At 44.2% G+C, this 107,969-nt stretch overlaps 1 long non-coding RNA gene and 3 pseudogenes across 1 annotated transcript; 2 read left to right on the top strand and 2 right to left on the bottom strand.

Annotated features, from left to right (window-relative positions):
* Nucleotides 1-28,648: 28,648 nt before the first annotated feature.
* On the bottom strand, nucleotides 28,649-30,346 carry LOC112396124 (uncharacterized protein C2orf78-like; annotated as a pseudogene).
* A 4,947-nt stretch (nucleotides 30,347-35,293) lies between these two features.
* LOC112396123 (RNA/RNP complex-1-interacting phosphatase-like) lies at nucleotides 35,294-55,138 on the top strand (annotated as a pseudogene).
* On the top strand, nucleotides 39,390-41,616 carry LOC112396125 (uncharacterized). Its single transcript, XR_003002502.1, has 3 exons — nucleotides 39,390-39,467; nucleotides 40,453-40,576; nucleotides 41,046-41,616. It is a non-coding gene; the product is annotated as an uncharacterized LOC112396125 (long non-coding RNA).
* Nucleotides 55,139-55,148: 10 nt separating the features above from the next.
* LOC112396122 (uncharacterized protein C2orf78-like) lies at nucleotides 55,149-66,139 on the bottom strand (annotated as a pseudogene).
* Between the last annotated feature and the right edge of the window lie 41,830 nt (nucleotides 66,140-107,969).

Raw genomic sequence — 107,969 nt, 5'->3', positions numbered from 1 at the left:
TTTGGCCTGTTTTTTGTGTTTTTTTTTTTTTTTTTTTTTTTTTGCAGTACACGGGCCTCTCACTTTTGTGGCCTCTCCCATTGTGGAGCACAGGCTCTGGACGTGCAGGCTCAGTGGACATAGTTCACAGTCCCAGCCACTCCATGGCATGTGGGATCTTCTCAGACCGGGGCACAAACCCGCGTCCCCTGCATCGGCAGGCAGACTCTCAACCACTGCACCACCAGGGAAGCACTGTGTGTGTCTTTGGTATCATTTTATTTTTCTTCTTCCAGTTTCATTGAGATATAATTGACATGCAGTACAGTGTAAGCTTACGACGAACAGTATAATGATTGGACTTACAGACATCACGAAATGATTACCAAAATAAGTTTAGTGAATATCCATTATCTCATTTAGAAACAAAATAAAAGAAAAAGAAAAAATATATTTTTCCTTCTGATGAGAATTCCCAGGATCCACTTCTTAACAACTTTCATATATACAGAACAGTAAATTGTATTTTTTATGTTGTACATTAAAGCCCTAGTATATGTTTATCTTATCACTGGAAGTCTATACCTTCCAGTTCTTTTTTACAGTATCAGAGATTACATATTTGCATTTTCCAAGTTTTCTGTGATAATGAAAATTACTTGTCATCCATAAAAACATGCTTATTAAAAAAAACCAAATAACCTAGAAGTAAATGATGTAAATTACGTAGAGTCCCCTTTAATTCCTCCTCTCCCAATCCGAGTGCCTTGGGCAGAGGAAACCGTCAACATCTTGATATGCATTATTACAGACTTTTCTCTAGGCACAAACAGACACACACATGTCATATATATGTAAACAGGTCCATAACCATATAAACGTAAACAGGAGTGTGCGATTCAGTATTATTGTGCAACTTGTTTTTCATATCACTATGTCTTAGAAATATTTTCGTGTCCACATGATAGAACTCTTTTTATCTGCTGCAGAGTATTGCATGGTAGGAGTTGGTATGTATTACTTCAAAAAGTTCTTCATTTATGTACAATCATGTTGTTTCAGATTTTTTATTATTTCAAAAAATGCTTTGATACACATACTTATACCTGACTCCTAGGACTTGCATGAAGATATCTTCAGGTAGGATGCTTACACTCAGAGCTGTTAAATCAGAGGCTAGCCACCATTTAAGTATTGATATACACTGCCAAATTGTCCACCTGAAAAGCTACATGGATTTATACTTTCTCCAACAATGACAGAGTACTCACTATCTCCAGCACTAGTTATTAACAATCCTTCCATATCTGCCTTTTCAAGGGATGGGAAAATGGTATTCATTTTAATTTTTGACTGCTTATGAAGTTGAAAGTTTATACATGTTTGTTTATATTTCTTCTTTATAAAAATATTTTTATATCTTTTTTTGGTCTCTAGGTGCTTTTATATTAAGGATCTTTAACTTTCTGTTATATTTCACATAATCCCCCAAGCTTTTGTCTCCTATTTATATTTGTGTACAAAAGTTTTTCTTTTTAAGGTAGTAAAATCTATCAGTTATTTTTTCTTTTTTCTTTCATGGATATTGGGCTTTGTGTGTGTGTGTGTGTGTGTGTGTGTGTGTGTGTTTGGTCACATTTTTATTGGTGTATAATTGCTTTACAATGGTGTGTTAGTTTCTGCTTTATAAAAAAGTGAATCAGTTCTACATATACATATATAGCCATATCTCTTCCCTCTTGCATCTCCTGCCCTCCACACTGCCTATCCCACCCTTCTAGCTGGTCACAAAGCACCGAGCTGATCTCCCTGTGCTATGCACCTGCTTCCCACTAGCTATCTATTTTATATATGGTAGTATATATATGTCCATATATACATTACCACTCTCTCACTGTCCCAGCTTACCCTTCCCCCTCCCCGTGCCCTCAAGTCCATTCTCTAGTAGGTGTGTGTCTTTATTCCCATCCTGCCCCTAGGTTCTTCATGACAATTTTGGTTTTTTTTTTTTTAGACTCCATATATATACGTTAACATACAGAATTTGTTTTTCTCTTTTTGACTTACTTCACTCTGTATGACAGACTCTAGGTCTATCCACCTCACTACAAATAACTCAATTTTATTTCTTTTTATGGCAGAGTAATATTCCATTGTATATATGTGCCACATCTTCTTAATCCATTCATCTGTTGATGGACACTTAGGTTTCTTCCATGTCCTGGCTACTGTAAATAGAGCTGCAATGAACAGTATGGTACATGGGACTTTTTGAATTATGGCTTTCTCAGGGTATATATCCAGTAGTGGGATTGCTGGGTCATATGGTAGTTCTATTTGTAGTTTTTTAAGGAACCTCCATACTGTTCTCCATAGTGGTTGTATCAATTAACATTCCCACCGACAGTGCAAGAGGGTTCCCTTTTCTCCACACCCTTTCCAGCATTTACTGTTTGTAGATTTTTTGATGATGGCCATTCAGACCAGTGTGAGGTGATACCTCACTGTACGGTTGATTTGCATTTCTCTAATGATTAATAATGTTGATCATTCTTTCATGTGTTTGTTGGCAATCTGTATATCTTCTTTGGAGATATGTCTATTTAGATCTTCTGCACATTTTTGTATTGGGTTGTTTGTTTTTTTGATATTGAGCTGCATGAGCTGCTCAAAATTCTGGAGATTAATCCTTTGTCAGTTGCTTTATTTACAAATATTTTCTCCCATTCTGAGGGTTGTTTTTTCATCTTCTTTATGGTTTCCTATGCTGTGCAAAGCTTCTACGTTTCATTAGGTCCCATTTGTTTATTTTTGTTTTTATTTCCAATTCTCTCAGAGGTGGGTCAAAAAGGATCTTGCTGTGATGTATGTCATAGAGTGTTCTGCCTATGTTTTCCTCTAAGAGTTTGATAGTGTCTGGCCTTACATTTAGGTCTTTAATACATTTTGGGTTGATTTCTGTGTATGGTGTTAGAGAGTGCTCTAATATCATTATTTTAAATGTAGCTGTTTTCCCAGCACCATTTATTGAAGAGGCTGTCTTTTCTCCACTGTATATTCTTGCCTCCTATATCAAAGATAAGGTGACCATATGTGCGTGGGTTTGTCTCTGGGCTTTCTATCATGTTCAATTGATCTATATTTCTGATTTTGGGCCACTACCATACTGTCTTGATTACTGTAGCTTTGTAGTATATTCTGAAGCCAGGGAGCCTGATTCCTACATCTCTGTTTTTCTTTCACAAAATTGTTTGGCTATCCCGGGTCTTTTGTGTTTCCATGCATATTGTGAAATTTATGTTCTAGTCTGTGAAAAATGCCAGTGGTCGTTTCATAAGGATTGCATTGAATCTGTATATTGCTTTGGGTAGCATATTCATTTTCACGATGTGGATTCTTCCAATCCAAGAACATGGTATATCTCTCCATCTATTTGTATAATCTTTAATTTCTTTCATCAGTGTCATAATTTTCTGCACACAGGTCTTTTGTTTCCTTAGGTAGGTTTATTCCTAGGTATTTTATTTTGTTTTTTGTTGCAATGGTAAATGGGAGTGTTTTCTTAATTTCACTTTCAGATATTTCATCATTAGTGTATAGGAATGGAAGAGATTTCTGTGCATTAATTTTGTATCATCTGTCTATTTTTCCAAATTTATTGATTAGCTCTAGTAGTTTTCTGGTAGCATCTTTAGGATTCTCTATGTATAGTACCATGTCATCTGCAAACAGTGACAGTTTTACTTCTTCTTTTCTGATTTGAATTCATTTTATTTCTTTTTCTTCTTTGATTGTGGCTAAAACTTCCAAAATTCTGTTGAATAATAGTGGTGAGAGTGGGCAACCTTGTCTTGTTCCTGATCTTAGAGGAAATGCTTTCAGTTTTTCACCATTGAGGACAATGTTGGCTGTAGGTTTGTCATGTATGGCCTTTATTATGTTGAGGTAAGTTCCCTCTATGCCTATTTCCTGGAGGGTTTTTATCACAAATGGGTGTTGACTTGTCGAAAGCTTTCTCTGCATCTATTCAGTTGATCATATGTTTTTTCTCCTTCAATTTGTTAATATGGTGTAGCACATTGATTGATTTGCATATACTGAAAAATCCTTGCATTCCTGGGATAAACCCCACTTGATCATGGTGTATGGTCCTTTTAATGTGCTGTTGGATTCTGTTTGCTAGTATTTTGTTGAGGATCTTTGCATCTATGTTCATCAGTGATATTAGTCCGTAGTTTTCTTATTTTGTGATATCTTTGTCTGGTTTTGCTATCAGGGTGATGGTGGACTCAGAATGAGTTTGGGAGTGTTCCTCCCTCTGCTATATTTTGGAAGAGTTTGAGAAGGATAGGTGTTAGCTCTTCTCTAAATGTTTGATAGAATTAATCTGTGAAGCCATATGGTCCTGGGCTTTTGTTTGTTGGAAGATTTTAAATCACAGTCTCAATTTCAGTACTTGTGATTGGTTTGTTCATATTTTCTATTTCTTCCTGATTCAGTCTCAGCAGGTTGTGCATTTCTAAGAATTTGTGCACTTATTACAGGTTGTCCATTTTATCAGTGTATAGTTGCAGGTAGTAATCTTTCATTATCCTTTGTATTTTGCCCGCCCCGGCGGGTGAGCAGACAAGCCTCTCGGGTTGGTGAGTGCCGGTCAGCACCGATCGTCGGTGCAGGAATCTCCCCGCTTTACCCTCCGCACCCGTCGCTGTGCACTACTCCGCTGTTCCGAAGCTCCCCCCTCCACCTCCCGCATTCTCCGCCCGCGGAGGGGCTTCCTAGTGTGTGGAAACTTTTCCTCCTTCACAGCTCCCTCCCACTGGTGCAGGTGCCGTCCTTATTCTTTTGTCTCTGTTTTTTCTTTTTTTCTTTTGCCCTACCCAGGTACGTGGGGAGTTTCTTGCCTTTTGGGAGGTCTGAGGTCTTCTGCCAGCCTTCAGTAGGTGTTCTGTAGAAGTTGTTCCACATGTAGATGTATTTCTGGTGTATCCGTGGGGAGGAAGGCGATCTCCGCGTCTTACTCTTCCGCCATCTTCAAGGTCCCCCATAGTTTTTATTCTTATCATGGAAATTTTGAAAGCCATCTGGCAAAAGACCTGTCAATTTACCTCTTTGGTTTCAGTATTGAATCACCTACTTTGCCTAATGTTAACACTAACTAGCACCCCAAAATGGCTAAGAAAAATTTATGTTGTACTTTGCATTTATACAGTTTTGCTTTCTCCCATCTATGTAATACAATGACATTTTCTGCAAAGAAGTAGGAGAAATTTGTCCTCTGCAGGTGTTCCTTTTCCTATAAACTCCTCCCAATCACTTGCATTCACAAAAGTGAATTCTCTCACGGAATTCTGTATCAATGACAGACTAAACCTAAGGCTTGTTTGTTTTCCTTTCTTTTCTTTTCTTTTTTTTTTTTTTTTTTTTTTGTCACAGAACTGACCAAGAACTGATGAATAGTCAATTAACCAGGATTTATTGAGAGCTTATTATGTGTTAGATAAAGATCAAAAAGGAGGCATAAAGACCCTGCCCTATTCAAGGAGGCAAGCTATATACTTCACAGAAACAAAAGAGGCTATTATGTGGGGCAAACTGAACTCTAACAATGACACATGGAGTTCATTGGAAGGGTAATTGTACTAAATATGGAAGCTCAGAGGTTGATGCACAGAATGGATCATGTTGAAGATGTTCTGAGAAACGTCAAGGTTTAAATCAGCAGAGTGGAGGAGAGGAGAATGCCATATGTAGGAAACTGGAATTAACGAAGGGCAGGATTAGGCAAATCAAATAATAAGGTTGAGGAGAAAATTGTTATGCCTGGAATGTAAAGTTGGTCTGGGGAGATGATGAAAAATGAGGCAGAAAAACATTTTAGGATAGACTGTGGATCACCATTCCTGCCAGGATGAGAAACCAGGACTTGTGTTTTTAGCACTGATGTGTGAACACAGAATGGGTTTTCAGAGCCTGAGCACAGAGCCAGAGACATTCAATTTTGACTTGTGGCACATAAATCCACCATCTGCAGGATTGGGGTAACTTGCATGGTTTCTCTGATTCTTGATTTCCCTCAACGTAAAATTAAATTAATAAAATCTCATAGGTCTATGTACTATGTAAAGTAAGGTAGGTACTATAATAGAGTAGGTGCTGAAAATTTGGGGCTATTGCTTTCCAGTATTGGTTTATATTTTGTTTGTTTTGGAATAGCAGTCATGTTGATGTGATTGTTTTTCTTCTTAGCTTCTTAGTAATTATCTGACTTAGAATACTACTTTAAAAATACATCTTTTTCTATCTATTCTCATTAATGGTTTTCAGAACCAACATATTCTTCCTGATTATGGGATCATGAACTTTGAATTTCAATTTCCCTCTAGTCAACACTTCTTTACATTTTGGGAGCTACAGCCATCAGTCATCATCTGACCTTGTGTCATTTTCATAAATTAAAAGTTATAGAATAAATCTTTACAATGAAAAATGACAAGTAACCTGCAAATAACTTTTATTTTTATACTAAAAGAAAAAAGCTGCTTCATGAGTAGGTAAAATCAGCAACTTTAAAAGAGTTTTCGTCTTCAACAGAAATATTTCCCTCACTGACCTCCCCTGGTGCCTGAAATTCCACCATATGCTCTCCTCCTTAAAAAGTCATGGACCCAATGTGAGCATATTGATACAATTATGGCTTTCATGGGCATTATATTCTCTGGGAAAGGTAACATATTTACAAGCCAATACACCAAAAGTATATCTTTCATCTCATATTGGTCAACCTGTTACTCTCCTCTAACATCATGGAAGTGCTTCAAAGGTGGTCAATGACAAAATAAGAATTATAGAAAATACCTATAGTACTTGCTATATGCCAGGTATGTAAAATTCTTATAACATTTTTTGGAGATGGGTACTAATACTACCCTCATTTTACAGTCAAAATAACTGAAGCAGAGAGAGATGACTAAGTTTAAAAAATAAGTTACAGGACTGGAATTTGATTGAACTCAGATCCTTTGGCTTTAAGTCTAGTGCTTAACCATTGCTCGAAACTATCTTGCTCTATAAAATGGTTGCTTATTTCCTCCTCCATGATCAATGATGGGACCTTTTTGGGAGACATGAGGGAAATAGAAGTAGATCTGATGACAGAATTTTTTTTTCGTCTATAGGGCTTCGTCAATAATTGTGTACATCTGTGTTCCCTCCTCCTCCACCTTTGGAGATTGTAATTGCCATTTCAGGGCAGCTTCACCTGCAAAGCTTTGTAAGGCTATCAATGTTTATCTTTACCTGATCAGGGGAAATTAAAGTAGTTGCCTTCTTATGCCTGGCCTTGTTTCAAAACTTTAAAACTGAAAAGCAAACAGTATTTTATTAAAGTTTTTACAGTACACATTCAAGGTCTCCACAGCCTTGTATAGACTAAATTCTAGCCAGCAATGAAAAGCATACGTTCTGTTAAAGTACTTGAACAAGGAAGCCATTAGGCTATTAAACAAGGTGGCTCTTATGACTTGGCAGCATAGGTAAGCAAACCAAAACCTAAGCTAGTCTCAATTCTTATAAATGCCTCAAGGTTAATAAATCAAAATTTAAGAAAAACTAATCACAAATAGCCAATTAGGCTTTCCCAAATAGGGCAACAGCTTAAGTTATAGTCAATCAAATCATTTTCCTTTTTGCTTGTTTTGCTTCCAGTCTGCCCGATAAAAGTCTTTCCCTTAGCTCCTGCTGATAGAATATTTCTAATCATTTTTTGGCTTGTTGCTGCCTGATTCAAATAGATCTTTGCTCAAATAAAATCTTCAAAATTTTAATGTACCTCAGTTTATCTGTTAACAGTCACATTATGCTAAATCTCCTGGGAGCCTCATTTTATCAGCAAAGACCTGGGAAGAGGTATACAGAAAAAGAAAGGAAAATGTCCCACATCATGTATGATTACCCATCCTGACAGAATGGAAACAAAATCAGATAACTTTGATAGGGGAAGAGGCTGAAAGAATGATGCTCAAAAGAGCATGAAAGCTCAGAATTTTTTATGAAGTAGAACATATAAAGCCGAAAGAGATCTAAAAGACAAGGCTGTAATATATGGAGGATTTGGCACATACTATCTGAAGCTTAACAACCCAGAGATTGCATATCAATAATTGTGGAAGACTATATTTTCCAATGATGACCACAACAGTATCTACCATTCCTTTGTTCTGCAGTGTGACTTTGCTGCTCTTCCATCAAGAGTAAAATCTATATCTCCATCCTCCCTCCTTGAATCTGTATGACATGGAGTCAGTGACTGTTATCCAATATAATCTGGTAGTAGTGACACTGAGAATCCAGTAAACATGCTGGGACATCCAAGGTGCATGGAGTAATCATGTATAGGTGTTCCCATAGACAGTCCCAGCTTCCAGCTAACAGCCAGCATAAACTACAACCACATAAGTGATCTTAGTTATCTAAACTAGTCCATTCTATCAATGGTTCCAGCTCCAGCTGTTGTCTGACTGAAGCTACGTATAAGGCCTTGAGCAAACACTGGGCTGGTAAGCTCAGTCAACCCACAAAACCACAGAGATAATAATAAATTGTTGTTTTAAACTACTAAGTTTTAAGAAGACTTATTATACAGAAATAAGATAACCAAAAGAATACTGCAACCAAAGGGGGCAGAACATAATACTACCTAAAGAGTTCTTAATATCTAAGAACTAAGCAGAAGGAATTCTAGGGTACTGATACACCAGCATATGACAACCACACTAGACATACCTTCCCCTTTATTGAGGTCCTATGCCCTAATTCTAATGAAGACCACCATTCTCACTTCCTTTAGCACAGAAAAGACTTAATTTCTTCTTGAGATTTTTGGCCTCTTTCTTCTGAATCAATGTACTGCAGATTTACACTGGACGTTTTATCTCTAGGTCCTGCTGTAGTTCCTATGAGAAGTAATTCCTCCCCTGAACCCACCAGACCTAATAATAAAGACCTATCAGGAGATGGGGAGTAATGGACAGGAGATCACTTGAAACTCAGAAAGAGGCCAATAATTCCACTCCCATCTTTCATTCTTCAAATATCAATGAACATTTTTCATGAAAAAGATAAAAATAAATACAGCATTGACCAAAATAATACCTCATGCACCAGTGAATTATTGGTGAGTTTCTCTATTTCCATCTTCATCTTCCAAATTCCCTTCAAATCTTCTGCAGGTGTGTCATGAAACTTCAAACAGGATATCTTTGAAATACTCTGGCCACTTGCTGTTGAACTTGGGCCTCTAGAACCTCCATGAAGTTATTCTACTTCTTCCTATTCTCCTATGCTTTTGATGTGGCTGCTTGCAGCTTGTTATCTGTGTTCTACCCTCTCAGGTGCCTTCAAAGTATGTCTGATAGTTTCACTAGTTTAGTCAATTTATATGTATTTGATTTTTTCCTGCTTTGATTAAATGTCAGTGGCACTTCAGTTGGTAGCACAAACACATTAATGTTACCAGTAAGCTTAACAAAAAGCACAAGTTTTTCTCCAGCTTCTTAAACTTCCATTTCTAGATATTATTTTGGAGAAGATTACATCATAATTCTAAGATTTTCTTTCTTATCGAAATAAAGGCACAATAATAGATCCTTTCTTGAACTCATCTATTAATAGAACTCAAAGTGTCCCTAGATACCAAATGCCAAGGTGGCTAAATAAATCACATTATTTAGATATGTAATAGATTAACAACTATCTACTTGAGTATATTTTGCTTTGAAAAGTCTACTGTGAAGTGGTCCAGGAGGTTATAAATCCCTGAGAAGAGCCTTTTTAGGCATGGTGATTCAAAGTAGAGATGGGCAGTGGCAATCAAAGAGTTGGAGCTGTTGCTAGGTGATAAACTGAGCCTAGAATTAATACAGTTCAGGAGCGAAGGCACATTTCTGCCTGGATTCTTTTCTAGCAGATAAGGCAGGCTTGGGGATCATGAGGGTGGGTGGAATTTAACAGCAGTATAATTGCTAGCTCTCTGCTGTATTAGTTTTGGTGAAGATTGACCCTATGCTCATGTCCTTGCAAAAAAAGTTGTCCTTTTATTAAAAGCTGATGCTTGAAGAAAGTGTCCAAATTTCCTTGTGCATAGCATCATTCAGTGGCTGTGTCCACCAAGAAGAGTAAGTGCTCCATGCAACTGAGAGAGTATGTAGAATATTTCTGTCTTGGCATAATTTGTCAATTCTATTTTTTAATCTCTTAGTGTGATCTGCTAAATAAGCTGCTTTAAAAACTAAAATAAGACCCAGAAAAAAGATCATTTCATAAAATCAATACAGATTTTTAGCTCCAAAGGTAAATCTAAACAACAGATTGCCTTCAGTAAATTGCTTTTCCCACTGCACAGTATAGTTTTTGTTTTGTTGCATGTACAAGTGTGTGTGTCTGTGTGTAGGTCATAGGTCATCATCATGATGTTTTTCTTTCACTCATTAATTTACTATTCTTTTTTTTAAAAAATTTGTTCAGCAAATGATTGTAGAGTACCTACTAAGTCCCATGTTCTCTTTAAGTACTGGGATATGATATTGAATAACATGCTCAAAACCTGATCAGAGAGACAAAGAAATAGTAACAGTAGAGGGTAAGGGCTGAGAGGCAAACATGGACCTTGTGCTAAAGGAACACAAGTGAGAGGGTGACTTACTTTTTCTGGAAGTGTCAGAAAACCTTTGCAGGAGTGGGAACTGAAGCAGATATTAAGGGATTTTCCAGGTTGTAAGCTATATTTTTAAAAAGTGTACATTTTAGACAAAGAAATAGAAAAATAGAATGCACAGTGCACTTGGGGTTTAGTATGGCAAGTAACAAAGCCCCATGTTAAAGAAGGTAAGCACCAAGTAGGCTTAACCCCTGGTCTACCTGGCTGGTTGTGGGAACTTAAATAAGCCTCTGACCTCCCTGTGTCTCACTTTCCTCATCTGGCAATAATAATTATATCTACCTCATAAGGTTGTTCAGCAGACTAAAACAGTTCCTGTCAAGTTCTTACAAAAATGAATGACTACATAAATGTTTTATTGAAACATGGTGATTCAAAGTAGAGATGGACATCAAAAAATCTATAAACAATAAATGCTGGAGAGGGTGTGGAGAAAAGGGGACACTCTTGCACTGCTGGTGGGAATGTGAATTGGTTCAGCCACTATGGAGAACAGTATGGAGGTTCCTTAAAAAACTACAAATAGAATTACCATATGACCCAGCAATCCCACTACTGGGCATATACCCTGAGAAAACCAAAATTCAAAAAGAGTCATGTACCAAAATGTTCACTGCAGCTCTATTTACAATAGCCCGGAGATGGAAACAACCTAAGCGTCCATCATCGGATGAATGGATAAAGAAGATGTGGCACATATACACAATGGAATATTACTCAGCCTTAAAAAGAAATGAAATTGAGCTATTTGTAATGAGATGGATAGACCTAGAGTCTGTCATACAGAGTGAAGTAAGTCAGAAAGAAAAAGACAAATACCGTATGCTAACACATATATATGGAATTTAAGGGGAAAAAATGTCATGAAGAGCCTAGGGGTAAGACAGGAATAAAGACGCAGACCTACTGGAGAACGGACTTGAGGATATGGGGAGGGGGAAGGGTGAGTTTTGACAGGGCGAGAGAGAGTCATGGACATATACACACTAACAAACGTAGTAAGGTAGATAGCTGGGGGGAAGCAGCCGCAAGGCACAGGGATATTAGCTCGGTGCTTTGTGACAGCCTGGAGGGTTGGGATGGGGAGAGTGGGAGGGAGGGAGACGCAAGAGGGAAGACATATGGGAACATATGTATAGCTGATTCACTTTGTTATAAAGCAGAAACTAACACACCATTGTAAAGCAATTATACCCCAATAAAGATGTTTTAAAAAAAAAAAAAAAAGTAGAGATGGAAAAGTGACAATAAAAGACTTGATTTTTATAGATGAAATTAAGGGTCTGATTTGGCAAAGAGATGGGAATGAAATTAAAACTTAGGAAGGTATAGAGCATAACTGAAGATTGTAGTATGAAGTTTGGATTTTATTTTTATCCAAGATCATGCCTTAGAAGTGCTTTTAAGTAGAATGATTGCCTAATTAAGTACTCATCTATAAAAAGTTCCTTGATGGTGATATATAGGAAGGAAACCCAATTTTGAGATCCTTACAATAATGCAAATAAGATAAGTACTTGAGCTAGAAACAAGGGAAGTGGAGGAGTGAGAATGTATATTAAAGATTATAAAGACAACCTATAGCTTTTGGGAACTATATTTTGGATTATAAGTAGCCTAAAATAATTGATATATTCTTGTTTACATAACTAGATGTACAGTTTCTATTCATTAAAATAGAAAATTCAGGAAAAAAGTAAGTTGAAAATAGTATGATGAGTTGGTTTTCAGACATGATGAGCTTGAAGTATTTAGGGCTATCACGATAGACAGCTATATGTCCTGATGTCAGGTGTTGAATATTTATTCAATATGAATCTTGAAATATAGAATTAATAATCCCAAGCTTAAGTATGGTTAAGCCATAGAAACAGTTAGATAATAAAACTAGAATTTACTGAGTGCTTACTATATGCTAGGACACAAACTAATCTCTCTGCATGGATAATCCTACATGTTATAAGCGTCAAAGGGAAGAGTCATTAAAAGCTTAGGTAACTTGCGAAAGTTCACATAGCTAAAAAGTGGAGAACAGGAATGAACAAATTGCTACTAAATTCTTGTGAGTGACAGATTCCTCAACACAACAGTGAGTTAAATAATGTTAATGCATTTCCTTTTCATCTCAAATAAATCTAAAGGGACCCAATTTCCTTCTAATTTATTTCCCTGCAATACTTAGCATCCGGTGTTCTTTTCAAATTCCATTGTGTCTGTATTCCAACCAGCAGAAAAGATGAAACTAAAGTATGTTACTCTGGTATGAACTCTCTCTAGAAGTTGGACACAATGCTTCTTCTTACATTCTACTGGTAGTACTTAGTCACATGACATTCTACCTTCAAGGGAATCTGGAAAATGCTGTGTTTTAATTTTTCCTCCTGGGGAGCTATTGCTCAGGTAAAAATTGCAGATTTAATTACTACATAGAAATTGGAAAATAGATACTAAGACAGAAATAACAACCTCTACTTCAGGGATACACTAAAAAAGGTAAAGTTTAGAAAACTTAACTGAATACATCAGTTAGATTCCTGGAGAACTTCAGCATTAAATGGAGAAGCTGAAGGAAATGAGTCAAAAAACATATTCAGATATCCTAGCAGACTAGGATAGGTCTGAGACTTATCATTGTTATCATCATGAGTACATTAATGGGGTGAATATTGAGGCTTAACAGTAGGTTGGGCACACTGAAAAATGAATATTCTTGGTAGGAACTTGGTGTACGTAATACACACAACTCTGTTGAAGAGAAACATGGAGAAATCTGGAGAGCTATAACTAGATATGTCAAGGCATCAATTTAGTTCAACCCTCACTTTAACACCGCTACAAATAAACCAAGCATAATGAAACGATGATTATTTACTTATTAAATGTTTGCTCAAATTACAAAAGGATTTATCTCAAGGATTCTGTAAATAATGAACTCCCCTAGTGCACTTAAAATATAATTCATTTTAAGACATTGAATTTGCAGGAACTTTTCAGAAACATATTTATGAGGTAAGCAAGATGTACCTAAATCTCAGGAATAGAAAGGAGTGATTGGCACAAAGAGGATCATTGCAGGTAAATATTTAGATTTGAGGAGAGAAACTAAGTGTTTATGTTCTGAGGGAGCTCCTTTAGGGAGAAAGGTTTTTATATAAGGTGCTTACCTTGAATAGTTTTTAAGAATACCTGAAAAGAATCTTCAAATAGAATTCTCCTGAATGTTCTTGGTTCTATGTCAAAGCTAATTCTCAAATGTATACTTCCATATAATTTTGAAAAAAAAGTTGTGAATGATGAAGAGGTTTTATAAATTGCCTCACAGACCTGACTTATGTGAGAGGAGAATAGAGAGACAAATCATCACACTGTCCTGCCTATATATTTCCTGTTTTACAGGGATACATAGATACATAAAAACATACATACATACCATTCACCTAGAAACATTTGCAAATTAAAATTGAATCAGAGATTCAATAACTGGCTTTGAATCCTTAGGATGTATACGACAGTCCTTACATTTGTAAGTCAAAGACAGTGCCTTTTGCCCCAAAGGTAACCTGGTCTCATCCTCAGTCTAATTCTGTGTTTAAACTTTTTGCTGAAATCTAGACACATTGATTTACTAGAAGAGTCTCTTTAGCACCTCCCCAAAACCCTATCCTTCATATCTGTCATTTTAGTTTGGTGAAACCTGCAATTTCATCATTACAAATGTATGGCTTTAGTTTAAGCACAATGGGATATTTTACCTTTATATGAAGGTTTCTAGTAATAGAACATAGAAATCTTGCCACCTATTTACACCTTAGTTACCAAAGGAAGAACTAAAGTACCTGAAGATGGTGTATAAAGGGTATAGAAATATGAACTGCGAATATATTTCTGCTTCCATACTGTACTTGATATTCAGAGAGTAAATTGCAAATTGTTTAAGAGTCTCCTCAGCAGAGTTTCCTCTAGGCTATTTCTTTTCTTTTTAATTAACTTTTTAATGAGGTATAATTGACATTTAACATTACATTAGTTTCAACTGTACAACATAATGATTTGATATTTGTATACACTGAAAGATGATCACCATAATAAGTCTAGATAACATCCATCGCCATATATAGTTACAAAAATATTTTTCTTGTGATGGAACTTATTATTTTTATTTAAGTATCCTTGATATACAATATTATATCAGTATCGGGTATAAAACATAGTAATTAAATATTTTTATAGATTATACTTCACAAAAAGTTATTACAAAATATTTACTATATTAACTGTGCTGTATATCAAATTATTGTAACATTTATTCCGTACCTAGTACTTTGTACCTCTTAATCCCCTGCACCTATTTTGCCTGGACCCCCACCTCACTGTCCTCTAGTAAAACACTAGTTTGTTCTCTGTATCCATGAATCTGTTTCTGTTTTGTTATATTTGTTCATTTGTTTTATTTTTTATTCCATACATAAGTGAAAATATATAGTATTTGTTTTTATCTGTCTGACTTATTTAACTAAGTATAACACACTCCAGGTCCATACATGTTGTCACAAATAGCATAATTTCATTCTTTTAGATGTCTGAGTAATATTCCAGTGTGTGTGTGTGTGTGTGTATGTGTGTGTGTGTGTGTGTGTGTGTGTGTGTGTGTGTGTGTGTGTGTATAACATCTTCTTTATCTGTTTATCTGTTGATTTACAGCACTCAGGTTCCATATCTCAGCTATTATAAATAATGCTGCTATATCAATTGAGGGTGCATATATCTTTTCAAATTAGTGTTTTCATTTTCTTTGGATAAACACTGAGGAGAGAAAATGCTGAGTCTCATGATAGTTCTATATGTAATTTTTTGAGGACTCCCCATACTGTTTCCATATTGGCTGCACCAATTTACTTTATCACCAACAGTGCAAGAGGATTCTCTTTTCTCCACATTCTTGCCAGCATGTGTTATTTCTTGTCTTTCTGATGATAACCATTCTGACAGGTGTGGGGTCACAGCTCATTGTGGTTTTGATTTGCATTTCCCTGATGATTAGTAATGTTGAGCATCTTTTCATGTGCCTGTTGGCCATTTTTATGTCTTCTTTGGAAAACATGCCTATTCAGGTCCTCTGCCCATTTTCTAATCTGGTTATTTGGTTTTTCGGATGTTGAGTTGTTTATATATTTTGAATAGTAAACTTTTATCGGATGTCATGTTTGCAAATATCTTCTCCCATTCAGTAGGTTGTCTTTTTTGATTTGTTGATGGTTTCCTTAGATGTGCAAAATCTTTTAAGTTTAATTAGGTCCCATTTATTTTTGCTTTTGTTTCCCTTGCCTAAGGACACAGATATAAAATATATTGCTAACACCAATGTCAAAGAGCATCCTGCCTATGTTTTCTTCTAGGAATTTTAGGGTTTCAGGTCTTACAGGTTTTCAGGTCATACATATAAGTCTTTCATCCATTTTGAGTTCATTGTGGTACATGGTGAAAGAAAATGTTTTAGTACCATTTTTTACATGTAACTATACAGTTTTAGTGGCACTACTTATTGAAGAGACTGTCTATTTTTCATTATATATTCTTACCTCATTGTTGTATATCCATTGACCATATGTGCATGGGTTTATTTCTGGGTTCTCTATTCTGCTCCATTGATCTATGTGTCTACTTTTGTTCCAGTACCACACTATTTTGATTACTATAGCTTTTACTATACTCTGAAATCAGGGAGTGTGATACCTACAGGTTTATTCTTTTTTCTCAAAATTACTTTGACTATTCAGGGTATTTTGTGGTTTCACACAAATTTAGGAATATTTTTATTTAGTCCTGTGAAAAATGCCCTTGTTATTTTGATAGGGATTACATTGGATCTGTAGATTGCTTTGAGTAGTATGAACATTTTAACAATATTAATTCTTCCAGTACATGAACACATAATATCTTTCAATTTATTTTTATTTTCTTCAATTTCCCTCATCAATTCTTATCAGTTTTAGAGTACGGTTCTTTTACCTCCTTGGTTAAATTTATTCCTGGGTATTTTATTCCTTTTTATATAATTTTATAAGGGGTTGTTTTCTTGATTTTTCTTTCTGTTTATTGTTAATGTGTAGAAATGCAGCAGATTTCTGTATATTAACTTTGTATCCTGCAACTTAACTGAATTCACTGACTAGTTCTGATAGTTTTTTGGTGGTGTCTTTAGGGTTTTCTATATATAATATTATGTCATCTGGAAATAGTAACAGTTTTACTTCCTCCCTTCCAACTTGGGTGCCTTTTCTTTTCATTTCTTGTCTGATTACTGTTACTAAGACTTCCATTACTATGTAAAATTGAAGTAGTGAGAGTGGGCATGTGTCTTATTCCTGATATTAGAGGAAAAGCTTATAGCTTTTCACCCTTGAGTATGATGTTAACTTGTCATAAATGACTTTCATTATGTGGAAGTAGGTTCCCTCTATAACAGCTTTGTTGAGAGTTTTAAACATGAATGGATGTTGAATATTGTGAAATGTCTTCCATGCATGTATTAAGATGATCGTATGATTTTTATATTTCATTTTGTTAATGTGGTACATCACATTGATTGTTTTTTGGTTATTGAACCATCCTTGCATCCCTGGAATTAATCACACTCAATTATGATATATGATCCTTTTTATATATTGTTGAATTTAGTTTGGTATTATTTTGTTTGTGATTTTTGCATCTGTGTTTATTAGAGATTTGGTCTGTAGTTTTCTTTCTTGGTAGTGTCTTTGTCTTGTTTTGGTATCACATATGCTGGTCTTGTAAAATGAGTTTGGTAGTACTCCTCTCTCTTCAATTTGTTGAAATAGTTTGGGAAACTGTCTTTAAATATTTGCTAGAATTCCTCTGTGAAGACTTCTGATGCTGGACTTTTGTTTGTTGGGAGTTTTTGATTACTGATTTAATTTTTTTACTAGTAATTGGTCATTCATATTTTCTATTTCTTCCTGATTCAGTCATGGGAGATTATACATTCTAGGAATTTATCCATTTCTTCTAGGTTGTTCAGTTTGTTAGTGTGTAACTGTCTATAGTGTTCTCTTATGGTTGTGCTTTTGTGATATCAGTTGTAATGTCTCCTTTTTAATTTCTAATTTTATTTTGGGACGTCTTCTTTCTTTACCTGGAGGAGTCTGGCTAAATGTTTATTGATTTTGTTTATCTTTATAAATAACTGGCTGTTAAATTTATTGATATTTTCTATTACTCTTTGGTCTCTATGTATTTCCACTCTGGCCTTTATTATTTCCTTCCTTCTGCTCACTTTGGGCTTTTTTTTCCTCTACTTTTTCTAATTCCTTTAGGTAGAAAGTTGGGTTGTTTATTTGAGATTTTTCTTTTCTTGAAGTAGGACTGTATCACGATAAACTTCGCTCATAAACTTCCCTCAAAACATTTGACTACAGACCTAGGCCATGAAAGGTTTCATCTTTGTTTACTACTCTAGAAGTTTTTACTTTTGCTTAATAGTGGCTTTACTAAGATGAAATTCACATTCCATACAATCTACCCATTTAATTGTTTAGAGAACAATTAAGGTTTCTTTTTATATTTAAAGATTTACATGTATATACAGATATGGGCTACCATCATCACAGTCCATTTAGATCATTTTTGTCACTTCAAAAAGAAACTCCATACAATTTAGCTATCACTCTTCTAATTCCCGATATCCCCAAGCCATAAGCAACCACAAATTTACTTTTAGACACAATTAATTTACCTATTTTGGACATTTAATAAAAATAGAATCAAATAGTATATGTAATTTGTTACTGATTTCTTTTCACTAAACAATATTTTCAAGGCTTTCCTATGTTATAATATTTATCAGTACTTTCTAGGTTTCTGTGACTGAAAATATTTAATTGTATAGATATAAACATTTTGTTTATCCATACATCATTTGATGGATATTTAGAAGTCTTTGTTTTTCATTTTACCTTTTATATTTATATTTACCATCCATCTGAAATTGAATTAGGTGGTGATATAAAGTAGAAATTCAAGACTTGTTTTTTTTTTTCCTTATGGATACTGAATTGATGCAGTACCATTTATTGAAAAGGTCATTCTTTCCTCACTACATCAATATTAGGAAGTTTGTTTGTTGTTTTACTCTTCTGTTGCTGTTTTTTATCATGCACCAGGTCATCTATATGTGTGTTTGTGACCTCTTTCTTCTGTCTCCCCTGTATTTTTTTTTTACATCTTTATTGGAGTATAATTGCTTTACAATGGTGTGTTAGTTTCTAGTGTATAACAATGTGAATCACTATAGGTACACATATATCACCATATTCTCTCCCTCTTGCATCTCCCTGCCACACTCCCTATACCAATATTCTAGGTGGACACAAAGGATCAGGCTGATTTCCCTGTGCTATGTGGCTGCTTCCCACTAGCTATCTATTTGATATTTGGTAGTGTATATATGTCCATGTCACTCTTCCATTTCGTTCCAGCTTACCCTTCCCCACCCTGCATCCTCAGGTCCATTCTCTATGTCTGCATCTTTATTTCTGTCCTGCCCCTAGGTTCTTCAGAACCATTCTTGGTTATATTTAGATTCCATACATATGTGTTAGCATACGGTATTTGTTTTTCTTTTTCTGACTTACTTCACTCTGTATGACAGTCTGTAGGTCCATCTACCTCACTACAAATAACTAACTTTCGTTTCCTTTTCTGGCTGAGTAATATTCCATTGTATATATGTGCCACATCTTCTTTATCCATTCATCTGTTGAGGGACACTTAGGTTGTTTCCATGCCCTGGCTATTGTAAATAGAGGTGCAATGAACATTGTGTTACATGACTTTTTCTGAATTATGGTTTTCTCAGGGTATATGCCCAGTAGTGGGTTTGCTGGGTCATATGGTAGTTCTATTTTTAATTTTTTAAGGAACCTCCATACTGTTCTCCATAGTGGCTCTATCAATTTGCATTCTCACCAACAGTGCAAGAGGGTTCCCTTTTCTCCAAACCCTCTCCAGCATTTATTGTTTGTAGATTTTTTGATGATGGTCATTCTGACTGGTGTGAGGTGATACCTCATTGTAGTTTTGATTTGCATTTCTCTAATGATTAGTGATGTTGAGCATCCTTTCATTGGTTTGTTGGTAATCTATACCTTCTTTGGAGAAATGTCTATTTAGATCTTCTGCCCATTTTTGAATTGGGTGGTTAGTTTTTTTGATATTGGGCTAAATGAGCTGCTTGTATATTTTGGAGATTAATCCTTTGTCAGTCGCTTCATTTGCAAATACTTTCTCCCATTCTGAGGATTATCTTTTCATCTTGTTTATGGTTTACTTTGCTGTGCAAATGGTTTTAAGTTTCATTAGGTCCCATTTGTTTATTTTTGTTTTTATTTCTATTTCTCTAGGAGGTGGGTCAAAAAGGATCTTGCTGTGATTTATGTCACTGAGTTTTCTGCCTGTTTTCCTCTAAGAGTTTGATAGTGTCTGGCCTTACATTTAGGTCTTTAATCCATTTTGAGTTTATTTTTGTGTTTGGTGTTAGGGAGTGTTCTAATTTCACTCTTTTACATGCAGCTGTCCAGTTTTCCCAACACCACTTATTGAAGAGACCTTCTTTTCTCCATTGTATATTCTTGCCTCATTTATCAAAGATAAAGTGACCATATGTGAATGGGTTTATCTCTGGGCTTTCTATCCTGATTCATTGATCTATATTTCTGTTTTTGTGCCAGTACCATGCTATCTTGATTAATGTATCTTTGTAATATAGTCTGAAGTCAGGGAACCTGATTCCTCCAGCTCCATTTTTTTTTTTCTCAAGATTGCTTTGGCTATTTGGGGTCTTTTGTGTTTCCATAGGAATTGTGAAATTTTTTCTTCTATTTCTGTGAAAACTGCTCTTGGTAGTTTGATAGATTGCATTGAACCTGTAGATTGCTATGGATCGTATAGTCATTTTCACAATGTTGATTTTTCCAATCCAAAATATGGTATATCTCTCCACCTGTTTGCATCATCTTTAATTTCTTTCATCAGTTTCTTATAGTTTTCTGCATACAGGTCTTTTCTCTCATTAGGTAGGTTTATTCCAAGGTATCTTATTCTTTTTGTTGCAATGGTAAATTGGAGTCTTTCCTTAATTTATCTTTCAGAATTTTCATCATTAGTGTATAGGAATGCAAGAGAATTCTGTGCCACACCCTATTTGCTGGCAGAGTTTCTGCTGAAATATTAACCTTATGGGGATGCCCTTGTATGATATTTGTTGCTTTTCCCTTGCTGCTTTTAATTTTTTTTCTTTGTACTTACTTTTTGATAGCTTGATATGTGTCTTGGCGTGTTTCTCCTTGGATTTATCCTGTATGGGATTCTCTGTGCTTCCTGGACTTGATTATTTCCTTTCCCATATTAGGGAAGTTTTCAACCATGATCTCTTCAAATATTTTCTCAGTCCCTTTCTATTTCTCTTCTTCTTCTGGGACCTCTATAATTTGAATGTTGGTACGTTTAATGTTGTCCCAGAGTTCTCTGAGACTGTTCTCAATTCTTTTCATTCTTTTTACTTTACTCTACTCTGCAGTAGTTACTTCCACTACTTTATCTTCCAGGTCACTTATCCGTTCTTCTGCCTCAGTTATTCTGCTATTGATCCCTTCTAGAGAATTTATAATTTCATTTACTGTGTTGTTCATCACTGTTTGTTTGCTCTTTAGTTCTTCTAGGTCTTTGTTAAACGTTTCTTGTATTTTTTCCATTCTATTTCCAAGATTCTGGATGATCTTTACTATCATTACTCTGAATTCTTTTTCAGGTAGGCTGCCTATTTCTTCTTCATTTGTTTGGTCTGGTGGGTTTTTACCTTGCTCCTTCATCTGCTGTGTACTTCTTTGTCTTCTCATTTTGCTTAACTTACTGTGTTTTGTGTCTCCTTTTCACAGGCTGCAGGTTCATAGATCCCATAGGCTTTGTTGTCTGCCCACAGTGACTAACGTTGTTTCAGTGGTTTGTGTAGGCTTCATGTTGGAGGGGACAGGTGCCTGTGTTCTGGTGGATGAGGCTGTATTTTCAGCAAATATTTGTATAACACCTTCTAAGTTGAAGGCACTGTTCTAGGAAGTAGGAAGAGAACAAAGTTCTTGCCCTTACATACTTTACATTCTAGTGGGGGAGAGAGGTGAATAAATAAGTCAATATATGGATTGTCAAGTAGTGGTAAATGCTTTGGAGAATAACAAAAGAAGATGAAGAGGTGAGGGAATGTGGTAGGTGATCAGGGAAGTCCCCTCTATTAAGATGTCGATTGAGCAGAGCCTTGAAGTGAGAAACAAGCCATTGGATATCTGGGAGAGTGGAGATGGGGTGGGTGGGTGTTTTCTGAAGCAGAAGGAATAGTATGTGCAAAGTCCCTGGGGCACGATTGTGCTTGGCATGTTTGAGGAATAGTAAGGAAGCCAGTGTGGCTGGACAGGGGAAAATGAGTGAGGGCAGGGCAGTAGAGGATGAGATCAGGGAGGCTGGCAGGGCAAATGAGGGAGGTGGATGATGTAGGTCCTTGTAAGTCATAGTTTGAACTTATAATTCAGTTGGAGAGACAGACTGATATTTATTTATGAAGAGTTCTCAATGCTATGCTAAAAACTTGGGCTTTATTCTGTGCTAAGTGAAGATGTTTAAGCAACAGAGCAATCCAGCCAAGTTTATATTTTAGAAAGGTAACAGCGTCACTATCCAAGACACATTGTACACTAAGTATATAGTATGTACATAGTATGCTGCTCTTCTATAAAATACAGGATATCTGTTACATACAAATACTTACATACAAGATACAAGTGTGAATGTAAGCACTTGGGAAATATCTGAAAGAACCACACAAGAAACTGGGAGAGTGGGACAACTTTCCATGTCCCGTATGATTGGAATTCTGAAGGGTACACACACGAACTAATGGACGTGTGCTACCAGCCTCCGGCTAAGGAGGGAAATTGCAGGCATCAGAATACTCTTTACTAATCAAGTGCGTTAATCTGCCTGCATGATGACGTCATCTCGTTGCGTGGTGACGCATGCGCAGTAGAAAGAGGTCCGCGAGCTGCATGGGCTTGTGCCTAGGCGCCTGTGGTTCGTGGCCTTGTGCTGGCACCGGGGGCACCGGGTTGGCAACTTTGTTACTCCTGGCGTTGGGTGGGCAGTATCTTGGGGGTGACGTGAGCCAGTCTCATCATACCTGTGGGCGCTGGGGTCAGCGTCGCGGTTTTTCCGGACGTTCGTTTGTCAGCACGAGGAAGGGCGGAAAGTACATCCCGGAAAGGTAATATGCCTTGGGCCCTGGGCGTTGCTGGTGGAGTTCAGAGCCCCTGGGCCTGAGCTTCGTCTCTTGTGCTGTCGCCTGTCACAGTTGCCTCCGCGCGCTGGCCCGTCCGCGCTGTGCTAGGGGGTATTGGTCGTCTCGCGGCTCAGTTCACAGTAGCTGAAAGGGACAGTGTGTGATGTTCTGCTTTCTCCCCATCGTTTTAAAAGGGAAGCTCTGGCCATTGCTCCATGGGTAAAATGTAGAGGGACTGCTTTTTAAGATTGGGACTGTCAATGTTGGGGACACTCCTTAATTACCAAAATGGAATTCCCTTCAGTTCCTCAAGCTGTGTTGTTTAGGCACAGAAAACGTGCGTAATAGTTACTGGAACTAAGTTTGAGTGAAAAAACGCACCGGTAGCGCCGAATTTTCCATTGAAACAGTTGATTTGTGTTGTCTCTAGGAATTATAAAGGCTGTACTGTTGCTTCCTAACCGGTGTCATTTGAGAGATCTACCTCTGTACGTTCAAATGATTAATTTTGAGGCTGTGCTCATGTGTATAGTAAACGCTTTAATTCCCTAAGACCTTCCTTTCCTCCATCTTATACCCCTTTAAGCCCGCTTCGGTTTATCTCCTGAATTTCTTCCGAATCTGTCAACTCTTCCTCAACATCCGAATACTGAACTTCCCTGTCTGTTGCAATTAGGTCCTAATTAGTGTCCATATATCTTGTTTCCTTCCAATCCATCCTGCACACAAGAAACCATAAAAGCAGGTTGGAACATTGCTCATAAACATCGCTCAAAAACATTCTTTTGAGAATAGAAAACAAACTGTTGGCCTTTAAGACTCTGCGTGGTCTAGAATCCTCTCTGCTTCTCTAGCCCTATCTTGTGCTACTATTGCCCTCACTTTCTATGCTTCAGATATACTGAATTAACCTTAGTTCTAACTCATCTTACAGAAGTCAGTTCAGATATTATTTTTCATTGTGATTCCTAGCATTAAGGAATTTTATTATTCGGGTTTTGTTTAAGGACTAAAACTAAATTATGAAGTGGAATAATTGAGTTTAAATTATTTCAGTCAACACGCATGTATTAATGATACCTTAGTAGTCCACACCGGGCTAGGTTCTCTCAGGGCTACAGAAGTTCTGGCCACCTCTGGTTTTAGATATCCCTTATTTGTTGAGACCGTTGCATTGTTTTGTTGCCTTTTATCTGTTTTCAAGATGGGAAAACAGGAACAAGGGAAGTATAGCTTATTACAAGGTGGGGTTGAATAAGTGGAGCAGCCAAACGCAAAGCAGAAAGAAGAGGGACCTACTATAGAGGGATATGATATCCATTTTCAAGGTGCATTCACCCTATGCAGGGAGACAGCCTAACATAAAATTTGCCTAACAAAAAATATATTAACAGGTGGAAAGACTATCTCCCAGTTGAACAGCGGATGCCTGGGACTCGTTTCATTGCTTTCAAAATTCCTTTTAAAAAGGTAAGCAAAAGTTAATACCGTATTCTTCCAGAAATCTGAATTCACCATATAGAGCCCTGGCTCCCAACCTCATCGTACTCCATTTTCCCTTTATATAGCAAATAATTTTTACTACCACTTTTGCTATCCAGAAACGGAATTCATAGATAAATACAACCTACTTTTGTACTTAATTTAAAACAACAACAATGGAATGCCCTAACTACAAATAAAGAATAAAGTAATTTATAAGAAACTAATATGTATCTCTGTATGTAAATGTTTGGGGATGACTATACTAGAAATAAAGAAATAGTCAGTTACTTGTACCATGAATGCAATAAACTATGGACTTTGATAATGATGTGTCAGTGTTGGTTCATGATTTCTCACAAAGGAAGCACACTGGTATGGCATGTTGATAATGGGGAAGGCTGTGTGGTTTGAAGGAGAGAGGGGATAAGTGGGAACGGTGTACTTTTAGCTCAGTTTTGCTGTGAATCTCAAACTGCTCTAAACTAGTCTCCTAATTTAAAAAGAAAAGTGTGTTGTTGGCACTTGAATAACCAAACAGATCAATTGAACAGAGTACATAAATAAGCCAAATACATAAAAGATTATTTAGCAGTGAAAACCATCCTTTATATAGGTAGATATTCAAGAAGTATTTATTTTTATGTCTATTTACAGGCACTCTGCTTGGAGCTGACAGTACAGCGGTAGGCAAAATTGATGTAGTCCCTGCTTTCTGGGAGTTTACAGTCTGGTTAGAAGACCAACATGAAATAAAGAAACAGAGAAATAAATATATAGAAGTGAGCTTATTTTCTTCCATCTAATCTCTCTGGAAGAAAGGATCGTAATACCTTTGTAAACTCCAGAGGAAGAAACTTTACTTTGAATCTCATATGTTAGCATCACAGGGTTTGAATAAATGGATAATATAATAAAGGATTTTAAACACATGTTCTTTCTTATTTTATTCTTTCTGACAGAGTTTTGAAAAGAATCTTGCTCCAGAAGAATGTATTTCCGCCTTGGATCTTTTTTAACAAACTCCAAGAATACAACGAAGAACTTGGGCTGATTATTGACTTAACATATGCTCGCTGCTATTATAAGCTACAGATAAATGGAACCCGTAATTGAAAATGACCTTCTTTCTGATACTGTAATAATTCATAGTAGTTCAGTAATTATCATCTTATGCTAAGGTGAATCCTGGCCTTCTTTCATGGGTTCAAAAAGGGAAGCTAGTCATTTCCTTAAATACACATTTGTAATTGCTGTTTCATAATGAGATTAAAGATATGAAGTGCACTATTGTATTTGGCAATAGGCTCTAGATATGCTTAAGAAGTGCTATAAGCTTCCATGTTCTATATTTTGAAAATGAAGTAAACTTTTAGTAAGAATAGTAGTAGCCTAAAAGGAAAGAAAGGTATGTCCATTATGTCTTTAGCACTTATTTTAAGCAGTTGCCTGAGCATGTTTAAGCATCGGGATAAAAGACAATTGTTCTCTAAGTTTTATGCTTTCTTTTTCTAATACCTTCTGATATAGTACAGAAACCCATATATTCTCTTGGCCCATGTAGGACATACCAGTGCAAAAGAATTATCCTTCTTCTGACCTGTTCTATAGCTTTGGGAGACAGTAACACCTAATGTTTGTTAATATTTGTATAGCAGTTTGCCATTTATAAGGTTCTTTCATATCCATTGACTTAGTTAATCTTCACAAGAGTCCTTTGCTGTTGAAGTGGAAGTAGTACTGATACCTGCTACTGAGTGCTTACTCTGCACTAAGCTCAGAGGATAGACAACTACAATTATGAATTTTACGGATGAAACTGAGTCTCGGACAAGGAAGAATTGAAATTTCAACTGAGTTATTCCTCTTTTTATTACTGTGGTAAAATATACATAAATCATATTTATTTTAACCATTTATAAATATGCAGTTCAGTGGCATTAAATACAGTCACCGTGTTGTATAACTATCACCACTGTCTGTAACCAAAACGTTTTCATCATCCTCAACAAAAACTCTGTAACCATCAAACAGTAACAACCCCATTATCCCTCCCACCGGCCCTTAGAAACCTCTATTCTATTTTCTGTCTTTATGAATTTGCCTATTCTAGGTACCTCGTGTAAGTGGAATCTACAATATTTATCCTTCTATGTCTGGCTTATTTCACTAAACCTGTTGTTTTCAAGGTTCATCCATGTTATAGCATGTAACAAAATACCATTCCTTTTTTGGCTTAATAAATCCCACTGTGTATATATACCATATTTTGTTATTCATCGGTTGATTGACACTTGGGTTGTTTCCACCTTGTAGCTATTGTGAATCTTGCTGCTATGATCATTGGTGTACAAATATTTGCTCAAATCCCTGCTTTCAGTTCTTTGAGATGTGCAGTGCAGGTAGTAGCAGAGTTGTTGGATCATACGGTAGCTGTACGTTTAATCTTTGAGAAACTGCCAAACTGTTTTCTACAGTGTCGTCTTGTTTTTAAACAATTATCACAGATTTTAAACATATACAAAAGTATACAAAATACTGTGAGTGTTCCTTGTATACCCATGAATTCATCCAGCTTTAATATTTACCAACTGATGGCTGTCATGTTTTATCTGTACCCCCACCTGTTTCACCCCATTCCATATTATCTTGAAGCAGCTCCGAGACAACATGTAATTACACCTATACATTTTAAAAAATTAATTAATTAATTATTATTATTTATTTTTTGGCTGTGTTTGGTCTTCGTTTCTGTGCGAGGGCTTTCTCTAGTTGCAGCAAGCGGGAGCCAGTCTTCATCGCGGTGCATGGGCCTCTCACTATCGCGGCCTCTCTTGTTGTGGAGCACAGGCTCCAGACGCACAGTCTCAGTAGTTGTGGCTCAGGGGCCTAGTTGCTCCGCAGCATGTGGGATCTTCCCAGACCAGGTCTCGAACCTGTGTCCCCTGCATTGGCAGGCAGATTCTCAACCACTGCGCCACCAGGGAAGCCCCAGCTATATATTTTGGTGTGTATATTTAAAATCTAGGACTTTTATTCCTTCATATCATTTTTTAATAGTAAACACCCAGTGACTGCTCAAATTTGCAGTTGTCTCCTAAATGTCATAAAAAATTGTTTTTAAGAATTTTGAGTTAGATCCAAATAAGGTCCACACTTTGCCGTTGATTGTTATGTCTCTGAAGTCTTCTTTAATCTCTAGGCTCTCCCTCCATGTCTCTCTCACTTTTTTTTTTCCTCCTTGACCTTTATTTTTAAACAAACCAGGTAATTTGTCCCATCTAGATTTTGATGATTATATTCACCTCTCTAAGTGAAGTGGCACAGGAATACTGGCCTTGCCTGTCATTGCCAGGATTAACTGAATAGTTCATTAGCTGCCCTGGTGCTCAGGTGTTGAGTACATGGTGATTTACATACCAGGCCCTATTCGTGGGCCTCTTGATGCAGCAGTTCCCTTGGCTCTGCCCCTGTCGTCAGCTGCCCCTAGGATAACTCTGAGCCCTAGCCACCTCTCTCGTAGATTTCCCAATCCCCCGACTATAATCACACCTGAATAAGGCAACTCAAACCTTTCAGAGGTGTGTCCTGAACCTCTTGTTTTCTTAAATACTTATCTGGTGGCTGTGAGACTTAAGGCCAGCCTCCCCAAGAGACCTTTTCTATTTCTCCTAGTAAACCTAGAGTCACCTTCTGTCATCTTCAACTCTACTCAAATTTGGTTCTTTCAACTCTGACCTCTGACCCTGCTTTTTACTTCTGCATTTCATCCTCACTCCTGCTTCCTTTCATAAATCCATAAATGTCTTTTGGCCTTCCTGGCCCTGGGCCAAGTTCCTTCCTCTTTCCTCAGTTTTTACCCCTTCATTCTCCCATCCAACTTTCAGTCCTTCCTTTCTCATGCAGACTTTGATTCCAACCCCATCAAAAACAAAACAAAACAAAAAACATGCCACAGTTAGCAGCAACTCAAAATTCAAAAGGTTTATTACTCATCTATTAATTCTATTACATTTTTTATTCAGTTTTATTGTTATAAAATATACCAATATAAATAAATTTATGCCTATCTTGTCTATATATGGAAGAACAGCTGGTCCCCAGGGTGGCACCAACAATCCTAGTAGCTGTTACTTTAAAAATCCGTAGTAGTCAACAATTTCCATTTCTTTTTCCCTCTCAATGAAAAATTGCAGTTTCCCCAAAGAGGTGTATTTGGCAGCATTCTCACGTTGTTGTTGGGCCCGCCTCTTCATGGCCTCCCGCTCTGGCCTCTGCTCTTTTTCGATGGGCTTTGACATTACTGCCTCAGGAACATTGCATTCCCTCCGTGGAACTGGTTGCTTGCTGAAGTCTTGGAGTAGAAATGCGGTTTGGAGCTTGGCTGGGGACTGGCACTTAGTCACAGCAGGGGGAACAGGCTTCCGCTGGAGAGAAGTGCAAGATGAAGTTTTGTAGGGTGCAGACCTAGGAGCAGCAGACTGAGGGACACTAGGCTGGGTACGGTCGGTCCAACCCACTTAGGTTCGGTTGGTCACAGTTGGCTGAGCTGGTTTGGCAGGACCTGGCAAAGAGACAGGAGCTGGCTGGGAAGAACTGACTGCAGCAGGTTGAGCTGAGTTAGTAGAAGCAGAGTGGGCACGGTCAGCATCAGCAGGCTGATGTGAGGCCAGAGACTGTGGCCTCCGAGGAGTAGGTCGAGCTTGGGGCTTCTCCCAGGCAGAAAAAGGCAGAGGTATCAACTTGACCTTCCCAGGAGGCAGCAGCTCATACTGGGATGGAGATGGACACTCTTTTTCAGCACTGCTGTCTGGTTTCTGGGCTTCGACTTGAGTTTTCTCAGGACCCTTACCCTAACGTGGGGTATTCCGCCATGGCTGGATAGCTGGGGGTGGCTGGGGGTCTTTAGGTTTGCTTGAATCTCCCAAGACCCGACAGGAGGAGAGCCCAGTTCTCTTATCATTCTTCTTCCCCAGTGCATGAAAAACCTTCACACACTCCAGCATGCGCATGCCTATGGAGGTTCGAGGCTTTTTGAAGCTCTCTTGGATAAGCTCAGTTTGGTGTTCCTTTCGCTTCGTCTGGGGAATTGTTGGCTTCTCTCCTGCCTTGACTTTGTTCCCTGACTGCTTATTCTCTTCAGCCTTCTTTCTTCCTCTGGTCCTTTTGGTCTTTTCCTGCCCATGGCTCTTCATTTTCCTGATCTTTCTGGATGCAGCTTTCTGAGGTTTGCCTTTAGAATCCTTGGCCGTGTTCACAGGAGCCCTGTCACTGACTGCAGCATTGCATAGAACCACTTCTCCCCCTAACAGGCACTCTGGATTCTTTGGCTAGATTTTGGCCTTGGGAACACCACTGATAGGCTCAGAGGCTTTATGTTTGTTCTTCCTGGGTTGATCAGAGGGAACCTTTATGACATTTGGCTTTTCCTGCACCTGATTCACCTTAATGGCTCTGTTGTCTTTGGCTTTGATCACGTTGGGACCTTTTGATTGATCAAAATCTTTCAAAGAATTAAAGAGCTGGGGAAGGTGAATATCCTCCGCCAATGTAGTAATGTCTGCAAAACCACTGCTAGATTCCATCCCATTTTCAGGTGTCCCTAGGTCCTCAAGACTCAGGCTGTTCTTTCCCAGATCAGCATTTTCAGAACGAGGCTTCTCCTCTTGGCTGCGGGAATCAGTGCAGGCCAGGAGCTGGTGAATATCAGGGATTTCTTGAAAACTTGTTTCTGTGATGGGTTGAGCAGACACAGGGCAGTACATTCCAGAGGTGGAAGCTGGTGGTTGGATATTTGTGGGCTGAATCTTCCTCAGTACCATTACCATTTCTGGTTGCACAGAGGCCCTACTTCATGTGTATGACACAGAGCCATAGGATTGCAGGAAGGAGCCAAATTCTCCATACAGTAAATACCCCAATGTGCCTTAGTTATAGTAATATACCTGGCTTCCTTCCTGGTAGGGAAGTGACAGGCTGTGTCCCTGATTTGGAATTTGAGATGGTGTTCCCTGAGCAAGCCTGGCAGAAAGTAATGGATATAGAGGGACCATGTTTTTTTTTTTTTTTTGCCGCGCCACGTGGCCCTGGCAGTGAAAGCACCAAGTCCTAACCACTAGACCGCCAGCGAATTCCCTCAATGTGGAATTAGACATGTGGGGCTTGACTTTTTCTTTTTCTTCTTAGGTAGTTAAGATCTAAAAACTAATTGTAAATTTAGGGGCAAAATAAATCTAATGAAAAACTTTAAAAAGTTTCTTTTCTTACCTGACACGGTCAGAGAAGAAGAGAAAACATCAACTGCAGATACAAGGGTTAAGGAGGCAACACCAGAGGATGTCTGAGTGGCTGCAGCTGAACGGCGCATGTGTCCAGTACAAAGGTCACTGGTTACTGCTCATTGGTCACTTATATGATATAGGAGAATGATGTCACAAAGCAGGCAGTTTCAAGGTATGAGATAGCCAATAGGGAGGTCCGATCCCAAACAGGAAGGTGGGGTTGGGTGGACAGAGTGTAGGAGAGCTAAAACAACACCTAAATTTCTGAGCTCTGGGGAGGAAATCCTAGAAGACAGATTTACCTCCCCCAGGCTCTTATATTAGGGGAATCATTGCAACATTTCTTACAGACATTCATTAATATAATTTACTAACAGTTACCTATATCTTACACAGTATTATATTTTATGTATCATATACTTAGAGCTATATATATCTTATTTAATTAATATCCTTAGGAAGGCAAGAGCCATCTAGTTTGAACTATTACAGTTGTTCTGAAATCATATCTGTCTAATTAGTGAACTTTTAGCAGCTTTTAAGGAGCAAAAGTAAGGATTAAGAAGCTCTTTTTGTAACTTGGTTAAAGTGTAGGGTGAAGTTCGTTGAGTGTACCTTGTGGAGAGTGTTGTGGTCCAAGGCTCTTCTCTTTTAATTTCGTCTCCTTGACTCCTACCTTCCTTGGGCTGGGCCAGGCTGGGCCAGGTTGGACTTGCGACTTACGTTTCTCTTCTGCTTTCCTTTTTTTTTTCCATTATGGGCATTGTTTCTAGGACAAGCCTTGATCTTGCATTCTTACCCTCATGGATGTTACTTCCTGTCAAATTCAAGCAGCAGGAGTCTTCTTTTCAGTGCTTGATACTTCACAAAATAGACTCTGCCCGTTGGACGCAAATACCAGAGAGCTAGGAGACAGAGCTGGTTGCAGACATTTCCTCTTCCAGCCTTTGGTTGCAATTATTTTGCCCATAATTTGGTAGTTCTGATTCCTTGGGCCACACAGGTATCCTGCCATCTAGCTCTTTTATATATGAGAGACATTCTGAATACTGTCCCTTTTTCTTTGCACAGAAGTATATACAGTGTGGCAGTTACTGTAATCTCCTCCCCCTTGCAAACAGCCACTCTAGAATCTTGGACCTCTAGGATTCTCTGTCTTGCATGCTTGGGTGCAAGGCCAAGCAAAATGAAGAGGAGAATAATTAGAGAAGGAAGAGGACATTCGTGGAGAACTGGGAGCAGATAAGGTGAAAGGGCACAGGAGAAAAGAGATTCATGTCGATTTTTTGGTTTCTGTGGGAAACAAGTTGACACACTTTGGCCTCATTTTGTATTACCAGAACAGACAGTCATAGATGTAAGTAGCTCGATAGTGCAGCAACTGCCATGAATTCTGTACACTAAAGGGAACAGTTTTACATATATTTCTCATTTTGTTTTATGTCATATTACCATATTAATAGGATTCACTGGTATGTTTGTAGAATACAGATTATTTTAAATGCTCTGGTTTTGTCTACATGGTTATTTCCTTGTCATATTTTTAAGGGCTCCAACATTGTAAGACATATTGCATGTTTTTGTCTTGATGATTATTTTTCTTGAAGCATCATGAACGAACATGACCTGTTGGATTTTGTGGAGAAACTTTAGAAAGGGTCTGTGAAAAAGGCATTGCGGCGAGTCGCATTATGCACCCAAGCATAAGGAGCAGATATCTGCCATCAGCCCAACTTGGCCTGGGTGACCTCTGTTTTAGTTCCCGTGGTTAGTGCTTTGCTCCCTAACCACTCTTGTGACTGTGATAATGTGAGTAAGGGCTGAGTTGCTAATGATTTATATGTGAGGTAAGCTGGTTTGAGGGAGGAAATCTATGGATCTAGTCATTTTCCTTGGTGGTGAGCTTTCAGGGAGGGGTGCAAAGATTGATCTTTCTGGGGCTTTTCTAGTATCAGGAAGATATCCCATAGATGGGACCTCCAAAGACACACATTTAATATTTAGGCCTGTTTTTCCTATTATGAGATACGAGTTTTTTTACTGATGGGGATGATGCTTACCTGAGAAGAAATTGTGAAAGGTGTTGTAGTATAGAGATGTGGCTTAAGCTTTTAAGTGTTTTTCAAGATTTTTCCCCTAAGCTTCCTACTTCAGATGGCCTACTTACATGATACTAATATGTGATGTGAGGCTAACAACTTACTAAATACCTGCAAGCCAGATCAGTGTCTCTTTTCTCTATATTTCCATGGAAATCAAGGGACCCATAGGCACTGCAGGTTAGGGTGGGTGGTGTGAGATTGGGGGGAGTGTGGTAAGACACATTTTGGTATCAGTAAAATGTTTACATATTAAAATATTCAGTTCCAACATTCAATTCTATTTAGTTAGGCAAACCGTTAGTTAGGCTTTTCCTGGTTCCGAGCCTATGTAACTTATTTTCTCTCCCTAGTTCCAGCCATTTAAATTTAGCTTGCAGGCCCAGCATCATCTTAACCTCTAAAAGAATCTTACATGTAGGAGGAAGAAACTAAAGAGCTCTATTTCAACACTTAGGAACATGAGGCCCTACCCTGACCTAAACCTTTATTCTTGCAGTTAGGGTATTGTCTTGTCCCGTATACCCACTTCCTGCATTTTGAACCCATCAGGTTAACTGAGACAGGTCTTGGTGTAACATCCCCAGTTCATCTATCCCTGAGGCTGTCCTTAATTCCTCCCATTGTCATACTTTGATTTAATTAAATACTGGAATCCCTCAAACACTTGCATGGTACCTGAGGCCTTATGAGATACTGGTAGATTTTGTTAGTGTCAAATACTTAGCTGTCTGATTCTCCAAATATCCCTTGCTCCTATGTTTTCCATCCCAGCATACTACATACCCATTAAGGCATTATTTCATCTCATATTGGACCCACTCCCATCCAGAGGCCTACTCTTTGCTAGTTTCCGTACTTTCTGGAAACCCCGTTATGGCCAGGTCTGGATCTTTTTGTGTTCCCACCCAAAGCCTGTATCTTTTAGCAAGCTGGAACTATAAGACCAACATAGATTTTCTAGTTTCTGATGGATTTATGTCACAATTTGTGCATTGTCATGTCTATAGATATTTGTATCATTTGTACTTTTTGGCCATTACATGCCTATTGGATATTTTTCATAAATTGTAAAACAATATTTTATGACTTAGCACCAAGTTGAATGTGCCTAATTGTAAGTTTGTGAACTAGGTTGTGCTAACTTGTATCTTTTCTTTATCCAAGTAGTAATTGACTACTATTGTCCCATTTGTAATTATGTGGAAGTTTTCAGAATTGTAAATAAATGCTTGTGGATTGAAACTTGTTTAGACTATTGACTGTCCCAGATATGTTAAAGCTACTGAACTTTTTACTCATTCATTCATTCATTCAATAATTCTGACCTTCCTGACTCAGTTTACCCAGCTCAAATTGTTGTGAAGAAGATTACTAACAGTGTATGTCAGATACTTTCAGAAATTAGAAACTGAAAAGTAAAACTAACAAAAAACATAGGTTATTATAAGTAACAATGGAATTTAGTATGCTAGTATACCTTCAGACCTACTGTAGGACATGCTGTTCTTTGCTGTTCCACTTGTGGCAGGATTCATAGTTTTTCTAACAGGCACAGATTCCTATGCCTGATACTGTGAGGAAATGTTATACTTGAGCTCCACTCTTATCTCTCTCAGGCATATTTTGGTATTGTCTAAAATGTAAATCCATACTGTCAACCTCCAGCATGATACCAGGCACATAATAGAAACCCAATAAATGTTTCACTGTGAGTGGAGTATAAGTTGATAGAGTATCTTTGAAGGTTGATTAGGCAGATTAGATGGATTGAAAATCCTTCAATATTTTAAGTTTGCATCTCTTTCATTCCAGAATTTCTATGTCTAGAAATTTGTATATAGCTATACACATGTATAAAGAGGTTCACATTGCAGCCTATCTATAACAGAGGACAAAAACAAACAAACAAAACAAACAAAATACCCCCAAACTGAAAACAACTAAAAGTCCGTCAATATTGGACTGGCCATGTAAAGTATGTAATGTGACGCAGCTATTAAAGAGAATGGAATGGATGTATGCAAAAATTGACTGGCAAAATCCCTATCCAAGACAGATTGTAGACTATGTATAGTATGCTGCTCTTGTATAAAATACAGGATCTCCATTACGTAGAAATACTTACATACAAGATACAACAAGTGTGAACGTAAGCACTTGGGAAATATCTGAAAGAACCACACAAGATACTGGGAGAGTGGGACAACTTTCCATGTCCCATATGATTGGAGTTCTGAAGGGTGCACAAACGAGCTAATGGACCTCTGCTACCATCTTCCGGCAAGGAGGGAATTGCAGGCGTCAGACTCCTCTTTACTAATGAAGCGTCTCGGCGTGAGGACGTCATCTGGACGGGCGGTGGCGCATGCGCAGTAGAAGGAGGTCCGCGATCTGTGTGGGCTTGTGCCTAGGCGCTTGTGGTTTGGGGCCTTGTGCTGGCACCGGGGGCGCCGGGTTGGCGACTTCAGCACTCTTGGCGTTGGGTGGGCGGCATCTTGGGGGGTCACATGAGCCAGGGGCATCATGCCCGTGGGCGCTGGGGTCAGCGTCGCGGCTTTTCCGGACGTTCGTCGGCCAGGAGGAAGGGCGGAAAGCACATCCCGGAAAGGTAATACGCCTTGGCCGCTGGGCGTTGCCGGTGGAGCCCAGAGCCCCTGCGCCTGGGCTTCGTCTCCTGTGCCGTCTCCTGTGACTGTTGCCCCCGCGCGCTGCCCCGTCCGCGCTGTGCTAGGGGTTATTGGTCGTCTCGCGGCTCAGTTCACAGTAGCTAAAAGGGACAGTGTGTGATGTTCTGATTTCCCCCCATTGTTTTAAAAGGGAGGCTCTGGCCATAGCTCCTCGGGTAAAATGCAGGGGGACTGCTTTTTAAGATGGGACTGTCAGTATTGGGGACACTCCTTAATTACCAAAATGGAATCCCCTTCAATTCCTCAAGCTGTGTTGTTTTGGCACAGAAAATGTGAGTAATAGTCACTGGAACTAAGTTTGAGTGAAAAAACGCACCGGTACCGCCGAATTTTCCATCGAAACAGTTGATTTGTGTTGTCTCTAGGAATTATAAAGGGCGTACTGTTGCTTCCTAACCGGTGTCATTTGAGAGATCTACCTTTGTACGTTCAAATGATTAATTTTGAGACTTTGCTCATGTGTGCAGTAAACCCTTTAATTCCCTAAGACCTTCCTTTCCTCCATCTCATACTCCATTAAGTGCGGCATCTTGGGGGGTCACATGAGCCAGGGGCATCATGCCCGTGGGCGCTGGGGTCAGCGTCGCGGCTTTTCCGGACGTTCGTCGGCCAGGAGGAAGGGCGGAAAGCACATCCCGGAAAGGTAATACGCCTTGGCCGCTGGGCGTTGCCGGTGGAGCCCAGAGCCCCTGCGCCTGGGCTTCGTCTCCTGTGCCGTCTCCTGTGACTGTTGCCCCCGCGCGCTGCCCCGTCCGCGCTGTGCTAGGGGTTATTGGTCGTCTCGCGGCTCAGTTCACAGTAGCTAAAAGGGACAGTGTGTGATGTTCTGATTTCCCCCCATTGTTTTAAAAGGGAGGCTCTGGCCATAGCTCCTCGGGTAAAATGCAGGGGGACTGCTTTTTAAGATGGGACTGTCAGTATTGGGGACACTCCTTAATTACCAAAATGGAATCCCCTTCAATTCCTCAAGCTGTGTTGTTTTGGCACAGAAAATGTGAGTAATAGTCACTGGAACTAAGTTTGAGTGAAAAAACGCACCGGTACCGCCGAATTTTCCATCGAAACAGTTGATTTGTGTTGTCTCTAGGAATTATAAAGGGCGTACTGTTGCTTCCTAACCGGTGTCATTTGAGAGATCTACCTTTGTACGTTCAAATGATTAATTTTGAGACTTTGCTCATGTGTGCAGTAAACCCTTTAATTCCCTAAGACCTTCCTTTCCTCCATCTCATACTCCTTTAAGCCCGCTTCGGTTTATCTCCTGAATTTCTTCCGAATCTGTCACCTCTTCCTCAACATCCTAATACTGAACTTGCCTGTGTGCTGCAATTAGGTCCTAAGTAGTGTCCATATTTCTTGTTTCCTTCCAATCCATCCTTCACACAAGAAACCTTAAAAGCAAGTTGGAACATTGCTCATAGACATCGCTCAAAATCATTGTTTCGAGAATAGAAAACAACTGTTGGCCTTTAAGACTCTGCGTGGTCTAGAATCCTCTCTGCTTCTCTAGCCCTATCTTGTGCCACTATTGCCCTAACTTTCTATGCTTCAGATACACTGAATTAACCTTAGTTCTAACTCATCTTACAGAAGTCAGTTCAGTTATTATCTTTCACTGTGATTCCTAGCATTAAAGAATTTTATTATCAGGCTTTGTGTGAGGACTAAAACTAAACTGTGAAGGGGAAGAATTGAGTTCAAACTATTTCAGTCAACATGCATGTATTAATGATACCATAGTAGTCAACACCAGGCTAGGTTTTATTAGAGATACAGAAGTTCTGGGCATCTCTGGTTTTAGATATCCCTAATTTGTTGAGACCTTTGCATTGTTTTGTTGCCTTTTATCTGTTTTCAAGATGGGAAAACAGGAACGAGGGAAGTATAGCTTATTACAAGGTGGGGTTGAATAAGTGGAGCAGCAAAGTGCAAAGCAGAAAGAAGAGGGAACTACTATAGAGGGATATGATTTCCATTTTCAAGGCGCATTCATCCTATGCAGGGAGACAGCCTAACATAAAATTTGCCTAACAAAATATATATTAATAGGTGGAAAGACTATCTCCCAGTTGGACAGCGGATGCCTGGGACTCGTTTCACTGCATTCAAAGTTCCTTTATAAAAGGTAAGCAAAAGTTAATACCGTATTCTTCCAGAAATCTGAATTCACCATATAAAGCTCTGGCTCTCAACCTCATCATACTCCATTTTCCCTTTTTATAGCAAATACTTTTTAATACCGCCTTTACTATCCAGAAATGGAATTCATAGATAAATACAACCTACTTTTGTACTTAATTTAAAAAAAACTAAACCAGTGGAATGCCCTAACTATAAGTAAAAAATAATGTAATTTATAAGAAAGTAATATGTATCTCAGTATGTAAATGTTTGGGGATGACTATACTAGAAATAAAGGAATAGTCGGTTACTTGTACCATGAATGCAATAAACTATGGACTTTGGTTGATAATGATGTGTCAGTGTTGGTTCATGAATTCTCACAAATGAAGCACACTGGTATGGCATGTTGATAATGGGGAAGGCTGTGTGGGATGAAGGAGAGAGGGTATAAGTGGGAACTGTGTACTTTTTGCTCAGTTTTGCTGTGAATCTCAAACTGCTCTAATGATAGTCTCCTAATTTAAAAAGAAAAGTGTGTTGCTGGCACTTGAATAACCAAACAGATCAATTGAACAGAGTACATAAATAAGCCAAATACATAAAAGAATATTTAGGCAGTGAAAGCCATCCTTCATATAGGTAGATATTCAAGAAGAATTTATTTATGTGTCTATTTACAGGCACTCTGCTTGGAGCTGGCAGTACAGCGGTAGGCAGAATTGATGTAGTCCCTACCTTCTGCGAGTTTACAGTCTGGTTAGGAGACCAACATGAAATAAACAGATATAGAAATAACTATATAGAAGTGAGCTTATTTTCTTCCATCTAATCTCTCTGGAAGAAAGGATCGTAATACCGCATGTAAACTCCAGAGGAAAAAACTTTACTTTGAATCTCATATGTTAGCATCACAGGGTTTGAATAAATGGATAATATAATAAAGGATTTTAAACACATGTTCTTTCTTATTTTATTCTTTCTGACAGAGTTTTGAAAAGAATCTTGCTCCAGAAGAATGTTTTTCCCCCCTTAACAAACTCCAAGAACACAATGAAGAACTTGGGCTGATTATTGACTTAACATATGCTCGCTGCTAATTGTAAGCCAGAGGTAAATGGAACCCGTAATTGAAAATGACCTTCTTTCTGATACTGTAATAATTCATAGTAATTCAGTAGTTATCATCTTATGCTAAGGTGAATCCTGGCCTTCTTTCATGGGTTCAAAAAGGGAAGCTAGTCCTTTCCTTAAATACGCATTTGTAATTGCTGTTTCAAAATTAGATTAAAGATATGAATTGAACTATAGTATTTGGCAGTAGGCTCTAGATATGCTTAAGAAGTGCTATAAGCTTCCATGTTCTATATTTTGAAAATGAAGTAAACTTTTAGTAAGAATAGTAGTAGCCTAAAAGGAAAGAAAGCTATGTCCATTATGTCTTTAGCACTTATTTTAAGCTGTTGCCTGAGCATGTCTAAGCATCACTGTTAAAGACAATTGTTCTCTAACTTTTATGCTTTCTTTTCCTAATATCTTCTGATATAATACAGAAACCCATGTGTTCTCTTGGCCCATGTAGGACATACCAGTGCAAAAGAATTTCCATTTTCAAGGCGCATTCATCCTATGCAGGGAGACAGCCTAACATAAAATTTGCCTAACAAAATATATATTAATAGGTGGAAAGACTATCTCCCAGTTGGACAGCGGATGCCTGGGACTCGTTTCACTGCATTCAAAGTTCCTTTATAAAAGGTAAGCAAAAGTTAATACCGTATTCTTCCAGAAATCTGAATTCACCATATAAAGCTCTGGCTCTCAACCTCATCATACTCCATTTTCCCTTTTTATAGCAAATACTTTTTAATACCGCCTTTACTATCCAGAAATGGAATTCATAGATAAATACAACCTACTTTTGTACTTAATTTAAAAAAAACTAAACCAGTGGAATGCCCTAACTATAAGTAAAAAATAATGTAATTTATAAGAAAGTAATATGTATCTCAGTATGTAAATGTTTGGGGATGACTATACTAGAAATAAAGGAATAGTCGGTTACTTGTACCATGAATGCAATAAACTATGGACTTTGGTTGATAATGATGTGTCAGTGTTGGTTCATGAATTCTCACAAATGAAGCACACTGGTATGGCATGTTGATAATGGGGAAGGCTGTGTGGGATGAAGGAGAGAGGGTATAAGTGGGAACTGTGTACTTTTTGCTCAGTTTTGCTGTGAATCTCAAACTGCTCTAATGATAGTCTCCTAATTTAAAAAGAAAAGTGTGTTGCTGGCACTTGAATAACCAAACAGATCAATTGAACAGAGTACATAAATAAGCCAAATACATAAAAGAATATTTAGGCAGTGAAAGCCATCCTTCATATAGGTAGATATTCAAGAAGTATTTATTTATGTGTCTATTTACAGGCACTCTGCTTGGAGCTGGCAGTACAGCGGTAGGCAGAATTGATGTAGTCCCTACCTTCTGCGAGTTTACAGTCTGGTTAGGAGACCAACATGAAATAAACAGATATAGAAATAACTATATAGAAGTGAGCTTATTTTCTTCCATCTAATCTCTCTGGAAGAAAGGATCGTAATACCGCATGTAAACTCCAGAGGAAAAAACTTTACTTTGAATCTCATATGTTAGCATCACAGGGTTTGAATAAATGGATAATATAATAAAGGATTTTAAACACATGTTCTTTCTTATTTTATTCTTTCTGACAGAGTTTTGAAAAGAATCTTGCTCCAGAAGAATGTTTTTCCCCCCTTAACAAACTCCAAGAACACAATGAAGAACTTGGGCTGATTATTGACTTAACATATGCTCGCTGCTAATTGTAAGCCAGAGGTAAATGGAACCCGTAATTGAAAATGACCTTCTTTCTGATACTGTAATAATTCATAGTAATTCAGTAGTTATCATCTTATGCTAAGGTGAATCCTGGCCTTCTTTCATGGGTTCAAAAAGGGAAGCTAGTCCTTTCCTTAAATACGCATTTGTAATTGCTGTTTCAAAATTAGATTAAAGATATGAATTGAACTATAGTATTCAGCAGTAGGCTGTAGATATGCTTAAGAAAGTCTATAAGCTTCCATGTTCTGTATTTTGAAAATGAAGTAAACTTTTAGTAAGAATAGTAGTAGCCTAAAAGGAAAGAAAGCTATGTCCATTATGTCTTTAGCACTTATTTTAAGCTGTTGCCTGAGCATGTCTAAGCATCACTGTTAAAGACAATTGTTCTCTAACTTTTATGCTTTCTTTTCCTAATATCTTCTGATATAATACAGAAACCCATGTGTTCTCTTGGCCCATGTAGGACATACCAGTGCAAAAGAATTATCCTTCTTCTGACCTGTTCCATGGCCTTGGGAGACAGTAACACCTAATGTATGTTAACATTTGTATAGCAGTTTGCCATTTATAAGGTTCTTTCATATCCATTGACTTAGTTAATCTTCACAAGAGTCCTTTGCTGTTGAAGTGGAAGTAGTACTGATACCTGCTACTGAGTGCTTACTCTGCAGTAAGCTCAGAGGATAGACAACTACAATTACGAATTTTAAAGACGATGAAACTGAGTCTCGGACAAGGAAGAATTGAAATTTCAACTGAGTTATTCCTCTTTTTTTTACTGTGGTAAAATATACATAAATCATATTTATTTTAACCATTTATAAATATGCAGTTCAGTGGCATTAAATGCAGTCACAGTGTTGTGTAACTGTCACCACTGTCTATAACCAAAACGTTTTCATCATCCTCAACAAAAACTCTGTAAACATCAAACAGTAACAACCCCATTTTCCCTCCCACCGGCCCTTAGTAACCGCTATTCTATTTTCTGTCTCTGTGTATTTGCCTATTCTAGGTACCTCGTGTAAGTGGAATCTACAATATTTATCCTTCTATGTCTGGCTTATTTCACTAAACCTATTGTTTTCAAGGTTCATCCATGTTATAGCATGTAACAAAATGCCATTCCTATTTTGGCTTAATAAATCCCACTGTGTGTATATACCATATTTTGTTATTCATCGGTTGATTGACACTTGGGTTGTTTCCACCTTGTAGCTATTGTGAATCATGCTGCTGTGATCGTTGGTGTACAAATATTTGCTCAAATCCCTGCTTTCAGTTCTTTTAGATGTGCAGTGTAGGTAGTAGCAGAGTTGTTGGATCATACGGTAGCTCTACGTTTAGCCTTTGAGAAACCGCCAAACTGTTTTCTACAGTGTCGTCTTGTTTTTAAACAATTATCACAAATTTTAAACATATACAAAAGTATACAAAATACTGTAAGTGTTCCTTGTATACCCACGAACCCATCCAGCTTTATTATTTACCAACTGATGGCTGTCATGTTTTATCTATATCCCCACCTGTTTCACCCCTTTCCATATTATCTTGAAGCAGCTCCGAGACAACGTGTAATTACACCTATACATTTTTTTAAATTAATTATTTAGTTTATTTATTTTTTGGCTGTGTTGGGTCTTCGTTTCTGTGCGAGGGCTTTCTCTAGTTGCGGCAAGCGGGGGCCAGTCTTCGTCACGGCGCACGGGCCTCTCACTATTGCGGCCTCTCTTGTTGTGGAGCACAGGCTCCAGACGCGCAGGCTCAGTAGTTGTGGCTCATGGGCCTAGTTGCTCCGCGGTATGTGGGATCTTCCCAGACCAGGTCTCGAACCTGTGTTCCCTGCATTGGCAGGCAGATTCTTGACCACTGCGCCACCAGGGAAGCCCCAGCTATACATTTTGGGTATGTGTATTTAAAATATCGGACTTTTATTCCTTAATATCATTTTTTAATATTTAATACCAAGCGAGTGCTCAAATTTGCAGCTGTCTCCTCAATGTCATAAAAAATTGTTTTTAAGAATTTTGAATTAGATCCAAATAAGGTCCACAGATTGCCGTTGATTGTTAGGTCTCTTAAGTCTTGTTTAATCTCTTGGTTCTCCCTCCATATCTCTCTCACTTTTTTTTTCCTCCTTGAATTTTATTTTTAAAGAAACCAGGTAATTTGTCCGATCTAGATTTTGATGATTATATTCCATGTGTTGTTAACATATTCTTCAATTCTTTTATTTCCTGTAAATTGGTAGTTGATCAGAATGAAGCTTGCATGTTTTGTTTTGGCAAGACAGTTTCGTAGGTGATGATGTGTTCTTCCATGGAGACATATAATTGTCTCTTTCTGTGATATTAGCAGTCACTGATGATTCATACCTACATCCATTATTTCACTTGAGGCTTCAAATATTGGTGAATTCTGTTGTTCTTTTTTTTCACTTATTAGCTGGGCATATTTCTATGGGGAGAAGATTCCCCTCATCACCTATTTGGTTGCCCAGTTGTAGAGGCATGATTCTCTTCTTTTGTTTAACAGTTTTCAAAATAATGAGTTGATTCACAAATATCCTCCAGTGGTGACCAGTTTTGTAAAATTTATTTATTCATATCACCGTGGACTCCGTTACAGTTATTATTCTAACTGAGGCCCTATCTTTGGCCAGTTGGAGCTTCTCAGTGACTCCTGAGTCCTTTTGACATGACATCAGTTTTTTCTAGACTTTTTCAGTGGTCAGAGCTAGGAAATATGTATGTTTGTTTTTAATATTTTTAAAATATGTCATAGGTTCATACTGCTACTTTCCATTTAAATTCAGAACTAGAGAATTTTCACTTATCCTTTTCTGTCTTCTATTGATAGTCTATTTCTCCCATGCCAGGCATACCAGTTGTCAACAATGCCTGAAATTTGCTCTATTTCCTAATTCGAATCCAAGTTCTTCTGACTCTATTCTACTGTTCTACTTAAATCACAGCTGCTTTATGGCCCTTGAAATGTAAGATAGAACATAAATGTAGGTAGAACTGTTTATATCATTTTGAGTTACATGTGCATTCATTCACATAGATTTGCTTTTCCTTTTGCATGCCTGGTAACTGTCCGTTCTGCAGTTTTAATGAAAATCAAGTGATAATTACTGGTTAAAGCAGCTTTGGAAAAAATGGCTCTTATCAGAATGACTGACATACTAAGTTTAATGTACTCTCCTGGTTTATATTCTGCCTTCTCTAATGAATATTTTATTCTTTCCCTACAAAGGAAATAATACATATTTTCATGGTTTTGCCTTATAGGACTTACCAGAAACTATTCCTTATTTAGAAATTTGTACAATTGGGCATCAGGTGCCAGATGATGACACTAGTTTTAAATTCCAATGTGCTGTTAATGGGTTTCTGAAAGAAAATAAAGATAATGGTGAGTTGTTTTTGTTTTTGTTTTCCTTTACCAGAACTTTGGTATGCATTTTGAGTTGGGTTGGGGATTTTTAACATTTTTAATACTTCTGACATTAGGCCTGTTGTGCTTGGTAATATTAAGGTGGAAATGTCAGATGGTGCTAATAGAGGATGGTGTTTTCCCTGTTCATGGTCACAAACAATTTAGTTTAGTTTGGAAAGTGATTTTGTGAGAAATATGAACTGAACTAGCTTACTTATCTCTTTTTTAAAAATTTGAATGGAAAATACATAAAAAAATAAAAATGTTCTTTTGTCCTATTTATTGGTTGAGAGGTGGAAGAAAAGGTTAAGACTCTCAGGTTCTTAGCGTATATAAAAGAGAAAACATAAAGCAAAGGTTCGCAGTGAGACAGATCCCTAGAGGCAAAGCAAAACAAGTGGACCAGAAGAGTGGCTTCCTCATCATACTTGTTTAAGATATTTTTGCTGCCTTTACACTTTGGGTGCAAGTGAGGAAGTACACTACCACCTCTTATTCTCATCTTCAGGCAGGAAGAACTTAAAAGGCTGGTGTTTTATTGTTTCTGCTTTAGGATCTACTCTGTTGATAGTAGGTCTTAATAGCGTGTGAATTTTAAGGATCCACACGCCTTTTTCTAGCATCTATCTATCAGAAGGAACATGGTGTTTGCCGTGTTTTAAGGCGGAGGAAGCTTTTGTCTTTGGAACGCCACTGAGGCCCATGAGAACGTGTTCATTTTGTGTTCTTTCTAAATTGAGCCTGAGGGGTGTGCACTTTATTAAATAAACGTAACAGACAGTAAATATTCCGTGTACATATAAAATGATGCACGTATATGCATAAAACAGGGAGTAGGGGAGAGGGAATAGAGATGAGGTGGGAGGATAGGGGATGGGAGGCGAGAGAGAGAGAGAGGGAGAGACTGGAATTTCAAGATAAATTTTCATTCTATAACCTGGTTGCTTAATGCACGTACTAGCTCTTAAATATCTTAAGCCCTATTCACAGATTGTCCCTGTACTTTAGCTTTAAAACATGAGAGGATTGGCCTTGCGTGTGATAACCAGGGTGTCTAGAAAGGAGGCAAATTATCTGATTTGTGTAAGCTGTAGTCACAGAAATGTTACCTCGTAAGATGTTAGGGTGCATCTGCCGGCCTACTTGCTTCCTCCAGGCTCCTTTGTGTGTGTGTTCTGTCTGTTCCCCATGGGCTAGAAGATCCTTACAAGTGCATGAGAACACGTTTGTAAACCTTGATTGTTCACATGTTATACCAAGTGTAGTCCATTGCATATGCTGACTCCTCTGTGGGTCTTCTGCCTGCAGTGAGCTAACTTCACCATGCTCTCTGCCATTGCAGTCTCAGGACCTTAGTTATGATCCTTTGGTGACTTCCTCTGCTATAAGCCCCTCACACAGATGCCAGGCTCACTGATAATGAGGAGGAGACTATACTATCCACTCCCTACAATTGGTAGAGACTCAGAAAACAAATTGTTTCAGTAAACACCGAGAGCCTTATAGGTTTGTTGTTAGGGCACGGGGATACAGAGGTGAGTAGAAGTCTTTGTTCAGTAGCAACTTACAGTTATCTAGGAAGAGAAACATGTAGTGAGTATAAGTGGGTTAATTATGATAAAAGAATCAAGTGCATCAGGAATATAGAGGAGAAATTGAGGAAGGCCTGACTGAGGAGACAGCGTTTGAGCTGGGCTTGGGGTAAGAGGATTTTGCGGAATGAGGTAAGGACAGCCCAGGTATTGGGAACAGGTACAAAAGGCACAGGGCTTGAACTTGTGCTCTGGAAGGGCAGCCTCTGGTGTGACTAGAGGGTAATGTGAAAGGGCAAAGAATCCATACATTCATTTTCAGCAAATATTTGTATAACACCTTCTAAGTTGAAGGCACTGTTCTAGGAAGTAGGAAGAGAACAAAGTTCTTTCCCTTACGTACTTTACTTTCTAGTGGGGGAGAGAGATGAATAAATAAGTCAATATATGGGTTGTCAAGTGGTGGTAGATGCTTTGGAGAATAACAAAACAAGATGAAGAGGTGAGGGAATGTGGTAGATGATCAGGGAAGTCCCCTCTAATAAGATGTCGGTTGAGCAGAGCCTTGAAGTGAGAAACAAGCCATTGGATATCTGGGAGAGTGGAGATGGGGTGGGAGGGTGTGTTCTGAAGCAGAAGGAATAGTAGGTGCAAAGTCCCTGAGGCACGACTGTGCTTGGCATGTTTGAGGAATAGTAAGGAAGCCAGTGTGGCTGGACAGGGGAAAGTGAGTGAGGGCAGGGCAGTAGGGAATGAGATCAGGGAGTCTGGCCTGGCAAAGGAGGGAGGTAGATGATGTAGGTCCTTGTAAGTCATGGTTTTTTTGTGGGGTTTTTTTTGCAGTATGCGGGCCTCTCACTGTTGTGGCCTGTCCCGTTGTGGAGCACAGGCTCCGGACGTGCAGGCTCTGCGGCCGTGGCTCACGGGCCCAGCCGCTCCGTGGCATGTGGGATCCTCCTGTACCGGGGCACGAACCCGTGTCCCCTGCATCGGCAGATGGACTCTCAACCACTGCGCCACCAGTGAAGCCCGTAAGTCATAGTTTGAACTTATAATTCAGTTGGAGAGAGAGACTGATATTTGTTTATAAAGAGTTCTCAATGCTTTGGTAAAAACTTGGGCTTTATTCTGTGCTAAGTGAAGATGTTTAAGCAACAGAGCAATCCAGCCAAGTTTATATTTTAGAAAGATAACATCTTCCATGTTGTGGGTTAGTTGAAGTAGAAGAGATTTTTAGAATTGTAGGGCGGTAGTAATCCAGGCAGGAGATGACGAATGCCAATCACCACATAGTCACAGACATATCTTTTGCAGAGATCAGCTACATGTTGTTGTTTTTTATTTACTTTCTCATATAATTTTTTTAAGTGCTGGACCACGAAATACTGTGGCATAGTTGGGAAAACCTGAGACTCAATTCTAGTCTTTTTTCTGTTTGCCTGCTGTGCAGCTGGGCTTACGTCTCAAGCCTTACTTTTTCATTGTGAAATAAAAACGGTACTAGTTAACCCGGGAACTCCACAAGCACATAGACCCCATGGCATGTGAGGAGCACTGAATGAGAGAAGGAATGGAAGTGCTTTGGGACCCCAAGAGCCCTTCAGAAACCGTTTGTTCTTTTTAATATTGAGCATTAAAAGTGAAGGCATTCCATCTGTTTCACTCAAAAACAAACGCTATTCTTCTGGTAGCCTGTTTTTTTTTTTTTTATCCACTCCCTTTTTCTATAGTCACATCAGTTCCTGATGGGCATTCTCCAGTCCCCGCTACTGCATCTGATTGGAGGCTATGCAAAATTTCCCAGAGACAATGAATTTTGACATATAGTAGTTAATTCTTGATAGTACATTCCTGCAAAAACACTCTTTTCTTCAGAGTTTTTCCTTTTCAGTATAGCGGTAGTGTTGTGGTAACTAATAAAGGCTACTCTTCAGAAAATTGTATAACTTGGTTTTAATGTATTTATTTCGCTTACTTAATTCCATATTCCCTGCTTTATAGACAGACTTATTGGTGTCCACTGTACCCATGATTTAAACAGGACTGGCTACCATATCTGCAGGTGAGTTGCCAACCCCAAGAGGCAGACCATGTTTAAATTGTTCTGTTTACAGCAGTAATGTAAGCTAATGTAAGCTGAATGCAAAAAATGCAGTCAGAGAAATGTATGAAGTGGAAGGCAATTGTGCCCCCTACTCAGAGGTTACCACCAGTAATAATTTAGCACATATTTTTTCAGACGTAAAAAATGCAGATAGAAGCATATACAATGGTCCCTTGGTATCTGCAGGGGTTTGGTTTTAGGACTTCCCATGGATACCAAAATCCTCCGATGTTCAAGTCCCATATATAAAATGGTGTAGTATTTTCAGCCTTCCATATCTGCAGGATATGGAACTGTTGGATATACAGCACTGACTGTACATTTGATTTAATGGTATAGTATTTAGACATTCTGGTTTATAATTTAATATATGGTGGACATCTTCCTATGAAAATATTTGGAGACCTCAATCTTATTTATTTATTTATTTATTTATTTCCCTCCAAATTTGCTTTATGTAGTTGGATATAAATTAATGAACCAAAACTTAAGCAAGATACATGTAAGGATTTAATAGAACCTGATGCTCTAATTCTTTCAGTTTTTCTCAAACTCATCATGGGGCTTGTAAGAAAATTAACCAACATGGATACTACTACAGTTGAATGTCAAATCCTTAAGTGCTTATGACATACTAAATTCTTCTATAATGCACTTATGAAGAACCCTTCAAGAGACTTGTGTTTTGTATGTAGAAAAGTGTTGATTTCTTTGAGGAGAGAAGCATTCAGCTTTCGTGGATAAATCCTTGTTAGGCTGAGGCAATCATTATCATATCCCTCTTTGCCATGAATTGTCTTATGAATGGTCATATCAGTCTGTTTTGGCAAATGAGTAATTAGGGGAAGGCTGTTATTGTGCTTATGAGAATGATATTTTTCTCTGAAGAAAGATAAATATGCATTAGGAAAATGACCATTGGGACTCTTTTTCTGCTTCCTCCTTGTTTTGTTAGTATATGATACTTGGTTTTACAGCAGCCATCTTGTGACCCTGAGATGATCGTATGCCAATAACGACAAATGGTAGATTAGAAAGAACCAGCAAAGACAGAAAACAGCAACATCAATAGTAACAAAAATCACAGCAAAAGAACAATGGGACCTTAACTTGTGGAGTTCCTATAAAGTAAAAAATAAATGCTCTATGTTTATTCTAAAAAAAAAAAAAGAACTATGCAAAAAAGCTTAAAACTACTTTTTTTGTGCCAGTGTTATAAAATGTAGCTTTAAATAAAACCTTGACCTAAATGCCAGCAACTTCAGAAAAGAATTTGGGTAGGGGGAAGAAGAAAGATATCTCACTTAGGAAAAACAACCACTATCTTTATCCTAATCTTCAACACACAACTGAAACATATATAGCTGCTGTAACACTTTACACAAATCCTATATACTGGAGCAATAACAAGATCTAAATACAATTATATTTTTAAACACTGAGGGAAGACTTTACATAAAAATAGCATCCTACTTTTCCCCCTAAATTTCTGAACTATTACGTACTTTTCCCCAACATCTGCAGCCGTTCAGGAATTTTTAGGAAACTTTCATGCATGATCTTCTTCCTAATCCCCCGCTCTTTGGGCTCAATGACAAAAGATCAAAACCACCAAATATGATAGTTCTCTTTGAAGTCAGGTGAGAGACACTGGCTCTTGGGTCTTAGTTGCAGCCGGTGGGCTCCTTTGTTGTGGCATGCAAACTCTTAGTTGCGGCATGCGTGTGGGATCTAGTTCCATGACCAGGGAATGAACCCGGGCCCCCTGCATTGGGAGTGCAGAGTCTTTATCCAGTACACCACCAGGGAAGTCCCCCGGATCATTTTTTCTGATCCATTTCTTCCACAGTCATAAACTGCTTTAGGCTGATGCTGTATGAGGCCTGTTCTTTTGAGCTATCCTATTTTGTTCCTCTCAGCTGAGTTACTAGGCAAGTCTGGCTAGGTGTTGGATGATAGACTAAAACTGGAACTTGATCCAGATATGGCAGCAGCGGCTCCTGATCCAGCTCCATCCCCTTGCCAAAGCTAGCCCAGTCGGACTGAGACTTGTGAGGCAGGGAGATGTCATCCAAAGTGGGGGACTTACGGCACTTCCCCATCTGCCGGGGCTTGAGTATGTGATCTGTGTGCTGTTTTGACAGTCTTCCAACCTCATTCTTTTTTTTTTTAATTATTAATTAATTAATTTTTTATTTATTTATTTTTGACTTTTAAAATTTTATTTATTTTTTATACAGCAGGTTCTTATTAGTTATCTATTTTATACATATTAGTGTATATATGTCAATCCCAATCTTCCAATTCATCTCACCACCACTGACCCCCTCCCTGCCCCGCTTTCCCCCTTGGTGTCCATACGTTTGTTCTCTACATCTGTGTCTCTATTTCTGCCTTGCAAACCAGTTCATCTGTACCATTTTTCTAGATTCCACATTTATGCATTAATATACAATATTTGTTTTTCTCTTTCTGAATTACTTCACTCTGTATGACAGTCTCTAGGTCCGTCCACGTCTCTACAAATGACCCAATTTCATTCTTTTTTATCTCTGAGTAATATTCCATCGTATATACGTACCACATCTTCTTTGGCCTTTCATCTGTCGATGGGCATTTAGGTTGCTTCCATGACCTAGCTATTGTGAGTAGTGCTGCATTGAACATTGGGGTGCATATGTCTTTTAGAATTATGGTTTTCTCTGGGTATATGCCCAGTAGTGGGACAGCTGGGTCATATGGTAATTCTATTTTTATTTTTTAAGGAACCTGCATACTGTTCTCCATAGTAGCTGTATCAGTTTACATTACCACCAGCAGTGCAAGAGGGTTACCTTTCCTCACACCCTCTCCAGCATTTGTTGTTTGTAGATTTTCTGATGATGCCCATTCTAACTGGTGTGAGGAGATACCTCATTGTAGTTTTGATTTGCATTTCGTTAATAATTAGTGATGTTGAGCAGCTTTTCACGTGCCTCTTGGCCATCTGTAAGTCTTCTTTGGAGAAATGTCTATTTATGTCTTCTGCCCATTTTTTGATTGGGTTGTTTGTTTTTTTAATAATGAGTTGCATGACCTATTTATATATTTTGGAGATTAATCCTTTGTTGATTCGTTTGCAAATATTTTCTCCCATTCTGAGGGTTGTCTTTTTGTCTTGTTTATACTTTCCTTTGCTGTGCAAAAGCTTTTAAGTTTCATTAGGTCCCATTTGTTTATTTTTTTTTAAGGCTGCATTGTTGCTTTGCTCACTGATGAACATATAAAAGTCCGAAGTTTTTGATATTATAAAACGTCAAAGTAATGAACATTGCTGTGTGAACACCTTTGAATATATATGCTTTGTCTCAGTTAACTTCACTCAGAATGGGACTTCTGCATCAAAGTGTTGATGCCCTTATGCTTTTTGTGGATGTTGCTACACTGTACCAATATATGGTTGTTCATGCAGGAAATACTTATTGAACATGTGTTATGTTTAAACACTGTGCTGGTTGCTAGCAAAAAGACTTGTGAAATTTTGTGAGTGAAGAGACTTGGCCTGCCCTTTGTGAATTCTAACAATCCAGAGAGGGAATAGATATTCAAGAATCATACTCTGCATGTAGAATTACAACTCCGGCAAGTGCCAAGGAGAGGAACATGGTACCATGAGAGCATATTTTAGGGACGATTTGATCTGATCATGGAGATTAGAGAAGGTTTATTTAGGGATGTTTCAGCTGATATCTGAAGGATGAGTAGGTATTAAGCAGATAGGGACGTTTCGGAGAGATTTCTGAGCATAAGGAATAACAAAAGACCCTATAAGAGGAAAGCATATGTTGTGTTGGAGGAACTGACCAGGAAGGTGGGGCTGTTGGGGGAGCATGTGATTATAATGGAGCTACAAGTGAGGGTAGGAGCTCAATCGTGCAGGCTTGTGTTTAAGGTTTCAGACTTTAAGAGTAATAGGAAACCATTGAACTTTTTTTGTTGAAGGTCAGTGTGTGGAACATACCCAATTGCATTTTCAGCTATCATTTTGCTACCGAGTGGAGAATACACTGCAGGGAGAAAGAGTGGAAGCGAGGAAACAAGTTAGGAGACTTTTGTAGAAATTGGGCATAATGGTGGCTTGGACCAGGGTATGGTGGTCATTTTGGTGGAAAGATGTGGACAGATTCTAGAGGTATGTAGGCAGTATCATTGTTAGCACTGGTGGTGGGTTGAGGATGAGGGTGAGGGAGAAATAGCTGTCAGTGATGGTGATTCCTAAGTTTCTGGCTCCTATGGTTGGTTAGATAGGGTTTTTTAGATATGATGTTAATATTTATCCTAATTTGTCTTTTGTTATTTGTTGGTTCTTGATGAACACTCTGTCATATTAAGTCTCCTGTTTTTAGCGTACAGAGCATTTTCACCGAAACTGTTGCATGTTATCAGATAACTTTTTAACATCTGCCAGTTTGGTCCTGTATTTTATTCTCTTTCATTTATTAGTTAAGTTGTTGTATTAATGTAAATAATTATATTAATAGAGTTTCTAAAGTTGCGTTAGCCTTGCATCCTTGGAATAATGCCTTTTTGTAGTCCTGGTGTATATCATTCTTTAATAATTATTGATTAGATGTGCTGATCGTTTCTTAGGATTTTTATATCTATATTTGTAAAGCGAAATTGGACCTTTTTTTGCAGAACCTTGATTTTCTTTTCTTTTTATTTACAAATAACTCGAATTTTGTTGTTTTGTAGATATTTGATTGTTGTAGAAGGTATGTGGCCAGATGATGCAATTGGATGTAAGTATAACGGTTGTCACTACTTTTCCCTTATTATAAAATTTGAAGGTAGAAGTGTAGGGGAATTTCTCAAATTTTGGACAAAAAGAAGTTTGTAATTCATTTGTTCTGACATAAGATAACCTTTTACCAAAAGTTTTTAAAGGGATGTGTCTGGAAATAGCGGGATATAACAGCCTGAATAATTAGTCAGTGGATTTCAGCATTTTTTTTTCTTTTTTAAATTTATTTAATTAATTACTTTATTTTTGATATTATATCCACTGCACCACCAAGGGAGTCCCTTTTTCTTCCTTCCTTCCTTCCTTTCTTCCTTTCTTTAAAGCTCCAAGTCATTTAAAATATATGACTTCTTACTAAAAATCTCCAGTTCATATAACCAAGAGGTTTATAACTTCTCCTCTAAAAGTTATATTCCTGGGACTTCCCTGGTGGTCCAGTGGTTAAGACTCTGCATTTCCAGTGCAGCAGGCATGGGTACAATCCCTAGTTGGGGAGCTAAGATCCCACATGCTGCACAGCCAAAGAAAGTTTTTTAAAAAGTTACATTCCTGTATTACTGAATTTAGTGGTTTAGATTTTCTTTTAATGTTTAGAAGATTTCAATTTATTTACCAGGAACAAACAAAACAAAATGTAAAAATAGTTTTCCGGAAACTATTTCCATCATTCTCTTCTTCCCTTTCTCCTGCAGACTGGTGTTTTATCTTTACAAGTTCTCCATCATTCCATAAGAAAGCTGCTCTTCTTCTGGTTTCATAAGAGATGGTGAACAGTGGTACAATATCCAGTTTACCTAAATTTCTAGAGTACACTTCAGGGAGCGAATGATGGGGTGGGATGTTGGGGCAGAGTGAGAGATACAGATTCTGGTGAGACTGAGAGTCATTCACAAAAATTATTGGGCTGTGGTGAAGGGAGAACAAAAATAAATCAGGTTCCTGCTAGTGGACAGGAAGCCAAAATGAAGAAGAATGGTGTGTAGCTGGGCAGTATAATTAGGCCCATAAGTGCTGTGTCTTCTGATAGTAATTATGAACAGAAACCAACTAATAATTACTAATAACATGTAGGTGACCAATCCTTGAGAGCTGAGGCAGAGAGAAGGAAAGATGGCATTATACCTTGTCTCTGGTTCATTGAGTTTCCCAGGCTGGTTTGTGACCAATCTTGGGTGAAATCATAACTAAATCATTTTTGCTAAGGTGATCAGCTTTCATGGGGTCCTTTCCCTGCACTCTGTCCAATGATAAAGCCCACTGGTTTATGCCTCCTGGAAAACAGTTATTTCAAAACAGTATAAGTAGGGCTTCCCTGGTGGCGCAGTGGTTGAGAGTCCGCCTGCCGATGCAGGGGACACGGGTTCGTGCCCCGGTCTGGGAAGATCCCACATGCCACAGAGCGGCTGGGCCAGTGAGCCATGGCCACTGAGCCTGCACGTCTGGAGCCTGTGCTCCGCAACGGGAGAGGCCACAGCAGTGAGAGGCCCGCATACCAAAAAAAAAAAAAACAAAAAACAGAATAAGTGAAGCATTGATGAAACAGCCATGAGGAACATGTTTCCACATGGCCTCACACCTCCTTTTCAAAGTGCTTTAAAACTATTTTCATCCAAAAATCAATAAAAGAAAAGAATTGGGATCAAATCCCGTACAGAGGTAGTGTAAGGGAAAAGAGAATAAGAATAGCATCTCTTCAGACAATAAAATAAATTTGGAAAAGACAGGTCCACAAAACAGATCAAAACTGTAACCTATTATTTCAAAGTGAGCTAAAAGATGTTAGGAAAAACAGTGGAAAAGATGAAAGAACATGGATCGAGGAGGGAATGGGAAGTTATTGTTTAATGGCTCTAGAGTCTCTGTTTGGGATGGTGAAAAAGTTCTGGAAATGGTAAATGCTGATAAATGCCACCTATGGGTGTTTGGTTTTAGTTGATCTTCTTCCATGAAAGGGTTTGGAGAGATTCAGAAACTATGTTGCTGCCTCCATCTTTCTGAGGTCCTGCTCAATCTTTAGACATAATTATTTTGAATTTGGATAGTGGTGATGGTCACACAGCATTGTGAATGTATTTAATGTCACTGAATTGTATACTTGAAAATGGTTGAAATACTAAATTTTGTTTTATGTATATTTTACCATAATGAAAAAAAGGTGAACGAACAGCATAAACCAGAATTAGGTAAGATGTTAGAACTCAGGACAGAATTCAAAATAAAAGAAAAAAAATTCAGAAATGAGGACTAAATTTAAAATAATACAAGAGTGGGGATTTCCCTGGTTGTCCAGTGGTTAAGAATCTGCCTTCCAATGCAGGGGATGCAGGTTCGATCCCTGGTTGAGGAACTGAGATCCTCCATGCCACAGACAAACTAAGCCCGCACGCTGCAACTACTGAGCCCACGTGCTGTGGAGCCCACGCACCACAACTAGAGAGCCCACGAGCCGCAAGGAAGAGCCCACGCACTGTAACGAAGAGCCCACATACTGCGACTAATACCCGACACCGCCAAAAGTAAATAATTTAAATAAAATCATATGAGTGAATGAACATAATGCCTTAAGAGAAACAAACAGGAAAAGGAAAAATTATTTTTGAAGATAAAAAGAATTTTAGAGAAATGGAAAACATAAAAGATAGGCAAAAAAGAGTCAGGACAGCTCTGAAAAGAGTAATATAAATATGTATAAGAATCTATCAGTGGGACAGGTTAGTCAATAAATTGTGATACATACATGTTGAGGTATAAATTGTTCTCTGGAAGGATCCACAGCATGGCAAAAGTAGATGTCTCTGAGGAGGGAAATGTGTGGCTGGGGAACGTGGGGAAAAGGGTGACTTTTCATTGAATACCCTTGAGTACCTTTTCTAATGTTCTGTCATGTGAATTTATTACCTCTGAAGTTCGCCTGAGTTCAAACCCCAGTTCCCCAAATTACTAGCTCTTAATCTTGGGCAAACTCTTCACACTCTCCAAGCCTCTTTATCTGTGAAATAAGGTCAGTAACTTAGCCTGGTGCTGCCTGGCACAGAATAAACTGTCAATAAATGGAGATTATTAGTGTAAAAAAATCAAATGCCCATCAATGGATGAATGGATTTTTTAAATGTGGTGTATATGTGAAATATTATACAGTCATAAAAAGGAGTGAAGTACTGACAACATGCTACGACATGGACAAACTTGAAAACATTATGCTAAGTGAAAGAAGCCACACACGGTGGTCACATTTGTATTATTTCATGAAATGTCCAGAAAAGGCAAAACTATAGTGACAGAAAGGAAATTAATGGTTGCAGGGACTGAAGGAGGAGGGGATGAAGAGGGCCTGCTGATGTTTACGCGGGGTTCTTTGTGGGGTGATGAAAACGTGATGGGTTAGATGACGGTGATGGTTGCATAGGCTTGTGAATGTACGAAATGACACTGAATTTGCAGTTTCAGAAGGTGAATGTTATGGCATGTGAATAACATCTCAAAAAATTAATTTTGAAAATGAAAATTGCCAGTTTTCCCATGGTTACTATCCACTATCCACTGTCTCCATCTCTCCCTTCTCCCCACTGTATTCCTTTTGACGCCCACCCCTGCCACTCTCTCCCATCCTCACTCCCTCGACCTGCCCCACAAGGCCTCCCAGGGAGCCCGTGAACCGCTGGGCGCCTGGGTCCTGTGGCTGTTGGAGCGGCTGCCCAGTGTGCGTGCCTCCACCGCTCTCACCCGTGAGAGTGGACGCTTCTGTCGGATGTTTCTCATGCGTTTCAGTTGATGGTGATGTTTACAGAAGGCGGCACACGCCCTGGTCAATGGAGGAAGCCCCTCAAGATAATATTTAGGCCCGTCCAGAAGTTTGATCTCGTCAACCAGTAACCTCAGGATGCTGTGCTCTGAAAGCCAGGTTGGCCGCCTGCGGGCACTTGTAAATACTGAGGATGTCGGAGGCATTTGGGCCTCCAATTGAGGCCTTGTACCTCCACATGCGACATGACCTCAGCCCTTTGCTGCACCTCTCTAAGTGAAGTGGCACAGGAATACTGGCCTTGCCTGTCATTGCCAGGATTAACTGAATAGTGCATTAGCTGCCCTGGTGCTTAGGTGTTGAGTACATGGTGATGTATATACCAGGTCCTATTTGTGGGCCTCCTGATGCAGCAGTTCCCTTGGCTCTGCCCCTGTTGTCAGCTGCCCCTAGGATAACTCTGAGCCCTAGCCACCTCTCTCGTAGTTTTCCCTATCCCCCCCACTATAATCACACCTGAATAAGGCAACTCAAACCTTTCAGAGATGTGTCCTGAACCTCCTGTTTTCTTAAATACCTATCTGGTGGTTGTGAGACTTAAGGCCAACCTCCCCAAGAGACCTTTTCTATTTCTCCTAGTAAACCTAGAGTCACCTTCTGTCATCTTCAACTCTACTCAAATTTGGTTCTTTCAACCCTGACCTCTGACCCTGCTTTTTACTTCTGCCATTTCATCCTCACTCCTGCTTCCTTTCATAAATCCATAAATGTCTTTTGGCCTTCCTAGCCCTGGGCCAAGTTCCTTTCTCTTTCCTCAGTTTTTACCCCTTTCCTTCATTCTCCCATCCAACTTTCAGTCCTTCCTTTCTCATGCAGCCTTTGATTCCAACCCCATCAAAAAAACAAACAAACAAACAAACACACCACAGTTAGCAGAATCTCAAAATTCAAAAGTTTTATTACTCACCTATTCTATTACATTTATTCAGTTTTATTGTTTGAATATACATCAAAATAAATAAAGAAATTTATACCTATCTTATCTATACATGGAAGAACAGCTGGTACCCAAGGTGGCACCAAAAATCCTAGTAGCTCTTACTTTACATATCCATAGTAGTCAGCCATTTCCATTTCTTTTTCCCTCTCAATGAAAAACTGCAGTTTCCCCAAAGAGGTGTATTTGGCAGCATTGTCACGTTCTTCTTGAGCCCATCTCTTCATGGCCTCCCACTCTGGCCTCTGCTTGTGTTCAACGGGCTTTGACATTACTGCCTCAGGAACATTGCGTTCCCTCCATGGAATTTGTTGCTTGCTGAAGTCTTGGAGTAGAAATGGGGTTTGGAGCTTGGCTGGGGACTGGCGCTTAGTCACAGCAGGGGAAACAGGCTCCCGCTGGAGAGAGGTGCAAGATGAAGTTTTGTAGGGTGCAGGCCTAGGAGCAGCAGACTGAGGGACACTAGGCTGGGTATGGTCGGTCCGACCCAGTTGGGTTGGGTTGGGTTGGTCACAGTTGGCTGAGATGGTTTGGCAGGACCTGGCAAAGAGGCAGGAGCTGGCTAGGATGAACTCACTACAGCAGGTTGAGCTGAGTTAGTAGAAGCAGGGTGGGCACGGTCAGCAACAGCAGGCCGATGTGAGGCCAGAGACTGTGGCCTCCAAGAAGCAGGTTGAGCTTGAGGCTTGTCCCAAGGTCATTTTCCTGATCTTTCTGGATGCAGCTTTCTGAGGTTTGCCTTTAGAATCCTTGGCCGTGTTCACAGGAGCCCTGTCACTGACTGCAGCATTGCATAGAACAGCTTCTCCCCCTAACAGGCACTCTGGATTCTTTGGCTAGATCTTGGCCTTGGGAGCACCACTGATAGGCTCAGAGGCTTTACGTTTGTTCTTCCTTCCTGGGTTGATCAGAGGGAACCTTTATGACACTTGGCTTTTCCTGCACCTGATTCGCCTTAATGGCTCTGGTGTCTTTGGCTTTGATCACGTTGTGACCTTTGGGTTGATCAAGATCTTTCAAAGAATTAAAGAGCTGGGGAAGGTGAATATCCTCCACCAGTGTAGTAATATCTGCAAAACCACTGCTAGATTACATCCCATTTTCAGCTGTCCCTCGGTCCTCAAGACTCAGGCTGTTCTTTCCCAGATCAGCATTTTCAGAACCAGGCTTCTCCTCTTGGCTGAGGGGATCCGTGCAGGCCAGGAGCTGGTGAATATCAGGGATATCTAAAGGGAGTGGTGGAGGCTCTTGGTTTTCTCTTGGGATCTGGTAGGCATCCAGAGGCTTTGAAAGCTTGGTTGTAATATCCTCCAAGTGCTTACTCTCTATTTTTCCCTGGCTTGGAGCTGGAGGCAGGGCCAGGAGACTACTGGCACTCTGGACTGGAGCTGTCCCTGAAATGTCCCCAAATTCAGGTGGTGGGTTACTCTCAATTATCTGAATATTTCTGCCCCTTCAGGACTTGGGGAGTTCTTGAGTTTGTGTCACACAAAATGTCTGGCTTGGAGGCTGCAATCCCAGGGAATTTTTCATCACCAGGGAAGTCTCCATCCCTACAAAGGAATCAAGGTAGAAGTCATTCCCTGGTAAGTGAGATGCTCCCCCTAAACACCAACACAGCAATCACGTACCTTGAAAGGTACGTGATTGCTGTGTTGGTGTTTAGGGGCAAGATGGGCAAGGCATTTCTACTAACTCTTCTTAAGAATCACAGACAGTGCCCTATGCTACGAGATAAGCGGAGACTGTTGTAATTCTTACTGGTGATCATTTCATGTCACTGATTTCTTGGCTTTCTTTGTATTTCATAGGATTGTTAGAAGTCAAATAAAAAATGAGTCTTATTTTTTTTAAAATGAAATGTTTTACAAAGCCTAGTATTCTCATATAGAGTCCTTTCAATTCTCCCCACTTTCCTGAGAGGCTAAGAACACTTCACGCCATGAACTAGGAGAGGGAGTAGAGCCCTTCCTGATGAAATATATAAACAAAGACAGAGTCTTAGCCTACTTGCTCTGGACAGGATCCCGGACCACAAGGTCTTAAATCCTGGTATAATTTAAGGAAGTGAGGACAGGTAAACTGGCACTATCATAATAAGAGATCTGAAACACCTTCCAAAGAGACTCTAGCAGTAGATCAGGGAAGGGAGTGATACACTGTGGTAGTACAGGGGGAATGATCGGCTACAACAGTGAAAAATGTGGTACCTATTGGTATGCTCTTGGGGTTCTTGTACATGTAGCATAGATGACCTTTAGAGAGTCCCTCCCACCTTCCCTCCTCAATTAGGTGTGTTTTTTTTTAATTTATTTTTTTTTGCACTTATTTATTTTATGCATGAATTTTTTTTGGCTGCACTGGGTCTTCATTGCTGTACATGGGCTTTCTCTAGTTGTGGCTAGTGGGGGCTACTCTTGGTTGCAGTGTGCGGCTTCTCATTGCGGTGGCTTCTCTTGCTGCGGAGCACGGGCTCTAGGCACGTGGGCTTCAGTAGTTGTGGCTCACGGGCTCTAGAATGCAGGCTTAGTAGTTGTGGCACATGGGCTTAGTTGCTCCACGGCATGTGGGATCTTCCCAGACCAAGGCTCGAACCCGTGTCCCCTGCATTGTCAGGCGGATTCTTAACCACCGCGCCACCAGGGAAGCCCTAGGTATTCTTATATAGAGTCTAAAAACAGAGAGCCCTGAGCAAAGGTAGTGGTTATTAAAGGCTCAGGATCTAAATTCTACCTGTCTATACACCACTTTCCAGCTGTAGACTTGAACCCATTTTTGAATGCTGACCTCATTGTTCAAATTTCTTGCTGTTTGTACTCACCTTGAAAACTTGTTTCTGTGATGGGTTGAGCAGACACAGGGTAGTACATTCCAGAGGTGGAAGCTGGTGGTTGGATATTTGTGGGCTGAATCTCCTTTAGTACCATTATCATTTCTGGTTGCACAGAGGCCCTACTTCATGTGTATGACACAGAGCCATAGGATTACATGCAGGAGCCAAGTTCTCCATACAGTAAAGACCCCAATGTGCCTTAGTTATAGTAATATACCTGGCTTCCTTCCTGGTAGGGAAGTGACAGGCTGTGTCCCTGATTTGGAATTTGAGATGGTGTTCCCTGAGCAAGCCTGGCAGAAAGTAATGGATATAGAGGGACCATGTTATTGGTGCCTGCAGTTTTATCATACTGGGCTGCCATAAACATGGAGGAAGCAGCTGTGTGGGGGTCAGTGACTGCCAGAGTAAAGTCTCCGAGTGAAGAAGAATTCTTTTCAGTGCTTCCTGTGATGTCCCAGTCAAGAACACCTGGATAGGAAGCAGCTGAAGTGGAGATCTGGCTCTGGTCAGTGACTCCAGATAACATAGTTGTGCTAGACTGTTGGTGAAGGTAGGCACTACACATGAGTGTCTGGAAAGAGGTAGCCGTAGCTGATGCCAAACTGACGGCAGGAGCAGAGACTCTGGGGAAGTTGCAGACACTCCTGTTAGGGAAGTTGCATTGCTCACCACAGGAAGAGAGTGCTGCAGAGAATTTAGAGTTCCAAGTACAGGTGGATTTTGGAAATTTTCTATAAGAACAAGAGGGTAATGAAAAAATCAGGGAGATTGATAAATTCTCACTATGTTTGAGGAGCAGCATTATCTTAAGGTTCTTGCTATCAGGACACCTCTAACGTCAATACTTACTGAGAAACCAAAAATCAGACCGTTATGATGGTTGTAAGGACTGAGCAGTTTTACACTCTTCTGTATTAACTGCCTGTGCTCCCATGTTGGGCACAGATGGGCAGAAGACCCAAGTGGTATTGTTCAGACATTGTTCTCTAGGCTGGAAGCAACCTTCTCCCTGCCCTATCTTTCCCTTCAGCTTGCACTAGTATTGACTTCTAGGCTGTTTCCTAGACTGGAAGCATTTTAGAACTAGGAGGTCCTTAGAGAACTTCTATTTTCACAGTCTCATTTCATGAGGAAGGAAACTGAGGCTCAGAGAGGTCGGGTTGACTTGTTCAAGTTCTCTCATTATGTTAGTATCCTTACCAGGTTTCAGAACCTAAGTATCCTGACTTCCTTGGCAGGATGCTACTCTGAGCATGATACTGCCAGAAAGCAGGAGAAATAGAACTTATACTATAGGCAGTTTTTTTGTCCATTAGAAAACAGTACGGCTATTACCATTGTAATCTTCAGTGTCTCACTTTGCTTGTGCAGTTCCCACGCTATTACCTAGAGTTCACATATAGCTCAGTCCACCTGGTAAATTTAAAGAGTCATTTTTACCCTCGTCAAGCCTGGTTTCTCATCCTACCTCAAAATGATTACTCGAAAGTGAATTTCTTAAGTGCTTTTGGAAAGAAAAAAGTTATCTGATTACTTCAGATTACTCATTTGTAAAGTGGTTATAACACCACCACCAATAATAATAGCAGTAATAATTAATACATGAATAAACTGATATATTGTGTATGATTTATATGGAGGAAGATACAATAAGTTCTAGAACGACAAAAAAAGATTTTAAGGCTCAATATTAGAAAAGAAAGGGATCAGAGTGGTCAACCAATGTATTATCCTAATGTAACAGATATGGAAAAAATCAGGCTTTCTGAGAGAGTCAATGATTTGTCCAAAGTCACACAGTTAGTAAATGCCAAAATCAAAACTGAAATTAGGTCTCCAGAGTTCTAGTTCAATACTTTCCCTCATTATTCCATGCTATTTTGAATCTACTAGTAAATTTAGGGGCAAAATAAATCTAATGAAAAACTTTAAAAAGTTTCTTTTCTTACCTGACATGGTCAGAGAAGAAGAAGCATCAACTGCAGATACAAGGGATGAGGAGACAACACCAGAGCATGTCTGAGTGGCTGCAGCTGAGCGGCACATGTGTCCAGTACAAAGGTCACTGGTTACTGGTCACTGGTCACTTGTGATGATCCAAATTTATTTACAGACGACTCCACGGAAACCCCAAGACTCTACCAAGTGGTAGTGGGTTTGGTAGGAGAATGATGTCACAAAGCAGGCAGTTTCAAGGTATGGGATAGCCAATAGGGAGGTCCGATCCCCAACAGGAAGGCTGGGGTGCATGGAGAGAGTGTAGGATAGCTAAAACAACACCTAAATTTCTGAGCTCTGGGGAGGAAATCCTAGAAGACCAATTTACCTCCCCCAGGCTCCTACATTAGGAAAATCATTGCAACATTTCTTACAGACATTCATTAATATAATTTACTAACAGTTACTTATATCCTACAGAGTATTATATTTTATGTATCATATACTTAGAGCTATATATATCTTAACTAATATCCTTAGGAAGGCAAGAGCCATCTAGTTTGAACTATTAAAGTTGTTCTGAAATCGTATCTGTCTAATTAGTGAACTTATAGCAGCTTTTAAGGAGCAAGTGTAGGGATTAAGAAGCTCTTTTTGTAACTTGGTTAAAGAGTCGGGTGAAGTTTGTTGAGTGTACCTTGTTGAGAATGTTGTGGTCCAAGGCTCTTCTCTTTTAGTCGTCTCCTTGACTCCTACCTTCCTTGGGCTGGGCGAGGATGGGCCAGGTTGGATTTACATTTCTCTTCTGCTTTCTTTTTTTTTTTTTTTTTCCATTATGGGCATTGTGTCTAGGACAAACCTTGATCTTGCATTCTTACCCTCATGAATGTTACTTGCTGTCATTAGATACGAGTTTTTTCACTGATGGGGATGATGCTTATCTGAGAAGAAATTGTGAAAGGTGGTGTAGTATGGAGATGTGGCTTAAGATTTTAAGTGTTTTTCAAGGTTTTTCCCCTTAGCTTCCTACTTCAGATGGCCTACTTACATGATACTAGTATGTGATGTGAGGCTAACAACTTACTAAATACCTGCAAGCCAGATCAGTGTCTCTTTTCTCTATATTTCCATGGAAATCAAGGGACCCATAGGCACTGCAGGTTAGGGTGGGCGGTGTGAGATTGGGGGGAGTGTGGTAAGCCACATTTTGATATCAGTAAAATGTTTACATATTAAAATATTCAGTTCCAACATTCAATTCTATTTAGGCAAACCGTTAGTTAGGCTTTTCCTGGTTCCAAGCCTATGTAACTTATTTTCTCTCCCTAGTTCCAGCCATTTAAATTTAGCTTGCAGGCCCAACATCATCTTTACCTCTAAAAGAATCTTCCATGTAGGAGGAAGAAACTAAAGAGCTCTATTTCAACACTTAGGAACATGAGGCCCTACCCTGACCTAAACCTTTATTCTTACAGTTAGGGTATTGTCTTGTCCCGTATACCCACTTCCTGCATTTTGAACCCATCAGGTTAACTGAGACATGTCTTGTTGCAACATCCCCAGTTCATCTATCCCTGAGGCTGTCCTTAATTCTTCCCATTGTCACACTTTAATTAAATACTGGAATCCCTCAAACCCTTGCATGGTACCTGAGGCCCTATGGGATACTGGTAGATTTTGTTAGTGTCAAGTACTTAGCTGTCTGAATCTCCAAATATCCCTTGCTTCTATATTTTCCATCCCAGCATACAACATACCCATTAAGGCCCTGTTTTATCTTATGTTGGACCCACTGCCATCCAGAGGCATACTCTTTGGTAGTTCCCATACTTTCTGGAAACCCTGCCATGCCTGGATTTTATTGTGTTCCCACCCAAAGCCTGTATCTTTTAGCAAGCTGGAACTATAAGACCAACATAGATTTTCTAGTTTCTGATAGATTTATGTCACAATTTGTACATTGTCATGTCTATAGATATTTGTATCATTTGTACATTTTGGCCATTACATGCCTATTGGATATTTTTCATAAATTGCAAAACAATATTTTATGACTTAGCACCAAATTGAATGTGTCTGTTTGTAAGTTGGTAAACTATGTTGTGCTACCTTGTATCTTTTCTTTATCCAAATAGTAATTGACTACTATTGTCCCGTTTGTAATTACGTGGAAGTTTTCAGAATTGTAAAAAATGCTTGTGTATTGAAAATTGGTTAGACTATTACTGTCCCAGATACGTTAAAGCTACTGAACTTTTTACTCATTCATTCATTCGTTCAATAATTCTGACCTTCCTGACTCAGTTTACCCAGCTCAAATGGTTGTGAAGATTACTAACAGTGTATGTAAGGTACTTTCAGAAATTAGAAATTGAGACAGGAGAAGATGGTGGAAGAGTAGGACACAGAGATCACCTTCCTCCCCACAGATACATCAGAAATACATCTACACGTGGAATTGCTCCTATAGAACACCCCTGAACGCTGGCATAAGACCTCAGACCTCCCAAGAGGCAAGAACCTCCCCCACGTACCTGGGTAGGGCAAAAGAAAAAAGATAAAACAGAGACAGAAGAATAGGGATGGGACCTGCACCAGTGAGAGGGAGCTGTGAAGGAGGAAAGGTTTCCACACACTAGAAGCCCCTTTGTGGGCAGAGACTATGGGTGGCAGAGGGGGGAAGCTTCAGGGCCATGGAGGAGAGCGTAGCCACCAGGGTGTGGATGGCAAAGCGGAGAGTTTTCCACACAGAGGATCGGTGCCTACCAGCACTCACCAGTCCCAGAGGATTGTCTGCTCACCCGCTGGGAAGGGCGGGGACTGGGAGCTGAGGCTTGGGCTTCTGAACTTAGATCACAGGGAGAGGACTGGGGTTGGCAGCATGAACATAGCCTGAAGGGGTTAGTGTGCCACGGCTAGCCGGGAGGGAGTCCAGGAAATGTCTGCAGCTGCCAAAGAGACAAGAGACTCTTTCTTGCCTGTTTCCTGGTTCACGACAAGAGGGGATTATGAGCACTGCTTAAAGGAGCTCCAGAGATGGGCGTGAGACATGGCCATCAGCGAGGACCCCAGAGACGGGCATGAGCTGCTAAGGCTGCTGCTGCAGCCACCAAGAAGCCTGTGTGCGAGCACAGGTCACTATCCCCACCTCCCCTCCCGGGCACTTCTGCAGCCCGCCACTGCCAGGGTCCCGTGATCCAGGGACAGCTTCCCCGGGAGAACACACAGCATGCCTCCGGCAGGTGCAACGTCATCCTGGCCTCTGCTGCCGCAGGCTCACCCCGTATCCATACCCTTCAGTCCACACGGCCTGAGTGAGCCAGAGCCCCCGAATCAGTGGCTCCTTTAACCCCGTCCTGAGTGAAGAACAGACACCCTCATGCGACCTACATACAGAGGAGGGGCCAAATCCAAAGCTGAACCCCACGAGCACTTTCACCATGAGCACTGTCACCATGGGTACAGTCACCATGGGCACTAATACCGTGAACTATATTCCCATGAGCACTATAACCGTGAGCTCTGTCACCATCGGCACTGTCACCATGAGCACTGTCACTGTGAGCACTGTCAACATGGTTACTGCAACCATGAGCACTGACACAATGAGCACAGTCACCATGGACACTATCACCGTGTGCACTGTCACCATGGGCACTGTCAGCATTTTGCACTGCCACCATGTGCACTACCACCATGGACACTGTCACTGTAGAAACTGGCACCATGGGCACTATCACCGAGAGCACTGTCACCATCGGTACTGTCACCATGGGCATTGCCACCATGAGCACTGTCACCATGGACACTATCACCGTGAGCACTGTCACCATGGGTATAGCGACTATGGGCACTGTCACCATGGGCAATATGACTGTGACTACTGTCACCACGGACAATGTCACCATGTGCACTGTCACCATTGGCACTGCCACAGTGGGCATTGTCACCATGGGAACTGCCACCATGGGCACCATCACCATGGGCATTATCACCTTGAGCAGGGTCACCATGGGCAGTGTTACCATGTGCGCTGTCACCATGGGCATTGCCACCATGGGCACTTCCACTGTGAGAACTGTCTCCATGGGCACTTCAACCATAAGCACTGCCACAATGAGCACTGTCACCATGGGCACTGCCACCATGAGCAGTGTCACCATGGGCATTGTCATCATGAGCATTGTCACCATGGGCACTGCAACCGTGAGCCCTGTCACCATGGGCACTCTGACCCTGGGCACTGTCACCATGGGCACTATCACCATGAGCACTCTCACCATGGGCACTGCCACAATGTGCACTGTCACTATGAGCACTGTCACTATGGGCACTGCCACCATGGGCACTGTCACCATGGGCAATATGACCGTGAGTACTGTCACCATGGGCAATGTCACCATGTACACTTTCATCATGGGCACTGCCACAGTGGGCATTGTCGCCATTGCAACTGGCACCATGGGAACTGTAACCATGTGCATTATCACCTTGAGCAGTGTCACCGTTGGCACTATTACCATGGGCACTATCGCCATGGGCACTGTCACCCTGGGCACTGCCACCGTGAGCACTATCACCATGAGCACTAGCACCGTAAGCACTTTCAATGTAAGCACTGTCACCATGAGCAATGTCACCATGGGCATTTTCACTGTGAGCACTGTCACCATGAGCAATGTCACCATGGGCACTATCACTGTGAGCACTGTCACCATGGGCAATGTCACCATGTGCACTGTCACGATGCACACTATCACCATGAGCACTGTCACCATGGGCACTATCACTGTGAGCACTGACCCTGTGGTCACTGTCACCATGGACACTGTCACCATGAGCACTGTCACCATGGGCACTGCTGCCATTGGCACAGCCACTGTGAACCCTGTCACCATGGGTACTGCAACCCTGAGCACTGACCCCATGAGCACTTTCACCATTGGCACTATCACCGTGATCTCTGTCACCATGAGCAATGTCACCATGGGTACTTTCACCATGAGCACTGTCACCAGGACGCTATCACCATGAGCACTATCACCATGGGTACTGTCACCATGGGCACTGCCACCATGTGCACTGTCACCATGCACACTATCACCATGGGCACTGTCCCCATGGGCACTGCCACCATGAGCACTGTCACTATGGGCACTGTTACCATATGCACTGCCACCATGGGCATTTTCACCATGGGCAATATGACCGTGAGCACTGTCACCATGGGCAATGTCACCATGTGCACTGTCAACATGGACTCTGCCACAGTGGACACTGTCACAATGGGAATTGCCACGATAGGCACTGTCACGATGAGCATTATCACCATGATCACTGTCACCATGGGTAGTATCACCATAGGCACTGCCACCATGTGCAGTCACCATGGTATTATCACTGAGAGCACTATCACCATGGGAAATGACACCATGGGCACTGCAACCATGAACACTGTCACCATGGGCACTGTCGCCATGGGCACTGCCACCATGGGCACTATCACAGTGAACAATGTCACCATGGGCACTGTCACCATGTGCACTGTGATCGTGGGCAAGGTCACCATGGGCACTATCACTGCAGAACTGTCACCGTGGGAACTATCACTGTGGGCACTGCCACCGTGAGCAATTTCACTGTGAGCACTCTCACCATGGGCACTGTCACCGTGGACACTTTCACCATGAGAACTATCACCATGGGCACTATCACCATGGGCAGTTTCACGGTGGGCACTGTCACCATGGACACTATGACTGTGAGCACTCTCACCTTGTGCACTATCACAGTGGGCAATGTGACCATGGGCACTTTCACTGTGAGCACTGACCCCATGGGCAGTATCACCATGGACACTGTCACCATGAGTATTTTAATTGTGAGCACTGTCAACATGGGCATTGTCACTGTGGTCACTGTCACCATGGGCACTGTGACCATGGGCACTGTCACTGTGAGCACTCCCAACATGGGCACTATCTTCGATGGCACTGTCACCATGGGAACTATCACCATGGATACTGTCAGTGGGCACTACCACCATGGACACTATCACCATAAGCCCTGGCACCATGAGCTCTGTCACCATAGCAACTGACACCATGAGCACTGTCACCATGGCCAATGCCACCATGGGCACTATCACCATGGGTACTGTCAGTGGGCACTACCACCATGGACACTATCACCATGAGCACTATCACCATAAGCCCTGGCACCATGAGCTCTGTCACCATAGCAACTGACACCATGAGCACTGTCACCATGAGAACTGTCTCCATGAGACTGTCACAGTGAGCACTGTCACCATCAGCCCTGTCACCATGGGCACTTTCACCATGAGCACTTTCACCATGGGCACTGTGACCATGGGCACTGTCACTATGAGCACTGTCACCGTGGTCACTGTCACCATGGGTACTGTCACTGTTGGCACTACCACCATGAGCACTATCACCATAAGAACTGTCACCATGGGTTCTGTCATCATAGCAACTGACACCATGAGCACTGTCACCATGGGTACTATCACCATGGGCACTGTCACCATGAGAACTCTCACCATGGGCACTGTCACCGTGAGCACTGTCACCATGAGAACTATCACCATGGGCAGTGTCACTGTGAGCACTGTCACTGTGCTCACTGTCACCATGGGCACTGTCACCGTGAGCATAGTCACCTTGCGCACTGTCACCATGGGCACACTCATTTTGGCACTGTCTCCATGGGCACTTTCACCATGGGCACTACCACCATGTGCACTATCACCATGGGCACTGTCACTGATAGCACTGTCACCATGGGCACTGTTACCATGGGCACTATCACCGTGAGCACTGACACTGTGCTCACTGTCACCATGTACACTGTCACCATGAGCACTGCCACCATCGGCAGAGTCACTGTGAACCCTATCACATTGGGTGCTGCAACCCTGAGCACTGACCCCGTGAGCACTGTCACCATGGGCACTGTCACCATGAGCACTGTCACCCAGGGCGCTATCACCGTGAGCACTATCACCAGAAGCACTAACACCGTAAGCACTTTCACCGTAAGCACTGTCACCATGAGCAATGTCACCATGGGCATTGACACTGTGAACACGGTCACCTTGAGCACTGCCACCATGGGCACTGTCATCATTGGCACTGCCACCACGTGCAGTGTCACTGCCACCATGTGCAGTGTCACCATGCACACTATCACTGTGTTCACTGTCACCATGGGCTCTGTCCACATGGGCACTGCCACCATGAGCACTATCACCTTGAACACTCTCACCATGGGCACTGCCACTATGATCGCTTTCACCTTGAGCCAGGTCACCATGAGCACCGTCACCATGGGCACTGTCACCATTGGCACTGTCATCGTTAGCACTGTCACCATGAGCATTTTCACCTTGGGAAATGTCACAATGTGCACTGTCTCCATGCACACTCTCACCATGGACACTGTGACTGTGGGCACTGTCACCATGGGAAAAGTCACTGCGGGAACACTCACCATGGGAACTATAACTGTGGGTACTGTCACCCTGAGCAGTATCACCAGGAGCACTGCTGCCGTGAGCAATATCACCATAAGCACTGTCACCATGGACACTAAAACCATTGACAATGTCATCGGGAGCACTGTCAACATAAGCACTATCACCATGAGCACTGCCACAATGAGCATTGTAACCATGGGAACTGCCACTATGAGCATTGTCATAATGAGCAGTCTCAACATGAGCACTCTCACCATGGGCACTGTCACCGTGAGCAATATCACTGTGGGCACTCTCAGCAAGGGCACTGTCAACATGGCCACTATCACCGTGAGCAATGTCACCTTGAGCATTATCACTGTGGGCAACGTCACCATGGGCACTTTCACCGTGAGCACTGTCACCACTGGCACTATCACCATGGGCACTGTCACTATGGGCAGTTTAACCGTGAGCACCATCACCATGGGCATTGTCACCATGAGCACTGTCACCATGGGCAGTGTGACCCTGGGCACTTTCACCATAGGCACTGTCTCCATGGGCACTTTCACCATGGACACTACCACCATGTACACTATCACCATGAGCAATGTCACCATTGGCACTGTCACCATGGGCACTGACACTATGGGTACTATCACCGTGAGCACTGTCACCAGGAGCACTGTCACCATTACAACTGTCATCATGGGCAGTAGAACCATGTGCACTATCACTGTGAACACTGTCACCATGGGCACTGCCACAATGGGCACTATTACTGTGTCCACAGTCACCATGGGCACTGTCACCATGGGCACTGTCACCATGGGCACTGCCACAGTGGGCACTGTCACAATGGGAATTGCCACCATAGGCACTGTCACCATGAGCATTATCACCGTGAGCACTGTCCCAATGGGTAGTGTCACCATAGGCACAGCCACTATGTGCACTGTCACCATGGGCATTATCACTCTGAGCACTGTCACCATGGGAGGTGACACCATGGGCACTGCCAGGTGGGAATTGTCACCATGGGAAGTACCACCGTGGGCATTATCACCTGAGCAGTGTCACCGTGAGCACTGTCACCATGGGCACTGTCACCATGAACACTGTCACCCAGGGTGCTATCACTGTGAGCACTATCACCATAAGAATTCACACCATAAGCACTTTCACCGTAAGCACTGTCACCATGAGCAATGTCACCATGGGCATTGACACTGTGAACATGGTCACCATGGGCACTGCCACCATGTGCACTGCCACCATTGGCACTGCCACCATGTACAGTGTCACTGCCACCATGTGCAGTGTCACCATGCACACTATCACCGTGTTCACTGTCACCATGGGCACTGCCCTGTGAGCCCTGTCACCATGGGAACTTCCACCATAAGCACTGTTCACATGGGCACTATCAACATGAGCACTGTCACCGTGGACACTGCCACCATGAGCACTGTCACTATGGGCACTGTTACCATATGCACTGCCACCATGGGCATTTTCACCATGGGCAATATGACCGTGAGCCTTGTCACCATGGGCAATGTCACCATGTGCACTGTCAACATGGACACCGCCACAGTGGGCACTTTTGCAATGGGAATTGCCACCATAGGCACTGTCATGATGAGCATTATCATCCATGAGCACTGTCACCATGGGTAGTGTCACCATAGGCACTGCCACCATGTGCACTGTCACCATGGTATAATCACTGTGAGTGCTGTCACCATGGGAAATGGCACCATGGGCACTGCAACAATGAGCACTTTCCACATGGGCACTCTCACCATGGGCACTGTCACCATGGACACGTTCACCGTGAGAACTATCACCATGGGCACTATCATCATGGGCAGTTTCACAATGGGCACTGTCACCATGGTCACTATGACTGTGAGCACTGTCACCTCTTGCACTACCACATTGGGCAAGGTCACCATGGGCACTTTCACTGTGAGCACTGACCCCATGGGCAGTATCACCATGGGCACTGCCACCATGGGCATTTTAATTGTGAGCACTCTCACAATGGGTATTTTCACCATGGTCACTGTCACCATGGCCACTGTCATCATGAGAATTAACTCCATGAGCACTGTGACCATGGGTGGTTTCACTGTGAGCACTATCACCATGTGCACTGTCACCATGGGCAATATCACCGTGGGTACTGTCATTGTTGGCACTGCCACCATAAGCACTATCAACATGAGCACTGCCACCATGAGCACTATCACCATAAGCACTGTGACCATAGCAACTGACACCATGAGCACTGTCACCGTGGGCAATGCCACCATGGGCACTATCACTGTGTGTAGTCACCATGAGCACTGTCACCATGAGAATTAACTCCATGAGCACTGTCACCATGGGCACTGTCACCATGGGCACTGTCACCATGGGCACTGTCACCGTGAGCATTGTCACCATGGGCACTGTGACTATGGGCACTCTCACTATGAGAACTATCACCATGGGCAGTGTCACCGTGAGCACTGTCACCGTGGTCACTGTCACCATGGGCACTGTCACCGTGAGCATAGTCACCTTGTGCACTGTCACCATGGGCACACTCATTTTGGGCAGTGGCACCGATGATAATGTCTCCATGGGAACTGTCATCATTTGAGCGTTATCACTGTGGGCAATGTCACCATGGGCACTTTCACCGTGAGCACTGTCACCACTGGCACTATCACCATGGGCACTGTCACAATGGGCAGTTTAACCGTGAGCACCATCACCATGGGCATTGTCACCATGAGCACTGTCACCACGGGCAGTGTGACCCTGGGCACTTTCACCATAGGCACTGTCTCCATGGGCACTTTCACCATGGGCACTACCACCGTGTGCACTATCACCATGAGCACTGTCACAGTTGGCACTGTCACCATGGGCACTGCCACCATGGGTACTATCACCGTGAGCACTGTCACCATGGGCACCGCCACCATGGGCACTGTCACCAATAGCACTGTCACCATGGGCAATGTGACCCTGGGCACTTTCACCATAGGCACTGTCTCCATGGGCACTTTCACCATTGGCACTATCACCGTGAGCACTGTCACCATGGGCACCATCACCATGGGCACTGTCACCATGAGCACTGTCACAGTTGGCACTGTCACCATGGGCACCATCACCATGGGCACTGTCACCATGAGCACTGTCACAGTTGGCACTGTCACCATGGGCACCATCACCATGGGCACTGTCACCATGAGCACTGTCACCCAGGGCGCTATCACCATGAGCACTATCACCATAAGCACTAAGACCGTAAGCACTTTCACCGTAAGCACTGTCACCATGAGCAATGTCACCAGAGGCATTGACACTGTGAACACGGTCACCGTGAGCACTGCCACCATGGGCACTGTCACCATTGGCACTGCCACCTTGAAAAATGTCACCATGAGCACTGCCACCATGGGCACTATCACCTTGTCCAGTTCAACCATGAGCACTGTCAGCATGAGTACTCTCAGCAAGAGTAATGTCACCATGGGCACTCTTACCATGAGCAATATCACCGTGAGCACTATCACCTTGAGAACTGTAACCCTGAGCACTGTCACCTTGGGCACTGAAACCATTGACACTATCTCCGGGAGTACTGTCACCATGGGCACTGTCAGCCTTTTGCACTGACATCATATGCACTAAAACCATGGGCACTCTCACCGTAGACACTGTCACCATGGGCACTATCACTGAGAGCACTGTCACCATGGGTAGTGTCAACATAGGCACTGCCACTATGTGCACTGCCACCATGGGCATTATCTCTGTGAGCACTGTCACCATGGGCAGTGACACCATGGGCACTGCAACCATGAGAACTGTCAACACGGGCACTGTTACCATGGCCACTGCCACCATAGGCACTATCACAGTAAGCACTGTCACCATGTGCACTGTTACTGTGGGCACTGTCACCATGGGAACTATCACCGTGGGTGCTGTCACCATGGGAACTGCCACCGTGAGCAATATCACCATGAGCACTGCCAATGTGAGCACCATCACCATAAGCACAGTCACCATGGGCACTATCACCTTGAACACTGTCACTGTGGGCACTGCCACCATGGGCACTATCATGAGTGTACAGTCACCATGAGCACTGTCACCATGAGAACTGTCATGGTGACAGTGCCCTTGGTCACAGTGCTCATGGTGACAGTTCCTATGGTGACAGTGAAAACGATGATAGTGCTCATGGAGATAGTGCCCAGTGTGACAGTACCCATGGTGGTAGTTCACATGGTGCAGTGCACAATGGTGAGATTGCCCATGGTGACAGTGCACACAGTGATAGTGCCCATGGTGGCAGTACCCATAGTGACATTGCCCATGGTCACAGTGCTTATGGTGATAGTGCTCACAGTAGCAGTGTTCATGGTGATAGTGTCCACGATGACAGTGTCCATAGTGAGAATGCCCATGGTGACAGTGCCCATGGTGAGAGTGCCAACAATGAGAGTGCCCATGGTGAGAGTGCTCACGGTGACAGTGCCCATGGTGACAGTGACCACAGTGACAGTGCTCATGGTGATAGTGCCCATGGTGACAGTGCTCATGGTGAGAGTCCCCATGGTTCCTGTGCCCATGGTGAGAGTGCTCATGGTGACAGTGCCCATGGTGATAGAGCCCATGGTGAAAGTGCTTATGGTGATACTGCTCACAGTGGCAGTGCTCATGGTGATAGTGCCCATGGTTGCAGTGCCTACGGTGACATACACTATGGTGTCAGTGCACATGGTGACAGTGCCCATGGTGACATTGCCCCCAGTCACAGTACCCATGGTGACAGTGTTCATAGTGGCAATGCCCATGATGAAAGTTCCCATGGTGACAGTGCCCATGGTGAGAGTGCTCACGGTGATAGGGCCCATGGTGACTCTTCCCACCATGACAGTGCCCATGGTTATAGTTCCATGGTGACAGTGCTCACAGTGAAAATGCCCATGGTGAGATCGCCCAGGCTCACAGTGCTCACGGTGATAGTACTCATGGCGACAGTGCCCATGATGACAGTACCCATGGTGACAGTGCTCATGGTGACAATGGTCATGGTAGCAGTGCCCATGGTGACATTACCCATGGTGATAGTTCTCCTAGTGACAGTGCCCATGGTGACAGTGCTTATGGTGCTAGTGCTCACTGTGGCAGTTCTCATGGTGATAGTGCACATGGTGACAGCACTCACTGTGATAGTGCCTATGGTGATAGTGCCAATGGTGGTAGGGCACATGGTATCATTGCAAAATGGTGACACAGCCCATGGTGAGACTGCTCATAATGATAGTGCCCATGGTGACTGTACTCGTGGTGACTGCTCATGGTGACACTGCTCATGGTGGCAGTGCCCATGGTGACAGTGCTCATGGTGGCAGTGCAAAATGGTGACAGTGCACACGGTAATATTGCCCATGGTGAAAATGTTTATGGTGACAGTGCTCATTGTTGCAGTGCCCATGGTGACAAGGCTCACAGTGGCAGTGCCCATGGTGCCTGTGCACATTGTGACATGTCTCGTGGTGACAGTGCCCATGGTGACAGTGCCCATGGTGACAGTGCCTATGGTGATAGTGCCCATGGTTAGAGTGCTCACGATGAAACTTCCCATGGAGACATTGCCCACGGTGATAGTGCCCATGGTGACAGTGCTTATGATGAAAGTGCCCATGGTAACAATGCCCATGGTGACCATGCTCAAGGTGATAGTGCCCATGGTGATAGTGCACCGGTGGCCGTGCCCACAGTGACAGTGCACATGGTGACACTGCTCACTGTGATAGTGCCCATGGTGAGAATGCCAATGGTGGTAGGGCACATGGTGTCATTGCAAAATGGTGACACAGCCCATGATGAGACTGCTTATAGTGATAGTGCCCATGATGACAGTGCTCATGGTGACAGTGCTCATGGTGACAGTGCTCATGGTGGCAGTGTCCATGGTGACAGTGCTCATGTTGGCAGTGCAAAATGGTGTTAGTGCCCATGGTGAGAGTGCACACAGTGATATTGCCCATGCTGACAGTGTTCATGGTGACAGTGCTCATTGTTGCAGTGCCCATGGTGACAAGGCTCACAGTGGCAGTGCCCATGGTGCCTGTTCCCATCGTGACATGTCTCATGGTGACAGTGCCCATGGTGATAGTGCCCATGGTTAGAGTGCTCACAGTGAAACTGCCCATGGAGACAATGCCCACGGTGATAGTGCCCATGGTGACAGTGCCCACGGTGACAGTGCCGATGGTGATAGTATCCATGATGACACTGCTCATGATGAAAGTGCCCATGGTGACCATGCTCAAGGTGATAATGCTCATGGTGACAGTGCCCATGGTGACACTGCTCATGGTGACCATGCTTATGGTGACAGTACTCATGGTTACAATGCCCATGGTGACAGTCCCAATGGCTAGAGTGCTCACGGTGACAGTGCCTACAGTGACAGTGCTCACAGTGACAGTGGCCATGGTGATAGTGCTCATGGTGAGAGTGCCCATGGGTAACATGCAAATGGTGACTGCTCATGTTGATAGTGCCAATGTTGATAGTGAACTTGGTGGTTGTACACATGGTGACACTGCTTACGGTGAAAGTGCCCATGGTGCCAGTGCTCATCATTACATTGCTCATGGTGACAGTGCTTATGGTGACAGTGCCCATGGTGACAGTGCTTACGGTGATAGTACCCATGGTGACAGTGCTTATGGTGAGAGTGCTCACAGTGGCAGTGCCCATGGTGACAGTGCCCACGATGGCAGTGCCCATGGTTACAGTGCTCAGAGTGACAGTGCCCATGGTGACATTACTCACGGTGACAGTGCCCATGGTTGCAGTACCCATGGTGATAGTGCCCATGGTGACAGTGCTCATGGTGACAGTGCCCAGGGTGACAGTTCCCATGGTGACAGTGCTCACGGTGATAGTGCTCATGGCGATAGTGCCCATGGTAACATTACCCATGGTGGCAGTGCCCATGGTGACAGTTCTCATGGTGGCTGTGCCAATGGTGACAGTGTCCATGGTGACAGTACTCATAGTGACATTTCCCATGTTGACAGTGCCCATGGTGATAGTACCCATGGTGACAGTGCTTATAGTGACAGTCCCCAGGGTGACAGTTCCCATGGTGACAGTGCTCACAGTGATAGTGCTCACAGTGATAGTGCCCATGGGGACCGTACCCATGGTGAACGTGCCTATGGTGACAGTTTCCATGGTGATATTGCCCATGGTGACTGTGCTCATGTTGATAGTGTCCATGGCGACAGTGCCCTTGATGACAGTGCTCATGGTGATAGTGCTCATGGTGACAGTGCCCTTGACGGCTCCTGCGGTGGCTAAATTGCAAAGAGCGGTCCCAGCAGAGGCATGGCACTCTCTAGGTCAAGCCCTGCCGACCAAGGGAAATGGTAAAGAAACACCCCTTGAGAGAGGGGGAAGATGTAGGAAGAGTAAGACTCGGAGATCACCTTCCTCCCCACAGATACATCAGAAATACATCTACATGAGGAACAACTCCTACAGAGCACATACTGAATGCTGGGAGAAGACCTCAGACCTCCCAAAAAGCAATAAACTCCCCACGTACCTGGGTAGGGCTAAAGAAAGAAGAATAAACAGCGACAAAACAATAGGGATGGGACCTGTACCAGTGGGAGGGAGCCGTGAAGGAGGAAAGATTTCCACACACTAGAAGCCCCTTCATGGGCGGAGACTGTGGGTGGCGGAGGAGGGGAGCTTCGGAGCCAAGGAGAAGAGTGCAGCCACAGGGGTGCGGAGGTCAAAGTGGAGAGATTCCTGCACAGAGGATCGGTGCCGACCAGCACTCACCAGCCCAACAGGCTTGTCTGCTCACCCGCCAGGGTGGGTGGGCCTGGGAGCTGAGGCTTGAGCTTCAGTCGGAGTGCAGGGAGAGGACAGGTGGCGTGAACACAGCCTGCAGGGGTTAGTGCACCACGGCTAGCTGGGAGGGAGGCCGGGAAAAAGTCTGCACCTGTCGAAGAGGCAAGAGACTTTTTCATCCCTCTTTGTTTCCTGGTGCATGAGGAGAGGGGATTAAGAATGCTGCTTAAATGATCTTCACAGATGGGCGTGAGCCGCGGCTAACAGAGCAGACCCCAGAGATAGGCATGAGATGCTAAGGCTGCTGCTGCCGCCACCAAGAAGCCTGTGTGCATGCAAAGGGCACTATCCACACCTGCACTCCTGGGAGCCTGTGCAGCCTGCCACTGCCAGGGTCCCGGGATGCAGGGACACCTTCCCCGGGAGAATGCACGGCTCGCCTCAGGCTGGTGCAACATCACGTCAGCCTCTGCCACCGCAGGCTCACTCCGCACTCTGTACCCCTCCCTCCCCACGGCCTGAGGGAGCCATAGCCCCCAAATCAGTGGCTCCTTTAACCCTGTCCTGTCTGAGTGAAGAACACATGCCCTCAGACACCCTACATGCAGAGGCTGGCCAATTCCAAAGCTGAACTCCAACTCCGGGAGCTGTGCGAACAAAGAAGAGAAAGGGAAATCCCTCCCAGCAGCCTCAGGAGCAGCAGATTAAATCTCCACAATCAACTTGATATACCCTGCATCTGTGGAATACATGAATAGACAACGAACCATCCCAAATTGAGGAGGTGGACTTTACGAGCAAGATTTATTATTCTTTCCCCTTTTCCTCTTTTTGTGAGTATGTATGTGTTTGCTTCTGTGTGAGATTTTGTCTGTATAGCTTTGCTTTCACCATTTATCCTAGGGTTCTAACCGTCTGATTTTATTTTTTTTGATTTTCTTGTTTCTTTTGTTTTACTTTAAAAAAATTTTCTTAATAATAATTATTTTTTTATTTTAATAATTTTATTTTACCTTACTTTATTTTATTTTATCCTCTTTTTTCTTTCTACTTTTTCTCCCTTTTACTCTGAGCCGTGTGGATGAAAGGCTCTTGGTGCTGTAGCCAGGAGTCAGTGCTGTGCCTCTGAGGTGGGAGGGCCAACTTCAGGACACTGGTCCATAAGAGACCTCCCAGCTCCACGTAATATCAAATGGTGAAAATCTCCAAGAGATCTCCATCTCAACACCAACACCCAGCTTCACTCAACGACCAGCAAGCTACAGTGCTGGACACCCTATGCCAAACAACTAGCAAGACAGGAACACAACCCCACCCATTAGCAGAGAGGCTGCCTAAAATCATAATAAGTCCACAGACACTCCAAAACATACCACCAGACGTGGACATGCCCACGAGAAAGACAAGATCCAGCCTTATCCACCAGAACACAGGCACTAGTCCCCTCCACCAGGAATCCTACACAACCCACTGAACCAACTTTAGCCACTGGGGACAGACATCAAAAACAATGGGAACTACGAACCTGCAGCATGCAAAAAGGAGACCCAAAACACAGTAATATAAGCAAAATGAGAAGACAGAAAAACACACAGCAGATGAAGGAGCAAGGTAAAAACCCACCAGACCCAACAAATGAAGAGGAAATAGGCACTTTACCTGAAAAAGAATTCACAATAATGATAGTAAAGATGATCCAAACACTTGGAAATAGAATAGAGAAAATGCAAGAAACGCTTAACAAGGACCTAGAAGAACTAAAGATAAAACAAGCAACGATGAACAACACAATAAATGAAATTAAAAACACTCTAGAAGGGATCAATAGCAGAATTACTGAGGCAGAATGGATAAGTTGACCTGGAAGATAAAATAGAGGAAATAACTACTGCAGCACTGTGACAGTGCTCACAGTGACAGTGCTCATTATGATAGTTCTCACTGTGATAGTGCCCATGGTTAAAATGGCTATGGTGACAGTTCGTACGGTGATACTGCCCATGGTGATAAGGCACTTGATGGCTGTGCCCATTGTGACAATGCCCAAGCTGACAGTACACATGGTGACAGTGCTCATGGTGATAGTGCCCATGGTGACAGTGCCCATGGTGGTAGAGCCCATGGTGTCATTTCAAAATGGTGACAGTTCCCATGCTGAGAGTACTCATGGTGATAGTGCCCATGGTGACAGTGTTCACATTGACAATGTCCATGGTGGCTGTGCCCATGATGACAGTGCTGACAGTGAAGTGCCCATGGTGTCACTGCCCATCGAGAGAGTGCACATGGTAAGAGTGCTTATGATGATAGTGCTCATGGTAGTAGTGCTCATGGTGATAGTGCTCATGGTGGCAGTGTCCACGGTGACAGTGCCCACGATGACAGTGTCCACGATGACAGTGCCCATGGTGACTGTGTCCATAGTGACAGTGCCCATGGTGACAGTGCGCATGGTGACAGTGCACAAGGTGGCAGTTCCCACTGTAACAATGCACACTGTGGCAAAGACCATGGTGACACTGCTCATGGTGACAGTGCCCATGGTGGCACTGCCCATCGTGACAATGTGCATGTTGAGACTGCTTAAGCTGATAGTACTCACGGTACCAGTGCTTATGGTGATAGTGCTCATTGTGGTAGTGTCCATGGTGACAGTGCCCACGATGACAGTGCCCAGGGTGATAGTGCTCATGGTGACAGTGCCCATGGTGACAGTGCCCACGATGACAGTGCCCATGGTGACAGTGCCCACGGTGACAGTGCCCAGGGTGATAGTGCTCACGGTGACAGTGCCCATGGTGACAGTTACCATGGTGACAGTGCTCACGGTGAAAGTGTCCATGGTTACAGTGCTAGTGGTGACAGTCCCAATGGGGCCAGTGCCCATGGTGCCAGTGCCCATGGTGACAAAACCCATGGTGACAGTACTCATGGTGAAAGTGCCCATGGTGGCAGGACTCATGGTTACAGTTCTCATAGTGAGAGTGCACATGGTGGCATTGCACAAGGAGGCAGTGTCCATTTTTACAGTGCTCACAATGATAATCCCCATGGTGACAGTGCACATAGTGTCCGTACCCATGTTGACGGTGCCCATGGTGACAGTACCTATGGTGACAGTGCTCATGGTGATAGTGCCCATGGTGACAGTGCCCATGGTGGTAGTTCATATGTTGGCAGTGCAAAATGGTGACAGTGCCCATGGTGACAATGCTCATTGTGACACTGCTTGTGGTGATAGTGCTTACAGTGACAGTGTCCATGATGACAGTGCTTTGGTGACAGTGCTCATGGTGATAGTTCCCATGGTGACAGTTCTCACTCTGATAGGGCTCAAGGTAACAGTGCTCATGGTGATAGTGCCCAAGGTGATAGTGCTCATGGTGACAGTGCTCACGGTGACAGTGCACACCATGATAGGTCCCATGGTGGCAATGCCCATGGTGACAGTGCCCATGGGGACATTGCACATGGTGACACATCCGTGACAGTGCTCATGGAGATAGTTCTCTCGGTGACAGTGCCCATGGTTAAAATACCCATGATGACAGTTCTCATGGTGAAAGTGCCCGTGGTGGCAGTGAGCGTGGTGACAGTGCTCATGGTGACAGTGCTCATGGTGGCAGTGCCCAAGGTGACAGTGCTCATGGTGGCAGTGCTTGTGGTGAAACTGTTCATGGTGACAGTGCCCTTTGTCGCAGTGCTCACGGTGTCAATTCCCATGGTGACAGTGACCATGAAGACAGTGCTCACAGTGACAGTGCACACCATGATAGTGCCCATGGTGGCAGTGCCCATCGTGGTGCTGCCCATGGTAACAGTGCTCATGGTGACAGTGCCCATGGTGACATTGCTCATGCTGACAGTGCTTACGGTGATAGTACCCATGATGACAGTGCACACGATCACAGTGCTCATGGTGACACTGCTCACAGTGATAGTGCCGATGGTGGCAGTGCCCATGGTGACAGTGCTCACAGTGATAGTGCTCATGGTTACAGTGCCCATGGTGACAATGTTTATGGTGAAAGCCCTCACGGTTGCAGTGCTCATGGTGATCGTGCTCATGGTGGCAGTGCCCACGCTGACGGTGCACACAGTGACAGTGCACATGGTCTGAGTGCCGATGGTGAAAGTGCTCATGGTGACGGTGCTCACGGTGATAGTGCCCATGATGAAAGTGCCCGTGGTGACAGAGCTCACAGTGATAGTGCCCATGGTGACAGTGCACATGGTGTGCGCATGGTGACAGTGTCCATGGTGACAATATGCATGGTGACAGTGTTCACGATGATAGTACCCATGGTGACAGTGCCCATGGTGGTATTAAACATGGTCACAGTGCAAGATGGTGACAGTGCCCATGGTGACAGTGCTCCTTGTTACTGTGCTCAAGGTGAGAGTGCTCACAGTGGCAGTGCCCATGGTGGCAGTGTCCATGGTGAAAGTGCTCATGGTGTTATGCCCATGGTGATAGTGCACATGGTGGTAAGGGCCATGGTGACAGTGCTCATTGTGACAGTGCCTATGGTAACAGTGCTCATGGTGAGAGTGACCGTAGTGACAGTGCCCATGGTGACATTGCACATGGTGGCTGTGCCCATGGTGACACTGCTCACAGTGACAGTGCCCATGGTGGCAGTGCGCATGGTGACAGTGCCCATGGTGACAGTGCACACGGTAGCAGTGCTCATGGTGATAATGCTTATGGTGGCAAGGCCCACCATGACAGTGCCCATGGTGACAGTGCCCACTGTGACTGTGCCCAGGGTGCCAGTTACCATGGTGACAGTGTCCATTGGGGTAGTGCCCATGGTGAAAGAGCTCATGGTGACAGTGCCCATAGAGACAGTGCTCATGGTGACACTACCCATGAGAACAGTGCCCATGGTGACACTGCTCATGGTGAAAGTGCCCATGGTGGCAATGCCCATGTTGACAGTGCCCATAGTGACAGTGCTTATGCTGATAGTGCTTATGGTAGCAGTGCAAATGGTGACAGTGCTCATGGTGACAGTGCCCATGGTTACATTTACCACTGTGAGCATGTTCACAGTGATAGTGCCCATGCTGAGGGTGCTAATGCCCATGGTGACAGTGTCCATTGGGGTAGTGCCCATGGTGACTATGCCCATGGTGACAGTGCTCATGGTGTTGGTGCCGGTGGGGACAGTGCCCACAGTGAGAGTGCCCATGCTGACATTACTCACGGTGGCCATGCCCATGGTGACAGTGCCCACTATGACAGTACCCATGGTGACACTGCCCACAGTATCAGTGCCTGTGTTGATAGTGCCCATGGTGGCAGTTACCATTGTGGCTGTGCCCATGATGGCAGTGCCCATGATGAAAGTGCTTATGGTGATAGTGACCATTGTGAGAGTGCACATAGTGTCCGTGGCCATGTTGACGGTGCCCATGGTGATAATACATATGATGACAGTGCTCACGGTTATAGTGCTGATGGTGACATTGCCCATGGTGGGAGTTCACATGTTGGCAGTGCAAAATGGTGGCAATGCCTATGGTGACAACACTCATTGTGACAGTGCTTACGGTGATAGTGCTTACAGTGATAGTGCCCATGATGACAGTGCTTTGGTGACAGTGCTCATGGTGATAGTTCCCATAGTGACAGTTCTCACTGTGATAGGGCTCACGGTAACAGTGCTCACAGTGTTAGTGCCCATGGTGATAGTGCTAATGGTGATAGTGATCACAGTTACAGTGCACACCGTGATAGTGCCCATGGTGGCAGTGCCCATGGTGACACTGCCCATGGTGACATTGCCCATGGTGAAAGTGACAATGGTGACATTGCTCATGGAGAAAGTGCTCACAGTGATGGTGCCCATGGTGAAAATACCCATGATGACAGTTCTCATGGTGAAAGTGCCCATGGTGGCATTGCACATGGTTACAGTGCTCATGGTGACAGTGCTCATGGTGGCAGTGCCCACGGTGACAGTGCTCATGGTGGCAGTGCTCGTGGTGAAACTCTTCATGGTGACAGTGCCCATGGTCGCAGTGCTCATGGTGACAATTCCCATGGTGATAGTGACCACGATGACAGTGCTCACATTGACAGTGCCCATTGTAACAGTGCACATGGTGGCAGTGCCCATGGTGACAGTTCTCAGGGTGACAATGCTCACAGTAACATTGCTCATGATGACAGTAACCACAGTGACAATGCTCATGGTGAAAGTGTCCATGGTTACTGTGCTAGTGGTGACACTCCCAATGGTGCCAGTGCCCATGGTGAGAGTGCTCATGGTGACAGTGCCCATGGTGACAGTGCTCATGGTGAAAGTGCCCATGGTGACAGGACTCATGGTTACAGTTCTCATTGTGACAGTTTTCATGGTAGCATTGCCCAAGGTGGCATTGCTCGTGGTTACAGTGCACATGGTGACACTGCACATGGTGGCAGTTACCATTGTAACAGTCCACATTGCGGCAAAGACCATGTTGACAGTGCTCATGGTGGCTGTGCCCATGGTGGCCGTGCCCATGGTGACAGTACCCATTGTGATAGTGAATTTGGTGATAGTGCCCATGGTGACAGTGCCCATGGTGGTATTACACATGGTCGCAGCGCAAAATGTTGACAGTGTCCATGATGACAATGCTCATTGTGACACTGCTTATGGTGATAGTGCTTATGGTGATAGTGCCCATGATGAGAGTGCTTTGGTGACAGTGCTCACAGTGATAGTTCCCATGGTGACAGTTCTCACTGTGATAGGGCTCATGGTAACAGTGCTCATGGTGATAGTGCCCATGGTGATAGTGCTCATGGTGATAGTCCTCACGGTGACAGTGCACACCATGATAGCTCCCATGGTGGCAGTGCCCACGGTGTCACTGCCCATGGAGACATTGCCCATGGTGAAAGTGACAATGGTGACATTGCTCACGGAGATAGTGCTCACGGTGACAGTGCTCATGGTGAAAATACCCATGATGACAGTTCTCATGGCAAAAGTGCCCATGGTGGCATTGCGCATGGTGACAGTGCTCATGGTGACAGTGCTTATTGTGACAATGCCCAAGGTGACTGTGCTCATGGTGGCAATGCTCACGGTGAAACTGTTCATGGTGACAGTGCCCTTTGTTGCAGTGCTCATGGTGACAATTCCCATGGTAACAGTCACCACGATGATAGTGCTCACAGTTACCATGCCCATGGTAACAGTGCATATGGTGGCAGTTCCCATTGTAACAGTGAACACTGTGGCAAAGACCATTGTGACACTGCTCATGGTGACAGTGCCCATGGTGGCATTGCCCATCATGACAGTGTGCATGTTGAGAGTGCTTATGCTGATAGTACTCACAGTAGCAGTGCTCATGGCGATAGTGCTCCTTGTGGCAGTGTCCACGGTGACAGTGCCCAGGGTGACAGTGCCCATGGTGACAGTTACTACAGTAACAGTGCTCATGGTGAAAGTCTCCATGGTTACAGTGCTAGTGATGACAGTCCCAATGGTGCCAGTTCCCATGGTGCCAATGCTCATGGTGATAGTGCTCATGGTGACAGTGCCCATGGTGAAAAAACCCATGTTGACAGTACTCATGGTGAAACTGCCCATGGTGGCAGGTCTCATGGTTACAGTTCTCATAGTGACAGTGTTCATGGTGGCATTGCCCAAGGTGGCATTTCTCGTGGTGACAGTGCACATGGTGACAGTTACCATTGTAAGAGTGCACATTGTGGCAAAGACCATGTTGACAGTGTTCATGGTGACAGTGCCCATGGTGGTAGTGCACCTGGTCATAGTGCAAAGTGGTGACAGTGCCCATGGTGACATAGCTCATGGTGTCAGCAATTATGGTGATAGTGATTTCGGTAATAGTGCCAATGGTAACAGTGCACATGGTAACAGTACTCATGGTGACAGTGCTCACAGTGATAATTCTCACGGTGATAGTGCTCACGGTGATAGTGCCCATAGTTACAGTGCTCATGGTGACAGTGCTCTCATTGAGAGTGCCCATGTTGGTAGTGCCCATGGTGACAGTGCTCACAGTGATAGTGCCCATGGTTACAGTGCCCATGGTGACAGTGCTTATGGTGAAACCCTCACAGTGGCAGTGCTCATGGTGATAGTGCTTATGGTGGCAGTGCCCACGCTGACAGTGCACACGGTGACATTGCACACAGTGTGAGTGCCGATGGTGAAAGTGCTCATGGTGATGGTGCTCACGGCGATAGTGCCCATGACGAAGGTGCCCCTGGTGACAGAGCTCACGGTGACAGTGCCCATGGTGACAGTGCTTATGGTGAAACCCTCACAGTGGCAGTGCTCATGGTGATAGTGCTTATGGTGGCAGTGCCCACGCTGACAGTGCACACGGTGACATTGCACACAGTGTGAGTGCCGATGGTGAAAGTGCTCATGGTGATGGTGCTCACGGCGATAGTGCCCATGACGAAGGTGCCCCTGGTGACAGAGCTCACGGTGACAGTGCCCATGGTGACAGTGCACATGGTGGTGTGCACGTGGTGACAGTGTCCATGGTGACAATATGCATGGTGACAGTGCTCACAATGATAGTACCCATGGTGACAGTGCCCATGGTGGTATTACCCATGGTGAGTGTGTGCTCACGGTGGCAGTGCCCATGGTGGCACTGTCCATGGTGACAGTGCTCATGGTGATATCCCATGGTGATAAGCGCCATGGTGACAGTGCTCATTGTGACAGTGCCCATGGTAACAGTGCTCACAGTGAGAGTGACCGTGGTGACAGTGCCCATGGTATTGCACATGGTGGCTGTGCCCAGAGTGACACTGCTCACAGTTACCACAGTGAGAGTGCCCATTGGGGTAGTGCTCATGGTAAAAGTGCTCATGGTGAAAGCACCCATAGTGACAGTGCTCACGGTGTCAGTGCCCATGGTGACAGTGCCCATGGTGACCATGCCCGTGGTGGCACATACCATGGTGAGAGTGCCCATCGTGGTAGTGCCCCTGGTGAAAGTTCTCATGGTAACAGTGCCCATAGTGACACTGCTCATGGTGAAAGTGATAGTGCCCATGCTGAGAGGGTTAATGGTGACAGTGCTCATGGTGTTGGTGCCCGTGGGGACAGTGCCCACAGTGAGAGTGCCCATGGGACAATACTCATGGTGGCCGTGCCCACAGTGAGAGTGCCCACTATGACAGTGCCCATGGTGACAGTGCCCACAGTGACAGTGCCCACGGTACCAGCACCTGTGTTGATAGTGCCCATGGTGACAGTTTCCATGGTGGCTGTGCCCATGATGACAGTGCCCATGGTGACAGTGCTCATGGTGATAGTTCCCACTGTGAGAGTGCACAGTGTCCATGCCCATGTTGATGGTGCCCATGGTGACAGTACCTATGGTGACAGTCTCAGGGTGATAGTGCCCATGGTGACAGTGCCCATGGTGGTAATTCACATGTTGGCAGTGCAAAATGGTGACAGTGCCCATGGTGACAATGCTCATTGTGACAGTGCTTATGGTGATAGTGTTTACGGTGATAGTTCCCATGGTGACAGTTCTCACTGTGATAGAGCTCACAGTAGCAGTGCTCATGGTGATAGTCTCCATGGTGATAGTGGTCATGGTGATATTGCTCACGGTGACAGTGCACACTATGATAGTGCCCTTGGTGGCAGTGCCCAAGGTTACACTGCCCATGGTGACATTGCCCATGGTGAAAGTGACAATGGTGACATTGCTCACGGAGATAGTGCTCACTTTGATGGTGCCCATGGTGAAAATACCCATGATGACAGTTCTCTTGGTGAAAGTGCCCATGGTGGCGTTGCACGTGGTGACAGTGCTCATGGTGACAGTGCACATGGTGGCAGGCCCAAGGTGACAGTGCTCATGGTGACAGTGCTCGTGGTGAAACTGTTCATGGTGACAGTGCCCTTGATCACAGTGCTCATAGTGAAAATTCCCATAGTGACAGTGACCACGATGACAGTGCTCATGGTGACAGTGCTCGTGGTGAAACTGTTCATGGTGACAGTGCCCTTGATCACAGTGCTCATGGTGAAAATTCCCATAGTGACAGTGACCACGATGACAGTGCTCATGGTGACAGTGTTCATGGTAACAGTGCACATGGTGGCAGTTCCCATTGTAACAGTGCACGCTGTGGCAAAGACCATGGTAACACTGCTCATGGTGATGTGCCCATGGTGGCACAGCCCATCGTGACGGTGTGCATGTTGAGAGTGCTTATGCTGATAGTAATCACAGTAGCAGTGCTCATGGTGATAGTGCTCATTGTGGCAGTGTCCATGGTGACAGTGTCCACTATGACAGTGCCCATGGATATAGTGCCCATGGTGACAGTGCCCATGGTGACAGTTACCACAGTGATACTGCTCATGGTGAAACTGTCCGTGGTTACAGTGCTAGTGGTGACAGTCCCAATGGTGCCAGTGCCCATGGTGCCAGTGCTCATGGTGATAGTGCTCATGGTGACAGTGCCCATGGGGATAAAACCCATGGTGACAGTACTCATGCTGAAAGGGCCCATGGTGGCAGGACTCATGGTTACAGTTCTCATAGTGACAGTGTTCATGGTGGCATTGGCCAAGGTGACATTGCTCGTGGTGACAGTGCACATGGTGACACTGCACATGGTGGCAGTTACCATTGTAAAAGTGCACATTGTGGCAAAGAACATGTTGACACTGCTCACGGTGACAGTGCCCATGATAGCCGTGCCCATTTTTACAGTGCTCATGATGATAATCCCCATGGTGACATTGCACATGGTGGCTGTGCCCATCGTGACAGTGCCCATGGTGATAGTGAATTTGGTGATAGTGCCCATGGTGACAGTGCCCATGGTGGTAGTGCACATGGTGACAGTGCAAAGTGGTGACAGTGCCCATGGTGACATGGCACATGGTGATAGCACTTACGGTGATAGTGCTTCCAGTAATAGTGCCAATGGTTACAGTGCACACAGTGACAGTACTCATAATGACAGTGCTCACGGTGATATTTCTCAAGGGGATAGTGCTCACAGTGATAGTGCTCATAGTGACAGTGTTCACTGTGATACTTCCCACGGTGACAGTGCTCACAGTGATAGTGCCCACCGTGGCAGTGCCCATGGTAACAGTGCTTACAGTGATAGGGATCACAGTGACCGTGCTCACAGTGGGAATTCACATGTTGAAAGTGCTCATAGTGACAGTGCTCATGGTGACAGTGCGCATGGTGACATTGCTCATGGTGACAGTGCTTACGGTGATAGTCCTATCATTGATAGTACCCACGCTGACAGTGCACACGATGACATCGTTCATGGTGACAGTGCTCACGGTGATAGTGCCCATGGTGGCAGTGCCCATTGTGACAGTGCTCACAGTGACAGGGCCCATGGTGGCAGTGCACATGGTGACAGTGCCCATGGTGACAGTGCTTATGGTGATAGTGCTCATGGTAGCAGTGCTCATGGCAATAGTGCGTATGGTAGCAGTGCCCATGCTAACAGTGCCCACCATGACAGTGCCCATGGTGACAGTGCTTATGGTGATAGTGCTCATGGTAGCAGTGCTCATGGCAATAGTGCTTATGGTAGCAGTGCCCATGCTAACAGTGCCCACCATGACAGTGCCCATGGTGACAGTGTCCATTGTGACTCTGCCCAGTGTGTCACTTACCATGGTGACAGTGCCCATTGGGGTAGTGCTCATATTGACAGTGCTCACGGTAACAGTACCCGTGGGAATAGTGCCCATGGTGACAATGCCAACAGTGAAAGTGCCAATGGTGGCAGTGCCCATGTTGACAGTGCCCATGGTGACAGTGCTTATGCTGATAGTGCTTATGGTAGCAGTGCAAATGGTGACAGTGCTCATGGTGACAGTGCCCATGGTGACATTTACCACACTAAGAATGCTCATGGGTCATAGTGCCCATGCTGAGAGTGCTAATTGTGACAATGCTCAGGGTGGCAGTGCCCATGGTAACAGTGCCCATGGTGACCATGCCCATGGTGGCATATACCATGGTGACAGTGCCCATTGTGGTAGTGCCCCTGGTGAAAGTTCTCATGGTGACAGTGCCCATAGAGACAGTGTTCATGGTGTTGGTACCCGACTTCACATTCCATCTAGGACATCATGCCTGAAGTCACGCTGCCTCCAAGAGAACGTCAGCTTGCGTTCCTACTGCAATTTAAGTACTGTTCTTCCTGTTCCACTGCAAACTTTTGAATAGCCACAGGCCCAGAGGTGTAGCTACAGTGTTCCTTGGTGAAGGAAGTTCCCTTGATGCAGAACACCCTACTTCGAGAAGTTGATTCAGGGAAGGAAACACTGGGAAACCTGTGTCTCTTTTGACTTCTTAGAAACCACAGGGATATATGCTACGTGTGGCCATGGAAACTGGGACATGCTGGAACTAGCCTTGCTTCCCGTTTTGAAGGCCGCAGTCATGCTGCCTTGAAGCTACCTGACATTCACTGCTGTTGACAGGCCTGTAGCCCCTGTACACATGCTTCTGGGAGAAAAATGAGTTTCCTCTGGCTAAACCGGGTGTTTCCATGACTGCAGTGTGGCTCAGCCTGCCAACCTCTAAAGCTCAACGTGAGAACTTGCCTCCAGGTTAGGCCCTGAGTAGCTGTGCAGAAAGGGAGGCATTTAGCTGTTGCCATGAGTTCTAAGTCGCTGTTCTGCTTTATTTTAAAGGAAGTACCCATTTAAGGACTCCTAGGTGCCTCGTGTGTGCATCGTTTTCCCTCCAAGGACACTGAATACCTATAGACACCTGTGGGCTGGCTGAGCAACATCGTGTCCCATTGGTCTGTCCCTCGGAGCCACTCTGTGCATGCCAAGTGATGGGCAACACACTGCACGTTCCTTGAGAGCTACATTTCCAGAGCCCACGAACAGCCTCAAGACCACATTTCTGGTGAGTCCGAAGTGCTGAGGAAGTTTGTCATGGCCCATGTGTCCATGGAAACTGGGGCTTGCTGGAACTAGCCACGCTTCCTGTTTTCAAGGCTACAATCATGCTGCCTTGAAGCTACGTGACATTAACTGCTCTTGACAGGGTTATAGTCCCTGTAGTCATGCTTCTGGGAAAAAAATGAGTTTCCACTGGCAAAACCGGGTACTTCCATGGCCACAGTGGGGCTTAGCCTGCCATGCTCTAGAGCTAAAGGGAAACTCAATGTGAGGACTTCCCTCCAGGTTAGGCCCTGAATAGCTGTACAGAAAGGGAGGCATGTAGCTGTTTCCATGCGGTCTTAGTCGCTGTTCTGCTTTATTTTGTAAGAAGTACCTTTTAGAGGATGCCTAGCCCCTCGGGTGTGCAACATTTTCCCTCCAATGTCACTGAGTACCTCCAGAGTCCTGTGGACCAGCTGAGAAACATCGAGAGCCATTGGTGGGTCCTTCGGAGGCCCTCTGTGTGTACCGAGGGATGGGCAACACACTGCATGTTCCTTGAGGAGAGCTACATTTCCAGAGCCCTTGAACAGCCTCAGGCCCAGGTTTCTGGAGAGTCTGACATGTCCTGGAAGTCTTTGTGATGGCCCACGTGTGAGCTGCCATGAGAAAACACTCTGCTTTGAAAACTTCAAGGACCTCGTACCTGAAGTCACTCTGCTCGAGGAGGAAGTCAGCATCTTACCATGCTGTGTCACTAACGGGACACCCAGCATGAACACATGCTTGGAGGTTAGGCCCTGATTTGTAGTGCAGAAGCAGAGGCATGCAGCAGTTTCCATGAGGTCGTGGTCTCTGCTCTGCATATCCTTAATGGCAACACAGTTTTATGGAGACCTAAGAGGCTCGCGTGGGAACCCTGTTCCCAGCAGGAATACTGAGTACCCACAGACCCCTCTGGGTCTGCTAAGCAACATCCAGGCCCGTAGCCCTTCGGAGCCACTCTGTGTATGCCGAGTGTAGGGAAACGCAATGCACTGTCTTTTGGAGCAGGTTAATTTCCCACACGTTCACAAACACCATTCTGGCATGTCCCACATGCCTTCGAAGTCTTCGGCATTGCCCTAATCTGAGTTTCACTGAGAGAAACCCTCGGCTTCGCATTCCATCTAAGACCTCCTGCCTGAATTCACCGTGCCTCCAAGAGAAAGTCGGCTTGCGTTCTTACTACAATTTAAGTCCTGCTCTTCCTGTTTCACTGCAGGCTTTTGAGTAGCCACCGACCAAGAGGCGTAGCTACCATGTTCCTTGGTTGAGGTAGTTCCGTTGATGCAGAACACCCTACTTTGAGAAATTGATTCAGGGAAGGAAACACTGGGTAACCTGTGTCTCTTTTGACTTGTTAGAAACCACAGGGATATATGCTGCGTTTGCGCATGGAAACTGGGGCCTGCTGGAAGTAGCCTTGCTTCCGGTTTTGAAGGCTGCAGTCATGCTGCCTTGAAGCTACCTGACATTCACTGCTGTTGCCAGGTATGTAGAACCTGTAGGAATGATTCTGGGGAAAAAATGAGCTTCCTCTGTCTAAACTGTGTACTTCCATGGCCGTAGTGAGGTTCAGCCTGCCACGCTTTAGAGCTAAAGGGAAACTCAACGTGAGAACTTGGCTCCAGGTTAGGCCCTATATAGCCATGCAGAAAGGGAGGCATGCAGCCGTTTCCATGTGGTCTTAGTCGCTGTTCTGCTTTATTTGACAGGAAGTACCCTTTAGAGGATTCCTAGCCCCTTGGGTGTGCAACATTTTCCCTCCAGTGTCACTGAGTACCTCCAGACCCGTGTGGGCCTGCTGAGCAACATTGCGGCCAATTGGTCGGGCACTCAGAGGCCCTCTGTGTGTGCCGAGTGATGGGCAGCACACTGCACGTTCCTTAAGGAGAGGTACATTTCCAGAGCTCTCAAACAGCCTCATGCCCACATTTCTGGTGAGTCTGACGTGCCCAGGAAGTCTTTGTCATTGCCCTTGTGTGAGGTGCCAGAAGAAAACACTCGGCTTTGAATACTTCGAGGACTTCGTACCTAAAGTCATTCAGCTCGAGGAGGAAGTAAGCATCTTACCCTGCTGTGTCGCTAATGGGACACCCAGCATGAACACATGCCTGGTGGTAGGGCCCTGATTTGCCGTGCAGAAGTGGAGGCGTGCAGCAGTTTCAATGAGGCCGTGGCCTCTGCTCTGCATATCTTTGGCAGCAGCACACTTTTCTGCACACCTAGGAGGCTCGTGTGGGCACCCTGTTTCCGGCAGGAGCACTGAGTACCCACAGGCTCCCCAGGGTCTGCTAAGCAACATCCAGAATCGTAGCACTTTAGAGCCACTCTGTGTATGCCGAGTGTAGGGAAACACACTGCACTGTCTTTTGGAGCAGCTTACTTTCCCCAGCACTCCCACACGTTCACGAACACCGTTCTGGCACATCCAACATACCGTCAAAGTCTTACGCATTACGCTAGTCTGAGATGCACTGAAAGAAACCCTCAGCTTCGAATTCGATATAGGACTTCCTGCCTGAAGTCACCGTGCCTCCAAGTGAAAGTCGGCTTGTCGACCTACTGCAATTGAAGTCCTATTCCTCCTTAGGCACTGCAGGCTTTTCAATAGCCACAGACCATGAGGCATAGCTACGGCATTTCTTGGTTGACACAGTTTCCTTGATGCAGAACGCCCTATTTTGAGAAGTTGATTCACGGAAGGAAACACTGGGTAAACTGTGTCTCTTTTGACTTCTTAGAAACCACAGGGATATATGCTGTGTGTGCCGATGGAAACTGGGGCCTGCTGGAAGTAGCCTTACTTCCGGTTTTGAAGGCTGCAGTCATGCTGCCTTGATTACCTGACATTCACTGCTGTTGACAGGCCTGTAGCCACTGTAGGCATGCTTCTGGGAAGAAAAATGAGTTTCCTCTCACTAAACCAGGTGTTTTCATGGCTGTGGTGTGACTCAGCCTGTCACGCTCTAGAGCCAAAGGGAAACTCAACGTGAGAAATTACCTCCAGGCTAGGTCCTGCATAGCCATGCAGAAAGAGAGGCATGCACCTGTTTCCATGTGGTGGTAGTCGCTGTTCTGCTTTATTTTAAAGGAAGTACCCCTTAGAGGACTCCTAGCCCTCGGATGTGCATTTTTCCCTCCAATGTCATTGAGTACCTCCAGAACCCTGTGGCCCAGGTGAGCAACTTCGAAGCCCATTGGTCGTTCCCTCGGAGGCCTTCTGTGTGTGCCGAGTGATGGGCAACACACTGCACGTTCCTTAAGGAGAGCTACATATCCAGAGCCCTCGAACAGCCTCAAGACCACATTTCTGTTGAGTTCAAAATGCCCAGGAAGTGTTTGTCATGGCTCTAGGGTGAGCTGCCATGAGAAACCACTCTGCTTTGAATATGTAGAGGACTTCGTACCTGATATCACTCTGCTCGAGGAGAAAGTCAGCATCTAGCCATGCTCTGTTGGTCACGGGACACCAAGCATGAACACATGCCTGGAGGTAAGGCCGTGATTTGCCGTGCGGAAGCAGAGGCGTGCAGCAGTTTCCATGAGGCCGTGGCCTCTGCTCTGCATATCTTTAATGGCAGCACAGTTTTCTGGACACCTAGGAGGCTCGCGTGGTACCCTGTTCCCGACAGGAACACTGAGTACCCACAGGCCCCCTGGGTCTGCTAAGCAACATCCAGGCCCGTAGCACTTTAGAGCCACTCTGTGTATGCCGAGTGTAGGGCAACGCACTGCACACTCTTCTGGAGCATCTTAATTTCCCCAGCACTCCCACACGTTCCCGAACACCGTTCTGGCATGTCCCACATGCCGTTGAAGTCTTCCGCATTGCCCTAGTCTGAGCTGCACTGAGAGAAACCCTCGGCTTCGCATTCCATCTAGGACCTCCTGCCTGAAGTCATCGTGCCTCCAAGAGAAAGTCAGCTTGTGGTCTTACTGCAATTTAAGTCCTGTTCTTCCTGTAGCCCTGCAGGCTTTTGAATAGTCACAAGCCCAGAGGCGTAGCTACGATGTTCCTTGGTTGATGCAGTTCCCTTGATGCGGGACACCCTATTTCGAGAAGTTGATTCAGGAAAATAAACACTGGGTAACCTGTGTCCCTTTTGACTTCTTAGAAACCAGGGGGATATATGCTGCGTGTGCCCATGGAAACTGGGGCCTGTTGGAAGTAGCCTTACTTCCGGTTTTGAAGGCCACAGTCATGCTGAATTGAAGCTACCTGACATTCACTGCTGTTGACAGGCCTGTAAACCCTGTAGGCATGCTTCTCAGAAGAAAAATGAGTTTCCTCTGGCTAAACTGGGTGTTTCCATGGCAGCGGTGTGACTCAGTCTGGCATGCTCTAGAGCTAAAGGGAAACTCAACGTGAGAACTTACCTCCAGGTTAGGCCCTGAATAGCCATGCAGAAAGGGAGCCATGCACCTATTTCCATGTGGTGGTAGTCGCTGTTCTGCTTTATTTTAAAGGAAGTACCCTTTAGAGGACTCTAAGCCCCTCGGATGTGCATTTTTTCCTCCAATATCATTGAGTACCTCAAGAACCCTCTGGCCCGGCTGAGCAACTTTGAGGCCCATTGGTCAGTCCCTCGGAGGCTCTCTGTGTGTGCCGAGTGATGGGCAACACACTGCACGTTCCTTAAGGAGAGCTACATTTCCAGAGCACTCGAAAAGCCTCAGGCCCACAATTCTGGTGAGTCCGACGTGCCCTGCTTGTCGTTGTCATGGCCCTGGTGTGAGCTGCCATGAGAAAATACTCTGCTTTGAATACTTGGAGAACTTTGTGCCTGAAGGTCACTCTGCTTGAGGAGGAACTCAGCATCTTACCATGCTGTGTTGTTAATGGGACCCCCTGCCTCCAAGAGAAAGTCGGCTTGTGGTCGTACTGCAATTTAAGTCCTATTCTTCCTGTGGAACTGCAGGCTTTTGAATAGTCCCAGGTCCAGAGTCGTAGCTACGGCGTTCCTTGGTTCAGGCATTTCCCTTGATGCAGAACACCCTACCTCGAGAAGTTGATTCAGGGAAGGAAACACTGCGTAACCTGTGTGTCTTTTGACTTGTTAGAAACCACAGGTATATATGCTGTGTGTGCCTATGGAAACGGGGGCCTGTTGGAACTAGCCTTGCTTTCCCATTTTGAAGGCTGCAATCATGCTGCTTTGAAGCTACCTGACATTCACTGCTGTTGCCAGGCATGTAGAACCTGTAGGAATGATTCTGGAAGAAAAATGAGTTTCCTCTGGTTAAACTGGGTACTTCCATGGCCGTGGTGGGGCTCAGCCTGCCATGCTCTAGAGCTAAATGGAAAGTCAACGTTGGAACTTACCTCCAGGTTAGGCCCTGTATAGCCTTGCAGAAAGGGAGACATGCAGCTCTTTCCATGAGTTCTTAGTCGCTTTTGTGCTTTATTTTAAAGGTATCATTTTGATGACCCCTAGGCCCCTCGGGTGTGCATCATTTTCCCTCCTATATCACTGAGTATACCGCCAGACCCATGTGGACAGGGTGAGCAACATCGAGGCCCATTGGTCTGTACCTCGGAGACCCTCTGTGCGTACCGAGTGATGGACAACACACTGCTCCTTCCTTGAGGAGAGCTATATTTCCAGAGTCCTCAAAGAGTGCCAGGACCACATTCCTGGTGAGTTGGAAATGCCCAGGAATTCTTTGTCATGACCCTTGTGTGAGATACCATGAGAAAACCCACCACTTTCAATACTTCGAGGACCTCGTACCTGAAGTTACTCGGCTCGAAGAGAAAGTCAGCATCTTACCATGCTCTGTTGCTAACGGGACACCCAGCATGAACACATGCCTAGAGGTTAGGCCCTGATTTGACGAGCAGAAGCGGAGGCGTGCAGCAGTTTCCATGAGGCCGTGGCCTCTACTCTGCATATCTTTAACGACAACAGTTTTCTGGACACCTAGGAGGCTCACGTGGGCACACTGTTCCCGCAGGAGCACTGAGTACCCACAGGCCCTGCTGGGTCTGCTAAGCAACATCCAGAACCGTAGCCCTTTGGAGCCACCCTGTGTACGCCCAGTGTAGGGAAATGCACTGCACTCTCTTTTGAAGCAGATTAATTTCCGCAGCACTCCGACACGTTCACAAACACCGTTCTGGCACGTCCCACATGCCGTCGAAGTCTTCCACATTGTCCTAGTCTGAGTTTCACTGAGAGAAACCCTCGGCTTCGCATTCCATCTAGGACCTCGTGCCTGACGTCACCGTGCCTCCAAGAGAAAGTCGGCTTGCGTTCTTACTGCAATTTAAGTCCTGTTCTTCCTGTGGCACTGCAGGCTTTTGAATAGCCACAGGCCATGAGGCATAGCTAGGGTGTTCCTTGGTTAAGGCAGGTCCGTTGATGCAGAACACCCTACGTTGAGAAGTTGATTCAGGGAAGGAAACACTGGGAAACCTGTGTCTCTTTTGACTTCGTAGAAACCTCAGGGATATATGTTGTGTGTGACCATGGAAACTGGGGCCTGCTGGAACTAGCCTTGCTTACCGTTTTGAAGGCTGCAGTCATGGTGCCTTGAAGCTACCTGACATTCACTGCTGTTGACAGGCCTGTAGACCATTTAGGCATGCTTCTGGGAAGAAAAATGAGTTTCCTCTGGCTAAACCTCGTGTTTCCATGGCTGCGGTGTGGCTCAGGCTGGTGTGCTGTAGAGCTAAAGGGAAACTCAATGTGAGAACTTACCTCCAACTTTGGCCCTGAATAGCCTTGCAGGAAGGGAGGCATGCACCTGTTTCCATGCGGTAGTAGTCGTTCTTCTGTTTGTTTTAACGGAAGTACCATTTAGAGGACTCCTAGGCCCTCGGATGTGCATTTTTCCTTCCTATGTCACTGAGTACCTCCAGAACCCTCTGGCCTAGCTGAGCAACTTCAAGGACCATTGGTCGGTCCCTCGGAGGCTCTCTGTGTGTGCCGAATGATGGGCATCACATTGCACATTCCTTAAGGAAAGCTACATTTCCAGAGCCCTCGAACCGCCTCAAAACCACATTTCTGCTGAGTCCGAAATGCCCAGCTAGTCTTTGTCATGACCCTGGTGTGAGCGGCCATGTGAAAACCCTCTGCTTTGAATACGTCGAGGACTTCGTACCTAATGTCACTCTGAGCGAGGAGTAAGTCAGCATCTAACCATGCTCTGTCCGTCACGGGACACCCAGCATGAACACATGCCTGGAGGTTAGGCCCTGATTTGTCGTGCAGAAGCGGAGGTGTTCAGCAGTTTCCATGAGGCCGTGGGGTCTGCTCTGCATATCTTTAAGGGCAGCAAAGTTTTCCAGGGACCTAGGAGGCTCGCGTGGGAACACTGTTCCTGGCAGGAATACTGAGTACACACAGGGCCCTCTGGGTCTGCTAAGCAACATCTAGGCCCTTAGCCCTTTGGAGCAACTCTGTGTATGCCGAGTGTAGGGAAGCACACTGCACTGTCTTTTGGAGCAACTTAATTTCCCCAGCACTCCCACACGTTCACGAACACCGTTCTGGCACATTCAACATGCCGTCGAGGTCTTACGCATTGCCCTAGTCTGAGCTGCACTGAGAGAAACCCTCGGCTTCGCATTCCATCTAGGACCTCCTGCCTGAAGTCACTGTGTCTCAAAGAGAAAGTCGGCTTGCAGTCTTACTGCAATTTAAGTCCTGTTACTCCTGTGGCACTGCAGCCTTTTGAATAGTCACAGGCCCATAGGCCTAGCTACGGCCTTACTTGGTTGACGGAGCTCCTTTGATGGAGAACAGCCTGTTTCGAGAAGCTTATTCAGGGAAATAAACACTGGGTAACCTGTGTCTCTTTTGACTTGTTAGAAACCACAGGGGTATATGCTGCGTGTGCCCATGGGAACTGGGGCCTGCTGGAACTAGACTTGCTTCCCATTTTGAAGGCTGCCATCATACTGACTTGAATCTACCTGACATTCACTGCTATTGACAGGCCTGTAGCCCCTATACGCATGCTCTGGGAGAAAAATGAATTTTCTCTTGCTAAACCGGGTGCTTCCATGGCCGCGGTGGGACTTAGCCTGCCATGCTCTACAGGTAAAGTGATACTCAACGTGAGAATTTACCTCCAGGTTAGGCCCTGAATAGCCGTGCAGAAAGGGAGGCATGCAGCTGTTTCCATGAGTTCTTAGCCGCTTTTCTGCTTTATTTTAAAGGGAGTTCCCTTTTGAGGACTCCTAGGCCTCTCAGGTGTGCATCATTTTCCCTCCAAGGTCACTGAATACCTCCAGACCCCTGTGGGCGGGCTGAGCAACATTGAGGCCCATTGGTCTGTCCCTCGGAGGCCTTCTGTGTGTGCCGAGTGATGGGCAACCCACTGCACGTTCCTTAAGGAGAGCTACATATCCACAGCCGTCGAACAGACTAAAGACAATATTTCTGGTGAGTACAACGTGCAACGGACGTCTTTGTCATGAGCGTGGTGTGAGCTGCCAAGAGAAAACACTCGGCTTTGAATACATCGAGGACCTCGTACCTGAAGTCATTCTGCGAGAAGAGAAAGGAATCATCTTACCATGCTGTGTAGCTAACGGGACACCCAGCATGAACACATGCCTGGAGGTAAGACTCTGATTTGCCGAGCGGAACCGGAGGCGTGGAGCAGTTTCCATGAGGCCGTGGACTCTCCTCTGCATATCTTAAATGGCAGCACAGTTTTCTGGAAACCTAGGAGGCTCGCGTAGGCACCCTGTTCCCGACAGAAACACTGAGTACACACAGGACCCCCTGGGTCTGCTAAGAAACATCCAGGCCCGTAGCCCTTTGGAGCCACTCTGTGTATGCAGAGCGTAGGGAAACGCACTGCACTCTCTCTTTAGCGGCTTAATTTCCCTAGCACTCCCTCACGTTTCCGAGCACCATTCTGGCACGTTCCACATCCCCCGAAGTCTTACGCATTGCCCAAGTCTGAGCTGCACTAAGAGCAACCCGAGGCTTCGCATTCCATCTAGGACCTCCTGCCTGAAGTCACCCTGCCTCCAGGAGAAAGTCGGTTGTGTTCTTGCTGCAATTGAAATCCTGTTCTTCCTGGGGCACCTCAGGCTTTTGAATAACAACAGGCCCACAGGTGTACCAAGGGCGGTTTTTGGTGGGGAAGTTCGCGTGCTGCGGGACACGATACTTCGGGAAATTGATTCAGGGAAGGAAGCACAGTGTAAACTGTGTCTCTTTTGACTTGTGAGCAACCAAAGGGATATGTGCTGCGTGTGCCCATGGAAACAGAGGCCTGTTGGAACTAGGCTTCCTTTCGCATTTTGAAGCCTGCACACATGCTGCCTTGAAGCTACCTAACATTTCCCTCTTGTTGACAGGCATATAAACCCTGTAAGTAGGCTTCTGGGAAGAAAACGAGTTTGCTCTGTCTAGAGCAGGTGCTTCCTTGGCTGTGGTGGTGTTCAGCCTGACACGCTCTAGAGCTAAAGAGAAACTCAAAGTGAGAACTGGCCTCCAGCTTAGGCCCTGAGTAGCCGTGAAGAAAGGGAGGCATGCAGAAGTTTCCATGAGTACTAAGTCGCTGCTCTGTTTATTCTAAAGGAAATACCTTTTTGAGGACACCTAGGCCCCTCGGGTATGCATCATTTTCCGTCCAAAGACACTGAGTACCTCCAGGACCCTGTGGGCCGACTGAGCCACGTCGAGGCCAATTGGTCGGTTCCTAGGAAGCCCTCTGTGCGTGTCAAGTGATGCGCAATCCACTGGACGCTCCTTGAGGAGAGCTAAATTTCCAGACACCACGAGCAGCCTCAAGACCACATTTCTGGTGAGACCGACGTGCCCAGGAAGTCTTTGTCATGGCCCACTTGTGAGCTGCCATGAGAAAACCCTCTGCTTTGTATACGTCGATGACCTCGTACCTGAAGTCGCTCTGCTCGAGTAGAGACTCAGTGTCTTACCGTGCTGTGTCTCTAACCGGACACCCAGTATGAACACTTGTCTGTGGGTAGGGCCCTGATTTGCTATAAGGAAGCGGAGGCCTGCAGCAATTTCCATGAGGCCGAGGCCTCTGCTCTGCATGTCTTTAACGGGAGCACAGTTTTCTGTACCTGTAGGAGGCTCGCGTGGGCACCCTGTTCCCAGCAACAACACTGTGTACCCACAGGCACCCCAGGGTCTGCTATATAGCATCCAGGCCCGTAGCCCTTTGGAGCCACTCTATGTGTATGAGGAGGGTAAAGAAACACACTGCACTCTCTTTGGAGCAGCTTAATTTCCCCAGCATTCACTCACGTTCCCGAGCACCGTTCTGGCACATTCCACATCCCTCGAAGTCTTATGCATTGCCCACGTCGGAGCTGCACTGAGAGCAACGCTCGGCTTCGCATTCCATGTAGGACCTCCTGCCTGAAGTCACCCTGCCTCCAGGAGAATGTCGGTTTGTGTTCTTGCTGCAATAGAAGTCCTTTTCTTCCTGGGGCACCTCAGGCTTTTGAATAGCCACAGGCCCACAGGCGTACCAAGGGCGGTCTTTGGTGGAGACTTTCGCGTGCTGCGGGACATGGTATTTCAAGAAATTGATTCAGTGAAAGCAGCACAGTGTAAACTGTGTCTCTTTTGACTTGTGAGAAACCAAAGGGATATGTGCTGCGTGTGCCCATGGAAACAGAGGCCTGTTGGAACTAGCCTTCCTTTCCCATTTGGAGGGATGCACACATGCTGCCTTGAAGCTACGTAACATTTGCCTCCTGTTGACAGACCTATAAACCCTGTAACTAGGCTTCTGGGAAGAACACGAGTTTGCTCTGTCTAGAGCAGGTGCTTCCTTGGCTGTGGTGGGGTTCAGCCTGACACGCTCTAGAGCTAAAGAGAAACTCAAAGTGAGAACTGGCCTCCAGCTTAGGCCCTGAGTAGCCGTGAAGAAAGGGAGGCATGCAGAAGTTTCCATGAGTACTAAGTCGCTGCTCTGTTTATTTTAAAGGAAATACCTTTTTGAGGACACCTAGGCCTCTCGGGTATGCATCATTTTCCCTCCAAAGTCACTGAGTACCTCCAGGACCCTGTGGGCCGGCTGAGCAACGTCGAGGCCCATTGGTCGGTCCCTCGGAGGCCCTCTGTGCGTGCCAAGTGATGCGCAACCCACTGCACTTTCCATGAGGAGAGCTACGTTTCCAGAGCCCACGAGCAACCTCAAGACCATATTTCCGGTGAGTCAAAAGTGCGCAGGAAGTCTTTGTCATGGCCCACGTGTGACCTGTCTTGAGAAAACACTCTGCTTTGAATACGTCGAACACCTCGTACATGAAGTCGCTCTGCTCGAGGAGAGAGTCAGCATCTTAACGTGCTGTGTCGCTAACGGGACACCCAGGATTAACACGGGCCTGGAAGTAGGGCCCTGATTTGCTGTGCGGAAGTGGAGGCGTGCAGCAGTTTGCAAGACGCCGAGGCCTCGGTTCTGCATATCTTTAATGGCAGCACATTTTTCTGAACACCTAGGAGGCTCGCGTAGGCACCCTGTTCCCGACAGAAACACTGAGTACACACAGGACCCCCTGGGTCTGCTAAGCAACATCCAGGCCCGTAGCCCTTTGGAGCCACTCTGTGTATGCAGAGTGTAGGGAGACGCACTGCACTCTCTCTTTAGCGGCTTAATTTCCCTAGCACTCCCTCACGTTTCCGAGCACCATTCTGGCACGTTCCACATCCCCCGAAGTCTTACGCATTGCCCAAGTCTGAGCTGCACTAAGAGCAACCCGAGGCTTTGCATTCCATCTAGGACCTCCTGCCTGAAGTCACCCTGCCTCCAGGAGAAAATCGGTTGTGTTCTTGCTGCAATTGAAATCCTGTTCTTCCTGGGGCACTTCAGGCTTTTGAATAGCAACAGGCCCACAGGCGTACCAAGGGCGGTTTTTGGTGGAGAAGTTCGCGTGCTGCGGGACACGATACTTCGAGAAATTGATTCAGGGAAGGAAGCACAGTGTAAACTGTGTCTCTTTTGACTTGTGAGCAACCAAAGGGATATGTGCTGCGTGTGCCCATGGAAACAGAGGCCTGTTGTAACTAGCCTTCCTTTCCCATTTGGAGGGATGCACACATGCTGCCTTGAAGCTACCTAACATTTCCCTCCTCTTGACAGTCCTATAAACCCTGTAAGTAGGCTTCTGGGAAGAAAACGAGTTTGCTCTGTCTAGAGCAGGTGCTTCCTTGGCTGTGGTGGGGTTCAGCCTGACACGCTCTAGAGCTAAAGAGAAACTCAAAGTGAGAACTGGCCTCCAGCTTAGGCCCTGAGTAGCCGTGAAGAAAGGGAGGCATGCAGAAGTTTCCATGAGTACTAAGTCGCTGCTCTGTTTATTTTAAAGGAAATACCTTTTTGAGGACACCTAGGCCTCTCGGGTATGCATCATTTTCCGTCCAAAGACACTGAGTACCTCCAAGCCCCTGTGGGCCGGCTGAGCAACGTCGAGGCCCATTGGTCGGTCCCTCGGAGGCCCTCTGTGTGTGCCAATTGATGCGCAACCCACTGCACTTTCCTTGAGGAAAGCTACGTTTCCAGATCCCACGAACAGCCTCAAAAACCACATTTTGGGGCTTCCCCGGTGGCACAGTGGTTGAGAGTCCGCCTGCTGATGCAGGGGACACGGGTTCGTGCCCTGGTCCGGGAAGATTCCACATGCTGCGGAGCGGCTCGGCCCATGAGTCATGGCCGCTGAGCCTGCGCTTCCAGAGCCTGTGCTCCCCAACGGGAGAGGCCACAGCAGTGAGAGGCCCGCGTACTGTAAGAAAAAAAAAAAACATTTCTGGTGCGTCCGACGTGACGAGGACGTTTTTGTCAGGGCCCACGTGTGAGTTGCCATGAGAAAACCCTCTGCTTTAAATACATCAAGGACCTCGTACCTGAAGTCGCTCTGCTTCAGGAGAGCGTCAGCATGTTACTGTGTTGTGTTGCTAACGGGACACCCAGCATGAACACGTGCTTGGTGGTAGGGCCCTGATTTGCCGTGTGGAAGCGGAGGCATTCAGCAGTTTCCATGAGGCCGTGGCCTCTGTTCTGCATACATATAGCGGCAGCATAGTTTTCTGGACACCTAGGAGGCTCGCGTGGGCACTCTGTTCCCGGCAGGAACACTGACTACCCACAGGCGCCCTTGAGTCTGCTAAGCAACATCCAGGCCCAAAGCCCTTTGGAGCCACTCTGTGTGTATGCCGAGGGTAGGGAAACGCCCTGCACTCTCTTTTAGGGCAGCTTAATTTCCCCAGCACTCCCTCACGTTCCCGAGCACCGATCGGGCATGTCCCACGTCCCACGAAGTCTTTTGCACTGTCCCAGTGTGAGCTGCACTGAGAGCAACCCATGGTTTCGCATTCCATCTACGACCTCCTGCCTGAAGTCACCCTGCCTCCAGGAGAAAGTTGGCTTGCGTTCTTGCTGCAATTGAAGTCCTGATCTTCCTGGGGCACTACAGTGTTCTGAAGAGCCACAAGGGCAAAGCCATCCCAAGGGCAGTCCTTTGTGGAGGCAGTTCGCGTGATGCGGCACACGCTACTTAGACAAATTGATTCAGGGAAGGAAGCACAGGGTAACCTCTGTCTCTTTTATCTTGTTAGAAACCACAGGAATATATGCTGCCTTTGCCCATGGAAACGGTGGCCTGTTGGAACTAGTCTTGCTTTCCCAATTTGAAGGCAGCGCTCATGATGCCTTGAATCTACCTGACATTTCCCTGTTGTTGACAGGACTGTAAACCCTGTAACAATGCTTCTGGGAGGAAAACGAGTTTGCTCTGTATAGAGCAGGTGCTTCCTTGGCTGCGGTGGTGGTCAGCCTGACACGTTCTAGAGCTAAAGAGAAACAAAGTGAGAACTGGCCTCCAGCTTAGGCACTGAGTAGCCATGCAGAAAGGGAGGCATGCAAAAGTTTCCATGAGTTCTAAGTCGCTGCTCAGCATTATATTAAAGTGAACACCCTGGTGAGGACACCTAGGCCCCTGGGATGTGAATCCTTTTATTTCCAAGGTTACTGAGTACATCCAGGTCCCTGTGGGCCAGTTGAGCAACTTCGTGACCCTTTGGTGGTTGCCTCGGAGGCCCTCTGTGCGTGTCGAGAGATAGGCAACACACTCTACGTTCCTTGTGGAGAGCTACATTTCCAGAGTCCTAGAACGGCCTCAGGACAATATTGCTGGAGAGTTCGAAGTGCACAGAAAGACTTTGTCAGGGACCTTGTGTGAGCTGCCAAGAAACAACACTGTGCTTGGAATACGTCGAGGCCGTCGTACTTGAAGTCACTCTGCTCGAGGAGAAAGTCAGAATCTTACCGTGCAATGTCGCGACCGGCACACCCAGCATGAACACATGCCTGGAAATAAGGCCCTGATTTGCCGTGCAGAAGCAGAGGAGTACAGCACTTTCCATGAGGCGGTGGCCTCTGCTCTGCCTTCCAAGAACGGCAGCACAGCTTTCTGGACACCTAGGAAGCTAGCCTGGGCACCCTGTTCTCGGCAGGAATACTTGAGTACATCAGGTGCACTTGGGTCAGCTAAGCAACGTCTAGACCCGTAGCCCGATAGAGTCCCTCTGTGCATGCCGGGTGTCGGGAAACGCACTGCCCTCTCTTTTGGAGCAGCTTCATTTCCTCAGCCCTCGCACAAGTTCACGAACACGGTTCTGGCACGTGCCACACGGCGTGGAAGTCATACGCGTTGCCCTAGTCTGAGCTGCACTCACAGTAATCCTCGTCTTCGCATTCCAACTACGACGTCCTGCCTGAAGTCACCGTGCCTCCTAGAGGAAGTCGGCTTGCATTCTTACTGCAGTTTAAGTCCTGTACTTCCTGTGGCACTGCAGGCTTTTGAAAATCCTCAGTCCCAGAGGAGCAGCTTACGGCGATCCTTGGTTGAGGCAGTTCGCATGATGCAGAATACCCTACTTCGAGAAGTTGAGTCAGGGAAGGAAACACAGGGTAACCTGTGTCTCTTTGGACTTGTTAGAAACCACAGGGATGTATGCTGTATGCCCAGGGAAAAGGAGACCTCCTGGAACTAGACTTGCTTTCCCATTTTGAAGGGAGCGTTCACGCTGCGTTGAAGCTGCCTGCCATTCCGGGCTCTTGACAGGCCTGTAAACCCTGTAAGAATGCTTCTGGGGAGAAAATGAGTTCGCTGTGTCTAAACCAGGGGCTTGCATGGCCGAGGTGTTGGTCAGCCTGACAAGCTCTAGAGCTAAAGGGAATCTCAACGTGAAAACTTGCCTCCTTGTTATGCCCATAGTCGGCCTGCAGAAAGGGAGGTATGCAGCTGTGTCCATGAGTTCGTAGTCGCTTAGATGCTTTATTTTATAGGAAGGACACGTCTGAGGACACCTGGGCCTCTCGAGTATGCATCATTTCCCCTCCAAGTTCACTGAGTACCTCCAGACACCTGTGGGCTGGCTGAGCAACTTTGTGGCCCATTGCCGGATGCCTCGGCGGCCCTCTGTGCGTGCCGAGGGATAGGAAACACACTGTACGTTCCTTGCGGAGAGCTACGTTTCCAGAGTCCTCGAACGGCCTCAGGACAACATTGCTGGTGAGTACGAAGTGCCTAGGAAAATTTTGCCATGGCCCTTGTGTGAGCTGCCATGAGAGAACACTGTGCTTGGAATAGTTCGAGGGCTTCGTACCTGAAGTCACTCTGCTCGAGGAGAAAGTCAGCATCTTACCATGCTATGTCGCTCCGGGCACACCCAGCGTGAACACATGCCTGGAAGTAAGGCCCTGAGTTGCCGTGCAGAAGCAGAGGCGTGCAGCAGTTTCCATGAGGCGGTGGCCTCTGCTCTGCGTTCCTAGAACGGCAGCACAGTTTTCTGGACACCTAGGAGGCTAGCCTGGGCACCCTGTTCCCGGCAGGAACACTTGAGTACCCCCAGGCGCACAAGGTTCAGCTAAGCAACGTCCAGACCCGTAGCCCGTTAGAGCCCCTCTGTGCATGCCGGGTGTAGGGAAAGGCACTGCCCTCTCTTTTGGAGCAGCTTAATTTCCTCAGCCCTCGCACACGTTCACGAACACCGTTCTGGTACGTCCCACACGGCGGAGAAGTCTTACGTGTTGCCCTAGTCTGAGCTGCACTCAGCGTAACCCTCGTCTTCGCATTCCATCTAAGACGTCCTGCCTGAAGTCACCGTGCCTCCTAGAGGAAGTCGGCTTGCCTTCTTACTGCAGTTTAAGTCCTGTACGTCCTGTGGCACTGCAGGCTTTTGAATGTCCTCAGGCCCAGAGGAGCAGCTTACGGCGTTCCTTGGTTGAGGCAGTTCGCATGATGCAGAACACCCTACTTCGAGAAGTTGAGTCAGGGAAGGAAACACAGGGTAACCTGTGTCTCTTTGGACTTGTTAGAAACCACAGGGGTGTATGCTGAGTGTGCCCATGGAAAAGGAGGCCTGCTGGAACTAGCCTTGATTTCCCATTTTGAAGGCAGCGTTCTCGCTGCGTTGAAGCTGCCTGCCATTCCCTGCTCTTGACAGGCCTGTAAACCCTGTAAGAATGCTTCTGGGGAGAAAATGAGTTCGCTCTGTCTAAACCAGGGGCTTGCATGGCCGAGGTGGTGGTCAGCCTGACAAGCTCTAGAGCTAAAGGGAATCTCAACGTGAAAACTTGCCTCCTTGTTATGCCCATAGTCGGCCTGCAGAAAGGGAGGTATGCAGCTGTGTCCATGAGTTCGTAGTCGCTTAGATGCTTTATTTTATAGGAAGTACACGTGTGAGGACACCTGGGCCTCTCGGGTATTCAACATTTCCCCTCCAAGTTCACTGAGTACCTCCAGACCCCTGTGGGCCTGCTGAGCAGCTTTGTGGCCCATTGGCGGATGCTTTGGAGGCACTCTGTGCGGGCCGAGTAATGGGCAACACACTGAACGTTCCTTGAGGAGAGCTACATTTCCAGTCCTCGAACGGCCTCAGGACAACATTGCTGGTGAGTTCGAAGTGCCCAGGAAAATTTTGCAATAGCCCTTGTGTGAGCTGCCATGAGAGAACAGTGTGCTTGGAATACTTCGAGGCCTTCGTACCTGAAGTCACTCTGCTCGAGGAGAAAGTCAGCATCTTACCATGCTATGTCGCTCCGGGCACACCCAGCGTGAACACATGCCTGGAAGTAAGGCCCTGAGTTGCCGTGCAGAAGCAGAGGCGTGCAGCAGTTTCCATGAGGCGGTGGCCTCTGCTCTGCGTTCCTAGAACGGCAGCACAGTTTTCTGGACACCTAGGAGGCTAGCCTGGGCACCCTGTTCCCGGCAGGAACACTTGAGTACCCCCAGGCGCACAAGGTTCAGCTAAGCAACGTCCAGACCCGTAGCCCGTTAGAGCCCCTCTGTGCATGCCGGGTTTAGGGAAAGGCACTGCCCTCTCTTTTGGAGCAGCTTAATTTCCTCAGCCCTCGCACACGTTCACGAACACCGTTCTGGTACGTCCCACACGGCGGAGAAGTCTTACGTGTTGCCCTAGTTTGAGCTGCACTCAGCGTAACCCTCGTCTTCGCATTCCATCTAACACGTCCTGCCTGAAGTCACCGTGCCTCCTAGAGGAAGTCGGCTTGCCTTCTTACTGCAGTTTAAGTCCTGTACGTCTCCCAGAGGAGCAGCTTTCGGCGTTCCTTGGTTGAGGCAGTTCGCATGATGCAGAACACCCTACTTCGAGAAGTTGAGTCAGGGAAGGAAACACAGGGTATCCTGGGTCTCTTTGGAATTGTGAGAAACCAAAGGGGTGTATGCTGAGTGTGCCCATGGAAAAG

Source organism: Neophocaena asiaeorientalis, unplaced genomic scaffold, assembly GCF_003031525.2.
Source record: "Neophocaena asiaeorientalis asiaeorientalis breed wild unplaced genomic scaffold, Neophocaena_asiaeorientalis_V1.1 scaffold195, whole genome shotgun sequence".
Taxonomy (NCBI): Eukaryota; Metazoa; Chordata; class Mammalia; order Artiodactyla; family Phocoenidae; genus Neophocaena; species Neophocaena asiaeorientalis.
Note: the sequence above shows the minus strand (reverse complement) of the source record. Positions and strands in the feature narration are given on the sequence as shown.